The sequence below is a fragment of the Corylus avellana genome, chromosome 2 (assembly GCF_965113065.1).
Source record: "Corylus avellana chromosome 2, dhCorAvel1.hap1.2, whole genome shotgun sequence".
Taxonomy (NCBI): domain Eukaryota; kingdom Viridiplantae; phylum Streptophyta; class Magnoliopsida; order Fagales; family Betulaceae; genus Corylus; species Corylus avellana.
In genome coordinates this window covers 30,611,395-30,755,573 of record NC_142491.1, presented here as the reverse complement: position 1 = coordinate 30,755,573, position 144,179 = coordinate 30,611,395, and the positions used below count along the sequence as shown (strand labels likewise).

General features: G+C 38.5%; 3 protein-coding genes, 1 non-coding gene and 2 pseudogenes across 12 annotated transcripts in view; 4 read left to right on the top strand and 2 right to left on the bottom strand.

Moving 5' to 3' along the window:
- The window catches only part of LOC132186304 (uncharacterized), a 12,985-nt gene extending 3,017 nt beyond the window's left edge, over positions 1 to 9,968 (top strand). For 3 of the 5 annotated variants that reach the window (XM_059600216.2, XM_059600207.2, XM_059600226.2), the window contains exons 3-9: positions 3,178 to 3,307; positions 3,411 to 3,523; positions 4,813 to 5,943; positions 7,001 to 7,038; positions 7,127 to 7,325; positions 9,253 to 9,341; positions 9,703 to 9,968. In XM_059600216.2, coding sequence (XP_059456199.2) covers positions 3,178 to 3,307; positions 3,411 to 3,523; positions 4,813 to 5,943; positions 7,001 to 7,038; positions 7,127 to 7,325; positions 9,253 to 9,255 — 1,614 coding nt within the window. In that variant the 3' untranslated portion in view covers positions 9,256 to 9,341; positions 9,703 to 9,968. Of the gene's footprint in view, positions 1 to 3,177; positions 3,308 to 3,410; positions 3,524 to 4,275; positions 4,325 to 4,812; positions 5,944 to 6,843; positions 6,884 to 7,000; positions 7,039 to 7,126; positions 7,326 to 9,252; positions 9,342 to 9,702 lie in introns of those variants that run through there. The other 2 variants (XM_059600242.2, XM_059600234.2) reach the window with 2 other exon arrangements.
- Positions 9,969 to 36,549: 26,581 nt separating this feature from the next.
- On the top strand, positions 36,550 to 40,254 carry CR4 (crinkly4). The gene has a single exon (XM_059578294.2). It carries the CDS (start codon positions 37,240 to 37,242, stop codon positions 39,991 to 39,993), a length of 2,754 nt encoding a protein of 917 aa, XP_059434277.1. The 5' UTR covers positions 36,550 to 37,239; the 3' UTR covers positions 39,994 to 40,254.
- Positions 40,255 to 41,055: 801 nt separating this feature from the next.
- Positions 41,056 to 41,127, bottom strand: TRNAT-UGU (transfer RNA threonine (anticodon UGU)). Its single transcript has one exon. It is a non-coding gene; the product is annotated as a tRNA-Thr (tRNA).
- A 2,599-nt stretch (positions 41,128 to 43,726) lies between these two features.
- Positions 43,727 to 47,279, top strand: LOC148587609 (uncharacterized; annotated as a pseudogene).
- Positions 47,280 to 48,157: 878 nt separating this feature from the next.
- LOC148587608 (uncharacterized) lies at positions 48,158 to 49,048 on the top strand (annotated as a pseudogene).
- A 14,357-nt stretch (positions 49,049 to 63,405) lies between these two features.
- Positions 63,406 to 135,312, bottom strand: GCN2 (protein kinase family protein). 5 transcript variants are annotated; one of them, XM_088513293.1, is made up of 31 exons: positions 135,205 to 135,312; positions 134,769 to 135,053; positions 133,714 to 133,788; positions 133,570 to 133,629; positions 133,377 to 133,482; positions 132,712 to 132,816; positions 116,361 to 116,777; positions 115,766 to 115,894; positions 115,598 to 115,684; positions 115,433 to 115,519; positions 115,229 to 115,340; positions 105,731 to 105,848; positions 94,180 to 94,234; positions 93,792 to 93,961; positions 93,249 to 93,433; positions 88,672 to 88,820; positions 88,302 to 88,551; positions 85,616 to 85,895; positions 85,412 to 85,505; positions 82,130 to 82,210; positions 81,912 to 81,968; positions 79,598 to 79,729; positions 79,431 to 79,514; positions 78,369 to 78,477; positions 78,153 to 78,289; positions 67,943 to 68,050; positions 67,619 to 67,704; positions 67,384 to 67,486; positions 67,172 to 67,294; positions 64,082 to 64,221; positions 63,406 to 63,926 (listed from the first exon to the last, which is right to left on the bottom strand). In XM_088513293.1, exons 2-30 carry the CDS (start codon positions 134,921 to 134,923, stop codon positions 64,111 to 64,113), a joined length of 3,765 nt encoding a protein of 1,254 aa, XP_088369419.1. In that variant the 5' UTR covers positions 134,924 to 135,053; positions 135,205 to 135,312; the 3' UTR covers positions 63,406 to 63,926; positions 64,082 to 64,110. The 5 variants fall into 5 exon arrangements, with proteins under 5 accessions (XP_088369419.1, XP_088369422.1, XP_088369421.1 ...); XM_088513296.1 differs by having other exon boundaries at positions 115,766 to 115,891; XM_088513295.1 differs by having other exon boundaries at positions 134,769 to 135,000.
- Positions 135,313 to 144,179: the final 8,867 nt, after the last annotated feature.

The following is a 144,179-nucleotide window of genomic DNA, read 5'->3' as shown; positions in this document are numbered from 1 at the left end:
AAAGTGGTTTCAGGTTGGAGGATTAATTTGACTAAATCAGAGTTGGTCCCCATTGGCAATGTCATTATGTGGAAGTCCTGGCCAGCATCTGGGGCTACAGGATTTCTTCTCTTCCTATGACATATCTAGGCCTTCCGTTGGGAGCTCCGTTTAATGGGATAGCATTATTAAGAAGATAGATTGTTTTTTGCTTGGTTGGAAGATGATTTACTTGTCTAAGGATGAGAGGGTTACCTTGATTAAAAGTACTTTATCTAATTTGCCTACTTACATGTCTCTTTTTCCCCTCTTGGTTGGTGTTGCCAACCACATAGAGAAGTTGCAGTGAGATTTTTTGTGGGGTAGTATCGGTGAAGAGTTCAAATTCCGTTTGTTTAGCTGGTCTACGGTTTGTTCTAAGATCTTAGAAAAAGGGTTGAGGGTTCATAATTTACTTTTGTTCATTTTGGAGAAGTGGCTTTGGTGTTATGTTCATGAGAAAGAAGCTTTGTGGAGGGTGGTAGTGGACTCTAAATCTGGTAGTGTGAGGTGGGTTGTGTTCTAATGATATTAATGGGTTGTATGGAGTGGGGCTTTGGAAGAATATTAAGAGAGGCTGGGTTAGTTCTCTAGATACACTAGATTTGTGGTCGGTGATGGCTCTAAAATTAGATTATGGCATGATGTGTGGTGTGGGGATCAGGCCCTTAAGGTAGTCTTTCCAAACTTGTTTAGTTTGGCTTGTTGCATGGATGCCTCTATGGCTAACCATTTGGTGTTTTCAAGGGATTCTCAGAAGTGGAATATTAACTTTCTCAGAGCGACTCATGATTGATAGGTGGATCTTTTTAACTCGTTCTTTAATTTGTTGTACTCTCCCAGGTTAAGATGGGGTAGCAAAGACAAGCTTTGTTGGGTACCTTCTAGGAGAAGGTTGTTTGATGTCAGATCTTACTACAATGTCCTTATTCCCCATGATAGCACTCATTTCCCTTGGGGGTGTATTTGGCGGAACAAGGCGTCTTTGAGAGTGATGTTCTTTGCTTGGACAACTGTTTTGAGTAAGATCCTAAACACGGATAATCTTAGAAAGCGGCATCTCATTGTTGTTGATTGGTGCTAGATGTGTACGAAGAGTGGGGAGTAAGTGGACCACATTTGACTCCATTGTGAGGTGGCTAGTACCCTATGGAATACCATTTTTAGCCTTGTAGGGTTGGATTGGGTTATGCCTAGGGAAGCTGCTATGTGGAATATGGTTTTGTTATGCCTTATGTGGTGTCTTTGGAGGGAAAGAAATGATTGATGTTTTGAAGACCGTGAACGGATGATGGGTGATCTAAAGGATTTTTTCTTTGAAGACTCTTTACCTCTGGACATTTGCCTTTGACTCTAATCTTTCTAGTTTTCTTGTTTTTCTTGAGCTTTTTTTCTTCTTTTAGCTAGGTGTATCACTTGCGTATTTGGGTTGCTTCTTCTGCGCTTATTAATAATTGCGTTTAACCTCCAAGGGGTTGGTTGAAGCGGTAAGGGTCTTGGTCTTAGTGACATTCCTATCAGGTCTAAGGTTCGAATCTCCTTAGGTGCGTGCAAATAATTCCTTGGAGCCATTCGCTAGCGAAGCCGGAGTATTACCTGATCCGTGTGAAGGGGGCGCTTTGCATGGGTCTGAGGTTTACCCAACTGGAGTGGGTATACAGAGTACGCTCTTTAGCCGGTTTGGGTTGGCGTGGGTCATGCTTGAACGAGTTGTTGACTTGTGTGCTTGTTGGTGGTCCTCTGGAGGACGAGGAATGCTGTGGTGTGGAAAATGGTGCCTATTTGTGTCTTCTGGACTTATGGAGAGAGAGAAACAATAGGAATTTTGAGGACTTGGAGAGCTCCATGGAAGATATTATAGCCTCTTTGATGCATACTTTGTATATTTGGACTGCGGCATATCTTGCCCCTTTGTCGATTACTTTTACGAACTTTCTTACCCGCTTTTCTTTTTCTAGTTAGGTGTTTTTCATTGAATACTTCTAATGTACTTGGGGGCGCCTTACGCTTTTAATAAAACATGATTATTACTTATCAAAAAAAAAAAAAAAAATTTATGTTTACTGATCAAAATATTATGCTATGCATGTCTTTGATTTTCTTGATTCGACTTATATTTCTTATTTAACAAGGTTATTGGCACAGATCTTGTTCTATCAAGTTCTATACAAGCCTTCTTTAATTGTTGAGCCATTATCCTAATTATTTTTAAGGTAATAATGCAATTAAAAGAGGGCTTATGTTCTTACAACATTGGATGGCAGGCTAGCCCTGTACTACTTAGTTATCCTAATTCCTGACCCAGAAAATCCACCTCCTAGGTAGGACTGATGATGATGGTGTTTTCACTTATCTGTCATGACATTTGGTATTCACTTATGTTATAAAGAGGCCATCCTCTGGCTGCTTAAATTAGTTATTTAATGTAGAGCATACTAGGATTTACTGTTAAGTTCTTATCTAGTTTGATTGGAATGCTTCTAGAAAAAGACCTTCTGAGAGTACATTTCATTTCCTCTGCCAGTATCTTGTTTTAATAGACGCATTTTCTGTGGCCATTTATTGTGGATAATCAAGCCAGCTTACCTTTTTTTTTTTTGGTTGTTGACAGATTTCATCTTCAATTGCTTATTTGCTTCACAAAATTTGCACATAATCTTAAATATTTATCCTCTAGAAGTCTCTTTGCTGGAGTCGTTGTATTGTAACATATATTTGAGGTACTCTTTATTTACAGATGATCAATGTGGAAAAAGCATATCATGCTCAAGGGTAAAAAGGAATCCATCTGACCATGATGTGGGTCTCTGACCTTAAGCTTTATAGACATAAAAGCTTATTTCTGATTGGTTTGAGCTAGGGCCAAGTGGGAGCACTCAGGCCCAAGCTTTGGGTTATTAAAAGCTCTGGCCATCTGGGGTTGTCTTATTTGATGGGCATATAGTTTGAGTTCCAAAGAGTATAACGAGCATTTATAATGGGGGACTTCCAATCACCAGTTTTTGAGGGGCGTCACTCATTTTAAATGTTAGTGGTTGGCTTGTGTGTTTGTGCTCTTTAAATAACATGCTTTGAGTTCACATTTGTTTAAGATGAAGTTGAAACTCTTGTATTAGAGTCAAATTATACACTCGGTATTAATATCCGAGTAATTTGCAGAACAAGAATTTAAATTCAGTATCATCAGTTGAAAGTTTAGATGGGATCAATGAGACTTCGCCTCCTACTTCATCAATACCACAACTGAAGCCTGGAGCAGAGTTAAACCCTGCTGTGGATGCCAAAAAAGGTTTTCAGTTTTTACTGATTGCCTAATTAGTTTGAGCTTCCTATTTGTAAAATTAACTTGTATTTTAAAATGGATGAAAAATAACTGGGTGCTTTTGTCACAGATGGCCATGGATTCATCTTGTGTCTTAGAGAGGAAGAGAAAAAGGGCAATTACTCTCAAACTACTAAATCCAATGATTTAGCTTGTTGCTTCGGAGCTAAATACCATGATAAGGTTTGGTTCTTTATGGTTGTATACCTTTTAGGTAGATGGCTCTTGGCATGCTAAAAATATTCCTTTCCAAGTATTATATCCCTTTTGGGCTTATTGTGTCAGTTTGTGTATGACAGTTTATTTGGGAAAGATTTCTTGACTTAAATAGAGCTCCTAGGCCCTAGATGACGTTTCTTGGAATGGGGTCTAAATAGCTGCCTGTTTTTCATAACCTCTCCTAAGCCATCTTTAATCCCAATGGCCCTATGCTGCATGAAAGGTGTTATAAAATTGTCAGGCAAGAGAGAAGGATAAGGAGAATAAGAGCCTAGTGCCTGGCTCCTCTATAGATTCACACATAGAAGTTCCAATTACTTCTTACTAACACAAACTTTCCTGACACCCTCTGTCAAGTTGGAGCATAATTGTCCATCATGGTCCATCGTGCCTTGCATGTTTAAGATATTTGAAAGTGATTCTTACTTAACGCCCTTGTAAAAGCATCTCCCAATAGATCCTCAACATATATAAGATGCGTCCTTTTACAACCTTGTCTTGCAAAAAATGGAATTAGACTTGCGTGTTTGGTTCACTCATGAAATACTAGGTTACTAGCTATATAAGTTACAATTTGATTTAGAGAGAGTCTTGTGTGTTTGGTGGACTTGTTATTAAAAACGCTTCCCCCCCAAGAAACATCTCACCATTACATCTACATGTTGTATGAGGCATAGTCATTTACTCTGAACAGAATGTAACTCTTGCTCATGCAGAATAAAAGAATTTACCAGAAGAAAAGGGGTTAGCAAGAACCAGATTCAGGTACCATGTTATAAAATTCTCAGATAAGGGAGAAAGATAAAGAGAATAAGAGAGTTTGATACAGATAGTGCCTCCTCTTTATACCTAGCTGGAAATAAAAGCCTAACACTAGCATTTGTTAAAATAATGGGGACAATTAACCCCCCCCACATTGGTGTCCTAACAAAAGGATTGCACCTTCTTGCCATTTTTCTTTAAAGGGAGCACCGAGTATCAGACAAGGCAAAGTTTTGTTTGTCTGCAAGTTTTTACATAAGCAAGATGACTAATCAATTTTATGTCAATGAGCTCTAGCTCAAATGGAACCTCATCTCCCAGTAAGACAAGGTGAAAGGTGAGGTTGTAGGTTCAAGACGGGTGGTCTGAGTGGCCTGAGAAAATGGGGATGCCTTTGGTTGGGTCCTTTGTTTCATGTTTGTAAAAATAGTTTCTTATCTATTAGATTACTATTCTTACATTGCTAGTATCAATTGTGTCTTCATGTGCAGGATTGCGTAGGTGGTTCAATATATAATCTTCCAGAGATGTCTCATTCTAACATTGCTTTCCAATGTGACAAAAGTAGTTTAAACCATAAAGAGCCCCTAAGAGAAAGCTCTGGTAACACTTATTTGGGTTTTGCAAGAGATGGCACAGAGGAAAATATGCCCCAGATAAAAGGTATAAATATAGATGTCAGTGCATGTCCTGTAGAAAATGACATTGCTTCCTCTATGAAAAGTTCTAGAGTCTCTTCCACTTCTTTTGAGTTTCATGTCATGTCAGAAGAGGGGATTAATCTTCATGTTGATTTGAATTCAAGCCCATCAGATTGGGCTAAAAGATTCAAGAATGAGGTTGACATATGCAAGGGTGTTCACGGGAACAGGTCACCGAGTTTCCATCAGGGCCTTGGGCACTTTGGAGAGACTGATAAACAAGTAAAAAATTCCTGTGTATGGAATATGGATTCTGGGCAAATCAACAACGGTCATGTACTGACAACATTTTCCCCAAGTTCTAAAACGACAGAAAATGATCATATGGGTTTTGAACAACCAGATAAAGGTGATGCATCTTTACTATCCTGTGCAATAGTGCCTTGCAGCGTGGTCATAGATGTGTCTGAGAATTCGAAGAAAGATCAAGTGCTTATCCCATCTGAACCAAATTCTAATACACAGGACCAGATAAATTCTGCTGCTGAGTCCTGTGCTAAAGATCAGTGTACTGTAATCCTTGATACAAATGCAACTGACACTCCACCGTTAAAGTCAGCATGTAATTCTGTTGTCAACTCAATGTCTGATGGTCCACTAAGTCCTCTCCAGTTAAAGGATCAAAATTCAAACTTTGTTGATGAAATTTTTGAGAACTCAACTCTGCAGAACAGTTGTAGTATTGTGAATCCCAGTTTGGTATATCCTGGATGCTCGGCTAGTGGTTCCATGGAGATGCCAACATCAGAAGTTGCAAGTTGCCATAAAGATGCATCATGTTCACCTTATGGCAATGGTGGGTTCCTGGATTTGGTTGATCCGAAGCTTAATACAGAGACAGAACAAGGAGGACTAGCCAACTCAAGCGAGCTTGATCATGACACTTGCAGGAATCTTTTGCCAACATGTGTTGAAGAGTGGGTATGGTTGATAGAACTGCTGATATTCTGTATACCACATTTTAAATGTTTGTCTATATTTAACCTCTGATCTGTTTTTGTCTATAATATTATTGGAGAAATCTTATATATTTGCTGAAGATTAAGAAAACTTATGAGTTAATGCATAATATGTGGTGTACTACATACAATTCGTCATATGCTACCAGTTTGAGGTTTAATAAAATTAATAGTCAATATCTCTTAGAAATAAGATAAATATTAGATTACACAAATAGGTCAAGCTCACTAAAAAAATGGACATGCTACTTTGAAATAGAAAAATAATGTATGAAATTTGATCTCATTTTAACCTGAATAATTTTTTTTCTTCATTAACTTCATTTGTGTTGTAGGCAACTGTTCTAGTATTCTTTCTTTATATGTGTAATGTTTAGTTACTCTTAACTGTAAAATTTTGAAACTTTTCAAACCCAATCATAGGTCTATCGGTTTAAATGATCATAAAATGCCTTCTCTCTGCCTCTTTCTGGCTTGTTTGTCAAGCATATACTGGTTAGCGACGGATGGATTCTATTTTTGCATGCTTGGTTTAATATTATTGCTTTTAACTACTTATTTTGTCTATGCTTGTTGGTCCATATATTTGAAAATTTTATGTTTTATGTGGCATACGTTATTTAGGTCTTTCATTTAACCAAGTAAAATTCTCTCTGGTTCTTTATTATAACTTAGAAAAGTGGCTTAAAATATATATTTTTTATTCATCAATTAGCAAATTTCAATCGAGATTCATTGTACAACACATAATACACTAGGAGACTATCTAGGAATATATTATTTATGTTTTACCCTTATTTTTTTCGTTTTAATATCTCTCCTTTCTTTTGGTTCCAACAAACACACTCCCACTTATACACAGACATGCACAGTGGAAAGGAGGGAGGGATTTTGAAGGCAATGTAATGAGATTTTTTAAGATATTTATCGCATTTTTGCAAACATAGATATATGTTTTCTGCCTGGTAAATTAGATCACATTAATTTTTTTTTTTTTGACAATATCCTATTGTTTGCAGGAGAGAAGCAACATCATCAATGGAAGGGAGAGTTCAGAGTAATCTCTCTTGTCGATCAAAGTTCTTTCTATGGTATTTCTAAACTTAAATGGTAATCTAAGCATATGTCTCTTTTGCTCCTTTCAGATGCTCACAAATTGATAACTCAGTTGGGAGGACTTGTTTAAGCTCTAATGATATGGAATCTAAGGAACTTCACAAAAAGAGGAAACATGTAGATAGAGAAGATAAAATCTCCTATTATAAACCTGATGCCAAGATTTTAAGAAGCTCAAAGCATAGTCGGAAAGTCCTTCCAAGAAGATCCATGCGGCTGATAACTAAGGTTTTTTTGACCTTTTACTCTTTAACTTTTCAACTAGTATGGTTTTTGGTTACTGCAGTAAAATTATATCAAACATACTATTACACATAAGTTTGAATGTGCCTAATTTGTTTTTCCTACCACTTCAATGCGTACTTTTGTTCCATGTATAGCTTCCCCCCTCCCTTTTTTTTGAGTTTAGAAGAAATAGTGCATTTTTTAAGTTTAGAAGAAATAGTGCATTTTTTTTTGTCACTGTTCTTTAGGCTGGAAATATTCTTTCTTTTAAAAATAAAAATTGGTTGTACTTTTTGTTTTTAAGTTTTTCCTTGATGCATTTTTTTTCTTCTATAGGTTAACAGGTATGTAGTCTTCAAATATTTTGGTTACAAACTGCAATGAGCTCATTCTACCTGCTCTCATATGCTTCCTTAGTTCTTTTTTTCCTTGGTTCCTGGATAACTGCTACAAATAAATAAGAAGAGCATAAAAAGCAACATAACATTGAATGTGCAAAAAAACCTTGCATTATGTATTGTTCCTTTTCCAGATGGTAGCCTTATGGACATCATGCGACATCATGCGATTATTATCCTTTGCATCTTGGAATCTGTTATATAGGTTCCTAAATGGAGCAAGAGAACTAATCAGGTGTTCATACTGTGGACACAATTACAAAAATTGTATGTGCATTTAAGTATCAAGCTTCCCCCTCCCCCTCCCCCCACCCCCATTTTCAGAGTTGGCGAGAATGGAATATGTAGTGAATTATGATTTTGTTGTATTGCAATTGCTGCATTGGTCTTTGCAGCATAGATCTTTTTGCTGGTGGGTTCCGTTTCCAAAAAAAAAGCTGCTCCAAAATTGGCTTGGTTTCAAGCTGTATAATCCATGTTTAAATTTAGCAGGGCTAGTTAGACTTGGGTCTTTTTCTTTGGTTGCATCATGGACATGTGTCTTCACCGATTAGTCAAGGTGAATGGTTATCTGCACCAATAACTATGTAGGTCTATGAAGGACTCTAAATACCATGTCTGCTGGTTTGCCTGCTTACCATTATCCATATCATCCGATGATCATATATGTAAAGTATATCCATTCATTATGAAGGTATTTTACCTTGAGGAATGCTAGACTTACAAACAAATTTTACAACATAATGTGGCACAACATGAATGGATATGAGATAAATTCAACTTTTGAGAAATTCAATCATATTGTGTCACATGATGTTGTAAAAGTTTTTTTGTAAAATTTGTTTGTAAGTATAGCATTTTTCTTCTACAGGATTGGTGGTGGTGGTTATATAGGTTGTGAAACTCAATCATACAACTTCTTTTCACTTTTGAGTGGGTTCTTGCCATGCACTCCAAGCCTTGAAGTCAAAATGACCATCCATCCTCTCCTTAAGACCACAGTTGTAAAACCTGGTGAATCAGGCGTACTACTGAACATTGCCTTTGAACTATGAAGTTATGTATATATATAAATATATTTTCTAGCAACTCAATCTTTATTAGTTATGACAAAAGTGATAACCATATCTCCAAGTGAACTGGTACCAGATTGTGTTATTCACATACAAACTTATACATGGAAATACGTATAAATGTTGCATGTGTCTTTGCATTGCATCAATTGGTTTAGGCAACCCAATGTCCTGCTTCGTAAGTTATAAAACTTTTTTAAACGTATGCATGTCCTTTTTCCCTTTTGCCTTTTGGAGCCCAGCTTGTCCTAAGGCACTTGTTACTGGGTTCATTCTCTATATTTTTTTTATCCAAGGAACAATACTGATAATAAGTGAGGTACTTAGAAGACATGCTTTAGTTTGTTTGCATCACTATTTAGAGACTGCCTTGTTGGAAAATTTGCATATCCTTGTATAATATATGTGTTAGCTTATATACTTCATAGTTTTTCTTATGTATTTGGTTTTCTTTTACAGTGAGTTCATGAAGTTCATGCGGGCCACAAAAGAATCATTGGCTTAAGTGAAAACATATTTCATTTTCCCTACTGGGAGTACAGTTTATAGTAAGTTTGAAATGTTCCTCCGTCTCTGTTTAGAAAGCAATAGGTCGTGTTCCATTGTATTTTGTATAGCAATATGAAACAAATCATTCTCAGTGGATTCATTCTTTATCTTAGCAAATCCTTAATCTAATTACTCTCATTATCCACTTGTGTATTGGGAAAAAAAAAATTAAAAAAAATAAAAGCTGCACACCAGGCAATAGATTATGCCTCAAGTGTAAGAAGGGCTAGCTGATTGAATGATTCCAATTTCATTGATGGTTTACTCTCAATGTCTTTTGTTGCCCTCATTCTTGCTGAGTTTTGTATATTTTAGAAGATGATCTCCTACTTTTGGACTAATAATGTCAATGTGTTGCAGGTCTCTACATTCTTTGGGGAAACATTATACCGACTTAACAAACGACAAGGTAGTCTTTAAACTTATTTTCTTTTCTTCTTTCCCCCTACAGTTGTCACAAAGCCAATAGAAAAATTCATTGTTGTGCTGGTGTATCAGGTTTTTGAAAATTGAACTCTGTAATACTATATTCATCTGGGTTTCGTAGTTGCTTCTATTCATTAATGTATTGACATGCCACTTCTTTCTGCTACATGAATATAATAGAGAAACTGAACTTGGCCCTAGATTTATTTTGTTTCACAGAGGTAGAGTGTGTGTGAGATCTTTCTTTGATTTTTTATTTTTATTTTCAAATACGGTCCTTACATGTTAGCTAGAGATGGAATTGGGTGAGTCTGTGCAGAGATTTATGGATTAAGATCTTCTAGAATTATGTATGTATGTGGTTGTATGTATATAGCCTCATACTACGACCTTACTTTCTCTCTTTGTATATATATAATGTCTAGAATAATAGTTGAATCGTTTATGGGGCTATTTAATTCCCATCAATTATGGACAGCACATGTTTTAGTCATTGCCAGCCCATAGATCTTTTTAGGAGTTAGAAGGATTGTGATTGACAAAATAATAGTGGTACCAGGATTAAAAATTCAAAGAAATATCACGTCACATCACCTGATCTGTTTCTGATTTTTATTTATTTTTATTTTAAACCTTAATTATCGACAGTACATCTTTGTCACTCATGGCTGTAAGTACTGTATTCTCTCACTATAATAAAAAATAGGGTAAAGTCCATTTAATCCTTTCAAATTACCACCTCAATAACAATCTACTTTCCAAACTATCAAAACAATGATAATGTAATCTCAATTTTCAAAAAGATGACAAAATTATCCTTACTAAAATAAAAATAAAAAAACTAAATTTTAATTTTCTTTCAAATTTTTAAGGATATTTTAGTAAAAATTTTATAGGGGTAATTTCGTTATTTTGTTAGCATGGGGTGAGGGTAGGGTACATTGTCATTGTTTTGGTAGTTTTGGGGGTAAATTGTCGTAATTGATAGTTTGAGGGAGTAGATTGTCAATGAGGTGGTAGTTTGAGGAGGTTTAGTAGACTTTACCCTAAAAAAATGTTAGACACCGATCACCCTTTATGGCACTACAAATCAATATTTTGAAATTAGTTTATTGATTTATATACAAAACTAAGCGTCAAATTGTTAGGATTAAAAATGGGGAAAAGGACTTAAAAAAAAAATGCTTCAATATACATATAATAGAAAAAAAGTCGAGGCTTGGAAATAATATGGAGCAATTGTCATACTTGTTGAGATTAAATTTCCTTAAATAATTAATGCCCATTTAAGTGCAATACTTCGAGGCACCTTTAAGACAAAAATAGGGATCCGGCTTATATCACTACTGCATGGATGCTATTATCCCAAACTGTATCGTTTTGGATTTAGTAAAAGTAGGTCTCTTTGCTGAACGGTACACACTAATGACACTATGAGGTAGTGAAAACTACCGGATCCCAAAAACAGTATATTATGACATTATAACCAATTACTAATTAATGATCGTAAAAACTTATGCTAATTTATTGCAAAAATATGAGTGCATTCATAATAGTCGGTAAAATGAGGGTTATTCAATAAATACCTCACTCCATGCGGATTTTTCACAGGTTGATTTGTTGCACTTGTCTTACCGCCCATGTTTCAATGCACAATCTATGAACTAGAAGCTCTTCTTTGTAACCTAGAGGCTACTAGAGTCTTCTTAAAATTTTCAAACTTCAAATTCTAGAGATTTGATGGTACCCTAGAGATTGGATGTAGAGAGGGGGACAAAAATTTTCTCAATTTTTTGAGTGCCTTAATGATGAAAGGTATGCGTAGGTGCTTTTAAAATCAACGTAGGGTCTCTCTCTACTAGAGTCTTAAGAAGGGAAACCTTCTAGTAGAGTTCTATTCTAATCCAAATTGATGGGGAGTTATCAAATACTCACAAGGAATGTTAGGGACCATTTTTTTATTCTCTTTTTATCCTCCGAAAGTGACTTAAAATCACAATAACTTTTGAGATGGATCAAAATGGTAATTTTAAAAGTCACATTAACTTTGTGAAGAAAAAAGTAGAATAAAAAGATAGTTCCTATCATTACTCAATAACTATCTCAATTAGGATTCTAATTCTACTAAGGCATAGTACATGCTCTTAGGGTATGTTTGGGATTGCGCTTGAAGGGCTTAAAAGTGCTTTTAACACTCAAAAAGTTCGTTTGAAAAAAAAAAGTGATCGTTTGACAAAAAAATTAAAAGCGCTTTTAAGGGTCCAAAAAGTTTAAAAGTGGCCAAAAAGTACTTTTGACAAAAACTTAAAAATGAAGCTTTTACCCAAAAGCGTTTTTTGACTTACAAGCTCTGTTTCTCAAACGCAACTCCAAACAGGCTCTAAGTAGTAACTAATGTGGATGTTCCACAGATTATTTAATTTACAACATCTTTCTCGCGTTCACATTAAATTGTCTCATCCAATCATCTCCTCATTCCGAAAAGGCATAGTACATGCCCCGTGGAACCATACTAATATAATTTTCTACATGTTAAAGTAACGACATCATGACATACATCCATGTTCAAATGGTATAAAATGTAACATCCAAGAAATAATAAGCATATTTTATAAAGAAATAGATTATAAAACATGTTAAGAAGTGAATACTATGTGATTCTTTTAAGTCATATGATCAATTGGAGTCGAGCGTAGAAATAAACTAGCATAAAACGTTCATTTCGAACTAGATTAAAGAAAATCTAGGAGAATTGATTTTTTTTTTTTTTTTTTTTTAGCTAAAAGTGCAATTTGCACTAGACCAAACAAGTATTCAGAAAGTTCACAATCAGAATTTCTTTTTCTTCAACACTTAAAAGAGGGTCTAATTGCGAAGGAAAAAGTGAGAAAAATATTTGGAGAGAAAGGAGATGTTAGATCTCAAAGTTTTGGAGCATTTTAAAGAGAAATTGCTTGGTAGAAATTCTAAGTCTAGTTTAACTTGTTTAATCATTTAGTGTTTAAATAAGTTGTTATTATGCTCAAATTGTTCGGGAAAGTATGTTTGAATATTCTATGTAAAGTTATTATATTCAATTGTTACTAAATTTTTTTTTTTTTTTTTTGACACGTCCACACAAGAGGGGGGGAGAGGGGTTTCGAACTAGTGACCTCCGCTTTATAAGACAAGATCCCTAGCCGATTGTTTTAATGGTATTGTTGTGCTGCCTAAGTACAATTAGGTATTCTACAGTAACATTGTTGGAACGTCCAAGTAATGTTAGAGATATTTAGATACATATTATGTTAATGCCGTAATAATGATTTCCGTATGGAGATATGCGTTAATGCTACATAGCCGTTATAATTCTTGAGCGGTATTATGATATTCTAGATATCATAAACCATTATAATGTTCAAGTGATATTATGATATTATAAACACCGCGTTATGCTACCTATTTTTGGATAAAGTATAAGGAAATTAGTTTTTGGTCTAGATATTAGTTTTTTAGAAATAATATTAGATACTGTTGCGTGTATGCGCGCTAAATTGCAGTGGGTACTTGAGTCGTGAGTCGGGAGTCCACCTTATCAGTTTGTGAAGCTTGTCAGTATATGTAACTCTTAGAGAAGTTAATTAATTGGTAATTAACTCCTCAGTATACCTCCCTGTCTATTTTTCCTAAAGAATAAGACCAAGAGATTTCTACTCCTCAAAAAGAGAATACTAATAAGTAGCGGAATCATATAATTTTTTTTTTTTTTTTTTTTTACTTTATCAGCATTAATCATTACAATCAGATCATCTACTAAGGGAGAGGCTTACATGAGGTAGTTCAAAACTACCGCATAGTGTGGTAGTCCAAAACGACCCCATTTTGGGCAATAAAAAAATAATTTTTTTAAAGAAAAAAAAATATTAAAAAATTTAGAAAAGAAAAAGAAAAAGAAAAATCAAAAGGGTGGCCCATGGCCAAGGGAGTGGTCCGGCAACCCCCAAATGGCCAAAAGGCCAAAAGAAAAAATAAAAATAAAAAAAAGTTTGGGTTTTGGGGGTGGCCTGACCACCCCCAAGGGCTTGGGGGTGGTTTCGGCCACTCCTTATGGCCAATATATGGGTGGCCGAGCCACCCCCTTGGCCATGGGGCTGGCCGAAACCACCCCCAAGCCTTTAGGGGTAGTCCGACCACCCCCAAAACCCATATATATACTGCTTTTGGCCTTTTGAGGGTGGCCAGACCATCCCCTTGGCCACCCCATTTTGGCAGCCACTCCTTTGATTTTTCTTTTGTTTTTTAATAGTTTTAGTTTTTTAATATTTTTATTTTTTAATTATTGATTTTTTAATATTTAATGAATTTTATATTATTTCTTAAAAAAAAAATTATTTTTTATTTTTTTATTGTTGGTCGTTTTGGCGGTAGTTTTGAACTACCGCATGTAAGACTCGCCCCTACAAAAAATCATCACATTGTGTAAAATTACTATAAATATCATCATTACAAAATATCCAAACTAAACCTTAATACATACATGTGTCTAAAAAATTATAATCTACAACATCACCCAAAAATACTAATTACCATGAGCAACCTCCAAAATTCTGTAATGGCATAAATTGAATAATCACTACGCCAAATGGCCACAATTGCCTTGTGGTCATTCTTGAATCCAACATATAAAGGTAGTCTAACTATAAAACAACAAGTGTTTTACAAGTGAAAATATACAAGCATAAGTCTACGACTTAAGGAGTAATAATATACATGATGTGCATGCAATGAACACGATTGTTTAGTAAAATGTTGTAAATCACAGGCAGTAATATAAATGAAGTCGTTTGGTAAATAAAAGAATGTCATGATAATGCATTATAAATATGATATGTGATATATTAAATAAACATGTCATAGTTAGACATCTATATGGTTTACCTGTGATACTAACCCCTTCTTGGTGGTGTTAACACTGTTTCGAGAGATGTATAGTACAATACCGATGCGTAGATATTTTTGCATACTGCCATCGTTAGTGGCATAATCAAGTTCAACCCCCAATCATCTACACCACCAACGATGTCGTAATTGTAACCCACATTCATTCATGGTGCGTTGGTCACCACCAATTGAATCTAAATCCAAACATAAAAAGTAAATCTCTTTGACAATAGGTATGTCTTGTTCCGAAGCGTACTAGATAAACATCGACAAAATTCATTGGTTCGAGAAAATTAATTTGCTTGTGTCAGTATCACATGGCTTAAGGCTCGATCTTAATAAAGAGAAGTTGGGGATCAAACCAAACGTCACTGTGCATGGTTGCAAAGAAAAGAAAAATCTGTATATGTGCTCAGAAAATATAACAAAAAAAAAAAAAAAAAAAGAAACAGTATGCATTGACAATTTGACATTATCAGATTTGCTTTCACATTTTTTTTTTTTTTTTTTTTTTTTTTTTACGAAAAAAAAAAAAAAACAAATTGTAACTTTTGAAAGTAGAGACAACGTGTAGACTTTCCTTCTCTTCACGAATATCATTATTATTATTATTTTTTATTTGGTGGCTTTGAAATTGAGTCTTGAGTCTTGACTTCAATTTTTTTTTTTTTTTTTGACATTTTCTAATTACATGCCTTTTTATGAAATTGTCCACATTGCACCATATTCATTATTCACATTCATAAGTAACACACTACTTTCTTAAATTAGTAAAATATTATTATTATTATTATTATTATTATTATTATTTTTGTATGCTAGGAGCCTAGGACTAGTACAAAAAGGTTAGAAGGTTGATCTTTTATTTGATAATATTTTTTTATACTACTATTTTCTCAAAAGTTGGGTAATCATTTGGTACATGAGTTTATTAATTTTTAGTTCTTAATCAACTATAGATGAATTCAACTCTAGGTACACCTTCTTTATCAAGTGGTGCTTCTTGTCATCCATCTTCTCATATGAACAGTCCAATAACTCCCTAAAAATATTTGGTGTTGATTCTATGCCAACTGGTCGTTGTGGTGGACGACCATCGCTCCCTAAGAAAAAAAAAAGAAATGTTTCCAATAAATTCGCAGTATGTGACCATTTCACTAGAGAGAAAAGTATTTCCGATGATCTTGTGGCACATTGTAACTATTGTGGGGCTCCCTATAAATGTCACCCAAAAACAAATGACACCTCATCCATGTTGTATCATGTGAATACATGCCAAAAGTACAAAAGCCTAAAAGCTAAATAGGATAAGTCTCAATCTAAGTTTACTTTTGGGGCTAGACAGGGTAGTAGTGTTAACAATCTCATGATTGTCAAGTATTCTGAAAAAGGTTAGAGAGGCACTTTGTGAAATGATTCAATAGTAAAGATCATAACTATGGTGAAATATATGACAGTCTTGCCCCCAAAGATTGGCCCTCTTTAAGTATTGTGCCGAAATGTGCATAATTGGGTGCAATAATTCCTTGACACTTAATGTTCCCACTAGATGGAACTCTACGTATATCATGTTGGAGGTGGTAGAGAAGTATTGAAGGGCATTTGAACTTATGCTAAATGAAGATGGTTATTTTTTAAACTATTTGGTTAAGGATGGTGCAAGAAGAAAGGGGTTAGGGCTTTTGACTGATAATGATTGGTATAATGTCCGTCACTTTATTAATTTTTTATAATTGTTTTATGAAGTCACCATGAAGATATCTGATTCCTTGTACTCAACTTCTAACTTGTATTTTAATGTACTCTGTTATGTTTATTCATGTTTAATAGAGTATTTCGAAAGTTGTTATATTTTGTTGAATACCATGCAAACATAATAAAAGTGAAATATGATAAATATTGGGGAGACGTCAAGAAGATCAACCCCTTTTTATTTGTGGCCACTTTGCTTGTACCATGCTACATGATGGATGGTTTGGAATATTGGTTTCAACCTAATTTTGGTACTGAGAAAGCAAAAAGGATTATCTCTTCATTGAAGTGGGGGTCTTGGGTAGGTTATATGATCACTATGCTTGTGGTTCTAGAAATGTTGAAAGTGGGTCTATGTCGTCAAATAATGAAGAGATATAGAGTTGTAAAACATATGTGGGTAGTTCTAAGTCCATAAATTTAATGTAGTATAAGACACAGATAGAACAATATTTTTTGGAGAATGTTGAGACACCAAGTGAAAACTTTGATATTTTAATGTGGTGGAAGGTAAATTTGACAAAATTTTCGATACTCGCCGAGATAGAGCGAGATGTATTGGCAATTCCAATTACCACAGTTGCTTCAATGTATAGCACTAGAGGTCGTGTGATAGATCCTATTCGAACTTCATTGAATTCGAAAACAGTGGAGGCTCTTGTATGTACTCAGAATTGGTTTAGATCTTCTCCCATTAATGCGCATGAATCATACTGTCTAATGTTGAAGATGGAGAAAACTACAAGCTTGATTCAGGAAATGGTAGCAAAATAAATTTTATATTTTGTTAAATGTACAAATTATTTGATTTTTTTTTTTCTAATTTCTTAAAATTTTCTTGTGGTATAAATTATGTCAAATTCTATCACATATTACGTGGATTAAGGCTTGACGAATGGACTTTGTCGAATGCTGTTTTTTCATTCGATTTTGGTAATTTTTTGCATTTTATTTTTTTTACTTGATATATAGTTGTTTATGGTTTTATTTTTTATTATTATTATTTTTTTAAAAAAATTTTATTTTTACTAATCACTATACTTATGTTTTGATTTATTTGGTTATTGAAGGGTTGAAGGGATCAATGTGGATGGAATCGAAGGATATTATTTAGTTTTATTTGTTTTTAAGAAATTTGTTTTTGCCTCCAATGCCAACTAAAACCTTTACAAAATACAAAGCATTAGACAAAAAGCTTTTGCTATTTTCAAGAAACATAACATGGGATATGCATATTATTTATTCATATATGCTATTTATTTATTTATTTTTCTCTTGTATCCTACTGAATGTTGAAACAAAACTTTTGTCAAAAGCAACCCATCATTCCCCATAAAAAAAAAAAAAAAAAAAGTAAGACACATTACTGTGTAACGCCCCCAAAACTGGACTGAACCATTTTGGTAGGGTTACTGGTAGTTCTTTCAGTTCAATTAACTGGTAACTAACTAAGGAGATTGCTCGTTAACAAACTTAGAGTAAATATAAGCGAAAGGTGAAAATGTAAAGATCTGAGATATCTAAAATCATAAAATATACAAATATTACCATCATTCATAGACTAGGGGCTTCTATCTAAAATAGTCATTCTAATTAAACTTGATACTGCGAAACAATCTCTTGGCTTCTTCATCCTATAGAGTCCTCCTAAAATAAATGATCTCACAAGCCACAATTACTGTGTAAGTCTAAGACTTAGTAAGTAAATCTCATAGTTGAGTATGGAATGAGTTCTCATTATAAATGCAGAAATAAACATGTGTTTTCACAATCATATTAGGTGTTCCCTCTATCATTACACCATAAAAGTATAGTTTTAGTTTTTGCAGAGTATAGGTGTAATCCCAGAGATAATTGCCTATAGGTTTTAATGCAGAAAAACTAGTGTTGTAATATGTCATAACTATCATGTATGGTCTACTCGATATATTACCCATTCTTAGTAGGATTGGCGTTGTCCCGAAAGACTTGTAATACAATATCAGTGTCCCAGATATTGTACACTACCGTCCATAACACTAGTAGTCCGACCGAATCCGACCTCAGGTGGCCCACGCTACTAATGATGCATGCCATGTAGTAACTTGCCAATCAAACACAGTTGTGCCGATCACGAACAACCATTAGATCCAAGGCCTATATAAACACACATATATTTGACCATAGAATCAAGCTCATATAGTAAGCTCATGGCCATTATCCTGTACGTACTGGTGTACCATGTCATACGATCCATCTCATTAATCAATTTACTAAAGCATTTACCTAATTTCATGAAAAGTAAATACGCTCATAACATATGCGTGCTCATTTAGCTAACATATCACACGTTTTTATGGAAAGCAGTCGTAAGTATCTACTTACTTGTATTCTTACTCAAATCCTCAGACATCTCAAGTCCCTACTAAAACGGAACGTAGTTTATCGTACATGTAGTAATAGAGAACCCATTGCAAACACATAGGGTCTTGATTGAGAAGTCAAACTAGTTAGAAGCTCACAAAACCCTAATTTCATCAATCTTGGACACTGCTTGAATGTTCTGGCTTATGATCAAATGTTCAGACTTGATGTCGCACGTTCAGTCAGAATGCAAGGAACGGTTGGCCAGAATGCCAAGATGCAGGCAAAGCTCATATATTCAAATCATCACATAACAAATATCATCCTTTGCTCTTAATAGGTTCATAAAACATAGTAAATCATAATAACATGTAAGCCTAAGAAAACAAAAGGTGTTTTAAAACGTTTGAAAACTGTTTTGGTTTTTAAGGAGAATAATAACACAAACTCATAATGACACTCTAAAAGTTTTCAAAAAGCATGAAAACCATAAGAACAATATGAAAGCCAACTTAATACAAAGAGGTTTACCTTGAAGATGGCAAAATACTTCAAAATCTCCTCATTCTCTGTCTAAAACCTCTTTCTCACTCTAAGATTAGGGTTGCTGGTGTAAAGGAGTGTGAGGGGTGAAGTCTGGGGCGAAGATGGGTGGTATTTATAGGGGGTGAGGCATGTAGCATGCTGAAAAAAGTGGATAATGGATTAAAATTACTTTTCAAATTATTATCGAACATTTGGTCTACTATTACCCAATGATTTTAGGGTTGTAAGTCGAACGTTTGGTGTGGTCCCCGGTCAAATGTTCGTGCTAGGGGTTAAGGTCAAACATTCAATGGTCTCCATCAAAAGTTTAGCCAGAAGCTGAAATTTGGATTTTTGCTTTTCAAAATAAAGCATTTTTGTGTACAAATGGAATGTTAATAAAAAGTAAATAATATAAAATTGTCAAAACAAAAATCAGCTCTTTTAGTAAAATTTATTTCACACACCCATGCTCAACCTTTTGACCCAAGTAACTCATCCTTATGTTTGAGAGCATTTTTTTTTAAAAAAAAAAAAAAACCACCAAAGCTTTTTCGACCTCCTCTCTCTCTCTCTCTAATCTGTCTCTCATTTGCTCATTCTCAACAAGAACAACCCAACTTGGTTTGAGGGTTTTTGCCCATCACCACAACCTTGTAAGTCGACGCCCCACAAAGTAGTTAGTTTTCTCATGAGTCTGATAATATACTAATTAGATCTCTCTCTCTTTCTCGTTAACTGATTATCGATTGTTACCATCATCGATTCACAGATTATAGTAATAAACGAAATATAAGTTGTTGGGATGGTAGGCGGAAAGCCTCCTACCATCACAGATTCTTCTGAAACCCACCCCTACTAAGACAAACCTAAATTTATTGGCTTTTAATCAAATATTTTCTCATTAAGTTAAAGTTCTAAAACTATTTTCCTAATTTTTTACATTTTGGTTTTCCTCCTGTATTCTATTGTGTCACTTTTAGTAGTTGATTTCCATGAAAATTGTGTCTATTTTGTCCATAGTCTACTCAGATTACTTCCCATCCCAATTACTCTTGAAATTTCATCAAAACTACAATGTGATTAATGTTTCTAATTATTTAATGTATCCTTAAAACTAATTTTGGTCTATGAGTACCTAGTATGGAGGCAAAACTTAAATTGGATTTTTATATTAGTAGTTAGCCTTTCATGTACTCCATCAGTTGTTCTGAAATTTATATGTGATGCTTTTTTTTTTTTTTTTTTTTTAAATGATATATATATATATATATATATATATATATATATATATATATATATATTGAAGAAATACGTGTTATTCTATTGCAAAGAATCAATGAGAAGGAGCAATTTGCTCATTTAAAATAATATCACAGATACAGTTTAGAAAATTATCCAACCAAACCCTATCTATGACATGTTGCACGACCATCTTAGCCAAAAGATGAGCCGCATTATTGCCAACCCTCCCAATGTGGCTACACTTCCACTTAGGCAATGAAGATAAAACCTGCTGGATGTCATCTACCACGTGTCCAAAGCGATTGAGATTAGGAGCATTTGAATTTATTGCTTGTACCACCTTTATTGTGTCTCCCTCAAGAATCAGATTTTGAACTCCTAATTCCCTTGAAAGACATGCAGCGTAATGGGACGCTATCACCTCCCCCGTAGTGGGCTCAAAACATCCCGGTTTGGTGAGACTCCTAGCTGCTATCACCTTCCATGTCCAATCTCTCTCAACTATGCCAATCCCCACATGCCCTTTCTCCTTATCTATTGCCACATCCCAATTAGTTTTGTGCCACCCTTCAGTTGGAGCCGTCCAAGAAGAACAAAGTCCCCCTACCTCTCTTGTTGTTGTCATAGAACTATCCGCCTGTGCAAAATTCTTCCACCGCCAAATGCATGTAGTTCTCTCACAAGTTCATTTGGGTGCTTGAATTTTGCTCTGTGTATAATGTCATTGCTTCTAAACCAAATACGACAAGCAAGTCCTACAAAAAGGATGAGTTTTTTAGAACCAAACCTTGTGAACATCTCCTCGACTAGCTCATAAAACTCCATCCCTATGAGAGAACATTTTTGGAAAGCTTTATCCCCTGCCCCCAAAACATCGATGTCCGACGAGCATTCCCACAATATATGGCTGATAGTCTCCACTTCACGTTCACAAATCGGGCACCACGGCTCAAGTGTTACCTTTTGTCGTTTTAGATTGTCCCTTATCGGCAACAAGTTGTTACATGCTCTCTACATGAAGTTTTTCTCCACGTTTGGGACCTTTAAGCTCCACAACTTCCTTTAGAAATCACTGCTTTCCATCCTTTTTTAGCACCCTGGCCTATCCTTTGAAACCATTTCCGTTGCAATGTGATATACACCTCCATATCTCTCAGTCCTGTTGATTGGAGCCATTAAGGGGAATTGATTTGATAGCTACCACTTCATTCTAGGTAAATAGAGAAATCAATAAAGGCTCGCTCCACCACTTTGTGTTTGGATCTATCAATTGATCCACTGTTGCCGAAGCATCTAAAATCTTTGGCTGCGATTGTATTTTGTATGTGGTTGGAGAGGGAAGCCACAAATCAACCCATATTCTCACCCTTTTTCCCGTGCCTATCCTCCATATCAGTCTGTTACCTATCAACTCCTTTGCCCCGTGTATACTCCTCCATGCAAAGCTGGGTTTAGATCCCAGTTTTGCCTCCTTAAAAGATACCCCTGTATAGTATTTTGCTTTCAATATTTGAGAAGTTAGGCTCTTTGGAGATTGCAACAATCTCCAACACTGCTTAGCCAAAATGGCGTTATTGAAGCTTGTTAACTCCTTGAACCCCATTCCCCCTTGGTTCTTTGGTCTCTCCATCCTACTCAAGCTTATCCAATAGATGGAAGAATTATTTGTATTGTTGCCCCACCAGAATTTCTGCATCATCGAATTAATTTCTGAACATAAGCCTTTAGAGAGCTTAAAGACATTCATGCAGTAAGTTGGGATGGGTTGGATGACAGCTTTCAACAATATCTCCTTGCCAGCTTGCGATAATCGGTTAAGCTTCCAGTCTTGTAATCGTTTCCAAACTCGGTCTTTATTATGTTTAAATGCTTGTGACCTGGACTTTCCCACAAAAGTTGGCAAGCCTAGGTAGGTGTCAAATCGTGGTGTGGATGTCAGGCCTAAAAAAGCTAGAATGCGCCTTCTGGCTTCCGAAGATGTGTTCCGACTAAAAAAGATGGACGTTTTTTCTTTGTTCAAACACTAACCCGAGGCTTTCTCGTATTTATCTAACAACTTCGTCAAACGCCTCCAGTGACTCAAAGTGGCCTTACAAAAGAGGAGGCTGTCATCTGCGAAAAAAAGATGATTTATGCGTGGCCCTCTCCTAGAGGTAGGAACACCCATAAGTTTACCATCCTGATCCGCCTTAGTTAAGAGAGAGCTCAACTCTTCTACACAAAGAAGGAATAGGTACGGCAAAATAGGATCACCTTGCTACAAACCCCTAGTGGGGTCTATGCTCCCTGTCGAAATTCCGTTTACTACAACGACATAGTTCATCGTAGTCACACACATCATCATCAACCCAATCCATCGATTGTCGAACCCCATCTTTTCCATAACAGCCTCAAGAAAACATCATTCCACCCGGCCACACGCTTTACTCATGTCTTGCTTGACCGCCATAAATCCAACCTTGCCCCACATTTGCGAATGCATAGTATGGAGCGTCTCATAAGCTGCTAGAACATTGTCAGTGATCAATCGACCTGGTATGAAGGCACTCTGTCTCTATGAAATCAGGTTAGGTAAAACTACCTTCAACTGGTTAGCCAGCACTTTAGAAATAATTTTGTGTAGGACATTACAAAGGCTTATTGGTCTGAATTCGGTTACACATGTGGGATTTTTACTTTTGGGATCAAAAAAATGTAATTCGAATTCAAATCTATATTCATAGAGCCTGAATTTAAAAGGTGGTCTAGTACATATTTGCTAACCTCATTACCCACAGTGGCCCAACATTTTTGGAAAAAACCGAAAAACCATCCAGTTTCGGGGCTTTGAGTGGTGACATCTAGCTAAGGGCGGTACTAATCTTCTCCACCGTAAAATCTCTAAGGAGTTTCATGTTCATCTAGGGCGTCACCCTACTCTCCATAGCATGTAGACAGTTCTACATATCCCCCACAGCTTCCGTTGAAAAAATATGGTTGTAATATTGGACAAAGGCTTGCCCAATTGTCTCTGTAGTCTCCCATCGTCTACCTCTAGCATCAAATATCTATGAGAGGTGCTAATTTTCACCTCTGATTAGCACATGCATGAAAGTATTGTGTATTTATGTCTCTGTTCTTTAGCCAATTCACCTTTGCTCCCTGTTTCCACCGCAAATCTTCTTGCTCCTATAGTGAATTCAAATATGCTTTTAACCTTTTTATTTCCTCCTGGTCTGGGTCTCCATTTATGGCCTACAGTGCCAGCAACTGGGTAGATTTTTGTTTGATAATTGGGGCCACGTTGTCTTCTTTTTTCCTCTACCACCGAACCAGTTGTCTTTTGCATTTGTGCATGTTAGCTAAGACATTCGGCCATATTGGTTCCATGTTCTTCACACGCCACGCCGTTTTGACAACTTTTCTACATTCTGGTTCCTCTCCCCACTTTGCTTCATTCCTGAAACCTCTGGGTCTATGATAGTTGCTGCCCTTCTTAGTTAAGACCATGTAAATTGGACAATGATATGAACTTAGAGCCTCCTCCATGTTGATCTCCATATTTGAGTATAATTCACACCAATCTACTGTGGCCATCACCCGGTCTAGTCTTTCTTTCATAAACTCCCCTCCCCCACGTCCGTTATTCCACGTATACTTTGGTCCGTGAAAGCCTAGATCGTGGAGCCAACAAACTCCAACGTTGTTTTATAATCACCCATCAAATTTGCTGTCCTTCCATTTCCACTAAATTTTTCTGCCAATGCAGCTATGTCGTTAAAGTCCCTTCCTCACACCCACGACATTTGGTCAATAGTTCTTAGATATCACAATATTTTCCATGTCTCATTTCTTTTGGGTGTCTCTGGGTGGGCATAAAAACCTGTGAATTTTCACGGATGTTTATCTACAGTGAGCTGCACTTTAGCACTAATATGATGGTGACTATAGTTTTGAACAATTACCTCATCTCTTCATTCCACAGAAGCGCAAGCCCTCCACTTCTTCCCACACTCTCAACGACAAAGACATTATTGAAGCCCATCTATCGCCGTATTTTCTCCATTTTGACACTTCCTAGCTTGGTTTCCATGAGGAAAACCAGATTAAGTCTCTTAGCATCTACCATCCGGCAAAGATCTCGAACTGTCCGGAGGTTCCCAAGCCCTTAACAGTTCCAACCTATAAGGCTCATTACGGTCGGCGGGGCTGAAGGTCAGCCCTCGCCATCCCCAAGCCAGTTGATTTTCGGTCCTTCTCATGTCCCTTGTAACCTTTATTTCTCACATGAGTCTTCATACTTCATCCCTCATTAATAGGAACCTCAAACAGGCATGTCTCTTCTAATATTCATTTTTTCCTTTTGGCCCCAACCTCACTAACAATGACACTTTCCCCACCCCATTTGTCTTCCTCTGGTCCACCCTAGTCTTGCGCTTCCAAGTTTGAGTAACAGTCCCCATACCACCCCTTTTTAGTGGGCTGACGCCTCCATTCCTCTGAACTCTAGTAGGTCCATCAAAAAGCCCCTCAGTAGACGCTTGGGCTTTCCCTTTCTGAAGCATACTTCTCCTTTCTACCAACGGGCCATCATGGCCCATTTCATTAAAGCATAGGCCCACGGGTATTTCATGCACCCCTACCATGTTTCCATTTCCCGTGGCTAAATGGACTTAAATTTGCCCCCCATGTTGATTATTTCCTTCGGTAGCACCTTTTCCATTATTTCTTCCGCTGTTCCATTTCCTAAAATATTTTGATCTCCCTAATTTGGAGGATTTTTAGTAACCGTTGCCTCGCTGCTAACCTCTTGATTACTTTCCATCTTTGGCTGGTTATGATTTCTGTTGAAAATCTGGCATTTACTTCTTGGCTGTGAATCACTCCCCACAATTCCTCCTTGAAACAAGACTACCAGTCTCTATCATGTCAAGCTGGACAGGTTGTGGTTTCCCCATTTCACCCCTTCGACGCTTCCTCCCTTCTAGGCTGCTACACCGTGCTCCCCACCGTTGTCTTCCGCCACCTTTCGGCTATCATGATCTATGTTGGCCCTCTCATTATTGATGTTCTCCTCCATGGACACTAGCGGACATGAATGGGTGTTTGTCCCCGCTTGCCAATATCTCCCCATGTCCAGTCTCCATGTTTGGAATGAAACTCTCAACCACGGACCATATTCGAGAGTAGCCGCTTTGTATTTCTCTCCATGCAACCGATATCTCCATGGCGTATTTGTCTGCATTGAAAGCAAAAATGAGGTAGCCTCTCGTATTGGAAAGCTACCCATATTGTTTTCCCATTTAGCTTCAGTCAACGTCCCCTTGATAAAGGGTTTGTCATATCAACTTGTACCCTAATCCTTAGGTATTCTCCCCATCCACACCATTCTCATCCGTTTCGACCTCTTCAACTATTTCCACCGTCGAGCCAATCTGATACCCTACCTCTTGACCCATACAATCCAACGGTAAATGGAATATGCGTACCCAAAATGATACTTTTTCAAATTTTATTACCGTCAGAGGTGTAGTCCCATCGTAATCCTCAACCGTGAACAAACTTCCTTCAAATACCCATGGCCGCCCTTCCAACACCCTCGACTTATCCCAAGAGTGTTCGAACTCTATCACAAACAGATTCTCTCCCAGGACCTTGAACAAAATGGATCCAGATGGTCTTCATCCCCGAATAAGTTTTGATTTGATAATCTCCTTACTAATATCCCTATCAGTGATCAATTTTCCAACCATGCACAACTGCCTCCTCTTCGATACTCCTGATTGAACTGAAGTCCGTAACTCCACTTCCTTGCTTTCTTCATCCTAAGGGAAAAATTACCACACAATTTTGTTAGATTTTCAGCCATCCTATTACACTCTTGTTTTCCTTCATAGCCTGAGAAAGACTTGAAGAATCGCTCCTTCTCCTCTAGAGCTGCTAGAGAGAAAAAAAGTGCCTGCCTTAGTTTTTAAGCTTCTGCTATGGAAGGAGGCTTTTTTAATGATAATTATTTGGCCATAGAGGAGAGGAGGGAGAAAGTCAAACTAGTGACATATGTTTCGTGAGGTGTAGTTCTGTCAATTAAACTACTCCTTGGGGTAATAAGTGATGCATTTTACTAATAGTAAGAGATACGCTATCTATCTTTTATTTTCTTTTCCTTTTTTCACCTAATTATTGAAAGTTAATTAGAACCATAAACCTCTTTTTTATTAAGACAAACTAATCACTTTTTGTTTGTTGATCCTGAATTTGTAGTATTGTGATAGATTAGATGCAACATCAACTATTGACCCATTTTTTAGTCGGACAGCTTGTAGATGATACATATAAAATGTTTAAATACTCTTGCCCCAAAAATCAAAGTTCAGATAGCCATCCTTGTTTCTTGTCATGTGTTTTGAGAGCAACATTTGGAAACTCTTCTTTCAAAACTATTCAAGATATCTTGGATTATTTTGTAAACATTTATTTATTTATTTTTAATTAAAAAGGTAGAAGGGGGCGACCATATTGGTTACTCTACCTGGTATAAAAAGAAGAAGAAGAAGAAGAAGAAGAAGAAGAAGAAAAAAAGCTTGATTTTCAGGCTTAGGAATTCAATTTCAATATCTACTTGTAGTTAGCATTCTTCTGTTCAATCCTTTCTCTCCCCATCCTTCTCTTTCTCATTGTTAGGTTAAGGATTGTATATGTCTTCTATGTTGATAGAAGTATGCCTAGCCTCTTGGTTCTTCCATGTAGAATGGGCACAGTCCTTGTGTTCAATCTCTTTCTTTAGCCCGCCGTGAAAGAGCTAGGCTACTAAGCTAAGTGAATGCATTAGCTAGAGTTTAGGACATAAGTCTCCTCTAATATAGTAATGGTAGCATCTCCTTGCTGGGAATCGTACATGAGGGGTTTGTGAGAACTTTAAGCGGTCCCTTAAATCTGATTGAGCTATAGCCTGACCCAGCTCCATCAAGACATCAGTGGGACCCATAGTGATTCCTATTGCGAAATGTATACCTGACCATCATGTATAACGCATGCCATAATGTATACCTGACCACTTTTAATTTGAATCCACATTAATATATACGATACCATACAAAGTTATGCACACACTAATCCCAAGCTAAAAGTTAAACAAAAGAACATTTTAGTTGTATCTATTATAAATATTTCTAGATTGGGTTATGTGGTTCAATGGTAAAATATTTCTTCTACTAAATGGTGGGGGGATTTAAAACCCACTCCCTACATATATGCAAATTTTTATCTTTCCTAGAAGCTCAAAGCAACACCCCTTTTAGAAAAATGGACACCTTTGATCCACTGAGCCAATTGCATGTTCGTTATAAAGTTACAAAATTTGCTTCGGATCTTGCCTAGTAAAGGCCACCAGTTACATCACACATTCCCATAACAAATCCTAGTAAAATTTAGCATAATGATGAACTGCCACCACACACTTAGTAGAATACTTCTAGAGGTATAAAGAATGCCAAAGAATGTTTCAACATTCTTGGAGAAAACAGTCAGAAAAAGTGTGACAACGACGAAAACTCTTTTTCATTGCTAAGTTGAAGACCTAAAAGAGAACCTTTGTAAAACGAAAAGTCCCTTAGAATTCCAAAAGGCTGCCACGCTCCCCTTCATGTCCAACAAATCTGTGCAACGACACCTCCCCATATGTGCACATTAAATGCTTCCACAGACACGTAGACATCCCTATGATCATGTTGTTGGAATGTTGCCCAGAGGCACAGACTCCTTTAAGCATATATAATGTAGTGTGACTTAGTGGGTTGCAGCGAATAACAACATTAAGCAGGGGATAAATACTTCTAGATCTGGAGACTATCTAGGGATCTAAGAAATCTTCTTCATACAAGCTAGATGCTATCTAGGTTTTGAAGGAAAACAAAGAAGAAACTCAACTCTGAGTAATTCTTATTAAACAAACTCAATAATAATCCAAATTTGCATTACTGAAGGCTATAACCATGTATTTATAGCCCCAATACTCCTAAACCTAATTAAACTACGAATTAGAGTTGAAATTGTAAATCTATGAAGCGTGTCCAGACGGGACATACCTCTTGTCCAGATAGGTAAATAAAAATACGTGTAAAAGACAAAATAACATAGTGGTGTCCAGACATGAGGAATCCGTGTCCGGACATGATTTCCAGGGAGCTCTTTACAGCCCGTTTTGACCTAGTAAACATCGGAATTAGCCAAATTTCATACATGACTTTGTAGATCTTTGAATTAGCTTTCCAACTCCATAAAGATTGCTCCAATCAGAGGTGTGAAACTATAGATATGGTATTTTTAGTAAAAGTTGTTAGATGAAAATAACATAGGCGTCTGGACAGTCTCTGGACGAGGTTGCAAACGAGGTTCTCGGGTTGAGGCTCGTTCGAACGGGATGCAGATGATCTTCCAGACGAGGCTTGCTGATTTGCATCATTCTCCCTTGGTTGGAGAGAATTCAACCTCGAATTCGGACGGATATTTCCATGATCCTTCGGATGCCCTGTCAACCCATTCCATTCTCCACTTCTCAAAATCAAAACAAGGCAACACCCCACACACCACTTGGCAATATTTTGGGCTTGTCGCACTTCTCTTGTTCATTTTCCCTCCCACATGCCATGAAGATACTCAAGAATGAGTCAGTCGTTGTTTCCCTTGTAAACATGTAATTTTCCTCATCCGCATCAAACTCATCACAATCATTGTTATGAGAATCGGACAAGATATCATCTATACCAAGAAAATGAACATACCCTAATTCCTCATCACTAAAATTAGGCACATCACTTGGAAGGTCTTCATCAACCTCTTCATAAGCTGCGATGTCATCTGTGGATTCTTCCTCTTCCAATGGGTCATCTTCTTCAGGGTAAAGGCTACCAAATAGGGGAGAAAACCCATTTTCTTCGTACTCTTCCTCTAGGTCGGATGGCAAAGGTCTTTCATTCGGATCTACCTCATAGATATCGTCATCATAGGTTGGTGGGGAATCTCAATCCACGAATCCTTGTGAAGGATCTTTAATATCTTCATGCTTGAACTCTTCATTAAGGAACTCAGATCCCTGAAATTCTTTGTCCATAGATTCCCTTTCCTCTTCCACTGAATATGGGTTAGGTTGATGAATTTGAGGTTCGCGAATAACGGTCAAGTTGACCCATCGCTACATCTCCGCCTCAGTCCGTGCCCTCCATCGTTGAGATTGTGCCATAAGAACAACAACTCTGTTATCTTCATCCACAAAGAGTGGATATGGTCGATAGGGCTTGCCAAATTGGGTCGTGATGACCTCCACCTGTTCCCACAATATCTCCACCTAATCCTCCATGCGTTGCCAACGAATCGCCGATTGATTCGTCATATCCACAGCCTCCCTAGGCACCTTCTTTTTGCCAGACTTTTCTATCTTTTCTTTTTGGATGTCGAGCTTGACGCCTGTGTCCTGTGATATAGCATGGGCTTATGTCGTTGCAAATTCTTTCCGCACTCCGCGCCCCGCATAAAGATTGACAGGTTCACCCTCAGTGATAAATTTGTCTCCCGCCCCCACTTACCGCGGCCTTCGTTCATGACGACGAACGCTCAGACCATCCATGTTGGCCAAATGATTGGTAGGGACCCCGTGTTGGGTGCGCGTACGCTCCTTCTTCCACACGGTTAGACCACCAAACCTTTCCTCCATGTGCCGCAAATGAATCGCCGGTTGCTCCTTACGTACTGTCTCCGTGTGCACGTGCACTTCGTTCAGGTCTGCCAGACGGTTGCCCCTTTCCATTCATGGAAAGTAACTTGAGCACTGATACCAACCGATGCCAATTGATGCAACATGACTTAGTGGGCTGCAGCGAATATCAACTCTAAGTAATTCTTATTAAACAAACTCAATAATAATCCAAATTTGCATTTCTGGAGGCTATAAGCATGTATTTATAGCCCTAAGACTCCTAAACCTAATTAAACTATGAATTAAAGTTGAAATTGTACATCTACAAAGCATGTCTGGACAGGACATACCCCCTGTCTGTCCTGTCCAGACAGGTAAATAAAAATATTCGTAAAAAGCAAAATAACATAGTGGTGTCCAGACATGAGGAATCCATGTCCGGACACGATTTCTAGGGAGCTCTTTACAGCCCGTTTTGACCTAGTAAACATCGGAATTAGCCAAATTGCATGAAACATGACTTTGTGAATCTTTGAATTAGCTTTCCAACGTCGTAAAGGTTGCTCCAATCAAAGGTTTGAAACTATAGATATGACATTTTTAGTAAACATGGTGAGATGAAAATAACAGAGGTGTCCGGACGAGATTGCAGACGAAGTTCTCGAGTTGAGGCTCGTCCGGACGGGATGCAGACGATCTTACAAACGAGGCTTGCTGATTTGCATCAATATAGGAGGGAGCAAAGACAAAATCAGATTCCCATGGTTTGACTAGCACACTAATCAATCAGGGAATTGACAGACTATTGGAGAGCTCAACTTCTAAAGCCTATTTTAAAAGGGCCCTGCATTAGAGGACTAGTGGCCAAAATAGAACTAGTGAAACAAGCCCACAATCAAGATTAGAAGGCACACCAGAAAAGCATCAGAAGATTGGCAACCCAAACATAACTGGTGGAACAAACCCGCAGTTGAGATCGGAAGGCCAACCGAAAATTTTCAGATGCCATGGTTTGATTAGTACATTATTTAGCTAGGTAATCAACGGACTACTAGAGGGCCCAACTACTGAAGCCCCTTTTAAAGGAGGCATCTATTAGAAGATCGGTGACCTAAAGAGAACTAGGGAAACAAGCGCACGGTCAAGATCAGAAGGCCTACTAGACAACTTCAGATTCACATGGTTTGATCAGCACACTAATCAACCATGGAATTGACATACTATTGGAGGGCCTAACTACTGAAGCCGCCTTTGAAGTGGGCACCCATGAAAAGATTGGGGGCACAAAGAGGACGGGGGCAACAAGCCCACGGTCGAGATCAAAAAGCTCACCAGACAAGTTCAGATTCCGATGATTTGATGAGCACATTAATCAATGAGGGGATTGACAGACTAAAAGAGGGCCTAATTACAGAAGCCTCATTTGAAGGTGGTCCCCATTAGAAGACCAGTGGTCTAGAAGGCCAGAAAACTACAAGACAATTTCATATTTCCTAGGTTGATCAACACACTTATCAACGAGGGAGTCGATGGACTACTAGAAGGCTCAACTAGTAAGGGACGATTTTGGAAAGCCGGTCGGTCGAAGTCGCCTAGAAAAGAGTCAAGGGCCCATTAAACTAAAGGCCTAATGAACAGATGACCTATAGGGTCCCCAAAACCATTGTCCAAGAAGCCCGATGGAAGCCTAAGCACACCATTACATAGTAGCCTCTCATAGTCGATCAAAGACCCACCAACTTAGTTAACAAACCATGTGCTCCAATTCTCAAGTGCGGCTTGACGTAGTGGATCGTGCACCCTGCTAGCTCACGTAACGGCATGCTCAGGTCGTACATGCCCCTTATTTGGGATGTGCGCACTCATTGCCTCTCTCGAGCGTTCCTTCAACAGGACTATGGGCTAGGAGAATCTCCATGTAAGATCATTAAGACCCTAGAAAACTTGTATAAAGAACCAGCTAGTACCCCACCTCCCATCACAGGTATGCCCTTTTTATCGTACCCTTACTTTGCTCAAAATCCCACTCTCCCTTCCATATTGACTTAAGCATCAGAGGATACCGTCGGGCACATCACCGACACCTTCTAACCTTCTTTGCTTTTCTTGTAGCTTCTCCTCAACGGGTGGAAGGTGACAGGCACCCAACTGTACCAACATGTGTAATATTAAAAACTCCATTATAAGATGAGTTTCTCTTATATAAATTTGTATATAAGCTGAATATATATATATATATAGAGAGCCCCTACTATGCGGTCGGGCTGCAAAACCCAACTTTTGCAGCCCCCAATCAACTACTGCCACCTAAGCTAAGTGCACAAACACAACTTACAACTAAATACACCGGATGAAAACAAGAGAAAGAAAGAAAAGAGAGAAAGAAGGAGAAAGAAGAAATGGCGTGGGTCTGGGCCGTCTGGCAGAGAAGAAGAAATGGCCGGTGGGTCTAGCCAGACCCACGCTGTGGGTCAGGCGAGACCCATCGTGGGTCTGGCGTGACCCACGGCTGGGTCTGGCCGTGACCCAACCGTGGGTCACCTCTCCGGTGACTTTGGGTCACCCTCTCCGGCGACTTTTCTGCCAAATTCAGCCTAAAAAATCAATTATAATGCCTCAAAAATTGATTCTAATGCCACAAAAATCGTTCTAATGCCTCAAAAATCGATTCTAATGCCTCAAAAATAATTTTTGGATTAAAAACTAAAACCTAGAGGGAAAGGTTAACCCTTAGAAACTAATGCCTCAAAACCCAGCCGGAACCGCGAGACCCACGACCAGACACTTTCACCGGCGCCATTTCAATGGCCGGAGCCAGACCCACGGCGAGACCCATGCCGTGGGTCTGGCTGGCCGTGGGTCTCAGCGTTTCAGCAGAGACCCACGGGGTCTCTTTCTTTCTGCCTCTTCGATTCAACTTTTTCTTGCTTTCGAGTTCAAAATCCAGTGCATTAAGTTGTAGACTATTTGAGTGCATTTTTTGTGCTTTAGGTGATGTGTCTTTGTGCTATTAGTTGCTACAAAAGACCCCTTTTGCAGATGGACCGCATCGGAGGTTTATTCATATATATATATATATATATATATATATATATATATATACAAAAGCATGCTTGCTTAGCCAGACTTAATACCTTAGATCCTTTACTTTTTTTTTTTTTCTTTTTTTTCATATATATTGCTAAACATGTTTATATAAACTTGAGATTATATTGTTTGAGGTTGTAGATAAGGTTATAAGATATAATGTCAATAGTTCATTCCATCATAAAATATATGGAGAAGAGAAAACCTACAAACCAGACTTGGTGTAAAAACCCAATTTTACAGCATCCATTAAGAATTCAACACGTAAGCAAAAAGCATAAAATGCAAGAAGAGGTAAAAACACCGGAACTTTCTTGTCTTTTCTGCTCTTGGACATCCATTGAAACCGTTTTGCAGTGAGGCATGGAGCTGGGCTCAATTGGGAGAATTTTTATGCAATTAGTTTGATGCTCAGAAAAATAAAAAAATAAAAAATCAGTTGAAGGGGCTCAACAGAATGAACAATTTCTACGATTGTTCCAAAACCCAAAGAAAACTCCCTCTTTCTAAAGATCCACCCAACGGCAGCCAACCCACAAATAACCGACTCCACATAAAATTCCCAAACACCACTTCCTCACCGCCACTATACCACATTTCCATGGCTTGCATCGCTCTTGCATCTCTATTTGTTGGCAAATCCCTTCCCTCCTGTGTCGCTGTTGAAAGGGGGAATTGTTTCTTTTGTTTATAGGTTTTCTTTTGTTCGTAGGATTCAGTGTTTTCATATCCAGTGTATATGGTGGTTTTAGATGATCTGCAAATCTCTTATTAGATCCATCTTAATAGAAAGGGCTCTCACGGGAGAAACTTCACTTAATTCTCTTGAATTTTCATCACTTTTGCAATCTCTTTCTCAAAGTTTAAAAACTTCCAAAGTTTAATTGATTTTCCTAATGGAATAGTCATTCCGCGAACCAAACAAACCCTTAATGTATTAAACCTCCTCTCGGTTAGGGTTTGGGGATAAATTAGATGATCAAATGGTGAAATGACCATTTTACCCTGCACACTTTATGAAATTACAAAGTTACCCTTAAATTACAATTAAATTTTTTCATGGGAAAACCTCACAAAACCCCTATAAATTTCCACGTGTTTCAAAAGTACTTCGAAGTTCAAAAACTTTGGATTAAGGGATTCAAACTTTTAATTTCATTCAAGTACTCCATTTCTGTTATAATTTTGTTAGAATTTTCAAAATATCCCTATTTTTTATTAGAATTTTTTTTAAAAGATTTAGGCGTTTGTTCGATACACTAAATAACTAAATTGAGAGTTTTAAAACTTTAAGGGAGGAGGATCGTAAAAGCCATAAAAGTAAAGTTCACAAGGATTAAGTGAAGTTTTCTCTAAATAAATTTATAAGATTTATCATAAATACAAGGTTGTCGAAATTAATTTTTTATAATTTTAAAAACGTTATTTTATCCAACTAAATCAAATAATAAAGTTTTAACAATAATTAACTAATGATTAGCATGTATTTACGAAAACGTATAAAATCAATGACAATACTTAATTACTTTATATGATGAATAAATAAGTTATTGAACAAAATTGAGTACGTTTGAAAAATAAAATAATTGAGATTAAATACAAATTCTAGCCGGATAATAAGTTTTGACTCATACTCGAAACAAAATAAAAGGAATTAAACTTCAACATTCAATATTCGATTAAATATAAAATCTAGCTCGATAATAAGTTTTGACTCATACTCGTAACAAAATAAAAGGAATCAAACTTCAACATTCAATATTTGACTCGATTATTGCTCTAATACGCTTATTAGCACGTGGTGTAGATTAGGTGCTTAAGAAATTTGTACTTAGAAAAAAAAAAAAAAAAAAAACTTGCACCGAAACATATTTACAATCTAACTAAAGTTTATGATGCAGGTTTTCTAATTGGTATACAATTCTTTTATAATTTAGTGACACATGTTAACATATGATTAAAAGGTATTAATTTTTTTTTAATGGCCGACGTGACTTGAATTATATTGACACATAATAACAATCCGTAAAAAGAAATTATAAACTAGTTTAAACACTAGTCAATTCCTGAACTTTCAATTGCAATCAATTTGAATTCCTTCGTCAGATTTTAAATGTTAAAAGTGAGACAATGACGTTTATTCTCATGACTTTTTTATAAAATTTTAAATTTACCTTTAATTCCAAGCCCGTTTGGGAGTGCGATTTCAATAAGTGCGATTTTATAAATTGCGTTTTTGAAATCGTCACTTTTTAAAATCATACATGCGTTTGCTTAAACTTGTTAAAATCGCACATAATTTTTCCACGATTTTAAAATTTGTATTTTTAAAATCGCAATCTCAAACACTCAAAAATTGTGATTTGGTTTAAAAACGCAAATTATTTCTTTAAAAACACACTCCCAAACTGGCTCAGATTATTTCTTTAAAAATGTAGATTATTTCTTTTTAAAAAAATCAAGCATATTTTGGTCTTTTTAGGAGTAAATCAAGGAAGTTAAGAGCTAAATCTGACGGAGGAGATTCAAATTGACTGCAATTGAAAGTTGAAAGGTTCAAATTGAAAAATTTTGAAGTTTAAAGGGAGCTTTTCAAATCGCATAGTAATTCAGGAGTTTAAAGTGAAATTACCAAAAAAAAAAAAAAAAAAAAAAAAATTATAAACTAGTTTTAAGTTTAAACATTAGTCAACTCATTATCATATATTCAACTAAAACGTACATAGCTCCATTGACCAAGCAAATAATAAGTAAATAAAACATTGCTACATCAAGAATATGCGTTGCCGATTTTTCCCATATATTGTTTTCCTGATCGTAAGGCTATAAATAGCATTGAGCCCCACAAAGCAGGAAAATAATAAAATAAGCCTGGAAAAAAAATGAAATAACTATAATTTTCCATACAAATCTCGAATGCATGCAAAAAGGCGTTGACGAACACTACAATTACGCACAAAACTAGAGAAGGCAAAGCCGCAAAGGCACGGAAGAATTTGATTGAGCTGCAAAAGAGAAGTTTATGGAACAAAATTTGCATAAAACCAAAGAAAGTAATAAAATATTTCAGAGATTGGTTCCCAAGTGAGCAGTCATATATCCTGGCATGAAAAGATCAAATGGCATTAACTTTTCATTTATTGTCTTCACCTACGCTTTGCCTATATTCAGAAGCTGCAGTTTTATTGCATTTAATGCAGCCTCTCTCTCTCTCTCTCTCTCTCTCTACACATTCCTGCCTCTGCCTGCCTGCAATAGTAATACCCTTCAACCATCAACCCTTTCTTCTTTTTCATGCAATCTACATCTTCGCCAACACTCCCAAATGCAACAGCTATGCAATGCAATGGAAAGAGAATCTTGAGGCTTTGTCATACATGGGTGTTGTTGATGAAACTGAGAGAATTTAAAGAACTCCATGGCTCCTAGCTATCTAAGGCGGTCTGGCTGCAGAGTGCTTGTCGGTATAAAGTTGCTGGAATAATCTATCATGCATCGATCTTGACTGTAAGTATTTCTGGCAGCACAAAGAGAAGAAACATATCAATTTTTCTCTCATTGTTGGTCTTGAAGAACAGAAAAAACTATCTGGGTTTGTCTTTATGTTGTTGCTTTCATGGTTGGTAATTGGCAATTTCCTGTCTTAGTAGAAAAGTCCTGATCTGGGTATATTTGTAAGTTGTGGCTGATCAAGAGCTTCTGGTATGTGGTTGTTATCACATTTACTTCAAAATTTCTGTTTATGTGGAAACTGAACCTTATATACTGTTTCTTCTTCTTCTTCTCCTTAACCGTGGAGGCAAGGAAGTAGGATGGTGTTTCAGTTGAGTAGATAAACTTCAGAAGGATTAAGATTGGCTTTTCTGCTAGTTTTTGTATTAGGTGGGAAGTCTGTTGTTATCTTGGAAAACTTAGGTTGGCTTTTTGTGATGGGGTTTTTGATAGGAGATGGAGATTTCCTCATCCGGGTGATGAATATGAAGAGTTGGAGAGCAGGGTTTGTGGTTCAGCTTATGATTCTATCTGATTTATGGTGGTTAGTTTCAGGTCTAGGTTCGATGTCTTCCATTGCCATTTCTTATGGTGAGAAAGGTCCTGTTTTCTGTGGTTTAAAATCAGATGGGTCTCATCTTGTAACTTGTTATGGGTCAAACTCGGCTATAATATATGGAACTCCAGCTCATTTCCCCTTTGTTGGTCTAACTGCTGGCGACGGCTTTGTTTGTGGGCTTCTAATGGATTCTAACCAACCTTATTGTTGGGGTAGCAGTGGTTATATTCAAATGGGTGTTCCTCAGCCCATGATAAAAGGAGCTGAATACTTAGAAATCAGTGCTGGCGATTATCACTTATGCGGTTTGAGGAAACCCTTAACCGGAAGACGCAGAAACACTTCTTTGGTTGATTGTTGGGGCTATAACATGACAAAAAACTATGATTTTGATGGTCAGCTTCAGTCAATTTCAGCGGGTTCTGAATTCAATTGTGGTTTGTTTTCTCAGAATAGGACTGTTTTCTGCTGGGGCGATGAGACTAGTAGCCGAGTGATCAGCTTAATTCCTAAGGACCTGAGGTTTCAGAAGATTGCAGCTGGTGGATATCATGTTTGTGGGATTTTAGAGGGGATAAATAGTAGAGCCTTTTGTTGGGGAAGGAGCTTGAACATTGAGGAAGAAATTTCTGTGGAAAAAGCGGATCAAGGAAATGTAGACTTACCTCCAAATGTTCCAATGCTTTCTGTTGTTGGGGGAAAGTTTCATGCTTGCGGAATTAAGAGCTCCGACCGCGGAGTCGTTTGCTGGGGTTTTATCATCAAATCCAGCACCCGTCCTCCTAGTGGCATTAAGGTTTATGAAATTGCTGCTGGAAATTACTTCACTTGTGGAATTCTTGCTGAGAAATCTCTTGCACCCGTTTGCTGGGGTCTCGGATTCCCTACCTCTCTTCCTTTAGCTATCTCCCCAGGAGTCTGCAAGTCTACTCCATGTAATCCCGGTTTCTATGAAGTCAGCCCTGAGAATGCCCGTTGCAAGTCTTCTGACTCTCGTGTTTGCATGCCCTGCAGCAATGGCTGCGCTGCGGAAATGTATCAAAGTTCTGAATGCACTTTGAAATCTGATAGGCAGTGTGCATATAATTGTTCCAGTTGCTTCTCAGCTGAATGCTTCTCAAATTGTACTTCTTCATATTCCAATGCCATTAATGGAAAGAAGAATGAAAGGTTTTGGTCACTGCAATTGCCAGTCATCATCGCTGAGATTGCCTTTGCTGTTTTCTTGGTTAGTATTGTGTCTCTAACTGCAGTGTTATATGTACGGTACAAGTTACAGAACTGTCAGTGCTCAGGAAAGGAATCAAAGTCGAAGAAGAATAATAAGATTGGTTCTGCGTTCGAGAAAGATACTGGGAAGATCCGCCCTGACCTGGAGGAGCTGAAGATGAGGAGGGCACAGATGTTCACTTACGAGGAACTTGAGAGAGCCACTGGTGGGTTTAAAGAAGAATCCCTTGTGGGAAAGGGAAGTTTTTCCTGCGTTTTTAAAGGGGTTTTGAAGGATGGGACAGTAGTAGCGGTTAAAAGGGCTATAACATCTCCCAACAAGCAGAAGAATTCGAAAGAGTTTCATACGGAACTTGATCTACTTTCGAGATTGAACCATGCACATCTGCTCAATTTACTTGGATATTGTGAAGAAGGTGGAGAAAGGCTTCTTGTTTATGAGTTCATGGCTCATGGATCCTTGCATCAACATCTTCATGGGAAGAACATGGCCCTGGATTGGGTTCGAAGGGTCACAATTGCGGTCCAAGCAGCACGAGGAATTGAATACTTGCATGGTTATGCTTGCCCGCCTGTAATTCACCGAGACATTAAGTCCTCAAACATCCTCATTGACGAAGAACACAATGCCCGAGTGGCCGATTTTGGTTTGTCATTATTGGGACCTGCAGATAGTGGCTCCCCACTGGCCGAGCTACCTGCGGGAACTCTTGGGTATCTTGATCCTGAGTACTACAGGCTTCACTACCTTACAACCAAATCTGATGTGTATAGCTTCGGTGTTTTACTATTAGAGATTCTTAGTGGCAGGAAAGCCATTGATATGCAATATGAAGAAGGAAACATAGTTGAGTGGGCAGTTCCTTTGATTAAATCCGGAGACATAAACGCAATTCTGGATCCAGTTCTGAAACCTCCATCTGATCTTGATGCCCTGAAGAGGATTGCAAATGTAGCTTGTAAATGTGTGAGAATGAGAGGGAAGGACAGGCCATCAATGGATAAAGTGACAACAGCTTTGGAGAGAGCACTTGCACAGTTAATGGGTAGCCCATGCAATGAGCAACCAATTTTGCCTACTGAGGTAGTTTTGGGAAGTAGTAGATTGCACAAGAAATCCTCTCAAAGATCTTCTAATCGGTCAGTCTCAGAAACTGATGTGGCAGAAGCTGAGGATCAAAGGTTTGAGTTCAGAGCACCTTCATGGATAACTTTTCCTAGTGTTACTTCTTCCCAGAGGAGGAAATCATCGGTCTCGGATGCAGATGTCGACGGGAAAAACTCTGAGGCAAAAAATCTGGGAAATGCAGGAAGTGTTGCTGGTGATGGGTTGAGGAGTTTGGAGGAAGAGATTGGTCCTGCTTCTCCTCAAGAGAAGTTGTTCTTGCAGCACAATTTCTAAAATGTTCCAAAAAGTTCCAAAAAGCTTCTGAAGCAGAATTTAGGTTTTGAGTTTTTGATTGGTCTTGGTGGGTTTGGTGGATTAGTTTCTTGCAGGCTGAAGAATTGCAGGTTGAAATTTCCTTGAATACTAGTGCCACTACCACCACTACTATTGGCCACCACATGACTTCTTCATTTAGTTTCTTATGTATTCATTTCTGACAATTTGGTATTTACCAAATCTCCAGGAGACAAGATTTTAGCAGTTTGCATTCTTTTATGTCTTGTAACTCCTGTTTTTTTTTTTTTTTTTTTTGGCTAATTGGTTGTATAGCTGAATTTCCACTAATTGGAGTTGCTCTGCCCAGGAAAAAAAAAAAAAATTGGAGTTTCTCAGAATGTTGGTTTCTCTTTTGTGATGGATATGATTGTGTAATGAACAAGTTGTATGCATCTCAATTTGTGGGGAAGCTGTACCCTTTTATTGGTAGGTTGAGGTAATAAAGAGGCACTCAGTGTTGGTAGGTATTCCTTCCAGAAAATTGGTTTAAAATTTTTACAGTGGAATTGAAAACTTTGAATGAATTACTTTGCCAGTCCTGGGACTCTCTTATGCTTTAAAATCTTACCTGCCACATTTTTTTGGAAGGAACTATTTAAAAACCACTTAGATTGACCTATATAACATGAGTAATTGAAATTGGACTGAAATTTTCTATAATTCAGTCTCTAAAAAGTGACATTTGTCCTTAACACGTCACGAATACATACTTTCTTACTCATGCAATTAAAATACATTTATATACAACTTAATGATATAGCATTAAAAATTAGCTCCTAGATTAGGACTTCGGTTTTTATTATTATTATTTTTTTTACAAACTCGAATTTAAAGATTAATTTTTACTATCACGTGATTTAATTTTCAGAGTCTATTAAATAATATTACTAAAAAAGGATAGAGTTTTCCATAGTCAATCAAGAAAAATGCCTTGAGTTACCCCATTTTGAATTGTTTCTCATATTTGCTTAGGAAAATAAAAAGCAAGGAATTAGATCAAATATGAAAAGCCTCGCGAAATGCCCTCACGCAGGATCGAACTACGGACCTTCAGTTTACAAGACTGACGCTCTACCACTGAGCTATAAGGGCTTGCGATAATGGATTGATCAAATATATTTTATAACAGCGTTTTTAGTAGCCCAACCCAAATTCTATGTTAGGCGTAGTGTTGTTTTGCTAAGGTATTGCCCTCGGGCCTCGGGAAAAGAATTTCCAAAACATGTGGAGAGTCAAATTAATTTTATGATACGATGCCGTTTATTTTGCATGAAAAAAAAAAAAAAAAAAAAACTTAATTTGGTAATATTCGGCCATTTACAGCTAGAAGATTTTTCACAATGAGGAGGGAGGTGCTAATATATATAATCCCAATACGATTAAGGCATAATTAATATGACAATCGTTGATTAATTAAAACACAAATCTAATCATTATATTAGATTATCACACGTACCCAAGTTAATGTAATCTGGATCTTTATATGAATCCGTTTAAAATCAAGCATTTACTTTTTCTTTGCTTTTTCTTTTTTTGTAATTTAGATATTAAGTTTCAAATTTTAAAGTTTGAATTACCTAAAAACCAGCACATCAATTCTATTTCAAATTTTAAGTTTGAAAGCCTAAAATTAAGCTACTTTTAAACTAATTCATGAAGCCTACTACACCCCACACACACACACAAAATCAACATTTTTCCTTCATTTCTCAAAGAACATTTCAGCACACATTGAGTTCTCTCAAAATCCCAAAACCAAGAAACCCCAAGAACACCCATTTGGCCATAGCAATTTTCCTATTCCAAAGCAGTTTTTGCAGCTTAATTATCTTCTGTTAGGGGTCAAGTAGAAGACATTTTAGGATAACTTAGAGATAATATCTTATCACATTGGGAGTGCTTTGTTCTATTTAGTCTTTCATTTCCACTAGAATTAGGATTTGAATATTAGAGATAATATCTTGTTGAAGCAGTTTTCCGAATGATGACGTAGAAAAGGGTCAGCACAATAGTTGATGACCGAGCACTGAGCTGAAAATAAGAGATAAGAAAAAAGGGATCGGAATATATGAGATTAGTAAGAACCGATAAAATATCGTTCCCCACAGACGGCGCCAAACTGTTGAAGCAGTTTTCCGAATGATGACGTGAAAAGGGGTCAGCACAATAGTTGATGACCGAGCACTGAGCTGAAAATAAGAGATAAGAAAAAATGGATCAAAGCTGCTGGCGTTGTCCGGCCAGAGGAAGCTCCGATGCCTAAGTTAGTCACAATGTTTAAGGGAAAAATGAACTTGAAGATTATAGATCAAAGAAAGGATGAGCAAAGTATTCAGTTTCAGAGGGTGAAAAGAAGTTACCGAAATTATGAGAGGGGACCCCCCTTTTATAGGCATCGAATTGTTCCTGTTCATCTAACACTGTGGACTCACCGAGCGCCCACGTGTTGATAGTATACTAAAACAAGATATTTATTTCTAACATTCTAATATTCCGAGAATAACACTCGGTACCTGCCTCATGCTCGGTTAGCCGAGCATGACGGCCGAGTGTCAATAATACAACCAAATATAAAGCTGCCCTGCCGAGCATGAGTTTGTTTTGAACAGTAAATAAATAACCGAGTATGGGGAATGGACCGGTAATTTAGAACTGGGCCCAAATTAGCCGAAATTTGATCCAACATATCTTATCAAATTTTCTTTTTAACATGTGTGCACAAGAGGAGGAGAGAGATATTATCTTATCATTATGAGTAGTTTATTCGGGTAAGTGTTTTATTTCTCCTATGCATTGTAATGTCTATTTAAAGGCGAGTAATTCTATATAGCACTCCATGTCCTTCTTATGTCCTCCCAAAATTGATGTCGTTTTTAAAGACGAGTAATGTTCATGAAAGCATGTAGAAACCGAATTCTTCTTACATGCATGTAGCATTGGTTGCGTTAAATAAGTTTTATGAAAGCATTGATTTTTTTTTTTAATTTTTTTATTATTATTATTTTTTTTAAGGATAAATACTAAAGATGAAAACATTGATTTTGAAGTTATATTTTAATCACAAAATCTATAAAAGCATTATGTTTTTAACAGCAAATGAATTGGCCAAGGAAGAATATACCCTAGTTGAATCATGGTATCTAGCTTAATCTAAGTGCCAAGAAAAAAAAAAAAAAAAAAAATCATTCTAGGATTTTAAACACTAGATATTTGACATCAAATATCTAGTGTTTAAAATCATCAAATAGTTATGTACTATTTAGATATTATGATGGCTCCCTTATCATAATATCTAAAAATCAAGAATATAAAGATTAAGTCTTGTTGATATCATCCATTGGTTTACAACGCATAAATTTTCTCCAATCTTGTAAGTACATTTGAAATTTTTGTTTGTAATTTTCCATTTAAAAACATAACTATTTGTGTAGTGATACTTTTAAGTTATGTTTGAGACTGTGTGTTTGAGACCCACTACTTTTATGTTATCTATGATTTATTAGTTTTTAAGTGATATGTGTTAAGACAATTGGATAACTCATGTTAGTAAAGGCTTAGGTTTTCAATGATACGGTAGAATTTGAAACATAGCTTTATTAAAAACTAATACTAATTTGATATTTATTGGCTTGGTCCCGTTGTAGCTTGCTTTATAAACTGCTACGAAGACTATATTTGAACAAACATCGAGATGGATAAGACTTGGATGCAGGAAACTCATAGATTTGGTGAGAAGTATTCAAAATGTGTTGAACAATTTGTTAGTATGGCACGTGGTCACGTGGATGAGCTTAATAGGATCAGGTGTCCATGTCGCAAGTGTGCGAATCGTTATTATAAGCCTATAGACGAGATGGAGGATGATTTGTTCATTAACGGAATTGATATGAATTACACCTGGTGGGTATTTCATGGGGAAGAACATCCATTTCGTATAAATTTGCATGTCGATCATGATGATGGGAATGCAAGTGCGAAGGATATCGATGATGTTGAAGAAATGTTAAATGATATCTGTATGGGTAGATTTCCAGATGGTAATACAGGTGAATCATCTACTACTCCAAGTCCAACAACCAATGGTTATGAATCGAAAAATTTTGACCAACTGTTGAAAGATGCTTGATGTGAACTTTATCCAGGCTGTAAGAAATTTTCAACACTTGCTTTCACTACGAATCTACTTCATATAAAGAATTTTTGCAATATGAGTGACAAGGCATTTGATATGGTGATTGACTTGATAAAGAGGGCTCTCCCAGATGGGGAGACATTACCAAGATCGTATTATGAAGCAAAATGATTGAAGCGAGGCTTGGGTTTAAGTTATGAGAAGACACATGCATACAAGAATTCTTGTGTGCTTTTTCGAAAGGAACATGCAGATAAAGAAAAATGTCCAACCCGCAAAAAGTCAAGATGGGCAAATGTCAAAGGTACAGGTAAGAAAATTCCTCATATGGTCTTACGGTATTTTCCAATAAAACCAAGGTTGCAATGGTTGTTTTTGTCGAAAGATATTGCCAAAGATATGAGGTGGCACAAAGATGGGCGTCGAGATGATGGAAATCTAAGACATCTAGCAGATTCAATATTGTGAAAAGAGTTTAATAAAGAACATGTTCAATTTGCTAATGATTCCCGCAACGTGCGACTTGGTTTATCAAGCGATGGTTTTAACCCATTTGGTAATATGAGTACATCATATAGCATGTGGCCAATAATACTTGTGCCGTATAATTTACCTTAGTGGAGGTGTATGAAAGATCCGTATTTGATGATGTCCTTACTTATCCCTGGACCTAAGGCACCTGGAAATGAAATTGATGTGTGTCTGCAACCATTGGTGGATGATTTGCAAGAATTATAGAATGAAGGCATTCTTACATATGACTCGTCGACACAGAAGAACTTTAAGTTGCATATAGCATTATTATGGACTATAAATGATTTTCTTCCATATGGAAACTTGTTTGGGTGGTGGACTAAGGGACACTGGCGTGTCCAATATGTAACAAGGATAAAGCGTCCAGAAGGTTGAAGTTTGGAGGTAAGTCATGCTACATGGCTCATTGTCGGTTCTTACCTCAAGGGCATATATGGTGCACAAAAAAATCTCTCTTTGACAGTACTGAGGAGCATAGAATGGCACCTAATGAATTATCTGGAGATCAATTGTTACAACAACTAGAGAATGTACCAAATTTGCCGTTTGGAAAAGATGAGACCAAAAAAAAAAAAAAGAGAATGCATGAAGAGTATGAGTTGAATTGGACGAAGAAGAGTATTTTTTTTTAATTTGCCTTATTGGTCAACATTGAAACTGAGACACAATTTGGATGTCATGCATATTGAGAAGAACATATGTAATAGTCTCTTAGGTACACTGCTGAATATTAAAGGAAAAACAAATGACACTTTGAAGGCACGACAGGATTTGTGTGTGATGCGAATACGCAAAGATTTGCACTTACAACAAAATGGTACATTTACATCAATGCCACATGCAAATTACACTTTGTCAAAAGTTAAGAAGACAACTTTCTTAGATTGGTTGAAATGTGTAAAGTTTCATGATGAGTATGCATCTAATATTAGTCGGTGTGTGAATGTTAAAGAAGGTATGATTTCGGGAATGAAAAGCCATGATTGTCATGTCTTCTTACAACGCTTACTTCCTGTTGCAATTCGTCCATATTTATCAACTGAAATACGTACAACAGTGACTGAGTTTAGTTCCTTTTTTACGGAATTATGTGCACGAACATTGAGATTAGATGTCATGCGTCGAATGAAGGATGACATTCCTGTGATTTTATGCAAATTGAAAAAGATATTTTCACCGGCTTTTTTTGATATAATGGTACATCTAGCTGTTCATTTACCATCAGAAGTTGAGCTTGCAGGACCAGTACAATATCGTTGGATGTATCCAATGGAAAGAACGCTTGGTAAATGTAAGAAATGTATGCGAAATAGAGCACATCCGGAAGGGTCCATTGCCAAGGAATATTTATCATTTGAATGTTTGACATTTTGCTCTATGTATCTCAATGGGATTGAGACAAAATGGAATCGTGAAGAACGAAATAGTGATGTGCGGCAAGTGGGAAGGAGTAAAGGATTGTCTGTGTTCTCTTAACGAGTTCGTCTTTTAGGAGCAGCAAAATTTATAATACTTGAAGATAAGGTTCTCACAAGGGCTCGATGGTATGTGCTTAACAATTGTGACAAAATCACTTCGTACATTTGGTAAGTGTATGATTTATAGTTTTTATTTTTTTATTTTTTTTATTTTTATGATTACTTGAGAATATAGAGGAATACTTATGTATTCTTTATGTAGTGAGCACTATGACAAGATTGAAGGAGAAGGCACTGTGGACATCCAACATAAGCATGAAGCCGAGTTCGAAACATGGTTTCGACATCATATATGTGGGCCTAATGCAGAAAATGTGTCCAAATAATTATATGATCTTGCATCCAGACCGGATCATCAAGTTGTAATGTACAAAGGTTGTATTGTGAATGAGGTTAGATTCCATATAAAAGACTATGAACGAACTCTACATACTCAAAACAGTGGTATAGTTGTTCAATGTGAGCATAACGTGAAGGATATTGAATTCTATGGTGAGTTGAAGAACATTTTGGTATTACGTTATGGTCGAAATCGTGTATATCTATTTGAGTGCGATTGGTGGGACGTTGGGCATAGAACGGGAAAACAAACAGATGAGCACTTTACGAGTGTGAATACATCTCGTACATGGTATGCATCGAACCCATTTATCCTAGCATGCCAAGCTTCACAAGTATTTTACTTGAAAGATCTCAAATTGGGTGGTAATTGGCAAGTAGTGCAAAAAGTGACCAATAGAAACATATACAATATTCCAACTGTTTTAGAGGGAGAGATTGAAGAAGATGACGAAGGCATTGGTGACAAGGAAGAAGATGATGAATTGGTTGAGGGTAATGCACCTGTGCAACAAGGAAACAATGTAGACTTAATTCCGTTACGTAGAGATGATGTGGAACCAATAGCTATTGATGAAGTATATGTGCATCTTGATGAAAGCATGTTCCTCAATGATGACTTCTCTAATGAGGGGCACAAAACAAGCTCTGATGATGAACAAGACCTTGATGATGAAAGCATGTTCCTCAATGATGACTCCGCTCATGAAGAGGAGTTATCTTGCAACTCTGATACAAATTCTAACGATGATATGTGTTGAATATTATTGTAAATGAATATTTATTCTATGGTAAGATGATACGGGCTACATATTTGTTTGTCTCGTTGATTACCAATCTTTCAATTATTGTATATGTTTGTATTTTCATATTTTCATATTTTCTTATTCATTGTTTTTATTGTGGAATCAGTTGTACGCAATGAAGATAATGAATCGAGGAAGATTGCGTGTGTTCATGGCTCGTTCTACAACATTCCATTTCAATGATGAAGTTGAGAATCCAAGTTTAGAATTACAAGTGCCTCTTGAAATTGATGTAACACCATGTCAAACGATGACTGAAGGACCCTCCAATGCATCTTGTAAGTGCACATATTTTGTCTATGCTATTGTATAGATATGAACAAACTACTTCATTAAAAATACTAATTATATTTCATATTTTGTCTCACAGCTGTTATGTCCAACAAGAAGAAAAGAGGTCCGAATAAATCCACTAAGTTTAATCAGCTTTTTAAGGATGGTTGTCCTGTTGAGATAACAATCCCTCCCATGGCAAGAGGACCTGTAAGAACAAATGCGAGTTATTTTAGTAGGAGGGTGACACATGTCGTTCGTGAACACGCCGAGCTCTGGCATAGCTCTTGGACTCATGTCCCACCAAGTGAGCGGCAACGGTTAAGAGCTCGTGTTTTGGTGAGTTATAATGTTTGAGGTTATATTATTTACTACATATAATATAAAATGCTAAGACTATTGTTATTTATAGTATATAGGCTGAGTGGACTTTAGACGAGAATCTGGCTAACCACATTGGATCTATTGAGTTGGCTTTATCAAATAGTTATAGAACACTTTGTCATGGATTTCACCGTCATTTTCTTAAATTCGGTGGTGATAAAGACTCAACAATCGCGAAGACAAAAGTTTCAAAGCTTATCTCACAACCCATGTGGCTTAAGATATGCGAGTCATTTGAAAACAAAGAATGGAAGGTAAATATTTTTAAACTAAATTGACAACAATCTAAAGGAGTATAATTTTGTAATAATTTAGTGAAAATTTGTCACAGGACAAATCCACACGTAATAAGAAGAATAGATCGGAGTTGAAGACTAATCACACATCTTGCTCTAGATCTTTTCTTAATCATCGCCATAGTGAGGTAACAATTTTATACTATTACATTATTCTAATAATTATGTTTAGAGCATATGTTAATTATATGTCTATTATGTGTAGGCAGGAGAGGATGAAGAAGAGTCCAATCTAATTGACTTTTATAAGATCTCTCACACAAATAAAAATGGGAAATTTGTGACTCCGCAGTGTGAAAAACGATACGTAAGTAGTTGAAATTTCTGCTCTCTGTTAATATCTTGTCTCACATTGTTATACGGCTAACCTGTTGATTTTGGTTGCTTCTGAAGAATTTGATGGTAGAGAAGTTGGCTGACAAAGAGGTAGAAGTACATGAAGAGAAAATATTTACACAAGCTCTTGGTGGGAAACGTTCTGGCCATGTTAGAGGGATGAGAAAATTTGTCAGACCTACTCCATCCTCTTCTTTGCAAGTATATGGCACCCAACTCAACCTTGAGTTGGAGGAAACAAATAGAAAAATAGAGGAACTACAAAATGAGTTGGTGGAAAAAGATAGAAAAAGATATGAACAAATAGAGGAACTGTAAAATGAGTTAGTGGAAAAAGATAGAAAAAGAGATGAACAAATAGAGGAAATTAGACAATAATCAAAGCGCCAATTTGATCTCCTAATGTCACGTGTTTTAGGTAAAATGGTTGTGTGATAGATATGTTTCGTTATGCTTTAATTGAACCCGAACAACTAATTTTTTACTGATGACATCTTTGTTTTCTTTTATATATGTTATAGGAACACAAGGTGTGAATATTGCTCATTTTGATTGGAATGTTTAAAGAGACATGAAAATGGGTAAGAATTTTGCTCATTTTGTGATTTCTTTACTACTTTGATGGAATTTGGATAATTGATTTTCAGATGGAAGTTTGATTTTAGTTGAGTCTTAATTTCCTTGGTCGATGTGTTGAAAAACAAGTGCAGTAGCCAATTTCCCCCTTATATATTATACAGTTTAGAATTTTGTTGATTTCCTTGGTCGATGTGTTAAAGTATCTATTAACTCCAGTTGCTTGTTTCTCCTTTCAGGTAATTGTAATGTGCAAACTAGAAAATTGCATTTTTCCATCAGCAATGGCTGTAAATGGATGTTAGTGAGGAATGTGTTCTTTTATTGAGATTGGTTTATTAATTATCTAAAAAAAGGTTAGGAATGTGAAACTAGGAACGTATTGTTAAGCAATTTGTTTGGGAAGTCAGATTATGGACAGAAGAAAATTTGGCTTGACAATTTCCGTGTGATCTTTGTTGCGATAGGAATGCACCTGCTACTCTTCTTGTATAGCTTAGGAATGACAATTTGTATTTTTTGGTGTTTTTTGTTGCTCTGTTTTAGGCGCTTAGGAATGGCAGTTCGATGTATGTTTTGGTTTTTTCTGTTTTAGGAGCTAGTTGCTCTTTTAGTTGGTTCTGGTAGTTGGTGTTTATCGGCTACTGTTGTAGTTTCTGTGCAGAAATGTTGTTTGGTGTTCATGGAGTTGCTGTTGTAGCAACTGTGGTCCAGTTTTTACAGGAGAGTTGATTGTAATGTTTTTGTTTGGTTATAAAAGTTGTGCTTATTCACCGAAGAAAGGGGAAAAAAATGCATTTGCAATTTGCAGAAAACTCCAATGTTTCTTTTGGGAAGTTAGAGTACTTATAAACTTTGGTTTGTTAGGGGCGTTGAGGGCGTGTAGTCGTACATTATGGGATGGTTAAGTTTTCTTAGATATTGGGTTGTGATTGTAAAACATATGATAATTTAATTTATCTTCATTACAAATAGACCTTGGTGTGTATGATATGTCTGGGATCATAGCTTGATATGATGCTTCATTTTTTTTTTTTTTTTTTGGAATATTTACTCATGAACATGTTATTTGCTCACATCTTATATGTTGCTTTGTTTTTGGAATATTTCACTATAAACTATTTTTATGTCTTCACATTTTAGATATTTGATTTGGTTTTTCTTAAGGTGCCATGTAGGGAAAGATTTTTTCCATTCAAATAAATCTTGTTCTTCACTATTGATTCAAATTGTTATGATGTGCCTTAAATTCACTGCCTGGTTGATAAGTTTTTTACTGTACACGTTGTCACAAATTTTGCTGCTCAATTCAATCATATTAGGTTGATCCAAAATCTTGGGTTTATAGGAGATGTTGGTATTAGAGGTCTTGCAAAATTAAGATTTGGGATGCTATTTTCCTTTATCTTTGGGATTGGGGGCAGTGGACATTTACATCCACAATATGAGCTATTTTGGGTAGACATTAACTAGGTACAAGGATATGACCACTTGGTATATTTTATTCAGGATATGACCACTTGGTAAAACATCGGGATTTTTCAGGATCCAGGCCACATACATATTTTATTCATGAAATTTGGTGAATGAAACAACATTCATGAGAAACCATCTTAAAAGAAGATAATAAAGTTTCACCATGATTTACCTCATGCAATAGATTTGCAGCAAAGGGAGCAGATAAAGGTGTCAGCTCTGATGTTTTAAGAACAATAGTGTTGCCGCATGCTAATGCAGGACCGATCCATGGAATAATCTGACCCACAACACCAATAGGTTCATGTAAGGTTTCCACATGGTATGGTCCATCAGCTGGAGTTGTGACATGAATTTTATCTGCCCAATCTAAAATTTTGTATATAGAAATCTTAAAAATCTTGCAAAAATAGATAGAATCTATAAATCATAAGATGAATTGATATACATACCAGCATAGTATCGTATCAGACGTGTCATCATTGGAACTTTAACTTTAGCAGCCTGTTCATATGGCTTTCCATTGTCTCAAGTCTTAAGCGCCGCAATTTCTTCATTGTTTGGTTGGGAACTTGTTGCTTTGCCTTGCCATAATTTACTGTATCAATTATGGTATGAAATTCCTTTATACTGTGATACATTATGGACAATGTTCTTTTTCTATTACGTTTTTTCATGTTTGAGTAGCAACTGTTTGTCCAACTATGTGGTTGTTATATTAGACACACTTGTAGTTTTTAAGTGAGTTTTCTTGTCTAATATATGCTCTTCTTCTCCATGCAGTTACATATGGTATTGATGAGTCGTATAAGTTATCAGTTCTTACATCTGGGAAGCCTTCTTTGTAATCCTTTGTTTGCTGCTTAGCTACATATGAAGTTTAATTTCTCAATGAACATTGTTGTTGATGTATGCCTTCTTTGGCACTTGCTTAAAAACTTAACAATTATGTAGTTTTCTCAGGCCATTTTTGAGACTTCTTCACTTGTAATTAACTCTGTTTCAGACCTTTTAACATATTTAATTAGAAAAAGAGTTCTTAAGTAAGCTTTAACATATTGTTATGTTTAGATCATTTATACCTAACAATTTAAAACATTAATCGGTCAAAAAGAAAAGCATTTGATGTTGACGACGACGATCATCAGCAACACTGATGTGTGGGTCATTAGCAACGGCAAAAATGTCGTCGTTGATGTGTGTGTCATCAGCGACGACAAATGTCGTCGCTGATGTGTGCGTCATCAGCGACGACAATGTCGTCGCTGATGACTCACACATCAGCGACCCCATCGACTTTAAGAGGCATTTTCAGCGACAAACTTTGATAGTTATTAGCGATGACATTTGTTGTCGCTGATAATTATTAACAGCGACGACATTGCATGTCGTCACTATTTAGTCTTTAACGACGGATTACTTGCAACGACTGGGTAGTCGTCGCTGATGACCATCAGCGACGACATGTGGGCTATCGTCGCTAAAGATTGATTTTCCTGTAGTGTAGCCTTTTCTCCCCATTCAATTAAAAAAAAAAAAAAAGTGCTAGTTTTATAAAATTAACCTAGGGTTTTTAGTACGAAGCCTATATAACTCATGAAATGCCATAAAAATTATTTTTAAAATTGATCATAAATATGAAATTAAGGTTATGGCAGAAATTTTCATGGCCAAAAACTTCATGTAAAAAAATGGTGCAAAATCATGTTATTTTATGCAAGTTGCATCGAGTATAAGCATCCTTTTAATTATTGAATGTTATGTCCATAACATGCTAATAATGTATTTGATTCATATTTTACTAAGCAATAGGTCATAAACATGTTTTAAAGGTCGGGAATATTACTTTCTAATCCTTTAATTTGCTCACTTTTTGTTTTTCCTTTCAGGATATCAGACAAATAAGATAGGAGGCGAGGATGTTCAGGCTTAGTGGGAGAAACTGCATCCACACACTTATTTTGTTATGTTATGATTTTCAAGAAGTGCTATAGGGAGGATGCTCTTTGCACCCTTCATGCTCTATGGGAGTGTCAATGCCGTGGTTCATGGTGGAACTTTACTCATCCTAACAAGTTAGTGCGAGAGGCAGGGGAGGTTGTTTCTCAGTTTCGGCAAGCACAAATCAAGCGGGACTCGAGCAATCCCAGCCCAATACCGGCAATAGAGATAAGATGGAAGAATCCACCTAGTGGTCGGTTTAAAGTCAATTGGGACATTGGTTTGGACTCTGAAAGTAAACGAATTAGAGTTGGTGTGATTATCAGGGATTCAAATGGTTTGGTGTCTGCAGCTTTGAGTAGAACAATGGCGATATTTCAAGAGCTAGTGGTGGCCGAGACCATGGGAGCTCTTTGTGTGGTGGAATTCAGTAAAGATCTTGGTTTGATGGACATAATGCTTGAAGGGGACTCGATGCAAGTAGTGCAGGCTATTAACTAAAAGGGACCTAACTGGTGTTGTTATGGGCAGATCGTTGGGGATATCCATGAGGTCCTATGGGGATTCCGAAGATGGGATGCTGGACATGTTAAGAGAGAGGCGAATAATGCACAGGGCCGGCTCAATGTTTTATGGGCCTTGACAAAACTTTTAAATGGGGTCTTATTTTATTTTATTTTTTTTAATATTTAAATATTAATTAAATAATATTTATTTTAATATTATTTTTATATTTAGAGCTCTCATTTTTATTAATCCTTCCAAAACTAAACACAACAATAAAAAAATCAATTTTTTTTTTTGATGAATCAATCCAAGAACCACACAAAATCTCTTCTAAGCATATGTTCCAAAACTGAAGCACACAAAAACAAACTAACAAAAAAAAAAAAAAAAAAAAAAAGCCACCAGAAATATTATCAAGAACCCATACAAAATTATCAAAAACAAAAAAAAATAATAATATCCATACCGTGGCAATAACTTCCTCACTTGATTCTTTGATACACATCTGTTTCAAACAAAACCCACCAAAAAATTTGTCAAAAACCCATACAAAAGCCACTAGAAAAACCAAGCACATAAATAAACATTATAAAAAAAATCAATTTTTTTTTTTAATTTTAATTTTAATTTTTAATTTTATGAATCCTTACTACTTTGATACACTTGTTTCAAACAAAACCCACCAAAAAAATTGACAAAAACCCATACAAAACCCACAAGAAAAATCAAGCTCATAAATAAACATTACATTTTTTTTTAAAAAAAATGAATCCTTACCTCATTGGTAGAAAAGCTTAATGCTAGAGAAAGAGCGAGTTCCAACACTTATTTCCTACATAGTAAAAGTTGACTCAACAATTTTTATTTTGTTTTACTTATCAAGAAAAAAAAAATTGAAAAGTTGAACCTATAGTCATTTAGTGATGGTGTGTTGTGTGCATGTATGTAAGTGCTTGGTGTATGCTGATTGAATGGGAGAGTGTCATAAAATCAATGAGAACTCTTATCATGCTAGACTTACACTGTTATCTATCCTTAGATATGGTGGCTTGGATTCTTTGACGTCTGAGTTATTATGGAAATGATTATAAACAACTGAATGATATCTTTTCTGTGGATGAGACGCATGTTTGCATATGCTTTAAATGAGATGCTTCAACTTGTGATATGGAAGACTATAATAGATATTGTGAACAATACAGAAACTTGTCTGCCCTGTTTGTGTAGGTGTGTGTTTCAGGTCTTATTGATCAAGTAGGGTCGTGTGTATTGTCTATGGTGTTATTTATTCCTAAAGGACTTGAATAGATTTTGGTAGTTTGGTTGATTCAGCAACCTAGCATTTCATATATCTGGTTTATATTATAGGTGGAGATTCAGAAGCTTCATGACGAGCAAAGGGCCATTATGGATGCAAAAATGCAGGAGTTTGAGCTGGAACTAGAAGAAAAAAAGGAAATCCCTTAATGAGGAATATAGTAGCAAGTTAGATGATATGGAGTAGATGAAGGTTAAGATCAACCATGAGAAAGTAAAGTTGGAAAAACAAGAGCATTTGTTGGATAAGAGACAAGAGAGATTGAATGAGAAAGAGACGGATAGTGAGGCTAAGATGAAAACTTGTAAATAGATAGGAAAGGCTATAAAAGCTGATGATAATAGGTTGGTGGTAGAAAAGCAACAAATAATTATTGATCATGAGAGATTGTAAATACTCAGAGATGAGAAGGTAAGGAATTAGAATAATCAGTAGAATAAAAAAATTCATGAAGAGAGTTATAAATTGGGGATGACTAAGAAAGTGAGGTCAAAACATCTCTGTAAGCAGCCACAATTGAAACAGGAGATAGATAATTACAGACTTCAAAAGGAGTTGCTTTTGAAGGAAGGTGAAGATTTAAAACAAGAACGAGAGAAATTTTTAGATAAATATATCGTAGAAATTTGGGGCATCACAGATAGCCCCCTCACTCAACTCCTCAAGAAAATTGTGTTCCAGTGGACGACACAGGCAACTACATATTTTAAGTAGTTGAAAACGGCGATGACCCAAGCTCCAATATTGGCCCTTCCTAATTTCTCAAAAGTCTTTGTTATTGAATGTGATGCTTTAAGGACAAGAATTGGCACTGTGTTGATGCAAGAACTACATCCAATTGCGTATTTTAGTCAAGCTTTCCATGATCAAAATTTGGCTCTTTGCGCATTCAACATGGAGATGTTAACCCTAGTCACCTTTGTCCAAAAATGGTGACTGTATCTCTTGGCCAATAGTTCATAGTACAGATAGACCATTACAGCCGCTCTTTGGGATCAAACAATCACAATCAATTCACAACAAAGATGGCTCATTAAATTATTCGGGAACGATTTTGTGATTGAGTACAAAAAGGGAAGTGAGAACTCGGTGGTAGACACCCTTTCTAGAAAAATGGAGTAGACTTTGACGGCTATGTCTCAATCGGTGCCTCAATGGGTTGCACTCATAAAAGAAGAAATAAGTATAAAGCATCAATTACAAGAGTTGGTGTTGTGCATTCAGCAAGGGGAGGCTGTGGGTCATTGGAAAGTCAAAGGTGATCTCATTTACTTAAATGATAGAATTTATATCATTTCCACTTCACCACTAACTGAATCCATCCTTAAAGAAATATGCGATAGCACTCATGAAGGCTATTACAAAGGCCTTCAACAAGTAAGGGTTGTATTCTATTGGCATGGTATTAAATCCCAACTAACAAAATAACAGAAGAATTAAATAAAATTAAATTATTCTTTAAAATATATAAATATGACTTACAATTTATTTTTTCATGCCTAACGTTATTTTATTCAGTTGTTGTCAACGAGTTTTCATATTTTGAAATCATTATATGATTTCTTCATGAGAAATGCTTCTTTGCATTCTAGTGTCCATCTCACTGACATATTTACTGCGTTAGCATGCTTCATCCGCCCTTAATTAAAAAAAGAAGAAGAAGAAGAAGAAGAAGAAGAAAAACAACAATGGTAGATGTAATATGCCAATCCAGCGAAAATGTATACATGATGAATGCTAGAATTCAAAGAAGCATTTTTCTTTCTTCATTACTAATAACTTGACAATTATTCATCAATTGATTTCCATCTAGTTACGTAAATGATTTTTAACGATATTAGTTGCTAAAAAATCTCTTTCAACAATAGTCATCGTAATTGCAGAATCAATGTCAATGTTACCAATGAATCTATAATATCATTTTTCATCTCTACCATCTTCTTAACAAGTTGGCAAATCCCTTTGAGTGTGGCGAATTCTTCATTAGAACGCATGGTTTTCTAGAAAATGAACACGTTCTAAGGTAAAGAAATCTCAGGTTTTTCGTTTGTGATATTTAACAATTTAGATTTTACGTTTGTGATATTTGACTAGTTATTTCAGAAGATCAGTTATGCAAAAGTTTAGTTGACATATCAACAGATTTTTATTAAACGTAGAAATATCCTTGCCATCTTAATCAAGACTCTGAATTGGAGATCTTTTTACATTCTTCGATGCCATACTGGTGGAACAAATTTGTTTCTACTAGAGATCTTGCTTTCTGGTTGCTGTTTTCCTGATTTTGTACCATCTTTGTAACAAGTTGACATTTGGATATAGCCATTATTGAATGCTGCTTTTTAATTCAAAGAATTTAAGGGATGTGTTTCAATTTGCTCTTTCTATTACTTTGGGTTATTTGGTTTGTACTTGGAGTGTAATTTACAATCTTGGTTTCTTGCTTATTGATATCTTGATCTTGTGTATCTTCAATGCAGCTTCGAAAGGCTCTGTGTGAAATTGAAGGGGAGCATGACCAAGTTAAGCTTGGATCGGACACAAAGTTGACTAATGCACAGACGCTTTGGTTGTTGGAACTGAAGAGAAATCTTTGGAGGTAAAAGAAAAATTACATGCTGCTGAAAACCAGGCTTGCTGAGGTAAACCTAAAGAGGTCAAAATTAGAGATGAGATTGCAAAAGGAGGGGGCTCATAAAAGTGTTCTCCAATGGGAGCGTCTATCCTTAACAACCGAGTATGCTTTATGCTCAGCATCTTTAATGTGATAGTTAATGATCATATATACACAAAATACTCACACAAAGGCACACACACGAACTTCATTGAGCATGCAACTCGCTTCAATTGGTGTTAAGCATTATTCTTACATGTCTTCGAATTGCACTTAGGCAAGAAGCACATTTTTTATAGAAAAAGAGAAGACTTGCGAGAGTGGGAGAGGAAACTACAAGAAGGGGTGGAGAGGCTATGCAAGAGCAGGAGAATCTTTAATGAGGGAGAGAAGGCTAATCAACTAGATGCAACTCTTATGTAGAAAGAGATGGACCTCGAAGAGGCTGACAAGAGGATCGATTTATCCAACTCAACATTGAAAGAGAAGGAAGATAATATCAATAAAAGATTGGAGGACTTGGTTGAAAAAGTGAAAGTGGGTCTCTTGTTCGGTTGAGCTGTTTTAACATGTTTAATTCATCTAAACCTTGTTAATAACTCCTTTGTTTTGTTAATTTGATTGTAGAAAGCTGACTCTCTAAGAAGCTTCCTTGAGATGAAGGAGAAGGAATTACTTGTGTTGGAAGAAAAGCTTAATGCTAGAGAAAGAGCGAGTTCCAACCATTTTTTCCTACATAGTAAAAGTTGACTCAACAATTTTTATTTTGCTTTCTTATCAAGAATAAAAAAAAAAAAAAAAAACTTGAAAAGTTGGACCTACAGTCATTTAGTGATGGTATGCTGTGTGCATGTATGTAAGTGCTTGGTCTATGCTGATTGAATGGGATAGAGTGTCATAAAATCAATGAGAACTCTTATCATGCTAGACTTACAATGTTATCTATCCTTAGATATGGTGGCTTGGATTCTTTGACGTCTGAGTTATTATGGAAATGATTAAAAACAATTGGATGATATCTTTTCTGTGGATGAGATGCATGTTTGAACATGCTTTAAATCAGATGCTTCAACTTGTGATCTGGAAGACTGTGATAGGTATTGTGAACAATACAAAAACTTGTCTGCCTTATTTGTGTAGGTGTGTGTTTCAGGTCTTATTGATCAAGTTGTGTCTTGTGTATTGTTTATGGTGTTATTTATTCCTAAAGGACTTGAATAGATTTTGGTAGTTTGATTGATTCAGCTGCTTGGCATTTCATATATCTGGTTTATATTATAGGTGGAGATTTAGAAGCTTCTTGACGAGCAAAGGGCCATTTTGGATGCAAAAATGCAGGAGTTCGAGCTCGACCTAGAAGAAGAAAGGAAATCCCTTAATGAGGAATATAGTAGCAAGTTAGATGATATGGAGTAGACGAAGGTTAAGATCAACCATGAGAAAGTAAAGTTGAAAAAATGATAGAATTTAGGGGAAACTTCACTTTGACCCCTTGAACTTCCATCCGATTTTACAAACCCCCCCTGAACTTTCAAATCTCTCATTTTGGACCTCTGAACTTTCAATTACTCTCAATTAGAACCCTTCCGTTAATTTTAGACGTTAGAAATACAAAAAAAGACCAAAATGTCCTTGATTTTCATTTTTTAAAAAAATAAAAAAACGTTTTGGAAGTTGGAATTTTATACAAAAGCCAGAGGTATAAACGTAATGTAATATTTAAAATCTGACGGAGGGGTCCACATTGAGAGTAATTGAAAGTTCAGGGGTCCAAAATGAGATATTTGAAAGTTTAGGAGAGGTTTGTAAAATCGAGTAGAAGTTCAGGGGGTCAAAGTGAAGTTTCCTCTAGAATTTATATTATTTCCACTTTTTTTTTGATAAGTAAAATGTAGGCAATTTATATGGAAATTTATATTATTTCCACTTCACCACTAACTGAATCCATCCTTAAAGAAATACACGATAGCACTCATGAAGGCTATTACAAAGGCCTTCAACAAGCAAGGGTTGCATTCTATTGGCATGGTATTAAATCCCAACTAAAAAAGTTTATATGTTCATGTGATGTATGCCGATGACATAAGGCAGACAATGTAAAGCCAGTTGGGCTTTTGCAGCTACTGCAATACCCACATAAGTTTGGATCGACCTTTCAATGGATTTCATCGATGAGTTACCCCTTTCTCAAGGGAGGACGACAATTTTTGTCGTAGTGGATAGACTCTCTAAATACAGACACTGCCAGTAAACATCCATATACAGCCTCTCAAATAGCTCGACCATTTTCTGAGAATATTTTGAGGTTACATGGGATGCCCACGTCAATAGTATGTGACGTAGATCCAGCATTCACTAGCCGCTTTTGGCGTGAACTTTTCCAGCTTAATGGAACTAAATTTAATTTCAGTTCATCATATTATCCCCAAACCGATGGCCAAACGGAAGTAGGAAACCGCACATTGCAGATGTCTTTGTGTTGTTTCACTAGTTCTAATCCCAAGAGGTGGGCCACTTGGTTGCCATGGGTGAAATTTTGTTATAATACTAGTTTCCATGTTGCCACCAAAAGAAGTCCCTTGAAATTTTATATGGCCGGCTACCTCCTACCATCTTGAGCTAAGTTCTTGGAAGAGCAACCATAGCATTAGTTGAATACCTTTTGCTACAAAGGGATGGGTTACGACAAGATTTGAGGGAGTAACTCCAGCTGGCGTAAAACCGTATGAAGTAGGTTTATGATAAAGGTCATCAAGAACAGAAGTTTTCCATCAGAGAATGAGTATATTTAAAGTTGCCATGGCATTGGCAATCGTCAGTTATGCGGCATCTCTCTAATAAACTCTCCAAAATTCTACGGGCCGTATAAATTCTTTCAAGAGTGGGACCAGTTGCTTATAAGCTGGAACTGCTAGAAGGTGCAAAACTCCATAATGTTTTTTCATGTGTCCTTGCTCAAGAAGTGGATTGGAGAAGTTTGGCCAGTATCGGCCACACTCCCTGCCCCGAACAAGGACAATGCCATCATCAAGCCTTAAGCGATTCTGGAGCATCGTCACATGCATGGACAAGAGGGGATTTCTACTCCATTGGCTGCATCATTCTCCTATGGATGCTACGTGGGAATCTTTGTCTGAATTTTAGTTACGGTTTCCAACCTTTGCCCATGAGGACAATCTCAATTCTAAAAGGGAAGGAATGTTACATGACAACCAGGTTACTGTGGAGGGGGAGTAGTCCATGTAGGACCAAAGGGAGGTTTTGGGTTCTTCGAATTGCCCTACAATTATCTTTTATTTATCATCATAGTAAGGTATAGGAAAATTAAGCCTGAAGCCTTGCTCGTGCAATGGCCTAATACACATTCCCAATCTCGATCATGTAACAATGTGCTTCTCAATTCGATCTATTCGGTTGCTTCAACCAACTCCCGACCAGTTTCCATAATGAGCTTAGTCAAAAAATTAAAGAAAAGTTGGTGAACAATCAAATGAGCTTGACTCATTGCATTAGCTATAAGCTAAATTAGAATTGGTTTGGAATCAATTTTAGATCAAACTAGACCTAATCCACATTCATCACATTTGCAATATTCTAAACAGGATTTGGCTTGCGTGCAATTTCAATTTCAATTGGACCCAAGCCAAACTCAAATTCGATTCGGTTTGGGTCATGTTCCAGTTGCAACTTGACCTATTAGGAGTGAAGCATATGTGCTTCATTATTCCTTTGTTCTCAATATGTGTGCTTAAATATGCCTTTGTTATTCATTGAAGAAAGTTGAAACAATTGCGTTTATAATAATTCAGATAACCTATTGTATTAATGCTATAAGAACCCAATTTTCACAAGAAGCTTAATTAAAAAAGTAAAAAAATGTCGAATAATTAATAGAGCTTAACTCATTGCATTAGCTATGTTCTAAATCGGATTTGGCTTGGGTGCAATTTCAGTCGAAATTGGACCCAAGCCAAACTCAAATTGGATTTGGTTTGGGTCCAATTCCAATCCAATTTGGGTTAAGTTCCAGTTGGAACTACAACCATTAGGATTGGAGCATGTGCACTTCATTTTGCATTTGTTCTTCAATATATACTTCAATTTGCCCTCATTGTTCATTAAAGAAAGTCAAAACAATTGTCTTTACAAAATTTTAGATAACCTGTTGTATTAATATTATAAGAATGTACCCATTTACCTTATACTTTTAACACTGAAAGGTAACGCCGACATGAAATAGTTCATTTGCAGAATATGACCGTCGAAGAAATATGAAGGTTAGAAGAATATGACTGTTAGAAAAATATGACTGTTAGAAAATCTAACCGTTAGAATATAAATAAAATAAAGAAAAAACGAAATAAGAATAAAGAAAGATCAACATATAAGTATAAAGAAAGAACAAAATAAGTATAAAAAACGAATAAAGAAAGAAGAATAATATTTAAAAGGGGGAGAAAAAGATTTAGAGAATGGGATGTACAGTGTTTTTGAAAAGGTTGAAGCTTAAAAAAAAAAAGAGAGGTTGTTGTTAGCTAAAATTTGGACAAAGTTTGTCTAGTCCAATGTGAATGTTCTTAATATTGCATCTTCATTTTGATATGAAAAAGTTACTATGAAAAAGAAAATTAGATGTCCTTTTTTGTCACTTATAGCTTGTAAAAGTACTTTTTTGGTTTATTGACCAAACACATATAATAACTTCAATTTCAAATTACTTTCAATTCGTAGTTACCAAACAACTAAACAATTTTTATTAGTAGAACTTTTTCAGCAAAACTCTACAGGCAAAAACTAGATCTAATGACAAAAGTTATATAACTCATAGCAATCCCAAACAGGCACTAACATGGTTTGATTTGTCATTTTTAATAGAATTCATCTCATCCCCCACCCCCCCCACCCCCCCACCCACAAAAAAATATTCACTAACATGGTTTGATTTGTCCTTTTTAATAGAATTCATTAAAAATTTTCTTTATTCCCTTAAAAAGTTATTAAAAATAGAAAAAGGTTGAGGGTATTCCCTTAAAATGTTATTAAAAAGAAAAGGGTCATGTTTGTATCTCCCCGACCTCCCCACACACACACATCTTGTTGAGGGGCAACTTAACAAGGAGAAGCCACCCTTTTGTGAGGGGGTGCCTCTACCCTCTCTAGTTGCCCTCCAAAACTTAGAAAGTTGCTTTAAAAAAATAAAAGGTGGTTAAAGGGTGGTGTGTGTATCCTTTACGGCTCTCAAGTTGCCCTCTCAAAGGACGGGTAGCCCTCGCTCTTTCGTTGATGGAATTGTAGTCCTCAACCTCTTTTTTCTTTTATTATTATTATTATTTGTAATTTTGCAAGAGTATAATAAAAATTTCAGCTAAACTCTATTAAAAATGACACATGGCTTATTTGTTGTATAGTTAAACTCAAGGGTTAATTGGTAAAATTAGATGTTACATTGAAAAAACTCTAGTTAGTACTTGGTAATTTCTCTTACAATTTTATTAATCTTGAGCATAAAAACTCCCAATGTTTGATCTAACTTTAACAAGTAATATCACGCAATTAAGAGCTAATAAAAAAGAAATAAGTCATTATACAGTGAAGTTATTCACTAATATGAAATTCGGAGAAGAAATCAATCTAAAAGTAGCAAACTTATGATAATATACCTTAACTTTTTTCTAGAAATTCTTTGCCTTTGATTTATTTGAACACTGCCTACCCTTTTTTCCCTTATCAAAACATCCCTTCAGAACTTTTCAAACTCTAGAAATTAACCGCAAAAAACCTTAGTTATTGTCAAAAGTGTCTGAAAAAGGGAACAAAGTATTAATTAAATGTAGTAATAAAAGAAGATTTTAGTATATATCGCTAACAGGCTTTTGTTTTTCAAAAGTTCACTGATTTTGTCTTGCCAATTATTTTACTTATCTGAAAGTTTCCAATATTATTTGTCATGCCGTTTACAACTTGACAAAAGCTAAAGATTCTAGATTTTTGCATAATTTAGGAAAAAATAATGTGACCATCTATAGCTAAAGCATTTTACTGCAAAGAGGACGCACCTGAATTTTTTTCCCCCACAATATTTGTATTTTGCAAAAACCCAAATGATCTTGAAAACAAGCCACATTTACATTTACTTGGTTTCAAGGTAAGCCATCATAAAACATATCCTCTTTGCTTGCATGATGATGAATACAGGTTATATTGAAACAATGAAACACCAAAAACACGCAACCAACAACAATGGCCGCTGTACAAATGTAAATCAAAGGAAACCAATGAACCATTGAAAGAAAAAAACATAACTGGGAACTGTCAAAAGGAAATCCAAGTTTTGAGATCAATGAGAATAGTAGCAGAACATGAGGAAAATGAACAGCAAGATCTGTCATGTTTTATGTTGGCTCTGAACCATGTCAATCTGTACTAGCAATGTAAGAGAAGAAAGAAGCCTGAGATGCAAAAAGGTTAAATTCTGGTATAGTCATGATTACAACCAGTAGATTTAACTTTTCAGGCAAAGGGAGAATTTTGTTCTTGTGCTGTGAAAATTAATCATATACACATCTACTTACAAAAAACTAGGAATAAAAAGAAAAGAAGAGTTTGATGGCACTATAACCTATTCACAGTTACTACCTATATCCCACAGAATGAATTGACATTTCATATATTTACATATTCACTCCATTAAAATGTGGGAAAAATGTGGGGTTAGACTATGAGGTGGACGAAACCTCAATGGTATTTGGGGGGGGGGGGGGGGGGGGGGAGTGAAAAACTCAACTTGCAAAACTTCTCACGTGGCCTTTCAGGAATATGACGATGATTCCTGGTGATAGTCTAGCTCTCTTGAAATGAAAGGGGTTGCTGGAGAACATAATCTGTGATAGTTATTGGGACAAATAGGTTAACAGATAAAGTAAATAACAGCTCCTCAATGAGACAACGACTAATAAAGTTCAGAAGACTACTATCATCATTTTAACACGTTTTAAGGTATTGTGAAAGAACAAGACAAGCATCATGATTCACGAACCTGAAAAAGTATTGCCTTGAGGACGACACCTAATTCCAAATTGAGGGGTTTCTAAATTGTGTTGTCATTGCATCCAACAAAAATCTGACCAGGTTTTCTCTCTCAACTTTCTTCTCCTTCTTGAGTTCAAGATGACGGATCTGGAGATGGAATTAAGCAGTATTACATCATCACAGGATTGAATGCATGCATGTGAGCGTGCATGTGGGTGTGTGCTTTTGTTTTTGTGTGTGCGTGCGTGTTTACTTCAAGAAGCTTATTAAGGTTAAGGTCAAGCAAATGTGAAAAGTTTTAAAGACCAACACAGCCAAAAACAGACTCAGGCCAGGAGCCAAACTCCATAATTGGAAAGTCCGATTACTGAGCAGGCTAGGGGAACAATGAATTTAGGGAGAAATAGGTCTCTAAAGAAACCCTAAGTTTCTGTATCAATATTTTTCCACTATTTCCCTTTAAAATTAGTTAATGTTGTGTTGAAGTTTAGGCTTCACTTATCTCCAACTGAATAAAGTGAAGAACTCTCTGAAAATTATTATTGCATATTTTTCTTGAAAAGGACATAGAGCTCAGAAAGTCATTTAAGAATTGATAAAAGTTTGAAAAGGTTAAATCATCACTTATCCTAAAAGTTTAAGTTCATAGAAGATGATAAATTTAATCATTTAATTAATATTCTAACGCACTCCCACACGTGTGGGCTCAAGCCCCCCCTTAATTGTAAGGTCCAACATGTGCAATATTTAATTGAAATGGGAAATGAATGATGGAGACAACAAGGGTCCAAATTCATGATGTAGCCATGTCCTTCTGGATCTAGGGGTGGAAGTTAGTGTTTAGAGTGAAATGTAAGGGGTTTGGCACTTATTCAGTGGAATTGGATGAGTTGGTTCCTTGCAAGGTCTTTATGTGCACAAAGTTCTTCTGTTCTTATGAAGTTGCAACATGTATATGAGTTCTCATTAAGTATATATATAAACAAAATAACGTATACATTGTCAATCACAAAATAATGTTAAGGCACAAAAATTTCCCCAGTGTGAAACTATAAGTCGTTCTGATTGACCCCCACCCTTAACAAATGACACCAACTATTAGCTATAGTTCTGGAAGATCTGTCCTGACCTGGCTGAAACCTGTGCCTATGAAGCTAAGTGGACAATATATGCATTATGATTTATGGATCCCATACACCATGCGACAAATTAAATAATTTGTTTCTCAGTAAGACAACAAAATTTGCCCCTTCTTTTTTAGGCTTTTTCTTTTTAAATTTACTTTTATTTTCCTCCTACTCTCCCCCCTCTAAAAATATCATCCTCATGTATATTTTTCTACTACCCATTGGATACAGCCCTTCCCAGCGTTCCTTAAGAACCGAATCACTCTGCATAGATTGACTGAAAGCAGAAACCCTTCCAAGGGCAGATAATTCTTCTCATAGGAGTTCTCCATTCGATGCCTCAGGCTTTATAAATTGACAAATAAAAGTTATTAATGCAGTCAATTTTCTGCATAGCTTATTCCTTACTTGCACCATCTGGACAGGCTGTATTTATGATAAGATTGTTATTTTCAATGTTGATAGCAAATAAAGTTTTTCTGTAATGAGTAAAAGTATTACTAGCATCTATCTTTAGGAGGTCAGTGATCAAGTTTGGGTAATATGATACTATCATTGGCTTTGACTTGAGTCAATTTTTGGTTGAGGGTTGCAGGGGGTTGGAGCTTTTACGTCAACATTCAATTTGGTCCTAAATCTTAAAAGCTTCAATGAATTCCCTGCTTAATTTAAAAAGTAGCAATAAATAATTGTTGTCATCTGGACATGAGAGGAGGAGCTGACAAAGCAATTTGGCTCACATGACATGTTGCAGGGAAATTATTCATGCGGACATATGCTATGCCAAGTGAAAAACTCCGAAATAATAATTTTCTATGAAAAATAAATAAAACCCCACTCCCCTCTTCCCATGGGCATACATATCACACCAAAACAAGCCTCACCATCGCCACCATCATCCTCACCTTTTTTCAGATCTTAACAAAAAAAATACAAACAATAGCATCACCTTCTCATTTATATTGGGTCAAGTCAATCAAGGTCTCTCTCTGTCGCCAGATTTAATCGATCATGAGATGACGAAATTTATTTCTATTTGGTTGTGAGATCTCTGATTATATGACGTTAGCTTGAGTGGTTCGGAAGTGACTCAATTGTAATGTGATTGGCAGACATTTGGGCGGTGGGGATCTGAAATAGCACAAAGTGATGCATTGACAGACACTTCGACTGGAATTGGATCCGTGGGTCAGAGGCATGTCACCATGACATCACATGGCCACTTCCTTGGGATGATGATCTCCTCCATTTCTCTAATTGCCAGGGTTTCTGTTTTTTTTTTTTTTTTAGAAAAAAGTGATTTTTGTTTGTGTTTTTGTTATTATTTAATTAATAAACAAACGTTTCAAAAAATCTTCTAGTTGACACGGACAATTATCCACGTGGCATATGCCTATCAACTAGAAGTGGTCTGTCAGCAATTACATCTGATTACAAAAAGACTAAATTATAACTTTTTAAACTACTCAAGGAATCCATTGCAACTTTGAAGTTCTAAACTGAATTGGAACCTAATACACATGGTAAAGACCAAAATCGATTTTTCCTTAAATTTCCCCAATAGAACGAGTTTGTAACACCATTCCAATTGAACCAGCTACCACCCTAACACCCACCTTCACTGCAGCCCCAAGCACCCACAAAAAAAGAAAAAAAAAAAGAAAGAGAGAGAATAAACGGAGCCATCAGATGGAATGGTAACACTGGAGGACTCTACGTATCTGTATGGGCCCCTTGAGTAACATGAGGGTCAGTAGGTTTGCAGTCTGGCACTCAAGATAGAGAAGGGTCTAGTCATCTAATTACTTTTTAGGAAGCCATACATTTTGATGTTCATCCATGTGATTTAAGTTACAAGATTCATTCATTAACTAAATTGACATGCTACCCCATTACATTCCGTTCAGGAGATATCAATAGCAGAAAAGTAGTATATTCAGAAATGAACTTTCAGACAGTAGAAGTGTTACCTTGACGAAACCAGCTGGAGACACACCTGTGTCTGTTAGGATGATCAGGGTTTTTATATCATGTTCATTTGCATATTCATACTGCTCTGTAAGGCTTGGATCGGGTGTGGGGACAAACTCAGCCTGAAGGACATTAGCAACCAGTAAGCAGAGAGCAACAGTTAGGCAACTTCGTAAAGTGGCCTATTTGCATAAAATTTTTATGCTCAAACCTTGATGTTCTTCTCCCATAATTCAGCAACAAGTTCCATGCGCTCTTCCAACAGACCACCTCCTCCTCTTGAACAAACAAGAATAATTGTGCTAGCTTCGTATCTGTGGATGTAAATATATCTAGTGTGAGAAAAATTTCAATGGAAAGATAATGGTCCAAGGATTAAGGGTTAGAAGAAAGTTGATAGAGTAAAAAAAAAATAAAAGAAATGTAAGAGGTAAAGGACATAGCACCTAGTTGGTTTAAAATCTATCGAAGAGTGCTGAATTATCGTCTCTAATGCAAGGCTAGTCCCAACAGCACCTGGAGGACTGGTTTTCTGGAACAAAAAAGAAAAGAAAGTAACTAATGGTACAAAGTTCATATGGTATTCATTCTAAAAATAATTTGATAATGAATACTATATAATTGGTATAACTGTAACGGTATCTGAAAGAAAAACACACAAACACACTTTTATTGTCCATCACGTTATGTGAACCCATGTGCTTACACATACATACGAGACATAGAAAAAAATACAAAGTAGGAAAAATATACTAATGGAAATAGCTTACATATTCATGACCCCACATTTGGTGAAGCAGATAGTCATAGCGACCACCAGCAGAAAGCAATGCACCGTCGGTAAGTGATCCAGGATTGTTCTCCTTTATTAAATATACCTTGGGAAGAAAAGTGCAACATGGTTGAACCCATACAAACAAAAACATATTCAGATTTTTATCAACACACGGTAAGCAATTTTAGAGGGGCAAGATGTAAATGTTTCATTTGTAAGCATGAAACAGAATACAATCTGAGTATATGTTAATGTGCAAATAGCCCTAAACGAGAAGAGAAACATTACTTGGATGGTGAGAAGTTGGAGTGAAACTGTTCTATGGATGATCAATACTCAGAAGGAAAAACATTTCCAACACTTGTGATTAAAATCATGTGTTCTGCCACTGCATATTATGTACCGCAGGAAAGAAATGCTAGAACTCTACAACATGAGAGCAAGGATGCCTGGATAGTTCACCATGAGGTGAGCCATTTTGTCAGAAGCAGATTGAACCTAGTAAAAGAACTGCAGAAGACCAACAGAACTGTTGGTTGCACGGCCTCAGTTCTCTCCATTGTTGCTACCTCATGAGGCCATGGAGGACAGCACTGTTAATGGTTTCCACATACCCCATAAGTTTAGAATCATAGTAAACGTATGGGCAATTGGGCGAGACCCACGTGTTTGGAGTGATGCAGAGAAGTTCATCCCTGACAGGTTTGTTGGAAGTAGTATAGATGTCCGGGGACGGGACTTCCAACTTATCCTGTTTAGCTCTGGCAGAAGAGGCTGCCCAGGGATGCAATTGGGTCTCACTGAGGTTTGGCTAGTAGTGGCACAAATTGTCCATTGCTTTGATTGGGAGCTTCCTAATAACATGCAGCCAAATAAGTTAGACTCTGCTAGTTTGATAGCATAGCAATGGTTTTATGGTGTATATATTTTCTCTTGGAGAAGCCGCTTTGGTTGGTCATAGCAATAGCAATCTTAGGCATTGCTGCTAGTTTTTTGCCAAAAAGGGCTGTGTTGCTCTTGTTGTATAACTTGGGATGCCCTTATGCTTTGTACTCATTTTGGTTGGTAATACACTTTGCTTACCCAAAAAAAAAAATTTGTTTATTGTGTTTCTATACTTATGCTTTGTACTCATTTTGGTTGGTAATACACTTTGCTTACCCAAAAAAAAAAAATTTGTTTATTGTGTTTCTATAAATGATATTACAGGCAAATACTTATCAAACAAGTAAGGAATTCTTTGCCTGAGTGCTGGCTTGGCTCCTCTGGCTTCTTGATTGGCTACTTTCAAAGAGAAAAAAAAAAAAAAAAAAAAAAAAAAAAAAAAACAAACAAACAAACATGGTAATATGATTATTGATCAAAACAATGAGCCAAAAAATGAGCAAGCAAGCCCAGTCCCCAGCATTAAAGGTACCAAAGCACCAAACAAAAAGAGAAAAAAATGCATATACATATGCTACAAACTCATCTTTTAAGTTTGTGTGAAACCAACTATGTAGAGAGATAGTACTAAACCTACAAACTCTAATGTGTAGACCGTGCTCTTCTATACAACTGCAAGTAATCGTTTCTGAAAAAAGAAAGTTGCACCAACACACAAAACTCCAATTGCTTATACAATAATGTACTTTTCATCGTGTTAGAAACCAGCAGTCTCAAAAGCTTAAGCCATCAAAAAGTAAGCCAACAATGTATATGAAGCACATAACACTAACACTTCATCTCATGTTTGGTCTGTTCAATAACAGTAAACGAGCTCCAGGCATTACACGTGCAAAACAAAAGAGACAGAAAATGGGGGGTCCTCAATGCTTGGTTTTGACATATAATAACCACTAGGTTTTGATACCATGTAATAAATTGTAAGGTTTTTAGTTGGCAAATTAGTGACAAAATATCTTTGGGTGAAAGTTCTAGGTGTAGGGTTGAATCAATACATTTTTTGGAGTTGAAAGAATGAAAAATTAAGAAGTTGAAAATCTCATTCGAATGAGGTCAGGTTGGTTCGAAAGAGATACTATGAAAAGTTTCAGAATGCTTCGGTTGCTGTCTTGGTAACTTCTCATTCGAACGAAGGATCAAAAGGAATCTAGAGAGTTTCGTTCAATACCTCGTTTGGTGATTCGTTCAAACGAGTGGAGCACAGAATGCAGAGTCTTGTTCGGACGAAGCATATTCAAAACTACAAAACCCTAGATCTAGTTTGAACGAACTTAAACTTATTTGAACAAGAATTGCGGCACTTCATAGAAACCCTAGCTGACTTGGTCCAAAAAGCCCCACGTTCTCCCGATCTATACAAGCCTCACATACCACGACTTCAAAAGATCAAGAGAGGCATTATTCCGTTGATAAGAGAAAATTTTGTCATTGTTCTTGTGCTAAATAGATCATAAACTTCTCATAGTTTCTTTTCTTTTATTTTTATTTTTTTGATAGGTAATCAAAGAAATATTATAAAAAAGCAAAGGCGCCCCTAAGCATACAAGAAGTATACAAAAAGGAAACCAAAAAAAAAAAAACCCACAAAAACCCAAAGCCCCACGACAGCCCCACAATAGGAACCCAAAACCCCTAGGCTACATTAAGACACAACAAGAGCCCTCTTGCCTTTGCCCCGGCTAGAACCAACTCCCCTAGCATCAAAGTTGATTCAGCATTCTAAATTCTTAAGCTTTCTACTCCCTTTTTGTTTGGAAGCAGAGATTCAAACCTCTAGAAAGCCCTTCTCATTCCCTCCATAAGAAATCCCCTTGGTGTGATAGCACAGCCTTGGCAATCTTGAAGAACCCCAGGAAAGCCTACAACAACCCCCCCCCCCCCCCCCCCCCCCCCCCCCCCTCCCAGATCCCTCCAAGACATACCTGGCAAGAATTAAGGAGAACACCCAGAAGCCGAAGAGGACAGAAGCCACAGCCTATGCGGGATCTGCTCACCCACAATACCATCAGCCCATTGAAAAGAGGTAGTTGGCCCATCCACGTCAGACCACAGCGAAATAGCTGACCTGCCGGGCTCTGGGCCACCCAAGAAGCTGTCGGGAGAAGGAAGCCTCACTGAAGAAAACTTACCAGAATGGACTTGCTGACCCCATCCCTAATTGCCACCAGTGTAGGTAGGGGCAATGGCCCCAACCAACGACGAAGCAAGAGAACTTAGCAACAAAGACAACGGGACGCTAATCGCCTCCACAGCCTCGGCAATCAGTTTCTCATCCATTTGAGCTCCTCTTCCAACCTATGGCTTCCAGGAATAACACAACATGGACTTGGATTCCGTTGGGTACAGAGCCGCCCTAGATGCCATCATCACGAAAAGAAAAAAACGGAGCCTATGACCCAACTCAGCCGCCCCTAAAGAGTACCCACCGGGATCACCGAAAGACGCCAGACCACTTCTAATGGTGGCCAGAAACCACTGCAAAGCTTTCAGCCATCAGAATTCTGATTTGAAGCAGATGAGGTTCGTTCATGAAGGCAATCCATATAAAAGAAGCCTAAAGATTCTGGAGTCACTGAAGGTACAACCGGGTGGAAGTGCTTCGTATTAATGGCATCGTATCCGGTGATCCAGTGGAGGTAAAAGATCACATAGTGCAGTATTACCAAAGTCTTTACTCGGAACAAAGCTCTTGGCGCCCTACAATGGATAACCAGCCATTTTTGTACATCGAGGAGGAGGACAATAGGTGGTTAGAAAGAGATTTTGAGAAAAAGGAGGTTTGGGAGGTGGTAAAAGGTATGGATGGTGATAAGGCTCCGGGTCCAGATGGCTTTTCCATAGCTTTTTTTCAAGCTTGCTGGGGTGTTATTAAGCAAGATGTTATGGCGGTTTTTGCAGAGTTCCATCGCAGACGTCAATTGGTGAAGAGCTTGAATGCAACCTTTATTTCCTTGATTCCAAAGAAGGCGGATGCGGTGGAGATGAAGAACTTTCGGCCCATTAGCCTGGTGGGAGGGGTGTATAAAATTATGTCTAAGGTTCTTGCCAATAGGATGAAAACTGTTTTGGGTAAGGTCATTTCCTATTCTCAAAATGCTTTTATTGGCGGCCGGCAAATCCTAGATTCTGTTCTTATTGCAAATGAATGTGTGGATAGTCGCATGAAATCAGGGGTGCCAGTTCTTTCTAAATTGGATTTGGAAAAGGCCTATGACCATGTAAATTGGGACTTTGTTTTGTATTTGCTGCATAGATGTGGTTTTGGCGAGAGGTGGAGGGCTTGGATAGAATGGTGTATTAAGACGGTAAGATTTTCCCTTCTTGTGAATGGTTCTCCGGAAGGGTTCTTTAACAGTTCGAGGGGAATCAGGCAAGGGGATCCTCTCTCACCGTTATTGTTAGTGCTTGTTATGGAGGCTTTGAGTAAGATGGTGAATGCGACAGTTGACCAAGGCCTTTTGACTGGTTTCTCGGTGGGAAATAGGGTCTTGTCGGAGTTGATGATCTCACACTCCTTATTTGCAAATGATACTTTGATTTTTTGTGAAGATTCTATCGAGCAAATCCGGTATGTTCGTCTCATTCTCTTATGTTTTGAAGCTATTTCGGGTTTGAGAGTGAATCTTGGAAAGTCAAAGATTGTGGCCATTGGTGAGGTGGAGAACATTGGGGGCTTAGCTAACATTCTTGGGTGTAGTGTTGCCGAATTGCCTATGAAGTATTTGGGCCTCCCTCTTGGGGCGTCGTACAAGGATACGGTTATATGGAATGAAGTGATCGAAAAGATGGAGCGTCAGATGGCAGGTTGGAAGAGAATGTATCTTTCTAAAGGAGGTCGCTTAACCCTCATTAAGAGCACTTTGGCTAATCTTCCGACTTACTTTTTGTCTCTATTTCCGATCCCTGTAAGTGTAGCTAAAAGGATTGAGAAAGTCCAAAGAGATTTCTTGTGGGGAGGAATGGGGGATGAGCCCAAGTTGCATCTTGTAAGTTGGAACCAAGTTTGTAGCCCTCTACGTTATGGTGGTCTTGGCATTCGGAAGTTGCATCAGTTTAACCAAGCTCTTTTGGGGAAATGGCTTTGAAGAAACGCAAATGAGAACGGGGCGCTTTGGTGTAAGTTGATCAAAGCTAAGTATGAAGACTAAGAAGGTGGGTGGTGCACGAAGGAGGTTTCGGGCTCTCATGGTGTGGGGCTATGGAAGCATATTCGGAAAGGGTGGAATTTCTTTGCCAAAGGTATTCGTTTTGAAGTGGGGGATGGTTCGAAAGTCCGATTCTAGCATGATATTTGGTGTGGGGACAATTCTTTGAAGCAAGCTTTCCCATCCTTATACAGTATCGCCAGATACAAAGAAGCTTGGGTGAAGGATAATTTTATTGGGAGGAATGGGGTTGTTGAGTGGAATGTCATTTTCATACGATCGGTACAAGATTGGGAGATGGATTTGGTTTCTCCTTTTTTTGATCGGTTGTATTCTTGCAAGGTTTCCCTAGGCAGCGTAGATTGTATTTGCTGGTCTCCGCCCAAGAAGGGCAAGTTCGAGGTTAAGTCGTTCTATAAGGCCTTGGCCATTTCTAATCAAGAGGAGTTTCCTTGGAAGAGCATTTGGCGTACTAAGGCGCCTCAGCGGGTGGCTTTTTTCGGTTGGACTGCGGCCCTAGGCAAAATTTTGACTCATGATACGCTGCGTAAGAGGAACATAGTGGTTGTGGAGTAGTGTTGTATGTGCAAAAAGACCGGAGAGTCGGCCGATCATCTTCTTCTCCACTGTGAGCTTGCAATTGCTCTTTGGCACACGATTTTTCAGCGGTTTGGGTTGCATTGGGTCATGCCTTGCCGGGTGAGGGCCTTGTTTGCTAGCTGGTGGTCGGGAGGTCGTTCTCGAAGCGCGGTTGTTTGGAAGATGATCCCTCTATGTTTTATGTGGTGTATTTGGAATGAAAAAAATGCTAGATGTTTTGAAAATTCCACTAGGACCATAGAGGAATTGACTTATTTCTTCTTCTTTACTCTTTACTCTTGGACAGCCGCTTGGCTAGCTCCTTTAGTGATTAGTTTCTCTGATTTTCTTTTTCATTTCTCTCCCTCCTAGGCGCTCTCTGTTTATACTTCCCGTGTATATAGGTTACGCCCCTTTGCGCTCTTTTATATCATTACTTATCAAAAAATAAAATAAAACATGATTATTACTTATCAAAAAAAAAGATTCTGGAGTCATTGCGACGTGAGGTGAATGTGTTGTTTACCGGGGTTACGAGATTGGGTTTTCAAGTTTACAAAGGTTTTGTAAGTAGAACAATCTGTAATATAAGCCTTCTATTGTGAATGCCTTTGGAGTTGGTTGCCTCTCAGAGTGGTTTTACTTTTTGAAGAGTCCTTTTTTTTAATGAACAATCCATTATAATAGCTAGTTACCCACCCAAGGTGGGTGGGGTGTGTGCTTATGCCAATAACAACCTCACGCAATGGTGAATCAATTGCATATCACATGACCACCCCAATACAAGGAGAGGAGCAGAGGGGTGTTGCAACTTTTTGAAGAACTGAAGGTTTTAACTTCATCACCAAATCTGTGTGTTGATTTGTTTTATGCTTATTCTTATTTTGGTGTTAATATCAGTGGTAATTGAATCATAAATTGGATTGTTAAAATTGTGTTTAACAACTTGGGTTCAATTGGAAAAATTTCATAAACCATAGGTTCTCTATGCTTGGCCTATGAGGAAGCACACCAACAATATATATCAAGCACACAACAACATGCTCACACTAATACATCAATTTAGGGTCCAAACTTCAAATAAACCATATAAACTTATTCCCCTCGTTTCAAAGGAATTTAACAATTTAAAATAAAACTGAATGAAATATTTTCATATAGTTACTAAAAGTCATGTACCAGAACTAGAATACTAGATTAATGGACTCGATAATTAAATCCTCACTAACTTTCATTCTGAAAAGTTTCATAATACAACTATAAAGTATTGTTCTATTATAATGTATGACTGTAATTAGCTAACAAATAAGTGAATAGCTTAAAAGAGGTATTGTTAGGTGCCATGGTAAACTCTTGGGTGCCAAAGGCAAGTGGATGAGTTCAAGTCTAGACAGCAGCCATTTCACACAAAATGTTTCAGGCTAGGATTGTATCAGACCTTCACAGGACCCACATAGATGCGATCAGCACTAGAAGATGAATAGTTATGTTTTTTCTTTAGTAAAAAAGAATCATGTTGTATGCTTTGCTGCTATTTTACCTCATCTTCATTTTGAATTAGACATCCCATTGAACCAAGAAAATAATTTATGAATAAATTTTAAGTTCGGGTGCCTGGTAGGAAACAGACATTCATGATCAGGAAAATTCCAACATGATCACAAATATTTACAATGTGAATGCAAGATCATGACCAGTAAATCCAAATTGTACAGTACTGGATGTGTTCATTCATCCCAAAAACTTAGGTTGATAGGAAATGGTAAATTTTTCATTTTACTAATATTCTAACATTTCTCCTTACATGTGAGTTCAAACTCCCCCTCAATAAGTGAGGCCTAACATGTAAAAAATTTAATTGAAATGTGAGGTAAATTATGAAGTTAGGGTTCAAACTCAGAACCATTACTCCAATACCAAGTTGAATAATGAGAAGAGAGAGTAGGGGTCTAAATTTTTTTTTTTTTTTTTTGATAAGTAAAGATGTATTAATCAAAAACGCAAAGGGGTGCAACCCTAGTACATAAGGAGTATACAAGAGAGCGACTAAGAAGAAGAAAAAGAAGAAGAGAACATAAAAAGAAAGTCAGGGAAGCTGATTACTAAGGGCGCTAGCCAGCCAGCAATCCCAGTGAAAAGGGTGTACAAGAAAAAGTGGATAAGGTCCTCAATGTTCCTAGACGAGTCCTCCAAACATCTAACACTTCTCTCAATCCAGATGCACCACATAAGACAAAGAGGAACCATCTTCCACACAACAGTACTATGAGATTTGCCACCCGCCTACCAAGAAGCATGCAACCCCTGACGCTACCAGACATCACCCAACACAAACCAAACCGAGAGAAAATGGCATTCCACAAGATACGCGCAGCCCTACAATGAAGAAAGAGATGGTCAACTGACTCCCCATCCGATTCACACATGCAATAACGGTTTATCACAACAATACCTCTCTTCCGAACATTATCCAAGGTTAGAGTCTTCCCAAGCGGGGCCGTCCAAGCAAAAAAGCCACTTTCAAAGGAACCTTAGTGGGCCAAATACTTTTCCAACGGAAAGGGGTAGGATCTTTAGAAGCAAGGATCCTATAAAAAGATCTTACCTCAAATTTTCCTTTACGTGAAGAGATCCACCACATCCTATCCTCCCCTACCCCATGCATCAAGTGTGAATACAAGAGCGTGTAAAAAGATGCCAAGACCTCCACTTCCCAATCATGAACCCTACAAATGAAGGAAACATTCCACTGCACAGAGCCATTTGGACACTCCCTATTATCCGCAATAGACGTATCATTGGCAATGAGAACTGAGTCCAAGATTTGCCTACCTTTAACAAAAGCATTATGGGGTTTAGAGATGACCCTATCCATCACTTTCTTCATTCTGTTGGCTAAGACCTTTGCAACAATCTTATATGTCCCTCCCACAAGGCTAATCGGACGAAAATCCTTAATATCGGAAGCTCCATGTGTCTTTAGAATAAGAGAGATAAACGTAGCATTAAGGCTTTTTTCAAATTTACCTCGCTCATGGAACTCCGCAAAAACCGCCATAATGCCATCTGAATCACATTCCAGCAATCCTAGAAAAAAGCCATAGAGAAGCCATCTGGGCCTGGGGCCTTGTCCCTATCCATACCTTTCACCACCTCCCACACCTCCCTTTCCTCGAAAGGAACTTCCAACCTAGAGGCCTCACCAACATTTAACAAAACTCAAGATCATCCAACCTCGGTCTCCAGTTGAGGCTCTCTGTGAAAAGAGACTCGTAAAAACTAGTAACATGGTTTCTAATGACCTCTAGATCTGAAGTAGTAGAGCCACCCACAGTCAGAGGCTCAATAGAATTATGTCTTATGTTTGCATATCATTTAATCATGTCATCTATCAGCTTTTGGTGAATATTTCAAACAAATCCCAAATTTTGAAACTTCATGTTATCTAATAGAGACCTACTACAATTACTCATACACCTTTCACGAAGCATCTGCTCGCTTCTTTAAGCCCATATAAGTGGTTGCTTCGTAATTAAAGCAAATATTTAGCCACATATTTCCCACAAAATGTGAGTGTTTATACCTCAACTACTTCAGCAAGTACCAATTAACACAATTATCTTCTTGTATTCTTTTCAGTGAAAGCAATAAACAAATTCTAGAGACCTGCATTGGATCCATTTACTCCTCCCTCGTAACACATATGTGAAGGTAAGGACCTATGACCTGTTGGCAATATATCTTGTATACAATGCGAGGGAGGGTCCAGTCGGTTTAAATTGGAAAACCAAACTCTTAATCTGACCTCCAACCCGACCACCGGTCACAAATACATTTGTCTTTTGACAACCGACCCGCCCTTGACGAAAACCAACCAATTTTGGTCAACATCCGCCTGGTGGATAGGGTAGTCCATTTTTTCGAACACCCTAGAGAAGAGCAAGGAGAAGAGAGAAAGAGAGAAAGAATATGGCTATCTAGAAGAAAGGACCCAAAATTAGGGTTACCACCCTACTAGCATTTTTTTTTTTGATAAGTACCACCCTACTAACATATTATTTATATAAGATTTGGAAAACAGAATTACATGAATGCCCAACAACAATAATAATAATAATTAGATATCATCAACCATGGCTATTGTTGGGCTCAGTTTAAAAGAATTAGCTCAAATATTTAACATGATAAAATTCAGCTTATGATAGTAAAAGGCTAATGATAATTAAGGAGGCTAGACTAAGAGCATATGATGGTTTGTATGATAAAATAGACACAAAGGGTGGGGAAAGGATATTTATAAATTAGCTAGGATTAGAGAGAAAAAGCGAAGGGATTTAAACTATCTAAAGTTCATCAAAGATGCGGATAAAAGAGTTTTAGTAAAATTAAAATTAAAGAAAGGGAAATAAAGAAGTCATTTGGAATAGTGAAATTTCACGGGGCTAGAAATACTGGCTTATAGATTCCCAGGGTGGTAGTGCTTAAGCAACTGATGTGATTAATTCCTAAAGAAAAAATTAACCATAGATACGATACCTGAAAGAACAAATCTCTATGATAGCTCTCAGTTGGTGGCATTAATGCATCTATATATACATGTTTTTCAATCCTCCATACTCTCAAGTAGCTAAAGAGGTCTGACAACTCATCAAGTGCTTTGCGTGTAGTTGTATCTGCATTGTTATTGTACCAGATGATAAGCGTATGTTTCATCATAGAATTTATGTAAAAATATAAACAATAAAATTCTACCAGCTGGCAAGGCTCCCCTCAATCTCGGAATTGCCTGATCAGCAGCTCCACAGAACCTTAAACTAACAGTTTGCAACCTATTTACAACAGCTTCTGCTAGATTGAGCTCCTGTAAAAGAAATAAAATTAAGAAGAATGAATAGATCCATCTGAAACACATTATAGTAGCTATAAAAATTTGCATGCATCCCCTTCACAAGATTTATTGTCATTTTCTTTTCAAGCCAACCAATTCATTTAAGACAGGGTAAACGGCAATGAAGGTCTTTTAGGGCTGAGAAAATAATACATGCAAGAATTTTGGTGGTTCAAGGGAATACCAAGAATATTTAGGAAAGACTTATTAGGCATGGTATGTGCCATGACAGCATGAACAAGGTATTAAATTCATGATCATTTAAAAAAAAAAAAATGATAGCTATAAATTACAGAGAGAGAAGACTGTAAGTGTGAAACTAGTTATATAAAGCACATTTGGACCGATGGGCCTAGATAAACAACCTTACTAAGCCCAGTGATTGATAGTATCCAAGTCCTAGTTGCATCATAGGATGACTAGCACATATATCCACTTATAGGTTTATAAATATAAGGGGCATCTGTGCTTCCATTTATACCTAGTAGGAGTTCTTTTGTATACTTCCTGTTTACATGAGTTGTAGCCCTCTGTGCATTTTTTAATATACATTATTTATCAAAATAAATAAATATAAGGGGCATCCATAACTCTACTGGACACCCTCATGACATCAAACTCATGGAAACATAGCCAGATGCATAATGGCAGCAATTTGTACATGCTTTCCATAGCTTCTAAAGTGACTAATGTATAAAATTGACTTGCATTCACAGAAAAGAGAAGCGCATTTGCTAATACAAAGATTAAATAAAAGATCAAGCCAACTACAAATTCTATGCATTTTTAAAATGTAAGACATAATAAGAATCACTAGGAAATAAAATGTTGACTGTTGTATTAGTGTATAATTCCAAAAAAAAATAACTGTCATAGGAAAACTATATATATATAGTTCTTTTTTTTCAAATAATTTTGCCACAAACCTGCAAAAGCTGACGCCTTATGACTCCCCATTTTGATTTCCTTTCAGCAGATTGAGGACGCAGAGAACCCATCATAGAACGAATCTTCATTCAGAAATGGAAGCATCTGTCAGGTCATACTTCACGTACTAAATGGTGCTAATCTCATAAGTACATTAATGATATACCTCTGCTACTTTCTGTCTATGCTCTGCCTTCACTCCTATCCAAGACCAAATTGCATCCAGAAGGTCCGCATGATTTAAATGAATATCACATGAATCTGGATTGAAAAAATGACCTACAATGTCCATTGTCACCTGTAAAATGAGCCACAAGTATAATGAATACACTTATACAGCATATAGACAGATCCACCAGAGACACAAAGATAAGAGGTATTAAGAGGAAATGCTGCAAGTTATATGTCAATAATCCCTAGTTGTTAGTTACCACAGCCGTCAAAAGCTCAAACTGTCAGAAAGTGGACCAACAACGTATATCAAGAATATGATGTGTCAATGCATAAACTGGTCCCGCTTAAACTTTGTGATTTCTCAAATTTGGCAAGCAAATTGGGATAGAGGGAGTATTTCTTTTTCACATATTTTATGCAGACTGTATCTATGTACATCCAGACATACATAAGAGCATAGTTACCTACGTTCTCATACACAGTCAGATGTATGTACATATACACATTCATTACATATATACATGAATACATGCTCGCATATTTGATGAACCACGGGGTTTTGTCATTCTGTGTTCTAACCAGACAAACGGGTCTGTCATTTTAGAAGTGTGAGTGTGCGTGTGTGTGTGTATATTATATCTTGTTTTTGTTCTGCTTAGATTGCCCGTGAGTTTCTGAACTTATCAAATATCTCAGATACTTGATACAGGGTCCAAATATTCTACAAATTCCAGGATGGTGATCCCTCACTCACCATAAAATGTCTGTGTCATTGGCTGGCTCTGTAAAGCCTGATTTACTACATTCTGTCTAGGGCCAGAAAGACCCATAGCGTTACAGGTCTTAATTACCAGTCTTTTTCAATTTTCCCCATGTCACCTTCACCGGTGCATCAACCAAAGTTCTATGCTGCTTGAGACCAAATCATTTTCATCATTATTCAATCATCTTGTATGAATATGTCCTATCAAGGACCTAAACTTCCTGAAGATATATTCATTTATAATGTTCCATCCTTGTCTGCAACTCACCATTTTAAATCAAAATTTTACAGGTAATATGCTTACAGCATTCTGAAGGCTTAAATTTTCCATTAAATCCTACCATAAGAATCAATTAAGGAAATAGAGTGAACAGCAAGCATCATGGGACCACCTTTTCTACTTGTATAGCCAATTTATATATGCCTATGTTTGGAGGGTAGAGTAAAAGAAAGAGAACGAAGAAAGAACAAAGCAGAGGATGGAGCCTCTTTTCTCTATGATTGGGTCAAATCAAGGGGAGGGAAAGATAACAGAGCCATCACCTTTCTTGCATCGCTTTGCTTCCTCCTAATTTGGAAGTAAAAGGGGAAACAAATTATGTGAAAGCAAACTTTCTTATTAAAATGGGGCCACTATTGGATCATACTTATCTGAAAGCAAACTTTCTTATTCGAATCAGGCCACCACTTGGATTATTCCCACTCCTTTCTTTCTTGATATAACCAGACACAAGGAATGGTAATTTCCCTTCTGCTCTTACATTCGTTTCTCTTCCAACCCTTTCCTTCCCTTTACATAAGGTGAATGGATTAAGGCTAGGAAGTGAAAACAAATTAAAGGACGAAAGTCAAAACCAAGACTTCGAAGTCAAAGGCTTCCTCTTTTTCTCACTACCTCTCCCTTGCTTACAATATCTTAGTTCTCTAACTTTTTCATTCATTTTTATTCTATGAAAATAAAATCCACCATTCTAAAATACAATTAAAATTCCCATACTTTCAAATTACAATAATTTAGAATTATAGTTATTATAGTGTATTAGTTATAAAAAGCAATAACAAATTAAAAAATACATGAAATAACCAGATCTTAAAATCAAGCGTGTCACAAATCTCTAATAAGATTGGAGCCAACTTAATAGAATAAATTAGAAACATCATAACAAGAGTGCAATGAAAATTTGGATAATTGAACCAAAATAAGTTGTTGTTCCATCCCAACACCCCTAAAAAATTCAATTATGCCTTCTTCTTCTGGGATTTTTGAAAAGTGTTTGTCAGATTGATGCATCAAGAAAATAATGATGTCTTTACCATGTGTCGAAGTGACTAGCCATTAAGACTTCAGATAATGCATAGTACAACTTAAAATCAAGAATCACAATGTTATTTTGAAGAAATCATTTTATGAAGGGGGGGAAAAAAAGGTATACTTAATAATTAAAATTACGGGACACTTCCATTATTTGATTTTCAAAAGAGGTTGGGGGAGGGAAAGAGAGACACGGAGTGAGAGCATGGTATAAACAAAAGAATCCAGCACCTTGATAACCTCTGCCTCTGTCAATGCTGATGCACCTCCAATAATGTCAAAATCACCCTGTTGACAACACATTCTGTATAAAGAGGCTTCAACTTATATCAAATTCCCCCGAAAGTTAACATGGGGGCACCATTAGGAACATTGCATATGATTCACTTCCAAAACTATAAAAGAATAGGAGACAAACCCATAACATTTTCAATGATTGTAACGCACACCTGAAGGTAGCGATTCGGTGGTGAATGCCCAATTGCTCTTCTATAGACACAAGATATTTCATATCGCTTGAATGAAAATTTCTGCAGCATAGAAAGTATCATCACAAGTTACTTTAATTGACATTATTTTTCATGTTTATCACTAAATAGAGAAGCATGTGCTACAGCAATTGGCATTGTAAAATCCAACTATGTGACTATTTTTTTTTAATAAGTAATCGAGATATCATAAAACGTGTAAAGCGCCCCCAAGTAAACAAGGAGTATACAAGAGAATCCACTTAGCTAGTAGGAACAAAAAAAAAAAAAATCATGATAATTAATCACCAAAGGAAAAACACAAGCAGTTGTCCATACAAGGTGTTGAAAAATAAAGATTTAACCTTCTCCAAAGTCCTCTCATGGTCCTCAAAATTTATATCATTCATTTCCCCCAGAGATACTACAAAAGGCATGAAGACACCATCTTCCACACAACAGCACTCCGAGTGGTGCTAGCAGTCCACCAACAAGCATACAAGTCAACTACTTGTCTAGGCATAACTCAAGACAGCCTAAATCGACAGAAGAAAACATTCCAAATGGCACAATCAACCTCACAATGCAGAAGAAGATGGTCTATAGACTCCCTATTTCCTTTACACATACCACACCTATCAACCACAATGATGTGCCGCTTCCAAAGATTCTCCATGCTAAGGATCTTTCCTAGGACCGCTAAACAAACAAAAAAAGCCACCCTTTACGGAACCTTAGTCCGCCAAACACTCTTGCAAGGGAAACAGAAGTCATCATTACACCCCATGACACTATAAAAGGATTTAACATGAGACAACACTCTTTTGGATGGGAGCCACCATAACTTGTCCTCACCTTCTCGTCTCAATTGCACTGAATACAACAACCTGAAGAACGAGACAAAGACATCCACCTCTCAATTATGAGCCGCTCATGTTAAATCCTACGTATTATATGCCCCTAGCGAATATACCCACGTGTTATTTGTCCTTATTCACTATTCTAGTGAAGGTTGCCAACTGTATTGAGAAATTACAGCAAGATTTTTTATGGGGAGGGTTAGGCGACGAGTTAAAATATCACCTAGTGAATTGGTCCAAGGTTTGTTCCCCGATATCTAAGGGGGGGTTGGACATAAGAAATTTGAGGATATTTAATCGTGCCTTGCTAGATAAATGGATGTGGAGATATGGGACCGAGAGAGAAGCATGGTGGAAAGCAGTGGTGGATGCTAAATATGGTAGTTCATGGGGAGGATGGTGCTCTCGTGAGTCCACTGGAGCTTTTGGGGTGGGGTTGTGGAAGAATATTAGAAAAGGGTGAGAGTCATTCACTCGATTTACTAGACTTGTTGTTGGGGACGGGACTACAACTAGATTTTGGCATGATCGGTGGTGTGGGGAAACGACTCTTAAGGTTGCCTTTCCAATTCTCTTTAGTATTGCATGGGAGAAGGATGCTTTGGTTGCAAAGAATTTGGAGATCTTAGGTGGCAGCAACCAGTGGAATGTAAGATTTAATAGAGAGGCTCATGATTGGGAGGTGGAAGTCTTAGCATCGTTTTTTCAAATGTTGCACTAGTAACAGTAAGGAGAGGATGCAAAGATAAGCTGTGGTGGATTCCATCCAAAAGAGGCACTTTCAAAGTTAAGTCTTTCTTCAGTTTATATAGGGTTTCCTTGGAAGAGTGTGTGGCGGACTAAGGCTCCTTCAAGGGCAGCTTTCTTTGCTTGGTTGACGACAGTAGAAAAAATACTTACTATGGATAATTTAAGGAAACGACAGGTTATAGTCGTAAATAGATGTTGTATGTGCAAAAGAGATAGGGAGTCTATTGATCACTTACTTTTGCATTGCGACATCGCTCATGCTTTGTGGAGTGCTCTTTTTAGCCGTTTTGGGTTATCATGGGTCATGCCATCAACTTGTGTGCCTGTTGGTGGTCTTGTGGTAGGACGAGGAGTGCGGTGGTGTGGAAAATGTTGCCTATATGTCTGTTTTGGACTATTTGGAGGGAGAGAAACAATCGGAATTTCGAGGATTTGGAAAGATCATTAGAAGACATTTTATCCTCGTTTTTACACTCCCTATATTTGTGGACTGCTGATTTTCTTGTTCGTTTTTCTATTTCTAGTTAGGTATTTCCGCTTGTATACTTCCAGTGTACGTAGGGGCGCCTTACGCTTTTAAAAAAACTTGCATATTATTTATCAAAAAAAAATTATGAGCCGCTCTAGCAAAGCTCACGTTCCACTGAATAGAACCTCCGAAAAGTTCCACGTGAGCCTCAATACAAGCATCATTTGCGCAAGCAATACCAAATAAAACTGGAAAGCCTTCCTTAAGGGCCAAATCCCCACACCAAAGATCATGCCATAATCTAACTTTGGAGCCATCTCCCACCTCAAATCTAATAGAATTGAGAACTTCTCCCAACCCCTCCAGATATTCTTCCATAACCCCATCCCATACGCCCCAACAAACTCACTAGAACTCCACCCTCCATTTAGAGTCCACCACCACTCTTCAACAAACCTCTCTCTCAAGCCCATAGGACCAAAGCCATTTTACCTATGTGAGCATGATTGAACCTCTTGAAAGGCACTTCATCACTGACCAAGTGCTCTAAATCTTATTGAAAAAGACAATTAAAAACCAAAGGTAGAACTTTAATTAAATGAATCTCTTTTGCTTTATGACTTTTTAAACCAAAGGAAGAACTTTGATTGAAAGAATCTCTTTAGCTTTATGACTTTTATCTTACCTTCCCCCCCCCTCCCCGCGAATTATTCATTCATACATATCTAGCCTCTCATTGGTGGTCTTTTGTGAACTTTAAAAACCAGTTTTCTTTTCTTTCTTTCCAAACCAACTTAAAAGTAAAATTATCTAGTGCTTCACGAGAAAGAAAAAGCATTTATCTATAAGTTAGAAACAAGTGTTTGTGACCCAAAAAGAAAAATAGTGGAAAAAAAAAACACACACACACACATAAAAAATTAAAGAACAAAGCTAAGGTTGAGGTCTCGCCAAATCAATGTATGCTTAGCAAAACACAGAAAAGTACAAATATTTTGCCAGAAAATAAAAATTAAACCCATGGCATAAGATGAACATCTAATTACAGAGGAATTCAAATCCTATACCATGCTCAACCAGGGTATAGGCAGTTGAATTAAAATCCCAATGATTTCAGGTAAGTTCGTAAAAATCAATGACAAATAGAAGAAAAACTAGCACAGCTCCCTGTAGAAGAGTAAATACCTGGTGGGAGATCACCCAACTAACAAAAGGCAAACGCAGCTCATGGCAAAGTTCAAGCATATCTCCTCCGTGGGTCAACAGTTTCACAGTGTTCCTTCCCATAAAATATCAGAAATAATTAGCCAACTACATTAGGAACAAATTGTGCACTATGATAAAAACTAGTGTAAACAAGATAGCGTGGAGTTTGATTAAGAGAGGAACCTATTGAGCTGTGGAAAATCTTCCAACAAACGCGTGGGTATTATCTCCAGATGCTTTGCACAGTGTTGTCTGAACACTTCCCTTGTGACCTCAATAACATAATCACGAACCTCAGTGTCTAAATCTGTGTACTGAACTGAGGCCTCGTCTCCAGCCAACCTCAATGTACCAGCATGATGATGGTGGTCTTTCATGCTTAACATCTCCTCATCAAAGAGAGCATTGACAACTTTATCATATATACTTCTGTCCTCTGAAGTATGCATTTTTTGTAGAGTTTCTGAACATATGAGCAAAAAGTACTTAGTTAATCTATTATGTAATAAGGGATATTTTCAACTTTAAAATTTTCATCTGTGCTATATACTAAATGTATCAAACATTTAAAGTATACTTTGCGAAGTCATATGCTAGAAGTTACAACAATGCAACTAACACTAGTTACTCTCAGTAGAACATAACAAATTAATAACTAACCAAAATGAGATAAGTAAGCGAAAAAAAAAAAAAAAAAAAAAAAAAAAAAAAAAAAGATGTTAAAATTATTGCCGGATCCTGTGACATATGATTGTGTTGAGAGGTTTGCATGAAGAAGGTTTAGAGAAAGAGGAGGCTCGTTCAATGTTTTGTAGCCTACTTGAAACATATTAGCTTAAAGAATACATAAATGACTAAACTACCCTCAACCATAATACATTCTTCTAACACTCCCCCTCAAGCTGGAGCATATATATCATATAAACCCAGCTTGGAACAAATAAACTCTAACTGGTTACGACATAAAGACTTTGTAAACATATCAGCTCACTGGTCTCCAGACTTCACGAATACTGTAGATATATCTCCATTGAGTATTTTGTCTCGGATGTAATGACAATCAACCTCAATGTGTTTGGTCCTTTCATGAAAAACTGGGTTAGATGCAATATGTATAGCAGCCTGCTTATCACAAGATAATGGGATAGGAGTAGCAGCCGAGAAACCAATCTCCTGAAGAAAATGTTGTAACCATGTCAACTCAGTAGCCGTATGAGCCATTGCCCTACACCATGCTTCAGCACTAGATCGTGCCACCACTCCATGCTTCAACATTAGATCGTGCCACCACTGTCTGTTTCTTACTCTTCCAAGTTACAAGATTACCACCGAAGAATGTGCAATATCCTGTAGTAGACCATCTATCTGAAGGAGAACCTGCCCAATCTGCATCAGTAAAACCTTCTACCCTAAGTTGTCCATTTGGCCTATACAATATTCCTAGACCAGGTTGTCTCTTTACATACCGAATAATCCGAGTAACAGCTTCCCAATATGAAACCCGAGGAGCCTTTAAGAACTGACTGACAACACTAACGGCATATGAAATATCTGGCCTGGTGATAGTAAGATAGTTCAACTTCCCAACTAGACGACGGTACCTGCCAGGATCTTCAAATAATTCACCTTCATCCTTTAGTAATTTCTTATTTGGATCCATTGGAACATCAACTGGTCGAGAACCCAAAAGACTTGTCTCTTCTTATAAGTCAAGTGCATACTTTCTCTGGGATAAGTTGATACCTGTTCGAAATCTAGCAACTTCAATACCTATACAATTTCTATACAATTGAGTGAAGAATATCTATACAATTTCTGAAGTCTAGAGATTAACTTGTTGATATGTTTACAAAGTCTATGTTATAACCGGGTAGAGTTTATGTGTTTTAACATGCTCTAGTTTGAGGTGAAATGTTTAAAAGGGTGTTATTGGAATAAAGGGTAAAAAAAGGTATTTATGTCATTATTGTAGTTAATTGTGAGCCTCTCCTTTGGGCAAACCCTAATTTTAAAAAGGTTAAGAAGGACATGACAAGGACGTGGCACAGAGTATAATCTTAGATAAAAAATCCGAAAATGATTTACGTGGCCAACACCAATCATTTGGGAAAAAATTATCCATGACACCAATCCAAATACAATTGACATTAAGACTTGCTTGAGCTAAGATGAATTGGTCCTCAACATAAACCCTAGCTCTAAAGGGATCCGACCCCGACCCCAACCCCACCCCCCCCCCCCCCCCCCCCCCACCACACACACACACACACACACACAAAAAAAAAAAAAAATAGTGGAGGATATTTGGGTGCATGTCTAACTTATGTTCATTGAATGCTTCCTCCAACTATCAAAGGGATCTTAGAGATCAGGCCAGGGTTTACAGAAAAGCAAAGAAGAATAAGTCGGAGTTTTGCAATATTTGTGCTAAAAATAGAGTACTTGATAGGAACAAAATATGCTAGTGTTTAATGCGATAGAACCATCCACACATTGTCAAAACTAATTTCTTAATGAATTCTTTTAATCACCTACAGGAGTGATATTTCTGTACTCCACTTCCTTTCTTTCATTTTGAGTTTCTTTACTATAAGCATTAGTTTTGCATCCCCTTTGCTTTCAATAAATCTCTTACTTATCAACCAAAAAAAAAAAAAAGCGTTTACATTTGCTCTATCTGTTTTTTGCGTATACATCTATATACATACTTTCAATAGTGAAACTAGATACCTATTATATCCATACGTTTCATCTAATGACTGGACTTGTCTGATCATATCGAAAATGTTATTAGATAAATAGCTATCAAAATCTTCAAAAATCACAAATTCACATGTACATATTAAGTAAATACAAATATCTTACTTACCATCTAAAACTTGAGATTCCATCCGTGGAGGAAATTCGTTCTGCAAAAGTTCTGTGGCAGAGGGACGATCAGATGGACTTGGAGACATTAAGCGCCGTAACAAGGATGCCTGTTTGGGAAATTCAGCAACCCAAGCTGGAGGAAGTTCTCCTTTCTGTTTCAAATCGGTGAGAACAATGTGTCTCTCCATTGCTGTCCCAAATGGGTGCCAAAGCTCAAAAAACACAATGCCTAAGCTATACATATCAGCCTGTAAACCAAGATGACCCAACAATTTGCATGATATAATTTTGAGAAATCGAGTTATATAGCAAAGCTGGAGCACCACTATAAAGCGGAGAAAAAAAAAAAGTAATAATCAAACATTCACCTTTTCATCAATCTTAGGCCATCCTTGCTCAATTTCAGGTGCAGTGTAAAAAGGGGTACCAACTTGACCGGTACCATCAGCCGAAAGTCCAACGGTATCTGAAGGATAACCTGGATCCTGATCCAACTGCTCCAACTTCAAGAATTTGGCTGAAACAAAGAAATAAGAAAATGTACTTTAGTATGCCCTTTCATAGTCATTTGTTGAGCTAATTCACAGGAGCAACTGTTTATTAAATGCCATCCATGAGTTCATATTGGTATATTTCAAATACATAACAATAATAACAAAGCTTCTAGTTTACTCTTGTATAGTATAACTGCTAGGCCGTAAGTCAAAAATCTGGATACACTGAATGGTTACGGAAGGCTCTGAACCTTAGGATTAAAGTTCAAAATCTAAATACATCAGTAATTTATAAGATCTAAAAACTTGAATCTTCAAAAAGATGAATTAGAAGGGAAAGCCAAGAGAGAAGCTGGAAAAAGTATACTAAATATTTACGCAATCACCAAAAGAGTAGATGCTGCGAACATTGCACCTTATATTGACGGCTTTATAGAATTTTTTTTATTCGTCCATAATCTGCCAATAAATAGTAAGTCTTGCCAACCATATATAATTTGAGACAAGTAACTTGTACAGAATCCAACATTCTGAGTCAAATCTATGAAACCTGCGACCCAGTCAAGGCATCAATAAAGGCAACTGCTTAGCCTTGACAATTTGGTGTAATCCATGTGAACTAGGGGGATTAACCAAAGGGAGAATGAATAAGGATCTCCAGAAGCATGCTTGAAATGTGTAGGTGGAGAATTGACATAAAGGCCTCAGCGACAAACCCCCAAGCTTTAATGGCTACGCTAAACAATGATTTCATGTGATGTGTCATCCTTTTCAATGTCATACTTTCCAATGTTCTATTCCGACAGTTTTGCCACTAGGACAAATAAGACCTTGAGTTTCTAATTTTGAGATTTAAAGGCCTAAGTTTTCATCTTGTGGCAAATAAATCCAGTCACCAAATTTTTCCGTCAATCTCTTAACAAAAGGCATACAAGTATTGGCAATGTGTATGAGCATGATGAGACAGCATATGAGGAGCAACTAACGGCACTCTTTGCAATAATTGGGGGAGCAGGTTGATCGGATTGGTGACCAGTTTGAGCGGTTTGGGGATCAAATCAGTGCCAAAGTTCTTGCTAATAGAATGAGGAGGGTGTTGGATAGGGTGATATCAAAGCCTCAAAATGCATTCATTAAAGGAAGACAAATCACGGATTCGGTTCTTATAGCAAGTGAATGTCTAGATAGTCGTATCAGGTCTGGGGAACCGGGTTTGCTTTGTAAATTGGATGTAGAGAAGGCTTATGATCATATTGACTAGAAATTTCTCTTGTATTTATTAAGGAGATGTGAATTCGGGGAGAAGTGGTGCTCTTGGATTGAGCAATGTATCTCGACCGCTCGCTTCTCCATTTTGATCAATGGCACTCCTGCTAGCTTCTTTAGTAGCTCCCAAGGGGTGAGGCAGGAAGATCCATTATCTCCATTTCTGTTTGTCATGGTTATGGAGGCATTTAGTAGGATGATTGCTGCTGCAACCGAGTGGCTTCATTTCGGGCTTTTCAGTGGGAAACAGGCTATCGGAGAGGGCCAACATTTCCCATCTTTTATTTGCAGATGACACGTTAGTATTTTGTGGGGCGAATCTTGATCAAATTCGTTCTCTTAAAGCCCTACTTGTTTGTTTCGAAGCTGTTTCGAGTCTAAAGGTGAATATGGCTACATCAGCTTTGGTCCCGGTAGGTGATGTGGGATAATATGGAAGAATTGGCCGGTGTTTTGGGTTGTGAGACGGAGTCGTTGCCTTTGAAATACCTGGGACTCCCCTTGGGTGCTCGCTTTAAGGCAAAATTTATCTGGGATGACATTTTGGAAAAGATTGATCGGAGGTTGGCGAGCTGGAAAAGAATGTATCTTTCCAAGGGAGGTAGGGTCACTCTTATAAAGAGCACCCTCTCTAACGTTCCTACTTATTTCCTTTCCCTCTTTCCTATTCCTGTCTCGGTGGCTAAGCGCATAGAGAAGCTCCAACGTGATTTTCTCTGGGGAGGTTTAAATGATGAATTCAAATATCATTTGGTTAAATGGGATAAGATTTGCTCTCCTATTTCCGAAGGAGGTTTAGGGATTAGGAAATTGAGATTATTCAACCAAGCATTGTTAGGGAAGTGGATATGGCGTTATGCGCATGAGAGAAGGGCTTGGTGGCGAATGGTCGTGGATGCCAAATATGGGTCCAAATGGGGGGGTTGGCGTTCTATCAATATATCGGGGTCTCACGGGGTGGGCCTTTGGAGGTATATTAGTAGAGGGTGGCGGATGTTGTCTAGCCATACAAGATTTGATCGAGGAGATGGTTCCAAAATCAAATTTTGGGATGATGTTTGATGCGGAGAAGCGTGTCTTAAGGTTGTTTTTCCAGGCCTTTACACCATTGCTAATGCTAAAGACACATGTATTGCTGACAACTTGGATCTCACGGGGGGAGCTCTTCAATGGAATGTTAGCTTTTCTCGGTTGATTCATGATTGGGAGTTGGAAGTGCTAGCCTCATTCTATACTTTGTTATACTCTCATAAAATGAATAGGGAAGGAGAGGATAAAATGTGGTCGATTCCGTCCAGTAAAGGGAAGTTCGATGTTCGGTCCTACTATAATGCCTTGGTTAGTATTGAGGCTAGTCATTTCCCATGAAAGAGTATTTGGCGCACCAAGGCACCCTCGAGAGTGGCCTTCTTTACTTGGACGGCGGTGTTAGGGAAGATCCTCATTATCGATAATCTTAGGAAAAGGAATCTCATTGTGATCAATAGATGTTGTTTGTGCAAATCGGATGGGGAAACGATTGATCATCTTCTTCTCCATTGTGAGATTGCTCGCTCTCTATGGGATGCTATCTTTTAGCCAATTTGGATTGTCATGGGTCATGCCTCAAAAGGTGGTGGATTTGTTTGCTTGTTGGTGGTTGAGAGGGCGTTCACGAAGTGCCGTTGTGTGGAAAATGGCTCCCCTTTGCATAGTATGGTGTTTATAGTTAGAAAGGAATGCGACATGCTTCGAGGATTCTGAGAGATCTTTGGAGGCCCTCAAGGCGTTTTTCTTCTACACGCTTTTCACTTGGACAGCAGCTTGGCTTGCTCTTTTAGTGATTAACTATCTTGACTTCCTTGTTCTTTTTTCTTCTCTTAACTAGGCATTTTCTCTTGTATACTCCCTGTGTACTTGAGTTGCGCCCCTCTGCGCTTTTGATATATAAACTTTACTTATCAAAAACAACAATTTGTATTAAAGTCATGGTTAACTTCCGCTACTAATACAAGTGTCTTGATTTGACTCTAGTAAAAAGAGTGTGGTGGCTCTTGAAGTACGCATAACACTCTTGTGTAAATGGCTCATACATGAGGGAAAATTTGGCCAATGTGGAAGAGACTCACAAGTAAAAGAAAGATTTGTTATAAGTATTGCGTCTACTTTGATAAAGCATAAAGAAAAATAGTAATTAACATACCTAAGTGGACCTAAGTCATTAGCTTAAGCTTTTGGGCTAAAGTGGTGTCCAAATATATTTATTAATGTACTCTTGTTTGACTCCCTTAGTATCTCTCTTTCTAATACACAGCACCCTAAGAAGGGAAATCACTAACGGTTCTCTTGCCACATCGCAACAAAGTAGAAGATGATCAATTAACTCATCACTACTTCGGCACATGCAACACCAATCCACTAATTATTTTCCTACTATAGGAGTACAACATTAGGATCTTGCCCCATCTGGAAGTCAATGAAAGAAAGAAATATAAAAAATTTCCATGGAACCTTCATACCCAATTTACTCTTCCAAGCGAAACAATACTAGTAGACCACGTGTCAAAGACTCATACAAAGAGTGAACCCTCAAACTTTGTATTGTGTGACAATCTCGAAAACATATTGTCCTCTCCCTCCTCCAAAGGCAAAGTGGAGTAAAATAAATCAATCTTCAACAAAAGAACCAGCACTTCATTTCAAAGAGTGGCTTCTGGCATTAAGTAGCCCTAAACACAATGGTACCACTTTGTCTTTTATGGTGCCTTTGGAAGGAGAGAAATGCGAGATGCTTCGAAGATTCGTCGAGGAACTTTGAGGCCCTTCTTCATTTCTTTTTGTACACGCTCTTCACTTGGACTCCAGGCTGGCTTGCTCCTTTAGTTATTAATTTTCCTGATTTCCTCTTTATGTTCTCTTCTTCTTTCTTCCCAGCTTAGTCACTCTCTTGTATACTCCCTTTGTACTTGGATTGCGCCCCTCTGCGCTCTTTTAATGCATTATTACTTATCAAAAAAAAAACAATTGTTGCATGTTCCCTTTACAGTAGCAATATCAGCCAGACTACGATAAGGTACAAAGGACTACCTTTGGAATGATATACTTTTGAATGATCAAGAACCATTAAAAAAACAAATAAACAAATATATATAAGAGAAGGAATTTAGAAAGAAGAATGCATATCAATTATAAAATCCAGATCTTACCAAGACCAAAATCTCCAATTTTGATATCGTTGCGAGCATCAAAGAATATGTTATTCGGGGTTAAGTCCCTATGGATGATTCCTTGTCCATGTATGTGGGCCAAACCTTCCACAATTTGACGAAACTGATGCCATGCCGATTCTTCTTCAAAACTACTATATTTTTCAAAAACCTGGCGGAGCGTCCTTCAACCATAACAAAGAAAGAGAATAAAAGAATAATATATTGGCATGGTGGCACCAAAGCATGTTTTAAAGCAAAATATATATAATTTTGAAGATTTATGGGATTAAATTTTAAGAACAATTATTAAAATCTTTCAAGCAAAAGCATTCAAAACTCAAGAGGTCGTCAAATACATCAAATAAAAATTAATGCAAAATTGTTAAAAGCTACAAAAAAAATAAAAGAAAAGAAACGAAAAACATAACATGCATTTCAATAATGATGATTGATGAAGAGGAATAGATCAAACAAGCACTACACATCATGAAGTGAGAGAAATCTAGAGATAAAAAAATGCACAAAAATTAAATGTGTTACCTGGGGCAGTATTCCATTTGAATATATAAATATGTCGATTCAAGCTTGTTCTCATGTCCAAAGGCATCAACTGAGCTTGTGGCTAAGTGGCTGAAAGAGGAGCTTGCTGCAGTCATTGAAACCCCAGTAGTATCACCATAAGAACTAGCCACTCCTGTTTCAAACCATGCCTGGAACATTTTATGATTATTACAACCATCATATAAGCACAACAAGTTGTGAGCAACAGAATCTTTCTAATTTAAGCTTCCTGTAAAATTATACAAATCATCCCATTTTTAAGACGACTTCATGGTAACAAAAGAACAAAAACTAATTTAAGAAAAAAATTCCAAAATAGATGAGAAATTATATAGAAAAATAAGTGAAGAACAAAGAGAGCACTTACCTGATAGTACCGGACAACATGTTGATGCTGCAAACGGGAAAGAGTGGCTACTTCCCTAAGTACCTCGCCATAATTGATGCATAAACAAATTTTAATGATATTGTAAGAAAAATATTTTAAAAAAATAACTTTTACAGACAAAAAGTGATAAAAACAAAATAAAACTAAAAACCAAGGATATGTTTGGTAAGGGTTTCAAAAAGTCTTCTCACTTTTCCAAACCAAAAAACACACTTTCTCAAAACATTTAACGAACAAATCACTTTTCAAAAAACAAAACACGACACACTTTTTAGAAAACTATTCACACCTTCTTATAGGAATATTTTGAGAAAAAATGTTCTTAATTCTCCAAGGGTAAGGATTGGCTTATTATTTACAAAAAGATTAAAAGAGGGAGAGAGATAAAGAACGGTGGCCGCACGACCACCCCCAATGAAGGAGAAGGGTGGCCGCGCGGTCACCCCAACAGATCAAGGGTGGTCTATGGCCATCACAACCTGACAGGGATGGTTGCGCAGCCATTTCAACTGGACAAAAGTTGGCTATGTGGCCACTTCAACCAGATAAGGGTGACCGAACCCCTCTCCTCTACTATGAGTGGTCGCATGCCCACTCTCTTTTTTTTTTTTTTTCTTTATATTTTACGAGTAGGAAGTCACCTTCAAAACCTGTTTGTGTTTTCTCAAAATAAGGATATTTAGTGTTGATTTTGTTTGAAAATACAAAACACTTTCCAAAAATTTTATCAAACAATTTTCTTAAGTAAACCCCACAAAATAATTTTTTCAAATGTGGACCCCATGTTGGGGAACCAACAGAATGAAAATTGTTGTAGTCTGAATGAAAGGTTATAAACATCAATGAGTTGATAATAGGTTATTAGTAGATCAAGAACTAATGGTTAAATTTACTTATATGCAGATGGCCATAAAAAACGCACATTTCACAGGGCCTGTGATTACTCTATGATCCTCAAAATAATGGGCCCACAATGAACCCTTAACAAATTTGACTCCTAGACACATGATTACACCTGCCAATGTAGTACTTCGTGTCATTCAGATATGGCCATAATTAGTGTCCCTAGTTATGGCATGTTTTTGTATTATAGCTATAGTATCTTGTAATTAATAGGTTGATTTTAATTACCTTATTTGTTCTTCTAGATTAGGGTAATCGCTGAGATACAGCCTGTAATTAGCTATAGAATTCTTATATAATATGAGCAACCCTCACATTGAGAGGTATTCAGTTCAATTGACATGGTATTAAAGCCAAAATCTTCTAAATTAGGGTTGTTTTAGGTGTTGAGTTACCTGTTGAGGGATGTAGGAACAGTCGAGTTGTGATTCGAGATTTCTGAGTTGGGTTAGGATTGCACTGTTGGTTTTGTTTGGCGGTCGGTAACTTTAGGGGAAGGTGTTGATAATTCTGGTGTTCCCAGCGATCTGTGGTGGTCATCGATTTGGTGCTGTCAGTGATTTGGTGTTGTCGGCAGGATCTAGAGGGTTATCCCGGCGATCTGGTGTTGTCGGCGATCTGTGGTGCTATCGGCAATTTGGGGCTATCAACCGTTTGGTGTTCATAGTGGGTTGTGGTGACTTTTCGGGCTGGCAGGATCTGGGGGGTTATCCCGGCGATCTGGTGTTGTCAGCGATCTGTGGTGCTGTCGGCCATTTGGTGTTGACAGTGGGTTGTGGTGACTTTTGGGACTGCTAGCGCAGTGGAAGCGTGGTGACCGTGTGGACTTTGAGCTTGCTGGGCTTGGGCTGTGTGAACTTATTATTCAGGTTGGGCTGCTGGACTTGGACTTGCTGGGCTTAGGCTTGGTTGCTGTTTAGGGTTGATGATTGGTGTTTGACTTGTGTGGACTTGGGCTTGCTGTCCAACAAAGCTGGTGGGCCCGTTACTCCTTTATCAAGTGTTTTAATTTCAAATTTTTTATTTCATCATCGTCTTCTAGCGAGACTTTTGGGGTCCGTTTTACTGGAAAAAATTATTCTGCTTGGGAATTCCAGTTTCAATTGTTTGTCACGGAAAAAGAGTTGTGGCGCCATATTGACGGTAGTAATCCAGCTCCTACGGAGACTAAGGAATTGGCTAAGTAGCGGGTCAAGGATGCACGTGTGATGTCCTGGATCTTAGGGTTTGTTGATCCTCTTATTGTGCTCAATCTGAGGCCCTACAAGACTACGAAGACTATGTGGGAGTATTTGCTGAAGGTTTATCACCAGGACAATACCGCACGCCATTTTCAGTTGGAATATGAGATTGCTAATTACACTCAAGGCAATCTCTCCATTCCAGAGTATTTTTCTGGTTTTCAGAATTTGTGGGGAGAATTTTCTGATATGGTTTATGTGAAGGTACCAGCTGCATCTCTCTCTGCTGTTCAGGCTGTTCATGAGCAAAGCAAGAGAGATCAATTCCTGATGAAATTGCACTTTGAATTTGAGGTTACTCGCTCAAATTTAATGAACCAGGATCCTTCTCCATCTTTGGATGTTTGTTTTGGAGAATTACTTCGCGAGGAGCAGTCTTCTCACACAGGCTACGTTTTAGCAAGAATCCAACCCGAATCCAGTAGCCTATGCAGCCTATGGGAAAGGGAAGGGTAAGGATATGCGCTAGGTCCAGTGTTTCAGCTACAAGGAGTATGGACATATTGCCGCCAACTGTGCAAATAAATCTTGCAACTACTGTAAGAAACAGGGCCACTTTATCAAAGAATGTCCCACTCGGCCTCAGAATCATCAAGCTACCGCCTATCAGGCTGCAGTGAACACCTCTTCTGCTCCAGTGATGTCCTCAATTTCTTCTTCTGCAGCCGGATCAGCTGTTCTTACTCCTGAAATGGTCCAGCAGATGATTATGTCAGCCTTTTCTTCCTTAGGGCTTCAAGGTAATGGTACTATTTCGTATAAGTCTTGGCTTATTGATTTTGTTGCATCCAATCATATGACCAAATCGTCTGATACTCTTTGCAATGTTAATCCTTCATTCAGAGATGTTTATGTATCTCCTGGACTTTCTAATAGTCTTATTTCACTTGACCAGTTAGTTGAAAAAAACTGTGATGTCCATTCTCTCGTGATGGTTGTCTTGTGCATGATCAGGTGTCGGGGAAGATACTCACAAAGGGGCCAAAAGTTGGTAGACTATTTCCACTGCACTTTTCAATTCCTAGTTGTTTATCTTTGGCTTGTAGGACAGTTAACACTTTGAACGAAATATGGCACAAACGTTTGGGTCATCCAAATTCTATTATTCTGCCTCATATGTTAAATTCTGGTTTGGTTTCCTGTTGCTTTTTCCTTTCTAACCTTCCTTGGCCCTTTGTGCTTCTTAGTTTTGGCTGAGTGCTGTGAGGTGAGTGCTGTGAGGTGAGTGCTGTGACGGCGCGTGAGGGCGCGTGTAGGGTGTTTGGAGCTAGTGTTTGCTTGTGTCATGGCTGGACCGAGGAGGTGGATGGTGGAGTCCAAGGAGTTTGAGGTGTTGATCAAGGCAGGGGCATCAGGAGTGAGAATTTTTGAAAGGAGCCGCAGAACCAAAAGGTCCATCTTTCTTAAAAAGGATGAGTTAGCCTGGTTGGTGAAAGTAGCGGATGATTTGGTGGCAGTGAAGAGCTCTGAGGTATTCTGGGATCAATCTAGAGCTGGATATCCCAGAATTATTGCACAGAAGAGCTCAAATAGGCATGGTTACTTCCTGACTGTGGAGGAATTCGATGGAAGAAAGAGATGCGGCTCAATCATCATCCCCGAAGGTCGTCGTGGGTTTGGGTGGGATCGCTTCATTAAAGAAATGCAAGCAGCTAACTTTTTTCTTCGTGGTCACCGAGTGATCAAGGAGTGCAGAGAGTTTAGAGGAGAAAAGGGTGAAAAGGAGGTAATGAAGCAGAAAAGCTATGCGGAGACAGTGAGACTGTCATTGAAGGCAACCCAGGAAGATAGTGAAGAATGGACAGAACCAGGTCGGCGGAACTATACGTTTGACAAGAGGAGCCTAAGACCGATGAAGACCCAGGGGCCAGCGATGGTTCAGGGAGTTTCGGGGGGGCTTCCGGTGGAGTATGTTATGGCTCCGACGAAGTCAATCTGGCCGGCGAATTCTGATAGAGGCCCGGTAGTGCCTCGCGTGAAAGATACGAAAGCTGGAGGTGGCGTAAAGCGTGTGACAAGAATTCCGGCGAGTGGGTCAGCAAAGCCGGCAGCGCAGTCTGAGCAGTTGTCAGTCTCTGGAAGCATGAAGGGACGGAAGGGGATGGGGTACCATGCTGGGCAGACCTACTCTGAGGTAGGTATTGAGCTCCTCAACGTGAAGGAGACGTTGAGTGTTCTGAAGAGAGAATGTGACGTGGGAATGTTTAAGATTGACAGGGTGATTAAGCAGATGAAGCTTAGTGGGCTTGGGCCGGGAGGGAAGGAAGTCGCAGCTCAGGGAAAGGCTGTATGGAAGGAAAAGGTGAAGGTTGGGCCGGGAGGAAGTACTAATAAGATCAGCAGCAGTTTGAAGTTGAAGAAGAAGGTGGTGTTTAAGCCAAGAGGGGTGGTGGGCTCAAGTGTGGGCTATAGTCCAAGCCCATTACAAGAGAAAGGTGGGTTGGCTACATTGGCGGTTTCTGGAAAACTCGTGACTGAGTCGCGAGCTCTCACGCCTTCACCGGAGTGTTCGACGTTGGCCGGCAGAGAGCAAATAGGGGAAGAGGGGGTTGGGTCAGTGGCAGAAAGGAGTCCCAGGGTGGTTGTCGGCATGTCTGTGGGGGATGCTAGCGCTTTCGGAGCCGGAAGGAATTTAAGTCCAAAAATCCCCGCAAGCCCGGTGACGGAACTTCTGCCCACTGGTAAAGATTTAACTCTTCTGACCTATATGAGGAGAAAGACTGGGCCGAAGAATAGGGACGTGTCAGAAGCTTCATCGTCGATGTCTGGGCAGTCGAAAGGGATTCTGGGACCATCGCCGGAATTTTCGCAGGGGGTGCCGGAGACGTTATTGTCATCGGAGAAGCAACAGACGGCGCCGGAGAAGCCTATGGAGTCCGGCCAGGCTGGAAAGAGTGCATGCTTGGCCACTCGGAAGTTTCTGAGGGGGAGCCCATCTCGTCGGAGTAGTGATTTGGCCGTGGGGGAGTGGGCTCAGCAGGTTCGTCAGGGGGAGGAATGGAGTTTGGCTCCGTTGAGCAATTTTGGACAGAATAGGGTGGATCGAACTTTGGCATTGCAGCTGTCTGGGTCTGATTCAGGTATGGAGGGGGATAAAAGTGTTGAAACAGTGGGGTTGGAGGATTTCGGAGCAGACACGATTTCTTCCAGCTGGGTAGTTGGTAACTGTCTCCATTTTTGCCCAAAAATTGGAGTTTCTGATGAGGGGAAAAAGGAGGAATTGGAGGATCTTTTTAAGGCTATCGAAGCTTCTAGAAAGCAGTACGATTCGAACTTGGGAGGTGCTTCTGCATGTGTTCCTGAACTCGAAGGCCTTGAAGAGATTGAGGAAAATGAGAGGGGCGCTTTGGTGGATCATGAAGCTTAATATTGTAGTATGGAATGTGAGAGGGTTGAATGCCCTCAAGAAAAGGTTGCGCATTAGGGGTCTTTTGAAAGAATGGAAAGTAGATGTAGTGTGCTTGATTGAGACGAAGATGGAGGTTATCTCTCGAGAGGTGATTCATAGTCTTTGGGGAGGTCAACATGTGGGGTGGAAGTATAAAGGTTCTAATGGTTTGTCGGGAGGGATGCTTATGATGTGGGATAGGAGGGTTGTGGAGTGTAAGGAGGAGTGTGTGGGACTTTTCACTTTGGCGTGCTCGTTTCAAAATGTGGAGGATAGATGGGTGTGGGCGTTTGGGGGAGTGTATGGTCCGAATGAGGAAGTGGAGAGAAGGGCGCTTTGGGATGAGTTGGCTGGTTTGATGAGGATTTGGGAGGTTCCTTGGTGCTTGGGCGGGGATTTTAATATTGTACGTTTTCCCAGTGAGCGCTCCAATGATTCATATTATTCATCGGGCATGATGGATTTTTCGGACTTCATCTCAGAGAATAATCTGGTAGATATTCCGATGATGGGGGGTCAATTTACTTGGTCCAATAATCAAGAAAATGAGAGTTGGTCGAGGATTGACCGGTTCTTGTTTTCTTCGGATTGGGAAGATCACTACCCAGCAGTTGTACAAAGGAGACTTCAACGCCTGCTCTCGGATCACTTCCCATTATTGTTGGATTGCGGGACTCCTTGTGGAGGTAAGAAGGGTTTCAAATTTGAAAATATGTGGCTTAAGGCAGAGGGTTTTGTTGATAAGGTTGCTTCTTGGTGGGGGTCGTATTTGTTTGAGGGTTTGCCTAGTTTTGTGCTTGCTAGTAAATTAAAATCTCTTAAAGTGGACTTGAAAAAGTGGAATGAGGAGGTCTTTGGGGATATTGGGAGGAAAAAGAAGGAGTTATTGGGAGGTATCCAGGAGTTGGATGAGTTGGCAGAATCGAGAGGCTTAGATCAAGAGGAGAAAATCCGGAAGGCGGACAAGTTGAAAGATTTGGAGAATACTCTGTTGTGTGAAGAGATTCATTGGCGTCAAAAATCGAAAGCTTTGTGGCTCAAGGAGGGGGATCGTAATACTCGCTTCTTCCACAAGATGGCTAATTCACACCGGAGGTACAATCGGGTGGAAGTGCTTCGTATTAATGGCGCTTTATCCGATGATCCAGTTGAGGTAAAAGAACACATAGTGCAGTATTACCAATCTCTTTATTCGGAACAAAGCTCTTGGCGCCCTAGAATGGATAACCAGCAGTTCTTGTCCATAGATGAGGAGGATAATAGTTGGTTAGAAAGAGAGTTTGAGGAGAAGGAGGTTTGGGAGGTGGTAAAAGGCATGAATGGTGATAAGGCTCCAGGTCCAGATGGCTTTTCCATGGCTTTTTTTCAAGCTTGCTGGGGAGTTATCAAACAAGACATTATGGCGGTTTTTGCAGAGTTCCATAGCAGACGTCAAATGGTGAAGAGCTTGAATGCAACTTTTATTTCTTTGATTCCAAAGAAGGCGGATGCGGTGGAGATGAAGGATTTTCGGCCCATTAGCCTGGTGGGAGGGGTGTATAAAATTGTGTCTAAGGTTCTTGCCAATAGGATGAAAACTGTTTTGGGTAAGGTCATTTCCTTTTCTCAAAATGCTTTTATTGGGGGTCGGCAAATCCTAGATTCCGTTCTTATTGCAAATGAATGTGTGGATAGTCGCAAGAAATCAGGGGTCCCAGGGGTTCTTTGTAAGTTGGATTTGGAAAAGGCCTACGACCATGTAAATTGGGACTTTGTTTTGTATTTGCTGCATAGGTGTGGGTTTGGTGGGAGGTGGAGGGCTTGGATAGAGTGGTGTATTAAGACGGTAAAATTTTCCATCCTAGTGAATGGTTCTCCGGAAGGTTTCTTTAGCAGCTCGAGGGGAATCCGGCAAGGAGATCCTCTCTCACCGTTATTGTTTGTGCTTGTTATGGAGGCTTTGAGTAAGATGGTGAATGCGACGGTTGACCAAGGCCTTTTGACTGGGTTTTCGGTGGGAAATAGGGTCTTGTCGGAGTTGATGGTCTCTCATTCCTTATTTGCGGATGACACTTTGATCTTTTGTGAAGATTCTATTGAGCAAATCCGGTATGTTCGTCTCATCCTCTTATGTTTTGAAGCTGTTTCGGGTTTGAGAGTGAATCTTGGAAAATCAAAGATTGTGGCCATTGGTGGGGTGGAGAACATTGGGGGCTTAGCTAACATCCTTGGGTGTAGTGTTGCCGAGTTGCCTATGAAGTATCTGGGTCTCCCTCTTGGGGCTTCTTTCAAGGATACGGCCATGTGGAATGAAGTGATTGAAAAGATGGAGCGTCAGATGGCAGGTTGGAAGAGAATGTATCTTTCTAAGGGAGGTCGCTTAACCCTCATCAAGAGCACTTTGGCTAATCTTCCGACTTACTTTTTGTCTCTGTTTCCGATTCCTGTAAGTGTAGCTAAAAGGATCGAGAAAGTCCAAAGAGATTTTTTGTGGGGAGGAATGGGAGATGAGCCCAAGTTGCATCTTGTAAGTTGGAACCAAGTGTGCAGCCCTCTTCGTTATGGTGGTCTTGGCATTCGGAAGTTGCACCAGTTTAATCAAGCTCTTTTGGGGAAATGGCTTTGGAGATACGCAAATGAAAACGGGGCTCTTTGGTGTAATTTGATCAAAGCTAAGTATGGAGATCAAGAAGGTGGGTGGTGCACGAAGGAGGCTTCGGGCCCTCATGGTGTGGGTCTATGGAAGCATATTCGTAAAGGGTGGAATTTCTTTGCCAAAGGTATTCGATTTGAGGTGGGGGAGGGTTCGAAAGTCCGATTTTGGCATGATATTTGGTGTGGGGACAACTCTTTGAAGCAAGCTTTTCCGTCCTTATACAGTATCGCTAGACACAAAGAAGCTTGGGTGAAGGATAATTTTATTGGGAGGAATGGGGTGGTTGAGTGGAATGTCATTTTCGTGCGATCGGTTCAAGATTGGGAGATGGACTTGATTTCTCCTTTTTTTGATCGGTTGTATTCTTGCAAGGTTTCCTTAGGCAATGCAGATCGTATTTGTTGGTCTTCTTCCAAGAAAGGCAAGTTCGAGGTTAAGTCGTTCTATAAGGCCTTGTCTTCTTCTTCTCACGAGGAGTTTCCTTGGAAGAGCATCTGGCGTACTAAGGCGCCTCAGCGGGTGGCTTTTTTCGGATGGACTGCGGCCTTGGGCAAAACTTTGACTCATGATATGCTGCGTAAGAGGAACATAGTGGTTATGGAGTGGTGTTGTATGTGCAAGAAGACCGGAGAGTCAGTCGATCACCTTCTTCTCCACTGTGAGCTTGCGAGTGCTCTTTGGCACATGATTTTTCAGCGATTTGGGTTGCATTGGGTCATGCCGTGCAGGGTGAGGGCTTTGTTTGCTAGCTGGTGGTCGGGAGGACGTACTCGAAGTGCGGTTGTGTGGAAGATGATCCCTCTGTGTCTTATGTGGTGTATTTGGAGTGAAAGAAATGCTAGATGTTTTGATAATTCCACTAGGACCATAGAGGAATTGACTCATTTCTTCTTATTTACGCTTTACTCTTGGACGGCCGCTTGGCTAGCTCCTTTAGTGATTAGCTTCTCTGATTTTCTTTTTCATTTCTCCCCCTCCTAGGCGCTCTCTGTTTTACACTTCCCGTGTATATGGGTTGCGCCCCTCTGCGCTTTTTTATATCATGATTACTTATCAAAAAAAAAAATGTTAAATTCTGGTTTGTTAGGCAATAAAGAACGAGTTTCTAAAAATTTGTCATTTGACTGTTCTGTATGCAAACTTGGTAAGAGTAAAACTCTTTCGTTTTCTTCTCATGGTAGTCGTGCTGCAAAATGCTTTGTTGTTGTGCATAGTGATGTATGGGGCATTTCTCCTGTAATTTCTCATGCTCGATCTAAATATTTTGTGACATTCATATATGATTTCAGTCGGTATACTTGGGTCTATTTTCTTCGAGCCAAATCTGAGGTCCTGTCTGTTTTTCAGACCTTTGTAACATATATTGAGAATCAATTTTCTACAGACATTAATATTTTGAGGTCTGATTCTGGTGGAGAATACATGTCCCACGAGTTTCATGATTTCTTACACCACAAAGGAATTGTCTCTCAGCGCTCGTCCTTATACTCCTCAGCAAAATGGGGTGGCGGAACGAAAGAACCGCCATCTCTTGAATGTTGTTCGCACTTTATTGCTTGAGTCGTATGTTCCTTCTAAATTCTGGGTTGAGGCATTATCTACTGCAGTTTACTTAATTAATCGACTGCCCTCTCAGGTCTTGCATTTTGATTCTCCTTATTATCCTTTCTATCACCAGCATCCTAGCTATCTTAATCTGCATACTTTTGGATGTGTTTGTTTTGTTCATTTACCTGCTCATGAACATCATAAACTTTCTGCTCAGTCTGTTAAATGTGCCTTTATGGGTTATAGTATTCGTCACAAAGATTATGTTTGTTATGATCCTTGTTCTGACAAATTTCGTATATCTCGTAATGTTGTCTTCTTTGAGAATCAATGTCTCTTTTCTACACATGTTGAATCATTGCCTGAGATTAGTATTCTACCTTGTTTTGATGAATTGCCTCCTCTGCCTGAGCGGTTCAAACCCGGAATTGTGTATACTCGACGTCTACCAACTTTGCCGCTTCCCGAGACTGACCCTTCATCTGAACCTGTTCCGACAACTCCTCCGATTGACCCGCCATCTAAGACAGTTCATAAGTCTGGTCCTCGACAATTTGCCAGAATATCACGTCCTCCTGATCGGTATGGTTTTTCCCACACTTCTTTTAATGCTACTTTGTCTTCTATTTCCATCCCTACATGTTTTTCCGAGGCTCCTAAATATGAATGTTGGTGGAAAGCGATGGATGAGGAACTTTGGGCTCTCCAAGACAATCACACATGGGACGTGGTTCCTTGCCCCTCTAATGTTAAAGCCATTGGTCGTAAATGGATTTACTCGATTAAGCTTCACTCTGATGGGGATTGGGCCGGATGCGGATTGGGCCGGATGTCCTGATACTCGGCGATCTATCATGGGTTAGTGCATGTTTCTTGGTGATTCTTTGATTTCTTGGAAGAATAAGAAACAAGCTCGCGTTACTAAATCATCTACTGAGTCCGAATGCCGGGCAATGTCTACTGCTTGTTCTAAGATTGTCTGGCTTCGTGGGCTTCTAGCTGAGCTTGGTTTTTCTCAATCTGCTTCTACGCCTCTTCATGCTGATAATACTAGTGTCATTCAGATAGCTGCTAATCCTGTTTACCATGAACGTACGAAGCATATTGAGGCAGATTGTCAGTCTATTCGGGAAGCCTTGGACACTCGTGTTATATCTCTTCCTCATGTTTCCACTGATCTCCAGATAGCTGACGTATTCATGAAGGCCATGACACGACAGCGTCATCAGTTCCTTGTGGGCAAATTGATGCTTCTTGATTGACCAGCATCAATTTGAGGGGGGATGTCATTCAGATACGGCATATATATATCATATATATTTAGCCATACTTAGTCTCTCTAGTTAGGGCATGTTTTTGTGTTATAGCTATAGTATCTTGTAATTAATAGGTTGATTTTAATTACCTTATTTGTTCTTCTAGATTAGGGTAATCGCTGAAATACAGCCTGTAATTAGCTATAGAATTCTTATATAATACAAGCAACCCTCACATTGAGAGGTATTCAGTTCAATTGACACTCCGCAGGCTGCTTAAAGAGGCAAACATTATCCATGCAATAGATAAATAACACTTATCCAACACAAACTTGAAACTTTACTCACTAAAACAGTAACAATAGACTGCAACATTTGCTACATAACTTCTTTAGAAAACTCTTCTTTTTATGAATAACTTCTGTAGAAAACTCCTAATGCAATACTGATTTTCTTTTACTTTACCATTAATGTCATATAAAAGCTAAAAGGCCAAAATATTATAGAGTTCACCTTTCTGAGGTAAATGACTATTAATTCCCTATCTAGATAGAGTTACCTCAATATTCGATCATTAACAGGCAGGCTTTCATCCTTGAGGCGAATTTTCTTCACAGCATACTGTCTTCCATCTAGTTTATTTTGGCACAGCACAACATGGCCAAAACCGCCATGACCTGTTTTTGCAAGTTAAGACTCGTAATTGTTGCAATAATTACAGAAAAAGGGCCCAGCCAACCAACAAAATGGCCATGTCTAAAACTTTCCAAAGCAAACTCCCCGAAAGGAAAATAACACCAATAAGGTTTTGTTGGAACTGATCCAATAAACAAGGAATTTAGAAAGAAATAACTTTTTTTTGATAGATAATCAGAGAAGGAAAAAAAAAAAAGTAATATCAATTTATAACAAGTTACTCTTTTCAGGGAAGAAAAAACCAACAACAATTCAAAGATGAGGAACCACTCAAATTTTCCTTTAATAATGAACAATCTCATTTCCCCTTAAAGCAAATTAATTCAGTGTGTTCCCATCTATTGCTGCTGTGATCATAGATAATCTCTTAGCAGCATCTAGCAAATATACAATCTCTTCTCACCATGTAGCCATTGTACATAGATAACTGTCGACCCTTCACCAGGGAGCTTTCCATGGAATGAGATCAATGCTTCCATGATCGCTAAAACCTTTTTGCTTGGACCGCCATACCTCAGAATGTTATGACTATTGATAATCTTATTAAGAGGAAGCATATCATGCTAACCTGGTATGTGAAAAGAGACGGAAATTGTTCATGTAGCATGGTCCAATTGCTTAGAAGCTTTACACTATATTTGGTAACACTTTTCAATAAGTGTTTTTCACTATTTAAACACTAAAAACGCTTTTCAGACATAGTTATCCAAATAAATTTTCAGATTGCACCCCACAAAAAACAATTTTGAGTTTTCATTTGCAAAATACCATTCAAAACACAATTTTATATAAAACAAAACACAAAACACTTCTAGAACACTTCTCCCACCTTCATATAAAAATGTTCTTAAAAACACAAGCTCAATTTTTAAAAACAAGTGAAAATACCTTTGAAAACAAGGTTCAATCTTTCATGCACAATACAAATGGAGGCTGATCTCTACTTAAATCATAATAAAAAATATTTAAAAAAAAAAAAAAAAAGTGGCGGCCACCCCTTCACCAATGGTGGGGGAGGTCGAGGAAACAAACTCAAGAAACTAAAAGAGAAATATATAAACTCATTCAGTGATTTAATAAAGACTCAACATTCAGGGAGTAATTTAGTAATTTTCCCCTTTTCTTTGTTTGTTTATGTTTCCACTTTTTTTTTTTGATAAGTAAGAAGAAGTTTTATTAAAGAAAAAGGAAAGCGTGAGGTGCCCCTATTTACATAGGAAGTATTCAAAAAAAAGCCAAAGCTAACCCACTGAAGAACCCCAAAAAAACCCATCCAAAACAAGCTCCCATGGAATCCAAAGCTACCCCCAGAAAAATCCCAATAAACCCACCCAAAAACCTCAAATAAACACACCAACGCGATGCCCACTAACCAAACACCTCACACCCACACAGAACGCTAAGACACAATAGTCTTGCCCTTCTTTCTCCTAGAAGACACACTAGCAATTTCATAATTAATGGAGCTTTCTAAATTTAACAGCTCCCTCTTGCCCTTAGTCCTAGGCCGCGCGACCTCCATTTCGCCGTAGAAAATCCTCTTTCACGTCATCCAGCAACCCTGAATTCGGATCCTCCTCTTCATCGCAATCCAACACCCAATCAAGGGGATCGGCGGGGGACAGCTCTCCATCCCAATCGTCATCTTCCTAATCCCACCCAAACCTGAAAGCTTCATCCAAAACCAAAGAGCGACCACTCACTACTCCATCATCCTGAACAGCCAAAGACGAAAAGGAATGCGACTCCCCTTTCTAAGCGACCACTCACTACTCCATCATCCTGAATAGCCAAAGACGACAAGGAATGAGACACCCCTTTCTCTTTCAGACTTTGGTTAAAAAACCCTCGCCGTAGAAATCCCCTCATCGGATTTGAGTTCTTAGAAACAGGCTTCACTTGAGCTGCAACAAGTGCAACCTCCGATGAATTCTGAGCAGTAAGCCCTGCAACTGGTTTGCATTGGTATTGTACCCGCGGAGCACTAAAAGATTTCACCGCCTCAAGAAGAAGAGATTGTATATTGTACCCACGGAGCACTTTCAATTTTTTTTTTTTCCCTCTAAGAAACACTTTTCAAACGTGGTTATCCAAATAAGTTTTCAGATGTGGACCCCACAACATATTTCAGTCTTCAAACATTCGAAACACTTATCAAAACACAAAACAGAAAACACTTTCCAAAACACAAAATGGAAAACACTTTCAAAAACTCATCCAAACCCTAGTGTTTGTTGTTTTCTAAGTCACTAGTAACTTGGGAGAACAATAGTCTGTCTTTGACCCTCTCTAGCTAGCATGGAAACTTAGGCAAGCAAAGTGATCAATTATCTTGGGAGGCTGCTTCTTTGTTCATGTTCCAAAGAATATACCCTACACTTGAAGATTTGAAACTTTCTAGAGTCATTGCATCTTTAGTTTTCGTTTCTCCCTGAGGAGGTCTATCTTGCGTACTACTAGTCTCCATTTCGATTTCGTAGACCTGGTTGCATTTAGTTTCTTCATTCCTGTATAAAAGGAGGCCTCTCTTGCATACATTTTATGCTATGACTGTACTTGCTTAATGTCTTTTTTATCTCTTTTTTAAAAAAAAAAAAAACAAAACAAAACAAAACAAAAAAAAAAAAGAATTGTTCTAGTGAGATGTACCCCGCCCCCCCCCCCCCCAATACAACTCTTTGTGAGTAGTGCGTTATTAAAGAGGCCAACTTTTTTCATTCACCATCACCATTTAAGAAACAAAGAGAATCAACACAAGGATCAACAAAAAATATTCCAAAAGAAATTTTAAGTGATGCAGCTAAAAGCATTCACAGGAAAGTCTTTCTTTTGAAAAGTAATATTCAAGTTTTATTAAAAGCGTAAGGCGTCCCTACGTACACTGGAAGTATACAAGCGAAAACACCTAACTAAAAAAAGAAAAACGACCCACCCAAAGCCCTCATCACAAACACCCAAGGCATCCAAGAGTAACCCATAGAACTATCCCACAGAACCACCCAACAACCCTCAAAACCCACACAGAGCGCTACAACACCATAGTCTCGCTCTTCCTTCTCTGAGCGGACGCGCTAACAATGCCATAGTTAATGGAGCTTTCTACATTCAACAGCTCCCTTTTCCCCTTAGTTTTAGGCCGCGTGACCTGTATTTCCCGTAGAAAATCCTCTTTTGTGTCAACCAGCAACGCCAAAATCGGATCCTCCTCTTCATTGCAATCCAACACCCAATCAATGGGATCGGGGGACAAATCCCCATCCCAATCATCGTCTTGTTGAACCCACCCAAACCTGAATGCATCATCCAAAACTGAGGAGCGGCCCCCCACAACTCCAACATCCTTAATAATTGAAGACGACGAGGACTGAGAATCCCTTTTCTTTTTCGGACTTGTGTTAAGAAACCCTCGCCGTAGAATTCCCCTCATCAGACTTGAATTCTTAGAAGCAGGCTTCTCTAGAGATGCAATAGGTGCATCCTCCAATGAAATCTGAGCAACAAACCCCACAACAGGTTTAGATTGGTATTGTACCCGCGGAGCATTAAAAGATTCCACCGTCTCAAGAAGAAGAGAATCTTTCACCTGAACTCCTCTTTCCTTCTTTGCTCTCCAGTAGTAACTCAATGTCTGCTTGAATACCGGAATCCCACTACCTAAAGACAAGCGTAATCTCTCTCCCAAGACTAGCGCCCCTTCGGAGATTATAGCAGAATTCTCCGGCACAGAGACCGATCCAGATGAAAGCGTAGAAGAGGGATGGACTGAGACAAGAGGATCAGAAAAAGTCACCTGGTCAGACCCCTTAGCCTTCGGAGACTCCAAACCATGACCAGAATCACAATATGAGTCCAAAACTGGTGCTGGAACCATGCCCAGATCTGATCTGGGTTCCGAATCGGGCTCAAGCCCTGATTTGGAGCCAGGATCCTGAGCATGATCCAAACCGGAATCCGATTGGGGATCCGACCACTAACCAACCCTGAATCCAACCCAGTATCCAGCCCATGACCCAACCCGGAATCCAACCTGATAACCAGCCTTTGATCCAACCCAAGATCCAGCCCTTTGTCCAAATTGGATTTTGAGCCAGCAAGACCCAATAAACCGGCCTTGTTCCGCTTCCCTTTGGGCTTCAGGACCAGCCCACCTAAGATCCAATCCAGCTCAGAACGAACTTGACCTAGATGCTCCTTCACCCATCTATTGTCAATAATACCTAATACCCTTCATCTTTTTCCTGCTCATCGTAGCAACAGCCGCCACAAGAGGACTCGTCAAACAACACTCCATTTTCATAGCAATCCACAGCAAATCGCAACTCACTCCGTCGTTCCCTGTCTCAAAACAAGTGGCCACCAGGAACACATCAAGAAGCCACATCGATAAGAGCTTCATCCCAACAGCTTTCACCACGACACAAGAAGTCGATCTTAGAACTTCCACAAAAGACCTCCCAGCCTTAAACCCCAAAGAGGACTCACTCTGATTCACTTGAATCTGTTTCCCTGCCAGAAAAGGGACCTCAGATTTCGAAATTCCAAACTTATTAGCTTGAATCACCAGCATCTGTCGCAGTTCACGCGCAAACCGACACCAGCCCCGCCCATGACGACCCTCTGGATCCAAATGATCCCTTTCCTTTCGCCTTCCGCACAGACAGCCACCTCCAAGAACCTACCTGCCTTGTTACCACTCCCACGCACCATCAACGCCTTCTCTTCCTCGTGAAAAGACTTGACAAATTCATCCTTTACCGGAGACTGCACAGCCTCTTCCACCGTACCCAACAACCAGGCAGCACCTTGATAACCCACAAGAATAACCCTTACAAAACCCTTCCTTCTTTCCTCTAGACGAAACTCTGAAAGCCCTTCCTTCTCCGAGAAGCTGAAGGTTTTCGCTTCAACGGAGAACTGTCGCTCCATAAGCAACTCAAAGGACCAGCCTCCAAGAACTCGGCAACATAACAGTCCGAAAATGAACTAACCCTAACGCACAGCGCTACCACGCGCCACCTCTACGGTGGTAGAGGCAAGGACAAACGAAAAAACGTGAAGAGAGAGGATTTATGGATATCCATGAGATCATCTATATTGAAAAAGTCAATAACATAGGACAGTTCCAAGATGCAAAAGTAAGAGAAACACAAAAGACACAACTCCAAGAAGAGTTTCTTGATCACGATAATCATATTGTTCCTTTCATTACAACCCAAATGCTAGTGGATATTCACTAAAGCTTGTCACCACTTATAATATATGCCTGTGAACTCAAAAGACACTGAAGAGGAGCACTCTAATCCCTAAACAATTGGATGACTAATCTCATATCACACTCATCATGGAAAACTGGATAAATAGGTAAGTGACACTGCAAATTAAACATTTAGGAAATCAAGGATTATAAAATAGATGCATTTTATGTGGTCCAAGATCACTGCCAACAACCATGACAAGAACTCAGATTCAGTTTTAAGAAAAATGTTAGGTAGAAAAGAACAAAAAAACATTTGAAGGTTTGCTGTTAATTATTTTTATAAGTAATTCAATCTCGTTAAAAAAGAGTATAGAGGCGCAACACTAGCTAAACAAGAAGTATACAAGAGAAACTCCCTATTAGGGAGAAAAAGACGAACACCCAAAAATCAAAGAAACTAGAAAAAGGCAAACTATTTTGCGTTTTTATCCAGCTGTAAAGAGATTTGAACATAATCTTTTTCAGCTCTACAACCAAAGTCTCTCGATCTTCTAAGATCCTTACATTCCGTTCTCTCCAAATACACCACATTAAATACAAAGGAGCCAACCTCCAAACTTCCAAAATGTTACAACATCCCACCTCACCTTTCCAACTCACCACCAACTCTCTCACCCCTCTAGACATAACCCAATCAACATCAAATGCATGGAAAAGCGAACTCCATGATTCTCTTTGTTAGTAGAGTTATTAGGGTTAGTAAGTCATTAGGGTTTGAGGGTAGTTTGGTCATTGTGATATTTTCCTCATCCTATATATTAGGATGTTTGTATTAGGTTAATAACAAGCTGAATAATACAACAACCTCCTGTTCTCCTTCTAATCTTCTTACTACGAACCTATTAACATGGTATCAGAGCTAAAGATCCTGGGATCGAACCATGACTCCTTCAAATTACCCACCATTTAAATTAAATATTCCACGTGTTGGGCCTAACCTATTAAAAGGGAGTTTGAGCCCACACGTGAAGGGGGGTGTTAAACTAATGGTTAAGTCATTAAATTTCTCTTTTCCTATAAGCTTAAGTTTTTAGGATAGCTGGTAATTTAACACTCTTGCTACTTCACAATGAACTCTCTACTTTTCTAACACATACAATACCAATCAACCACTATGGCGTTCATCTTCCAAAAGCTATCTAAAGTCAAGATTTTTCCTAATGTCATCGTCCACAAAAAGAAGGCACTCTCGAAGGAGCCTTAACTCTCCAAATACATTTCCATTTCAGAACTACATATGATCCATGACCGACTCGTCCTTGCAACGTGCAATGCTAAACAAGTCTGAAAAAGAAATCTTCAAGGATTGTTCCCAACACCACAAATCATGCCAAAACCTGACCTTTGACCCATCTCCCACCCCATATTTATCAAATCTTGAAAAAAGGTCTCACCCCCTGTGATGTCCCACATCGCCTGGGTATGGAGATGAAGATGTATGTATACTCACACCCTTCATGACAACAACGCGTTTTAAAGCCGTGATAGTCATGATCCCATCAGAACTCCGCAGTTAAGTGAGCTTATGCGAGAGTAATACCAGGATGAGTGACCTCCTAGGAAGTCCGGTTCGGGGGAACCAAAAGCGAAAAATATTGTGTGTCAATAGAGTGGGGTGCTACAAAATGGTATCAAAGCCATTACCTAGCTTGAGATGGAAGAACGTGCACAAACCCATGAGGGTCGCTAGAGGGCACTCGCTGGGGCGCCAAGAAAGGGCTAATCCCATGAGGGTCACCAACGGGGACACTGGGTCCTAAAAGGAGATGATTGTGACGTCCCACTTCACCTGGGTATGGAGATGGAGATATGCTTATATGTATACTCACAAGTCACACCCTTCATGACCACAACGCATTTTAAAGCCGTTATGGTCATGATCCCATCAGAGCTCCACAGTTAAACGAGCTTATGCAAGAGTAGTACCAGGATGGGTAACCTCCTAGGAAGTCTGGTTTGGGGGAGCCAAAAGCAGACAATATTGTGTGTCAATGGGGTAGGGTGCTACAAAATGGTATCAGAGCCATTACCCAGCCTAAGATGGGATAGCGTGCACAAGCCCATGAGGGGTCGCTAGCAGGCACTCACTCGGACGCTAAGAATTGGCTAATCCCATGAGGGTCGCTAGAGGGGACGTTGAGTCCTAAGAGGGGGTGATTGTGACGTCCCACAACGCCTGGGTATGGAGATGAAGGATGTGCTTATATGTATACTCATACCCTTCTTGATAACAACGCGTTTTAAAGCCGTGATGGTCATGATCCCATCAGAACTCCACAGTTAAGCAAGCTTATGTGAGAGTAGTACCAGGATGGGTGACCTCCTGAAAGTCTAGTTCGGGGGAGCCAAAAGTGAACAATATTGTGTGTCAATGGGGTGTGGTGCTACACCCCGTCCTTATATATTTCTACACTCTCACTCCGAAGGGCTCTGGTACCTCTTTAGAACATCAACCTCACCTTAAACCCCAACCCACATATTGACCTCCCCATAAACTACGACCCACCTTTCAGGAAATAGCCTCCATTTTAGTCTCAATCAAGCACACAATATCTGCTTTCCACTCTTTCAAGAGACCCCTAATCCGCAATCTTTTCTTGAGGGCATTTAACCCTCTCACATTCCATGCAATGATGCTTGGCTTCATAATTCACCATATCGACCCCTCCCTCTACCCCTACCTTGCACAATTTCCGTCTAGCACCTGTCACAATTAAGGGAACAACCTAATCTCTTTAACTCCCTATTTCCTTTAGGAGTAGGGATATTCGCAGAAATGCCCCCCAAGTCAGAATCAGGCTGCACTCTAGAAACTTCAATAGAATTGAGCAAAGCCGCCAAATTCTCCTGTTTCCCCTCAACAGCACCGACCTTCTTAGGGATAAGAGTCACAAAAGTTACTTAATACTTTTCTCAAACTTCCCTCGACTATGAAATTCCTTTAAAACTTCCATGGCGTCCTCTTTCAAAACCTCCCAACACTTCTGGAAAACAGCTATAGAGAATCCACCAAGGTCCGAGGCCTTCTTATCATTCAAATCCCTCACCACCACCTCCAACACTTCACTCTCCTCAAAAGATATATCCAACCAATTTCTCTCATCCGTATCAATGGAAAGGATAGTCAATTGCAGAATTGCATAATATGCTCCCTTATTTCTGTAGAATCATAAGACATAGACCCATTAATATATAAAGAATTCATCAAGTAATTTCTTCGATGCAAATTTGCCATCCGGTGGAAAAAGGTAGTGTTTTTATCCCCCTCTTTTGACCAAAGCGCCCTTGACTTATGCCACCAACTCATTTCTTCAAGAAGAATAAACCACTCCAATTCCCTAAAAATATCTTCCTTCCTCAGTTAAAGGTCTTCCTGTGCAATAATATCCAACTCATGAATATCGTCCAAAAGATCCTTCTTTTGATTCCCTACATTACCACAAACCTCATCATTCCATTTCTTCAAATCCGATTTCAAGGCTTTCAACTTATGCGCCAACACATAACTAAGAGATCTCTGAAAACTATAGGACATCCCCCATGTTTTCACCTGCTCCACAAAACCCACTAATTTCAACCACATATTCTCAAACTTAAAATACCTTCTACCCCTACCCGACACACCACAATCCAACATCACAAGAAATGATCTGACACAACTCTAGGGAGTCTCCTCTTAGAAACATCAGGAAATTGTTCTTGTCATTCCAAAAATAGAAGAAACCTATAAATTCTAGACCATAACTAAGAATCACCCATCGCTAACAAAACAACAGAACTGCAAAAAAAATTCCAATGAATTTCTTGTTGGAATGCGCCCTCATACCCCCGCCTACCACCTCATGACTACTCTTGCTACCAACTCATCTCTCCTAAAGTTACAATATCAAAACTAATAACCATATAATCATATTTCCTTTTTAGCCCACTAAGTATGATAATTTTAAGGAAATTTTTTGAGGTTTCAAAATAAATTTCAAATTAAAGCTTGATTTTGATGGCCACATTAAAGAGGAACCTATTGCACCACCTAAAGAGATTGTAAACTATTGTGATAACTAAATGTAAAACAAAGGAAAGACAGCTATAGGGATTTTCCTTTACCAAGGGATTTTAGCTCCTCAAAGTCATTGAGAAAGCGAGAGCTTGGAAGAGATGTACTCGGCTCTCCAAAATCAACGGTGGGCTTCCAAAATTGAGACATTCTTGATGAATCCTAGACAAATCATTAAAACAAAGAACATGAATCAGCTTTAGAAGCCATATTCTTGTTGCAAGAAAGAAATAAAGAGAAAGGATGTGGCCAACCATATGTTTTTGGAAAACATGATCAAAGGTTTTGTTAAATGTCGAAGATGGTTTTGAAGCTAAATCGCGAGCACATTCTGAAATGATCTGAAAACCAAATTAACAGAAATCAGGATCTGTAACAGACATTACTTATCAAAATTAATCATAATTTTCATTACACACCCCTTGATTGTACAGCTCTGTGGTTATTTGTGGCAAAGAGTCAGCCAATGGTCCTCCAGAAGCACATGCGAGGCGAAGCAGATGAACCTAATGTAAAAAAACACACCCATCCAAATTAGGAATAAATTCTACATGTTACAAAACAATAAGAGAAAGTTCAAAGTTTACCACTATTAGATCCCGTTCAACCATAGATTCTTGGTCATGACCCACAGAAGCATAAGGAAGCGACACAGAAGTCTCGCTTCCAAACTCACCATCATCATCTTCTGTTGTCCGTCTCTCAAGGATAAACTGCTGTGAAAGGTTAAACGATTTGTGTTATGGTAAAATAAAAAATAAAAAGATAGATATCTACCATACAGCATGAGGCCATAAAACCAGAATGACAGTAAAGAAACAAGAATATATAAAATTTCTTATATAGTGTAAATGGTATCATTCTATACCTGTAAAATGATTCATTCCCTTTCGCAAACTAGTGCTATATTAATTCCATCTCCCCCTCCCCCTCCCCCTCCCCCTCCCCCCAGAACGATAGTAATTAGCTTTGTGGAATGATTGCACTCCACTTCTGAAGAGTGAGAAAGTTTTACTAAAAACAACAAGGGCAAAACCCAAGCACACAGGAAGTTTTCTGCAAGAAGCCCCTACTAGCATCATTACTCACTAGGTCCAAACATGCATCTTAACATGACATTTTTACAAAATCATGCATCAATCATCAAATACAGACACACTCCATCAAGTCCATATTACTTACATCTTTCTCATCATCTGTATCGTTTCCAACCAAATCCTCTTCTAGAGACCTACTTGAATCAGTAGAAGATATGCTCTTATTGCTATCTTCGGTCTCTTCTTCAAGGCTATCTAAGATGGCAGTAGAGGAAGGTAATAATAAACCTTGCTTTGTATCCTGCATTTTCAATTGCTTGGCACTCTTATCAGGCTCCTTTTGCTGAACTTCATATCCAAGTTTAGCACCCCCTACTGGATGGGGTTGTACTGAAGAATTCATTACACTTTTCTCATCCACTACGAAACCCCAATTCCATGACTCTCCAGAGCCACTGAAGAGGTCTATAAAACCATAAACAAAAGGTCCCCTCTTGTTATTTGAAGCTGCAATTTCCTTCTGAAACAATTCACCACTGCCATCCGTGCTTGAGCAGACAACCTTCCACAAGAAAAAGATAAAACATAAATATTAAGCAATTAACAAGCAGAAGGGGTAAACAAAAACAGTAGCATTTAACACAACCAATTCATTAAAAAAAATCAGAAAGCTACATGTCCTATCAAATTTAACAAATTACTACATCATGCATATAACAAGCCTCTACACCCCCACCCCCACCTCCCCCCCACCCCCAAAAAAAAAAAAAAATGCTGAGCAATTTTGAAAAAGAATGTGAGAAGTTTCAAATTCAGACCTACAATATTAGTTACCCACACATCAAGAAACATTTAAACCCCTTAGAAACAGTAAAAATAGATATGAAAACAAAAATTTCCATCTGATTCCAGAAAGAAATGTTCCATCTGGGAAATGAGAGGTGTTGCATCCTTTTATAGTAAGAATAAGTGACGCAACAAATAGATACAGGACAACCACAATGAAAACTGTTGAGAGGTTTGCATGAAGAAGGTTTTGAGAAAAGAGGAGGCTCGTTCAATGTTACGTAGCCTACCTCAAACATATTATTATATAAGCTTAAAGAATACATCAATGACCAAACTACCCTCAAACCCTAATACATTTTTCTAACACTCCCCCTCAAGCTGGAGCATATATATCATATAAACCCAGCTTGGAACAAATATACTCTAACCGGTTACGACATAAAGACTTTGTAAACATATCAGCTAACTGGTCTCCAGACTTCACAAATACTGTAGATATATCTCCATTGAGTATTTTGTCTCGAATGTAATGACAATCAACCTCAATGTGTTTAGTCCTTTCATGAAAAACTGGGTTAGATGCAATATGTATAGTAGCCTGGTTATCACAAGATAATGGGATAAGAGTAGCAGCCGAGAAACCAATCTCCTGAAGAAAATGTTGTAACCATGTCAACTCAGTAGTCATATCAGCCATTGCCTTGTACTCTGCTTCAGCACTAGATCGTGCCACCACTGTCTGTTTCTTTTTCTTTTTTTTTTTGATAAGTAAAGATATATTTATCAAAGGCGCAGATGGGCACAACCCTAGTACACCGGGAGTATACAAGAGAGCGACTAAGAAGAAAAAGAAGAAGAAAACATAAAAAGAAAATCTTGGAAGCTGATCACTATAGGCGCAAGCCAACTAGCAGTCCAAGTGAAGAGGGTGTACAAGAAAAAATGAATAAAGTCCTCTAAATTCCTGGCCGAGTCCTCAAAATTTCTTGCATTTCTCTCGTTCCAAATGCACCACATGAGGCAAAGAGGGACCATCTTCCACACAACGGCGCTACTAGTTTTACCACCCGTCCACCAAGAATCGAACATCTCCTTAACGTTACCCGGCATAACCCAACACAAGCCAAACCGAGTGAAAATGGCATTCCATAAGGTGCGCGCCACCCCACAGCGTAGAAAGAGATGGTCAATAGACTCCCCATTTGATTCACACATGCAACAACGATTTATCACCACAATACTCATTTTCCGAACATTGTCCAAAATAAGAATCTTTCCAAGCGCGGCCGTCCAAACGAAAAAAGCAACTTTCGAAGGAGCCTTAGTGCGCCAAATACTTTTCCAAGGGAAAGGAGTGAGGTCTTTAGATGCAATGATCCTATAAAAAGATCTTACTTCGAAATTGCCTTTCCGAGAATAGATCCAACTTATTCTATTCCCCCCTTCCCCACCAATTGGGTGCGAATACAATAGCGAGTAAAAAGAGGCCAATACCTCCACTTCCCAATCATGTACCCTGCGAGTGAAGGAAACACTCCACTGAACAGAGCCATTTGAGCATTCCCTATTGTCTGCAATAGACACATCCTTATTGGTGGCAATGCTGAAAAGTCCAGGAAAAACCTTCCTGAGAGGCATGTCACCGCACCAGATATCCTCCCAAAACTTGATATTGGACCCAAGACCTGGGACAAATTTAATGTGGCCTTGGAACGACCTCCACCCCCTACAAATGTGCTTCCATAACCCTACTCCATGCGATCCTCTGGGAACCCTGGAGCACCAACCTCCCCAAACCGCACCATACTTTGCCACCAGGATCTTTCTCCACCAAGCCTCTTTCTCATGAGCATATCTCCACAACCATTTTCCCAGTAAAGCTTGATTCATCAAACGCAAATTCCGTATGCCTAAACCTCCCTCAGTGATCGGATAACAAACCTTATTCCAACTGACCAGATGGAACTTAAACTCATCATCAATCCCACCCCATAAGAAATCGCGTTGAATCTTCTCAATGCGCTTCGCCACTGATGCCAGAATAGGAAACAGAGACAGAAAGTAGGTGGAAAGATTGGATAAGGTGCTCTTAATGAGAGTGATCCCCCCCCCCCCCCCCCTTAGATAAATACAAGCGTTTCCAAGAGGCCAGCCTTCTGACGTATTTCTCCAACACATCCTCCCAAATGGTCTTGACCTTGAACGAGGCCCCCAGGGGGAGACCCAAATACTTTAATGGCGTAGTAGCTGTACCACATCCCAAAATACCAGCCAGCATGCCCGCATTGTCCATAGTGCCTACAGGGACCAAAGCAGATTTGGTCAAGTTTACCTTTAACCCCGAGACAGCTTCAAAGCAAACAAGTAAAGCACCAATATTTCTTACTTGACCCACAAAATACCAGAGTATCATCAGCAAAGAGGAGGTGAGAGACGATAACCTGATCCGCTTCTCTAGCCCCCATTGAAAACCCAGAAATGAGACCCCTATTTATCGATGCATCAATCAACCTGCTGAAGGCCTTCATGACCAAAACAAACAGGAATGGAGAAAGAGGGTCGCCTTGCCTCACACCTCGTGAACTATCAAAGAAGCCGGACGAAGATCCATTAATCAAGACCAAGATTACCACCGAAGAATGTGCAATACCCTGTAGTAGACCGTCTATCTGAAGGAGAACTTGCCCAATCTGCATCAGTAAAACCTTCTACCCTAAGTTGTCCATTTGGTCTATACAATATTCCTAGACCAGGTTGTCTCTTTACATACCGAATAATCCGAGTAACAGCTTCCCAATGTGAAACCCAAGGAGCCTCCAAGAACTGACTGACAACACTAACAGCATATGAAATATCTGGCCTAGTGATAGTAAGATAGTTCAACTTCCCAACTAGACGACGGTACCTACCAGGATCTTCAAATAATTTACCTTCATCCTTTAGTAATTTCTTATTTGGATCCATTGGAACATCAACTGGTCGAGAACCCAAAAGACATGTCTCTTCTAATAAGTCAAGTGCATACTTTGTCTGGAATAAGTTGATACCTGTTCGAGATCTAGCAATTTCAATACCTAGAAAATATCGAAGTTTGCCCAAATCCTTTGTATGAAATTTATCCTGTAGGAATTGTTTTAATAGGGCAATACCTCCTGAATCATCTCCAGTAATGACAATATCATCTACATATACCACAAGGAGAATATAGCTTGCACTAGTATGTAAGTGGAATACTGAATGATCTGTCTGACATCTCTGAAGACCAAACTTCAATACCGCTTCAGAGAACTTTCCAAACCATGACCACGGTGATTGCTTGAGACCATACAATGCCTTTCTTAATTTACAAACATAGCCCTGAGACTCCTCCTAAGCGACAAACCCAAGTGGTTGCTCTATATAAACTTCCTCACTCAAGTCCCCATGTAGAAAGGCATTTTTGACATCCAATTGAAACAGTGACCAATCAAGATTAGTAGCCATGGAAATAAGAAGACGAATAGATGAAATTTTGGCTACTGGAGAAAAAGTGCCATCATAATCAATACCATACGTTTGCGTATAGCCCTTAGCAACCAACCGAGCTTTCAATCTTTCAACCGAACCATCAAGATGAAACTTAACTGTGTAGACCCATTTGCAACCAACAGTTTTCTTATTAGGTGGTATGGAAACAAGCTCCAACATCCCATTGTGATGCAAGGCCTTCATTTCCAATTCCATAGCTTGCCTCCAACCAGAGTCAGATATTGCAGCCTGCACCGTCTTAGGAATAGAAACACTAGAGAGATGGGAAATAAAACAAGAAAGTGTAGGAGATAAAGAACTAGTGGAGACGAACTGACTGATAGGATGTTGGGTAGTGCAAGAACGTTTACCTTTCCGTAGGGCAATAGGCAAGTGGTCGGATGGATGTGCAGGCAGCGGATCTGGAGACGATAAGGAGGATGACGGCAGTGCAGGAGTTGATGGCCGAGGCCGGCGTTGATAAACTTGGAGTGGAGCAGGCTGGCGGTGAGGCAGTAGGGCTGGAGGAGAAGGAGAGTCCGGCGCAAAGAGAAGAGGAACAAGCAGCGGAAGAGACTCGACATCAGGCTCAAGGGAAGAGTCACCCAAAGAGGTAGTAGCAGGAAAATAGGGGAGAGACTCAACAAATGTGACATCGACACTAGTGAAGTAGCATCAAAGAACCGGACTATAGCAACGGTATCCCTTTTGGGTTGGGGAATACCCAAGGAAGACACATTTAGTAGCACGAGGGTCAAGCTTATCAAATCCAGGACCCAAATTATGAACATAGCAGACACACCCAAAAACTTTCAATGGCAATGAGAACGGGGATGAAGGATATAAGAGTGAATGAGGAGAGGTACCATCTAAGACTGAGGAGGACATCCTATTAATTAAATAACAAGCAGTGAGGACAACATCACTCCAAAATTGTTTGGGAACATGCATACGAATTAAGAGACAACGTGCGACATCCAATAAATGACGCTTTTTGCGTTCAGCCACACCATTTTGTTGTGGAGTGTGAGCACATGAATTCATGGATAATGCCTTTATCAGACAAATAAGAGGCAAAAGAACAAGATGTATATTCTTTAGCATTATACGAACGCAAGATACAGATTTTCTGAGCAAATTGAGTCTTAATCATATTGCGGAAAGTTTGGAAAATAGAAAATAACTCGGAACGATTTTTCATTAAAAATAACCATGTCATACGGGAAAAATCATCCACAAAGGTCACAAAATAGTGGAATTTATTGGCTGCTATATTAATGGGACCCCATACATCAGAATGAACTAACTCAAAAGCACTAGAAACCCTACTAACAACACGTGATGGAAACGAGACACGATGATCCTTACTAAGCTGACAAGCTTCGCAAGGCACAAACAACTCATGACAAAGACTTGGGACTTGATGCTTCAACGTAGAAAGGGAAGGATGACCAAGACAACAATGCCATTGAAGAGCGGAGGCCAACGATTGCAACGCACGAGGGAGATGTAGGTGCTAGATCGAGATAATATAAGCCATCAACTTCATGCCCCATACCAATCATCCTCCTCGTCTTGAGATCTTGAAAAATGCACAGAGAATGATAAAAACTAACTGAACAGTTAAGGGCTTTTGTGATTTGACTAATAGATAACAAATTAAAAGGAAAACCAGGAACATGTAGAATAGACAACAACTCAATGTCAGAACTCAGATGGGTAGTGCCTGAGCTGACCACTGTGGATAGGGAACCATTAGCTAGGGTGACACTTCTAGGTGAGGCAACAGGATGATAATCAGAGAGGGAGGTAGGCAAACCAGTCATATGTTCATTGGCGCCAGAATCGATAACCCACGGGTTGCTAGTGGAGGAGAAAAGACAATGAGATGCAGTACCTGACTGAACAAGAGTAGCAATGGAAGAGGAAGAAGCCCGCTTATGGGCTAAGAACTGAGCATACTCATCTTTCGGAATGGAGATGAGATCATTCTCAAGGGTTGAGCTTGAACTAACAAGTGGTCCAGTCGGGGCCAGAGAATCCTCTTGAGAAGCAACCTGATTGGCAAACCCAGATGGTGTGCCATGTAAGTCCCAACAAAACTCCACAGAATGATTAGTACAACCACAATGAGTGCATTTGCGAGGCCCACGACCTCCAATGCGACCACCTCCCCAGAAATCACGTCCACCACAACCACCTCGACTGCCATCCCCCACGGGAACGACCATAACTACCACGGGTAGCAATAAAAGCAGCACGATCACCATTACGTTCTGTGCTCAACAAAGAACCATGATCAAAAATAGTAGCACGCTGAAGCCGAGAAAAAACCTCAGGAAGCAATGGGAGGTCAGAACCACCCAAAATCTGTGCACGAACAGACTCATACTCAGGTTTCAAGCCGAGAAGAAACCGAACCACATCCACAGCTTGACGTTGCTTTTCCATTTTCTTCAAGTCAGTGGAGAGTGGATGATACATGTCTCTTTCCTTACAGATGGCCACAACCTAATTGTAGTACTCATCTACAGTTTGAGTACCTTGCTCAAGTCCAAAATATCGTTGACACACCTCATAAATCCGAGTGATGTTGCCAATACCAGAGTACATATGCTGGAGATGATCCCAAATTGCTTTAGCAATAGGAAGATAGAGACACGAGGATCCAATGTGAGGCTCAATACTATTCAACATAAGAGATATAATCTGATTGCCGGCCTGGTCCCAAACGCTTTTGGAGCTATTTTCCGGAGATTGCTCGGATTCCAAGTGAGAATACAGACCTTTCCCTCTCAAGTGTACTTCCACAAATCGCGACCAATAAACATAATTTTTTCCATTAAGTTTCACAAGTGTCATAGTAGCTGGACCCATAAGTAATTAAATCAGAAGGAGGGGCCATAATGTGGTAACAAGATGCAAACAACTACACGATCCCACCAACCAACGAACTACCAAGTAGAAATAGGCAAAAAACTCACACAAAACAGCCCCAACTCGAAGCAAAACTTGCTGACAGTGACGTATGTCAACTGAAAACAACTTAAACCATGGCAGAATCGAGAAAATTTGTCAAAAACTAACTTGAACCGGACTGAATTTGAGCAAAATAGGTCTAAACCATAGTGAACCGGAAGGAACTGAGAGAAATTGTCAAAAAACTGACCTGAACCGGCTTGAATCTGGCCTGAACCGGTGGAAAATGGCCTGAACCGGACTGAACCAGCCGGAAAATGGACTGAACCAGGCTAAACCAGTGGTAAAATAGGTCTGAACCGGACTGGACCAGGGGAAACCAAAACACAGACAACCTTATCCCAGTTTGAGGTTGGGATATGCTTATCCTGAATACGCGACAGCAAGCACTTGGAGCCAAACACCCAGCTTTGTCTATGAAAATTGTCGGAACAGCGCCGGAGACTGCCAGACCTTGCCGACAACAACCAAATTGTGCCGGCGACACCCAGATCATGCCGAAAAACACCCAACTACAACGAACAGAGCTGCAGGCGACAACCAAACCTTGCTGGCGAAACCCAGACCGCGTCGGAAAACACCCAACTACTATCTCCAGCCAACGCAGAGAGTATCAATCACCACAGACAGCACCTACCGACGACGCCAACCAACCATCAACGACAACTTAAGACCCAACAATCATGAGCACACATCTGTCAACAACGACCAATCCAACCATGGAGATGACGGCGAGATCGCACCATTGGCGATGGTGAACTTGGCGCCATCTCCGACCACGGGCTTGAAGCCCAGTAATTAAATTGCCTTCAATCAGTAGCAAGATGAATGAAAGAGGAGAAAAGAATTAAAAGAATTAAAAAAAAAATAAAAAAAATAAAAAATAAATAAAAAAAAAAATGGGAAGAAAGAGAAAAACAATATATCAGGAAAAGGTATAAACCCTAGGCTCTGATACCATGTTGAGAGGTTTCCATGAAGAAGGTTTTGAGAAAAGTGGAGGCTCGTTCAATGTTACGTAGCCTACCTCAAACATATTATTATATAAGCTTAAAGAATACATCAATGACCAAACTACCCTCAAACCCTAATACATTCTTCTAATAAAAACTAATCAAGAGAAGGTAGTTAAGGTTCAGTATTCTTTAGTTTCGAGTTTCAACAGTGTAAGGGTAATTCTGTTTAGGCCTACATAGCAATCACCAATTACAAAGCCCACAGTTTCGGAGGGTCATAGCATTGGGGTAGAAAGTGGGGAAGGAGAATGAGTGGTAGAAAGGTGAAAGGGTGCTCAAGCAAGGAGAAAAGAGGTTGAAGATTTGGTAACTTTTGAGGCACACTTCTAAAGAAGAAAAGTCCAATGACACTGAACTTCCTCTTTAGGAGCTTCAATCTTCCTTTACCTCAAGAGCATGTTTCTCCACCTCTACTCCATTTTAATTGTTTTATTTGTTGTATCTCATATTCATTATCATATGCTACATGTTTTTTTCATAAAGTAATAAAAGAATTACTAATTTTATACCAAAGTTCGCCTCTCCCTAAGATTACAACCAAATCCAACTGCTCAACAGAATCTGGAAAAGAAGAAACATGGATAAAACCAAAGCAGAAATCCGCTCATACAATGATTTAAGTAATAAATATTTATATCAATCCAAGAGAGCTTTGCGCCAATAAAAGTCTGATTACTCCACCCCTCCGGAATGATCCACATAAGGTAAAGAGAAGTAACATCCCAAACTAAAATACTATTTTGTCATGATTCTAAGGTGGAAGTTGAGGGGGTTCTAATGATTTGAGGGAGAATAAGGATATTCTTAACATTGTTTAGGGAGTTGTGGAGAAGGATATTCTGGATCTTTTTCTGTAGTTTCATGATTCTGGAAGCTTTGAGAAGTCTTTTGATGCTTCTTTTTACTCGTGCCAAAGAAATGGGATCCAAAAGGATGAGGGATTTTCAGCCAATTTATTTATATGAAATATATATAAGATCTAGGTGAAGGTTTTGGCTAATATATATGCCCCGTGCATCCTTTCTTAACCATTAATGTATTACTTTGAAACAAAGGTCGAGAAAAAATTGAATGACTGGCAATAACTTGCTCTACAAGTTTGACCTTCGCGTTATAGAGCCTGGTTTGAGAGCTGGTGAGAGCTGTGTCGGCACGTGGGGGCGCGTGTGAGCTGGTTGGTGCTAGCTTTAGGTTGTGTCATGGCTGGGCCGAGAAGGTGAACGGTGGAGTCCAAGGAGTTTGAGGTGTTGATCAAGGTAGGGGCATCAGGGGTGAGGATTTTTGAGAGGAGCAAAAGGATCAAAAGGTCCATTTTCTTAAAAAAGGATGAGCTAGCTTGGATGGTGCAAATAGTGAATGATTTGGTGGCAGCGGACAATTCTGAAGTATTTTGGGATCCATCCAGAGCTGGATATCCTAAAATAATCACTCAGAAGTGCTCTAATAGGCATCGATGTTTCCTAACAGTGGAGGAATTTGATGGAAGAAGAAGGTGTGGCTCGATCATCATTCCTGAAGGACGTCGTGGGTTTGGGTGGGATCGTTTCATCAAGGAAATGCAAGCGGCTAACTCCTCTCTCCGTGAACACCGAGTGATCAGTGAGTATAGAGAGCTCAGGGGAGAAAAGAGAGATAAGGAGTTTAAGAAGCAGAGAAGCTATGCGGAGACAGTGAGACTGTCGTCGAAGGCAACCAAGGAATGTTGCAATTTCTATCAAGAACCGGTTTGGCGAGGATATACGGAACAGAAGGTCCAGGAGTATGGCAAGAAGGCATTGTGTCCGAAGAGGACCCATGTTTCGGCGATGGCTCAGGGCGGTTCTAGGGTGGTTCCGACGAAGTCTTTCTGTCCGGCGAAGTCTGTTCAAGGTCCTGTAGAGATTGGATTGAATGGTCTGAAGGATGGAGGTTGCGTGGAGGTTTTGTCAACAGTTCCGGCAAGTTGTACAGCAAAGTCGGCGGAGCAGTTTGCGTCGATGTCAGTCTCTAATCACATGAAGGGACGGGAGGGGATGGGGTACCATGCTAAGCAGACCTACTCTGATGTAGGTGCTCCTCAACGTGAAGGAGTCGTTGAGACGTCTGAAGAGGGAATGTGACGTGGGGATGACCAAGATCGACAGGGTGATTAAACAGATGGAGCTCAGTGGGCTTGGGCCGGGAGATAAGAAATTAGCTGGACAGTGGAAATCAGAAATGAAAGGGAAGGAGAAGCTTGGGCCGGGAGGAAAAATAACAAAGCCCAACAGTAGGCTGAAGGTGAAGAAGAAAGTGATTTTTAAGCCCAAATGAGTCGTGGGCTCAGGCGTGGGCTATAGCTTCAGCCCAGTTCAAGCTGGACCAAGAGGAGTTAGTTTTCCAGCTAGGTTGGCTTCAACGGAGGACTCTGAGAAAGTCACGAAAGGTTCGCGACCTTTCATGGCTATACTGGCAAGCTCATCATTGGCCGAAAGAGTCCTATCAGGGGGAGGGGGGACTGGGTCAGAGACAAGAGGGACACCCAGGGTATTTATCGACACTTCTGCATGGGGTGTTGATAGATCCCTGGCCGGAGAGAAACCAAGCAACAAGGAACCTATAAGTCCGGTGATGGAGGCTCAGCCCACTGGTAAAGGAAAAACTTTGTTGACATATAGGAGGAGGAAAATTAGGCCGCACAGATGAGACGAGGCACTGGTGGGTTCGCTAGAAGCTTCCGTTTCGGCTTGTGGGCAGTTGAAAGGGATCCTTGGCCCAAAGCCAAAAAATTCTCAGAGGGTGCCGAAAACGCTAATGTTGCCGAAGTACCATCAGAGGTCGCCGGAGAGGCCTATGGAGACCGGCGATGCCGGGGAGGACACGGGCTTGGCCACAGGTCAGCTTCTGAGGGAGAGATCCTCTCGCCGGAATGTTGGGATGGCCGTGGGGGGCTGTGCGCAGAAGGCTTGTCGGGGGGAGGCAACGAGTTTGGTTCCACTGATTCAGGTGGGTCAGGAAAGAGTGGAACAAATACTGGAGTTGGAGCTCATTGGGCCTGGTTCAGGTATGGTTGAGGACAAAATCTCAGAAACAGTAGGGTTGGAGGATTTAGGGTCAGAGACGATTTCATCCAGCTGGGTAGTTGAAAATTGCCTCAAATTTTGTCCTAAAATTGGTGTTTCTGATGAGGGGAAAAAGGAGGAGTTGGAGGTTTTGTTCAATGCTATTGAAGCTTCTAGAATGCAATATGATTCTGATTTGGGAGGCATTTCTGCCTATGTTCCTGCACCCAAAGGTATTGAGGAGATTGAGGAATGTGAGAGGGTCGTTTTGGTGGATCATGAAGCTTAACATCGTAGCATGGAATGTGAGAGGGTTGAATGCTCTCAAAAAAAGGTTGCGTATTAAGGGTCTCTTGAAAGAATGGAAAGCAGATATAATGTGTTTGATTAAGACTAAGATGAAGGCTATCTCCCGTGAGGTGATTCATAGTCTTTGGGGAGGTCAACATGTGGGGTGGAAGTATAAGGATCTAATGGTTTGTCAGGGGGGATGTTACTGATGTGGGATAGGAGGGTAGTGGAGTGTAAGGAGGAGTGTGTGGGGCATTTCACTTTGGCATGCTCTTTTCAAAATGTGGAGGATAATTGGGTTTGGGCCTTTGGGGGGGTGTATGGGCCGAATGAGGAAGTGGAGAGAAGGGCACTCTGGGAAGAGCTGGCCGGTTTGATGAATGTGTGGGAGGTCTCTTGGTGTTTTGGCGGCGATTTTAATATTGTACAGTTTCCTAGTGAGCGTTCTAGTGTTTCTTATTATTCTTCGGGCATGATAGATTTCTCAGACTTCATTTCAGAGAACAATTTGGTGGATATTCCAATGATGGGGAGTCAATTTACTTGGTCTAATAATCAAGAAAATGAGATTTGGTCTAGGATTGATCGGGTCTTGCTATCCTCGGATTGGGAAGATCACTACCCAGCAGTGTCACAAAGAAGATTTCAACACCTGCTTTCTGATCACTTCCCTTTATTACTAGACTGTGAAACTCCTTGCGGAGGTAACAAGTGCTTTAAATTTGAAAATATGTGGCTTAAAGTAGAGGGTTTTGTTGACAAGGTTAATTCTTGGTGGGGGTCATATTCGTTTGAGGGTTTACCTAGTTTTGTGCTTGCTAATAAATTGAAATCCCTTAAAGTGGATTTAAAAAAGTGGAATGAAGAGGTGTTTGGGTATATTGGGAGGAAAAAGGAGTTGTTGGGAGGTATTCAGGAGATGGATGAGTTGGCAAAGTCGAGAGGCTTAGATCTAGAGGAGAAGATTCGGAAGGCAGACATGTTGAAAGATTTGGAGAATACCTTGTTGTGTGAAGAAATTCATTGGCGTCAAAAATCGAGAGCTTTGTGGCTCAAGGAAGGGGATCGAAATACTCGTTTCTTTCACAAGATGGCTAATTCTCATCGAACGTACAATCGTGTGGAAGTGCTTCGTATTAATGGCGAATTATCCAGTGATCCAGCTGAGGTAAAAGATCACATAGTGCAGTATTACCAAAGCTTATACTCGGAACAAAGCACTTGGCGCCCTAGAGTGGATAACCAGCCTTTTTTGTCCATTGATGAGGAGGATAATAGGTGGTTAGAAAGAGATTTTGAGGAAAAGGAGGTTTGGGAGGTGGTAAAAGGCATGGATGGTGATAAGGCTCCGGGTCCAGATGGCTTTTCCATGGCTTTTTTTCAAGCTTGTTGGGGTGTTGTTAAACAAGATGTTATGGCAGTTTTCGCTAAATTCCATCGCGGACATCAATTGGTGAAGAGCTTGAATGCAACTTTTATTTCCTTGATTCCAAAAAAGGCAGATGCGGTGGAGATGAAGGACTTTCGGCCCATTAGCTTGGTGGGAGGTGTATAAAATTGTGTCTAAGGTTCTTGCCAATAGGATGAGAACTGTTTTGGGTAAGGTCATTTCCTATTCTCAAAATGCTTTTATTGAGGGTCGGCAAATCCTAGATTCCGTTCTCATTGCAAATGAATGTGTGGATAGTCGCATGAAATCAAAGGTGTCAGGTGTTCTTTGTAAATTGGATCTGGAAAAGGCTTACGACCATGTAAATTGGGACTTCTTTTTTGTATTTGCTGCATAGGTATGGTTTTGGCGAGAGGTGGAGGGCTTGGATAGAGTGGTGTATTAAGTCGGTAAGATTCTCCATTCTGGTGAATGGTTCTCCGAAAGGCTTCTTTAACAATTCGAGGGGAATTCGGCAAGGGGATCCTCTCTCCCCGTTATTGTTTGTGCATGTTATGGAGGCTTTGAGTAAGATGGTGAATGCGATGGTAGACCAAGGCCTTTTGACTGGATTCTCGATGGGAAATAGGGTCTTATCGGAGTTGATGGTCTCTCACTCTTTATTTGCTGATAATACTTTGATTTTTTGTGAAGCTTCTATCGAGCAAATCCGGTATGTACGTCTCATTCTCTTATGTTTTGAAGTTGTATCGGGTTTGAGAGTGAATTTGGGAAAGTCAAAGATTGTGGCCATTGGTGAGGTGGAGAACATTGGGGTTTTAGCTAATATCCTTGGGTGTAGTGTTGCCGAGTTGCCTATGAAGTATTTGGGTCTCCCTCTTGGGGCGCCGTATAAGGATACGGCTATGTGGAATGATGTGATCGAAAAGATGGAGCGTCAGATGGCAGGGTAGAAGAGAATGTATCTCTCTAAAGGAGGTCATTTAACTCTCATTAAGAGCACATTGACTAATCTTCCGACTTACTTTTTGTCTCTGTTTCCGATTCCTATAAGTGTAGCTAAAAGGCTTGAGAAAGTCCAAAGAGATTTCTTGTGGGGGGGGGGGAATGGGAGATGAGCCTAAGTTGCATCTTGTAAATTGGAACCAAGTCTGTCATCCCCAACACTATGGTGGTCTTGGCATTCGGAAGTTACACCAATTTAATCAAGCTCTTTTGGGGAAATGGCTTCGGAGATACGCAAATGAGAGCGAGGCTCTTTGGTGTAAGGTTATCAAAGCTAAGTATGAAGACCAGGAAGGCGGGTGGTGGAGGGTTGAAGCATATTCGACAAGGTTGGAATTTTTTTGCCGAAGGTACTTGGTTTGAGGTGGGGGAGGGTTCGAAAGTTCGTTTCTGGCATAATATTTGGTGTTGGGATAATTTTTTGAAGCAAGCCTTCCCGTCTTTATTCAGTATCACTAGACACAAAGAAGCTTGGGTGAAGGATAATTTTACTTGGAGGAATGGGGTTGTTGAGTGGAATGTCATTTTTGTTCGGCCCGTCCAAGATTGGGAGATGGATTTGGTTTCTCCTTTTTTTGATCAGTTGTATTCTTGCAAGGTTTCCATACGCATTGTAGATCGTATTTGCTGGTCTTCGTCCAAGAAGGGCAAGTTTGAGGTTAAGTCGCTCTACAAGGCCTTGTCCAATTCTAATCATGAGGTGTTTCCTTGGAAGAGCATTTGGCATACTAAAGCGCCTCTGCGAGTGGCATTTTTCGGGTGGACTGCAGCCCTAGGCAAAATTTTGACTCACGATATTCTGCGTAAGAGGAACATAATAGTAGTGGAGTGGTGTTGTATGTGCAAGAAGACCGGAGAGTCAGTCGATCATCTTCTTCTCCATTGTGAGCTCGCTAGTGCTCTTTGACATACGATTTTTATTCGGTTTGGGTTGCATTGGGTCATGCCTTGCAGGGTGAGGGACTTGTTCGATAGCTGGTGGTCGGGAGGACGATCTCGAAGCGCGGTTGTATGGAAGATGATCCCTCTGTGTCTTATGTGGTGTATATGAAATGAAAGAAATGCTAGATGTTTTGAAAATTCCACTAGGACTATAGAGAAATTGACTCATCTTTTCTTCTTTACTCTTTACTCTTGGACGGCCACTTGGCTAGCTCTTTTAGTGATTAGTTTCTCGGATTTTCTTTTTCATTTATCTCCCTCTTAGGCGCTCTCTGTTTATACTTCCCGTGTATGTGAGTTGCGCCCCTTTGCGCTTTTTTATATCATTATTACTTATCAAAAAAAAATAGTCGCCCATGTCTTTAAAAACAATTTTTTTTTTTTTTTTTTTTTTTATAAGTAATAATGCATTAAAGAGCGCAGAGGGGCGCAACCCAAGTACACAGGGAGTATACAAGAGAGCGACTAAGTAGGGGAGAAGGAAGAAGAGAACATAAAAAGAAAATCAGGAAAATTGATCTCTAAAGAAGCAAGCCAGCCTATAGTCCATGTGAATAAGGTGTACAAAAAGAAATGAATAAGGTCCTCAAGGTTCCTCGACAAATCCTCAAAGCATCTCGCATTTCTTTCCTTCCACAGACACCATAGAAGACAAAGGGGAGCCATCTTCCATACCACGGCACTACTGGTTCTACCTCCCGCCCACCAACTAGCAAACATCTCCTTAACGCTTCTAGGCATAACCCAACTCATGTTAAAGCGAGAGAAGATAACATCCCACAACTTGCGCGCGACCCCACAATGAAGGAAGAGATGATTCACGGACTCCCCATATGCCTCACACATACTACAACGATTAATCACAACAATACCTCTCTTCCGAACATTATCCAGCGTGAGAGATTTCCCAAGGGCAGCCGACCATGCGAAAAACACCACTCTCGAAGGAGCCTTAGTACGCCAAATGCTTCTCCACGGGAAGTGGTTAGGCTCCTTAAAGGCAAGCCTCCTATAGAAGGAGCGAACCTCAAACTTCCCTTTACTTGAAGGGATCCACCACATCCAAAAAACAATATAAAATTGTATATAGTGTACACCCCCTTTATACTTGTTTTTGATGTCATAATAAGATTTGTACTGTTAGAAACAAGGACAATACAAATTCCTTGTTATAAAAGAAACAAAATATACCAACTGAAAGACGCCTTTAAAATAAAAATATAAGATTCTCTCATGAACATCCAATAAGAGTCAAGATTAGTGCCTCAAATCCCCAATTTCAAATATGACAAAAATAAAAAATAAACAAAGAGACATCAAATAACCAAAAGAGATTCAGAAAGATGACAGAGATGATGAGGTAGGTATTGAAACTAATCAACAATTAATAATGACAAGTAGTTCCTCTCAAGCCTAAAACAAGTAAGCTAATAAATTGCTCAGTAAACAAATAAAAGACAAAAGATTAGCATCAATAATGTGTTAACATGTTACATAAAATATGCAATGCTAAATAGATAAAAAGTTAAAACACTATGATTGAATGGCAAAGCTTACAGATTCATGTGATTGACCCACTGGCACAATTTCAGATAGGAACTCTTGAGCGGCCTCCACCAAATTGAAAATCATAACCCGTCCTTCTCGGGCATTAGAATTTGCCTAAGAGAAAACAATGTTTATAATAAAAGAAACCTTTTTGTTGGTAAACACAATTCAAGCATTCAGACAGGATTTCTCCTGACCGCATCCTCCACCACTTCTTTTAAAGGGAAGGAAATGCTATTTGGTCCAAACACCATCGGCCACAATAAAAGAAACTATGTCACTCCGTAAAAAATAAGATGTCAGAAGCAGAACCAATTGTATTATAAATAATAATTACCTAATGACACACACACCTTACATGTGCAGAACATAAAACAGTGACCTAAGTGAAATTTCAAGCTTCATTTTCAATTTTAGAGACCATTATGTTTATACATGTGGAATCATCTGGCCGCTAGTGTGGGAACTCATAAAACCACAGCTTGAAAAGTATATCCACCCACAGCTCCATGCATCAGGACCATGTCTCCAGTAATTGACTTAAAAATTAGTAAACTGAAAAGAACTTCACTTAGAACAGAAAACATAAGTATTTTATCCACTGCAACAGAATTCTTGACAGAGCATACAAAACCAGGAAAAAAAAAAAAAAAAAAAAAGAAGTCAATTCAAACCTGATCACTGAGTAGAGCTAGAAGCTTATCGGCATCGCTCTTTGATAAACCGTTCTCTGGAGTTATCTGCAACTTTGGACACTTGTAAGGATACCCTGGTAAGCACCTAATAAATAAGGAGAGACAAAGAACCATTACCAAGGAATAAGATTTGATAAAGAATGAAAACAAAACAGGGCACAAAATGACTAACCTAACTAAAAGAAGAGCAGAAACATTTAGATCCTCATAACCCATATCCTTTGAGTAAGGCCTGTTCAGATTCCAAGTAAAAACTGAATGAAAGAAAGATTATAGCTCATTATTGAGATTGAAGCGACATCAAAATAGTACAAACCTGAGTTTAAGAATTATTTGAGAGGATGGAGATGACCCAGAAATAACTTTGCAGTCATCTTGAAATATTGCACACCTAAACATAAGAATAAGATGGCAAAAACACAAGAATATACAGAAGTAAACATGAATGCTTCCATTGGATTTCATGAAGCTAACCAAAATGGTTGGGTAAGACTCGTTAAATTTGCTTATGGTTCTGTTTTCAGTTATAGCATCATGCTTTCATGCAAGCAGCTAAGGCATACTTTTAAGGGTAATCTCAATTGAGCCCAATTCAAGATCACTAAACAATACTAAGACTAAAATTAAAACAGAAACTGCCAAGCAACAGATCATCCCATGTACAGGTAAATCTAGTTCGTAGTCCACACATAAAATTTCATCAATTGAAGTAATTTAATTCAAAAGATCGCCATATTATTGTTGGATTCAATTTATAATACTTCAACGAATTTGTGACAATCATAGGCCTATAAATTGAATTTTGGCTTCTGTTCTTGATACTTTGATCATGATCCATAATTCAAAAAAATCATATTTTACAGCCAGAATCACCCCTAGTCCCATATTCGAGTTTGTCCAAATTGCAGAATTACTGGCCATCAACATCTATTAAATTTTTTCATACCTTAAACCAAATTCCCAAAGTATATCCAACTTTTCAGCCCAACAAAATAAATTACATCAAGGTGACTATGATTCCATTCCACAAATTCAGCCAAGTCATCCTCATCTAAATTTAAAAATAAAGGGTCTGTTTGGTAAAGTTTCTAAAGCTCTTCTTACTCCTTAAAGGCTGAAGAGTCTTTTTTTCACTCTTTATTTTTCTTTTATTTTACTAAAAAAAAAGATCTCAATTTTTTCAAATTAAATTTTAACTTTTCTTAAATGTGACCTCCAAAATCAATTCTCAATTTTTACCATTTTTTTCAAAACCTGAAACACTTCTAAACTTTGTCAACAACCAAAGCTACTGATAGGGAACATGGACCCAAGTAGCAAGTACCAAAAACACCAGGCAAGAAAACCACTTGGAGACCGAGAATCACTTACAAGGCAGTGATTTCCTCAGAGAGAAGCTCATTATCATCAGCACCAACATGAGACGCATGATCTTTCAATTGAGTCCTGCCCTTGCTCCTCCTCCCACTCCCACTCCCACTCCCACTCCCACCTCCTCGCTTCTTCTTCTTCGAGCTATGCCCCATTCTCACCCAAACCACCACTCCAAACGACCCCTTTTGCTCTTTCTTCAAACAGAAACCAACCCAATTCACCTCTTCACCTAAAACCCAGAACCCACGCCTCAATTCAGTCGCAGAGTTCAATGGCTCAAGCCTCAACGTGATTTCAAGGCCAAGATCATATGAAAAATATTAGAAAATCACAGATATTATTAATAGGAACAGATGGATTTTGGAAAATCACAAATGATTGAATATCAAAAGGGTTTTGGAAATGAAAGCAGGTTCTGAGACCTCTGAGATACCTGGAATGAATGGACGAATAATAATTGGAGATGATTAGAATACAGGTATTAATTAAGAGATTGCGTGAAAATGTATTCTTTTGAGTCTAAAACATGGTGGCGCTGAACGTGGAATTCGAACAGGGTGATGCTTATTATATTACCACATCTGGTGTGTATATATATACCAGTAGCGTCAACTCGATGCCCCCTGATTGGGTATTTTTGTCAGCTGGAAATGACCACCAAAAACTTTTTATAATTTTATTTTTGAATAAATCAATGTATTAAATTTCGCCTAGGCTCAAATTTTCTAAGCAAAAAATCATTTGTTTTCTATTGTATTTGGAAATGAGGAAAATGATATCAAAAACATTTTTCTAAGACTACATTTGTTTCGAAGTCAAATGGTTTTTGAAAAATGTTTATTGTATTTTTTTTTTTTTATGTTTAGTGTGACTAAAAAAATTTTGGTTTGACAAAAAAAACTTATTTAGTTTCGAAAAACTGTTTTCCTATTTAAATTTTTGTAAATCATTTTTCGAGTTTTTTTCCTTCTCTAACTGTTGGACCATCATCGGACCACCGCTAGACCACCCCTAGGCCAGCACCGAGTCACCCCTAAACTACCCTAAGCCATCGTTAGAACACCACTAAACAGCCGTTGGACCACCACCAAACCACCCCAAGCCAACGCCAAACAACCATCGGACCTCCCCTTGCCAGGATCGATCCTCCTTAAGCAAGATTGATCCTTCCCCCTTCCATAATACTTTTTCGTCAGTTTTTAGGTATTATGTAAGTTTTTTGGTCCGGAAGAGTTGCCTAACATTAAAATTTTTGTAAAGAACCATCTTAGAAGGATTGAGGTCAGTTTAGAGATTGTTTCCATGACTCAAGTAAGTGAGTCTCACATGGATATTGTTATGTGATTAGCATCATTTTAACATACTATTTTGATATGAATGAAATAACATGCATCACTTTTATTGCACGAACTCTATTTTAGGAACATGTGAAACTCTCTTATTTGTGCATTTTATGAGATAAACTGAAATTCATGTAAGCATTTTATATCATACATGCATGTAAAACACTATGAAGATAAATGCATTTTGTAAACATGGCCTTGTGTCATGGCTACTAGTACACAGGCAAGGCTCTATGGTCCAATTTAGTTATGATTCGTTATTGGATCCAAGAAGTCAGCTGAGTAACAATGCGTAGCCATGTTCGCATGGTGGTCATGACATACAACATTGTTAGCAGCGTAGGCTAATTGGGGTCGGGCACAGTGGGCTCATGATGAGAACCGCTAATTTGTGCACATCAGGGCGCCGATGTATACTAGAGGTTATTTCGAGAATGCGCAAACCTATCAGGAATGGGTAAGGGCCTGAATAGATCATATGGAGTTGAACTATAGCAGTATGATCATAATTATCATACATTCATATATTTATATTGCATTGCATATTCTCTTACTAATATCAACTGCCTTGTATGATATACAATTTTATTATGGAATAAACATTTTCTCAAAACCATGAGATCACAAATTATATAACTAGTTTCATGTGATTTTATCTCACCAAGTGTCGGACTTACACTTGGTCTCTTTTCCACTTGTGAAACACAATGTGTTTAGTAGATAACTAGTAGCTAGGTGGCAATGTCGGGGAGACGGTTTGTACTTGTGGAGGTTTAGTCAAGGTCCTCTTTGAGGTTATAAATGGCGAGTGGCTACAGGACATGTGGGAGCGCAGTGATAAGGATGCTCAACACGAGTTGATCGATGTTATTTACTTAATTTATATGGTTAAGACTGGATATTGATTTGATGTTTTGAGAGTGTATCCATTTTGGAGTTTCTTTCGGTTTTGATGTATTGAATAATAGATTTTATTCGGATGTGCTATCTTAATTTAAGTTAATAATTCTTCCGTTGCAATTGTCAGTTAGATCATTTGAGACTTATTTACTTAGTGAATAAGTCTTTGGAGGTGCTTTGAATTAACTATTGGATAGTTAACTGAGCAATGGTGTTACACCCTCGGTAGTTCTGTTGATAAGACTCATGACGATTGGCAGGGCTGGGACTAGCCTTCACCGTTGTATCAAAGGATCCATCATTTAGGCTCCTTATAATTATTTTCTTCAAGAAAAAATACACTTTAGCCCCCTTAAAGTTTAAGCCGATTTTCAATTCGACCCCTAATGTTTCAATTTTTACAATGCACCCCCCCAAAGTTTAAAATTTTTTCAATTCCGCCTCTCTGTTAGTCGTTGCCGTCTTATCTGATAGAACTGTGAACACGTGACCCGCACATGAACACTTAAGCGCATTCTTTCCCCAAAATGCCCCCACCCACACGGTATCATCTCTTAAACTTTCTCTTTTGGAATTCAAAATCATATCATTTTTCTTGTTTTAGGAAGTAGAGGAAGAAGACGTTGAGCAATATGACCATCACTCTTGAGGATCTGAGGGGGGGCTCTTCTACTCTATGTGGGCACTTCAATAAAATCATAGAGGAGGGGATAACAGCTGTGGGTGAGAATGAAAACGAGGTAGAAAAGCTGCTAACCAAGATGATCTTTATGGAATTCATTCAATTCCGCATGAAAAAGAGAAAGCAGTACCTGGAAAAGCCTGTGAAAAGAAGAAGAAGAGGGTGGTCTTGAAAATTATACCACCCAAGAAGCCATTGGAGTCAGCACCCAACAACTCTGAAAACATCATCCAAAATCAAGAAAAAGAAGAAGAAGAAAAAATATCCAGGAAACCCCAAGAGGCAGAGGAAGAACCCGACAGAGATCCAACAAGCGGTTCCAGACCAACCACCCTACATGGCAACCTCGTTCAATGACAAAATATGGGATTGCAGGGTTTGAATATCAAGCTTATGATTCAAAAAGTGGTGATGGTGATGGTGATAATGAGAATGTGAGGGTAAGGATTAATCGTGTGGGTGGGGGCATTTTGGAGAAAGAATGGGCTTAAATGATCACGTACGGGTCACGTGATCACAGTTTCATTAAATAATACGGCAGCGACTAACGGAGAGGCGGAATTGAAAAAGTTTTAAACTTTGGGAGGTCCATTGCAAAAATTGAAACATTAGGGATCGAATTGAAAATCGGCTCAAACTTTTTTTTGGGGGGCAGAGGGGGGGGGGGGGTAAAGTGTACTTTTCCTTTTAGTTTATATTGTTGCTTTCATATTTTTCAATTCTTTTAGCAACAAATTATTATTATGTCATCAAGAAATTAATGTTTGATCTATGTTTTTGGATTATGGATAATTTTTTGGTGTTTATATTGAGTATATTTGGTACTTGTTACTATATATACTAACATATGTTACTATACAGCAAGAAGGCTTCTATTTAGCCGTTTATACAGCATTGTATTTTTTGTTGCATCTTCCTCTTTGACTCATACTCAGGGTAACATGCTACCTTGTTTAGTTTATATTGTTCCTTTCATTTTTATTTTTTATTTTTCATTTCTTTTAGCCATAAATTATTATATGTCAACAAGGAATTAATGTTTGATCTCGGTTTTTAAATTATGGATAATTTTTTGTGTTTATATTGGGTATATTTGATAGTTTATGAAATAAATCACACGGTTTCTTTATCTTGTCATTCTTCTGAAATGTTTGTATGCTAAACTAGATGATGAACCCTGATTCACAATGACCACCACATGTTGAAACCAAATTTATGGAATATTTGGTTGAGTTGCTAAATCACGTGGGCTCAGACTTTAATTCAGATTTCAAATTACGAAACCCAAAGCAATAACATTATTTTTGGCCAATCCCATCATGCTCATTTTTTGGGGTTCATTTTGAAGTTGGGCTTTGTGCATGGTTTAGGTGTTTTGTGGCTCTTTCTCAACCTGCACATCAACGTGGGACAAACTGAATTACATGTTATTTTGTTCAAGTTAGTTAGGCTAAATAATTGTGATCCACTAACCCCGTTTATTGTTTTTTGGATTAATTAGTCTACGCTTGTTAGTAGAAGAGTAGGTAGGAAGCACGTGAATGACTTCCCTCACAAAGCCAACTTACCTCAGGTAGTGTGAAAAGTAACTTTAATTTGAAATGCACCAACTATTTGCACATGCTTCGCTGTCAAGCGTGTTGAGTAATGTTGTTCAGCAACGCATGTCAATAAAGGCGTCAAACTTGGCTTGTGTGATCTTCCCAACATTGTAATATGCTACATTCAATGATCTACACCATCCATTTTAGTCAATCAATTTAAACTTACATGTTGACCGATGGTTCATGCCAACAAATGGTGATTGAACGCTCCACATAATAACAACTGCCCGCACCGTATCCTACCTCTGGATAATACAAAGATTCCCCTCAGCTGGTAAAAAAATTATTATTGTTTGATTTACATCATACCTTACAAGGATCATAAACCATCATCCGATTTTCTGTTGCTTTGTAAATTGAAATAATTTTTTGTTATGTTACTGCGCATTTCAATCACAAGCACCCATGCAATAGCTGGAGCATTCAACGATTGGTAGTAGCAACCATTGTGTAATCTGCTAATCCAACGATTGTGAAAGCCACAAGACAAGTATTTTTGTGGAGAAATCATGAGATCATCCCATTTAATTATAACCTTTCTATTACCAGAATTACATGCTTACAATAAAAAATGTAATGAAAGACACTTAAAATTTGGGGAAATTATATATAAACTCCTTAGGTCAACGCACTTTTTTAAAAAACTCTCTGGGTATTTTTTTTCGAAAATTTAGTCCTTGGGTTACTCGAAACTACTAGAAAACTCCCTACCATCAATTTTTGTTAACTGCCATTAGTCCACTCAAAACTCCCTGTTTTATCTGATTAAAAATATTCATTTTTTATTAATTTAATTTGAAAAATTAAATCTTAAAAAATAAATAAATAATTGAAGTGTGGCCAGGGGTGGCGGTGCCACCCCTGGCCACCCCCCCAACCCCTATGGGGTGGCCGTAAGCTACCCCAGGGGTGGTTTGCTCACCCATGGGGTATAGCCACCCCCAGGTGGTTTGAGGCCACCCCAAACCACCCATGGGGCGGCTCGAGCCACCCCTTGGGTGGCTCGCTGCCACCCCTTTCCACCCATGGGGTGGCCGCGAGCCACCCCATGGGTCGAGGGGTGGCCTGCGGGCCACCCCAAACCACCTGGGGGTGGCTTACGGCCACCCTATAGGGGTTGGGGGTGGGTGCCACCCTATAGGGGTTGGGGGTGGGTGCCACCCCTGGTCACCATTCAATTTTTATTTTTAAGATTTAAGTTTTTAAATTAAATTAATAAAAAATGAATATTTTAATCATATAAAATGGAGAGTTTTGAGTGGACTAACGGCAGTTAACAAAAATTGATGGTAGGGAGTTTTCTAGTAGTTTCGAATGACCCAATGACTAAATTTAAAAAAAAAAAAAATTACCTAGGGAGTTTTTTAAAAAAGCGCGTTGACCTAAAGAGTTTATATATAATTTCCCTAAAATTTATATATATTGAAAGATGCCCGAGTGAGTGGGAGCAACTGCTACATTGCTCATTCCACAGACTTTCTCCCTTACTAGCATCGCTCATGACTCCTTCCTAAAAGCAAAACCTACTCGTCGTACATCCTTCTTCAAGCTGCGAGTCATAATTGGAACACTCTAGAAAATTTAAAACCAACGCTGTAATACCCAGAAAATGTCGAAGCCATCACTTTATCTGATAAGGAATCGTACTACCCCGATTTTGCCTGACTTCACGTTAACAAAAAAATAAATAAATAAATAAAAATAAAAATAAAAAACAAAAAATAAAAACTTACTTGGCTATATAGATCTCATCGTCGTCCCCTACCTCAAAGCATAGTGCAATTAGCTATCACTGTCATTGATTTCGTTGCTCGTGTCACACTAGAAAAAATGAAGCTAAGCAATCCCGACCCTTCCACTCACGACTAGTTCCGTAAGCTATTATGGCTCCTAGGACACGATCGTAGAAGGTAATCCTCCTCTTATCATTTTTTTTGGGGGGGGGGGGGGGGGGGGCGGCTTTCATTCATATAGAATATTGTATTAATTCTTACAAATTATTATTCATCCTCCTCTTATCATTATTGAACTATTTTTATTTTTTCTTTGTTTTTTTGCTTGAGTCTTGCTCTTTTGTTTTTTGATAAAATTATGTTATTTGCAAAGTTGTACAAATAATAATAATAATAATTGGGTGATGGAAGCAAGTAGGGTGATCTTCCTACTTCATTCCATCCTTAACAAGGCAGTGACATTAGAAGTTGACAATTACATAGGACTACACCTTTTTTTTTTTTTTTTTGGAAACATAAATCTTCATTTCTCCATCAAAAAATCAACAAGAGAATACATATTGCTCCCCCCGGATAGTCTTCGAGATACAATCAGGGATTTCTCCCAACTACTGCCTTTTAAGACCCATACCCGCCGCCAATTTTGCAAGATGATGAGCTGCAAAATTGGCTTGCCGACCCACAGAATGACTCTCCCAAGACAGAAATTTGTTAAGCAGAATTTTAACATCTGAAACTAAATGGCCATAACTGCTCCATGTGTCTTCTCGCGCGTTCACTGCAGCCACTACAAAAAGGTCTTCTGCCATCGATGCTTCAGCCGTTATAGAAATTCTTAGTTAACGAAATCACCTTCCACAGCCAACTAGACTAGGAAAAAATATTCTCTTCTCCTCTAGGGTTTTCCAGACCTAGAGAGATGCTTTATCACACTCTTGGGCGGTGCCTGGTATGCAAGACTTTAATGAGCTTTTGATAAACTGGAACAACAATTTTGCATAGGACTACACTTGAAAATGCACATATGTGCTACTTCTAGAAACATACGACCACTCTAAGAAACTCGCGTATTATGTACGGATGCCTTCCTAAGATTTAGAATTGAAAGTGTACAGGCCAAGTGAACAAGTGGAAAACACTTTCAGAAGCTTGTAGAGTATTTCACATAAAAGGAACCATTGATACAAATGAAGAATCTAAACACGTTATTGCACAAAGAACAGAGGTACTAAGAGAACAACAAATTCTCAAATAGTAACACACTCAAGAATTCATGAATTTTATACCATATAGAATGTTGTATTGATTCTTACAAATTATTATTCATCCTCCTCTTATCATTGCTGAACTATTTATTTTTTTATTTTTTTGATTCATATAGAATGTATTAATTCTTAAAAATTATTATTCATCCCCCTCTTATCACTGTTGAGCTTTTGTTTGTTGTTTGTTTGTTTATTCATATAGAATGTTGTATTAATACTTACAAATTATTATTCATTACTACTTACAAATTATTATCCATTATTCTTATTTGAATGTTGTTCTTCTTAGGCATATTGTACTAGAAGTACAAGGATGCATCTCTTTGGACCATTGACACCCCATCAACAGAAATAGAAGGTATAGTCTGTTACTATATTTAAGGGGAAATAACATATGTTACTATACATCATTGTTAATATATATGTATAGTAATGTAAACATATGTTACAGTACGTCATTATTACTATATAGGCATATTAACATATGTTACTATACGGTAATAATGCTTTTATTTGGTCGTTTATACAGCATTGTATTTTTAGTTGCATCTTCTTCTCTGACTCCTACTCGAGATCCTCTGGTAGCTTGTTTAGTTTATATTGTTGCTTTCATATTTTCCAATTCTTTTAGCCACAAACTATTATATGTCAACAAGGAATTAATGTTTGATCTATGTTTTTGGATTATGGATAATTTTTTGTGTTTATATTGAGTATATTCGGTACTTGTTACTATTTAGGCATACCAACATATGTTACTTTACAGCAAGAAGGCTTCTATTTGGCTATTTATATAGCATTGTATTTTTCATTGCATCTTCTTCTCTGATTCCTACTCGGAGTAATATGGTACCTTGTTTATTTTATATTGCTTTTTTCATTTCTTTTAGCCACAAATTATTATATGTCAACAAGGAATTAATGATTGATCTCGGTTTTTGGAATATAGATAATTTTTGGTGTTTATATTAGGTATATTCGGTAGTTTATGAAATAAATTACACAGTTTCTTTATCTTGTCATTCTTTTCAAATGTCTGTATGCTAAACTAGATGATAAATCCTGATGCACAATGGCCACCACATGTTGAAACCAAATTTATGGAATATTTGGTCTGCTGAATTATGTGGGCTAAGACATTAATTTAGATTCCAAATTACAAAACTCAAAGCAATAATGCTATTTTTGGCCCATCCCGTGATGCTTATTTTTTGGGGTCCATTTTGAAGTTGGACTTTGTGCATGGTTTAGGTGTTTGCGGCTCTTTCTCAGCCTGCACATCAATGTGGGACAAACTAAATTAAATGTTATTTTGTCCAAGTTAGTTAGGCTTAATAATGGTGATCCACCAACCCCATTTATTGCTTTTTAGATTAATTGGTCTGCGCTTGTCGGTAGAAGAGTAGGTAGGAAGCACGTGAAGGACTTCCCTCACAAAGCCTTCTTACCTCAGGTAGTGCGAGAAGTAACTTTAATTTGAAATGCACCAACTTTCTACGCATGCTTCACTGTCAAGCGTGTTAAGTGATGTTGTTCAGCAACGCATGTCGATAAAGGTGTCATACTTGGCTTGTGTGATCTTCCCAACATTGTAATATGCTACATTCAATGATCTACACCGTCCATTTCAATCAATCAATTTAAACTTACATATTGACTGGTGGTTCATGCCAACGAATGGTTATTGAACGCTCGACATAATAACAACCGCCTGCACCGTATCCTACCTCTGGATAATACGAAGATTGCCCTCAACTGGTAAAAAAATTATGGCAATTTGATTTACATCGTACCCCTACAAGGATCATGAACCACCATCCGATTTTATGTTGCTTTGTAAACTTAAATAATTTTTTGCTGTATTACTCCGCATTTCAATCA

What these genes read in the sequence shown, in the direction of transcription:
- GCN2 (XM_059595292.2), bottom strand. Translation starts at nt 134,923, where the DNA reads ATGGGGCATAGCTCGAAGAAGAAGAAGCGAGGAGGTGGGAGTGGGAGT. An exon ending in AATTGGAGATTTTGGTCTTG is followed by an intron (nt 88,821 to 93,248) that starts GTAAGATCTGGA and finishes TCTTTGTTTCAG; the next exon opens with CCAAATTCTTGAAGTTGGAG. An exon ending in CACCGAATCGCTACCTTCAG is followed by an intron (nt 81,969 to 82,129) that starts GTGTGCGTTACA and finishes TGTTGTCAACAG; the next exon opens with GGTGATTTTGACATTATTGG.
- CR4 (XM_059578294.2), top strand. Translation starts at nt 37,240, where the DNA reads ATGGGGTTTTTGATAGGAGATGGAGATTTCCTCATCCGGGTGATGAAT.